The sequence below is a fragment of the Aulonocara sp. 'chitande type north' Nkhata Bay genome, linkage group LG11, assembly GCF_057382095.1.
Source record: "Aulonocara sp. 'chitande type north' Nkhata Bay isolate Kocher_YH1m ecotype deep benthic linkage group LG11, A_spYH_male_GT1.1, whole genome shotgun sequence".
In the NCBI taxonomy this organism is placed as follows: domain Eukaryota; kingdom Metazoa; phylum Chordata; class Actinopteri; order Cichliformes; family Cichlidae; genus Aulonocara; species Aulonocara sp. 'chitande type north' Nkhata Bay.
In genome coordinates, this window is record NC_141354.1 from 18,788,722 (window position 1) to 18,928,367 (window position 139,646).

Genomic DNA, 139,646 nt, shown 5'->3' on the forward strand with positions numbered 1-139,646 from the left:
ACTCAGCATATGTCACACTTTCACTTCCATTTTTTGAGCCAAGTTTGGTAAGAACTGAAAAAAGAACCATAGAATTGTAGAGTAGAGCAGAATCAAGTATTACTGACCCCTGAAAAAGTACAAGTAATCATTACAAACTTTAAAGACACTATTATTACAGCGGACAACTTTTATGTTCTTTTAGAGTTTCGAAAGTTTCTGAAGAACTCTAATATCTGAATATTAAACTTACTACTTTGCTGCATCTTTATTTAAGGGTTGTAAAAACACATGCAATGAGATTCAGGTTTAACAATCTTACTGTTAAAGAAAAACTAAAAGTTGAAACTATTATCTTTTTTTAAAAGTAGTTCAGAAAAGACAGACCTAAAAATAAAATAAAGCCAAATAATAATAATAATAATAATAATAATAATAATAATAATAATAATAAAATATTATTATTATCATTATTATTTTATATATATATATATATATATATATGTATGTATATGAGAGAGTTTGTATTGTTTGTATTCATACCATAATTCACAAGGTCAGATACTTTATCACTCAGTGGGTTGTAAATATCCCAGGTTGTTTTAATTGAACTCAGACTGTTCCACTCATAAACACATAGGTCTGCTTGGTCACTTACAAACTCTGCCCGCCCTCTTAATTTGACTGCTTTTTTACATAAGGAAACTCTCCTTCCTCATTCACTGTGTGAAGTACATAAAATTACTCTTATTGTTTTCACTCATTCATTTACAAAATCTTCTTTTTTGATGCTGCCTTTAAGGGTCGTCACAGCAGACCTTCTGGCTCCATCTCACCCTACCCCCAGCATCCTCCTCTGTTAGCCTGACCTTCTGTGTGACCTCCTTCACTACATCTATAACCTCCTCTGGGGATTTTCTATTTTTCTCCTTCCTGGCAGATTTATATTCACTATCCCACTATCCCTCTTCTGCTAACCATCTGAGCCTTGCCTCTCTAACTTTGCCTCCACCCCGAGCTGTTCCACTGATATACGTGTTTTTTAATCCTGCCCATCCTGGTCTCTACCAATGAAAACGTTAACATCCTTAACTCTGCCACCTCCAGCGCCACCTTCTGTCTTTATGTTAGTGTCACCATCTCCAAATCACACATCACAGCATCATAGCAGGTCTCACTACCTCGTGTACACCATCCCTATTTTCAAAGTCAGGATCCTTACTTACACATGATTCACCCGCACAACACTATTCACAAATTCTTCCTTCAAAATTACCATCAAATTACAAAATAATACTATGTATTGCTTAAACATTTGGTAAATATATGTTACATTCTTTGTTGTAGTGCTCCTTTATTAAACGTTACTTGAAAATGCTTTTATTCTGGAATGCTTTTATTGTGATGTCCAAACAGACCGGAAGAGTTTGGTGTATTTTCAGCTGGCGGAACAAAGTTGCGTGCTTATGTGCAGTGGAGGAGGGTTGTGTTCAGGTCTGCGAAGGTATTAGCGAGTATCCTGTCAACAAAGTCACACGGAGTGCAATTTGTGACTTTTACTAAATGGACATTTCTTGACAGAGGCTTCCTTAGCTCGAGGGAAACGGTGAGTTTTGTTTAACAGTTGTAAATTATCACCAAAGCGCTGCAAATGTTAACGTTATATAAAGTGGATGTTTTGTTTAGCTAGCAAGGTAACGCCAGTACGCTAACGCCAGCTTCTTGATGAACGACAGGTCTCTCAAAGGCCCTGTGCACGGATCGTTAACCATTCTCATAGGCTAATGGGGCTTTAGATTTTAAATAATTGTTAGTTTTTTGCAAAACTGTCAGTTGTTGTATTCCCAGAGCTACGTTGCTAACATTAGCCTGGTTAGCTAATGAAGTCGCTTTGTAGGTAACGGGAGCAAATACTATCTGTAGACCAGCTAGCGGTATGTTTTGTGCCTATGTCAGATGAGCAACAAAAAATCTCTGAATAAATCACATGCCTGAGTTTAATGTCGACTTTTTCCTTTTTCTGTTTAAAGCTGATATTGACGCTATACCGGTGTAAAGTCTCTGTCTTCTAACAAGTCTCTGCTCTGCCTTAATCCATTCTGCGTTTTTACAGCTTGGTCACAAGGAAAAAAAGAGTAAATGAATCCTGATCTCTGACCCTTGGAAACCTCCAGCCTCGAAACCTAATTTATGTTTTGCGGTGAGGCCATGACTACTGCCAACATCTCCAGAGATATCCTGCACAGGCAGATCAGGGTATGTAAGAACAGTCCAGAGCCAGTGTGATCATCCCCGTCTGATGGAGAGTCTGATGGAGATGTGCTCTTTTGTCTTTAGGACAAGAGAGCTGCAAGCTTCCAAAGGTTCTACCATGTGACTGACCCCTTCATCAAGAGACTTGGACTGGAGGCTGAGCTTCAGGTCACTAATAACATGACATATTTTTCTGTAAACACATTGGGACACTTTTTTTTTCTTTTGTTCTCTTCGTCTGACCCTCAATGTCATTTATTTCAACAGGGCCACACAGGCTGTGTGAACTGTTTGGAGTGGAACGAACGTGGAGAGTAAGTGATCAAACCCTGTGAACCCTGTATGTACAGTGAATTTCTGTTGTATCTGTCCAGATAAGGTTTGCATCCTGTTCACTTCCTGCTTGGATTTTAAATGTCACAGTTTTACTATCAGTGTTGGGTCTAACGTGTTGCAAAGTAATAATATAATCACATTATATCTTATTCTAGTAATTTAATGCGTTACTCACTAATTACAATACAGTTACAGTTATGTTGTTACTTGAATTACAAAGGCTCTTCAGTTATCTGAGCAACTGGCTGCTAGAAAGAAGAAAACTTTTTTTAATGCTTTTAAAGAGCAGAAATATGGTTATTACTTTTATTTTTATTGCACCAAAGGACAAGAGTGCCATGATGACAAACTGCATGTAGGACAGAAACATCTGCATTATACACAAAGCTAGACAAGAAACCCAGAATAATGTCAAAGTTTATTGTATGGCGATCCCAGCCCAGCAGCCAAAGCCTGAACTTTAAAAGGCAGTGATGTGTAGTCAGGCTTGCAGACTCCATTTCTACCTGTACATATTTTTGCAGTAGAATCACTGTGGCGATAGCTTTGAAGACCCTTTCAACTTTGTTTTGTGTTGTTGACTTTGTTTTCATATGTGAAAACTAAAAGAAAGATTGTATTTGTGTCCTCATTAGGGTGGGGTTTTGTGTTGGTGTGTGGAACTGTAACCTCAGTTTTATATTAGTTGCCTGGTAATTAAGTATGTGACAGTGTGTTTCAGTAATTTTATGTACTACATACATTTTAAGAAAAGTAACCAGTAATGTTTAATACATTACTTTTTTCCTAGTAACAACCCCAACATTGTCTACTAGTTAGTAAAAGTAGTCTCACTCGCCATGTTTATCAGTGGTGTGAGTCTGCTTCTTTCGTAATCTGACACCTTCAGCACACCAGGAGGGATCAGTTTAACATAAAGATATTGCATCCATTCTAAAGTGAATCTAGCAACACAGGTCCAACTGCTTATTAGTTAGTTCTAATACCTGTAATATAACGTGTAAATGTAATAAATCAACAAAAAAAAGGTGCATACCTTAAAGAAATGCTGCTTGGCTTCTTTGAATTGTTATTATTTTTTCCTCGTACTCAGTCTGCTGGCTTCAGGCTCGGATGATCAACATGCCATCATCTGGGATCCATTCAGGCACAAGAAGCTAACAACTATGCACACAGGTCATGCGGCTAACATATTCTCTGTAAAGGTAAGGAGAACACATTCTACAGTGTACTGGATGGTGCCTGAGCTTAGAAACATATTAATACTGCAGTCATTGCACAATTGAGGCTGCCTTGTTGCTCTTCCTCAAGGTTAATTACGAAAATATGGCAGAGAATAATTTTCGCTGTGATGTGCAGTAGGGCTGGGCCTTATCATACCGTTCACGGTAATACCGGTACAATGTTAGGCAATGATAAGAAAATGAAGTATCGCGATAGAATATGGGTAAAATGCGCATACGCAGTGCCTTTGTTTTCATACGCACATGGTGGGAAAAGCATGGCGGTGACGGAGAATGAGAAGAATCGTTGAATGAAACAGATGAACCAGAATTGGTTTGTAAAAATGCTGCAACTTCAGTGGTGTGGAACTGGTTTAGCTTTCGTCCGTCAGATACACACCACGTCGTTATTACTATTATTACTATTATTACTATTATTACCGAACCGATTTTATGTGGTACACGGCGCTCAAAAATCTGTCAAAAATGTTTTAGTACGACTTTGCTAAGCTGTGAAGCCGCACCGCTTTATGGATTGTCGGAGCATTATGGCTACCGTAGTTGGGAACCTCGCAGAGTAATATGTACTGTGCTTCAACATAATATTACTGTATTGTGTGTGTATAACCTCCTTTTAAGTTTTGTGGATATTATACATGTTATGCTCAGGATCTGTCGGCCAATTTCCACTGGAAATGCCTTTTGGTTAAACTGTCAGAAAGGAATTTGCAGCTGCGAGAGAAATCAGCATTAATGAATCAATGTTACGGAAGTGGAGGAAGCGCAGTTTTTGGCTTTCCCCATATTTCAAAAGTGCTTCATCTCTTTGCTATGACTGTCGCCCGGCATAATTTGCAGATGATAATGGTTGCAGCCGCTACGACGCTTTCGGTCAAAACAGGCGCAGCTTGATGACATCATCAACATGCGCTATCGTGGTATAGTCAAAATCTCTAACGTTGGCCAAATTTATATCGTTTCTATCGTATATCATTTATATCGCCCACCCCTACATATATATATATTTATTTTATGATGTCTTATTTCCTTTTCTTCCTCCTCGTGATGAACTCCACTGGTGTTCTCTTTCCTGTTCATTTTGCACACTTTTGTGGAGAACTGCAGCAAGTGTGCCTCTGCACCCTCAGTGTTGGTTGAATTCCCATAATCCTCTTCTCTGTGTAGCCATACAGCTATGTAAATGGATACAAACATTGGACTATGAATTCAGCTTAAGAAGTCTTTGTAAATGTCATAACAATGTCCTGTGTGTGACTATTGACATTTATATCACCATTTATTTCAAAGCTAAGCCTTTCTCAAACATTGTGTGTGTATACTTAGTGGGGATGCGCTGTTTGTAAGATTTGGGGTCAGTGCCAGTGTTTACAGCTCAGGTTTTCAAACGGCAGTGTAACAAATTGATCTTCATTATTATTAATTACCTCCTATTATAAAGTATATTATTTGGTACTTTTAAGTGAGTACAGAATCAAACACAGTCCTCATATCTGTCTCAGATGTGAGGACTATTAAACCGAACATGCCCTACAGATGATCGTTGGACTCTGTCAGCTTATTTACTAATCAGCTGGTCGCCTGATGTCAACAGTGCCAATATGAGCCAATAAAGTGTTGCATCTCAGTTCTTATCAGTTCACTTTGGTATTTTTATTTGTCCATGCAGTTCTTGCCTCACTCCGGGGACAGAATTTTGGTAACGGGTGCAGCCGACACAAAAGTCCACGTGCATGACCTGACAGTGAAGGAAACCATCCATATGTTTTCTGATCATACAAACAGAGTTAAACGCATAGCCACAGCACCCATGTGGCCCAACACCTTCTGGAGTGCTGCGGAGGACGGCATCATCAGGTTAGACCAAAGAGATCAATAATGTATTAAAGTCAAATGTTATGTTGGTAGTGGGTGTCTGTGAAGGTTCTCAGTCATCCAGGTCATCGTAGTCTAAGGAGCTTGGAAAGAAAAGCGTCTGGACTTCTTTAAGTTGCTTGAAGACATTTCACCTCTCATCCGAGAAGCTTCTTCAGTTCTAAGAGTCAAAAGGTGGAGAGTCTCAGATTTAAACCCAGTGGGAGGGCCCCCCCCCCCCAAAGAGGGACAAAGGACCCCCTGATGATCCTCTACCTAATCACATGAGCCAAAGTGTGAAAACAGGTGTGGGTCACAATCAGCCAGGGTTACGGGTGAGCTCATTGTGGGGCCAAACTGTCAGCAAGGAATTTGCATTTACACTGTTAAATTTTTATATAGCTTTAATGCACATAAAAACCGCTGCTTGTTTAAGTCAAAATGCATTGATGGGGGTTCTTTTTCCACTAATAAAGTTGTGGAGTTGTAAAGTATTTTGTCTCCCGTCAATTATATCTTCAGTTATATCGTTATCGCAAATTTTCAAATATATATCGTGATAAATATTTTTGGCCATATTGCCCAGCCTTAATCTGCAGTGTGATCAAAGCTCACAGCATGTTGGTGCATTCGTAGCCTGCAGGTTTGTAGACCCACATCTACATGTTGTAGCTGTTTACTGTCACTTGGGGTCAGTGTTAGAAATATGTGGGACAATGAGTGTGTTGTGTGGATCAATCTTGTTTGTTTCTGCTTTTCTTTTTTAGCTTAGTACCTGCTGTGAAGAAAAAAAAATCTTTGTAATGGTGTAAAAACCTCTTTTTAAAAACTTCTCGGATAGGAGGTGAAACGTCTTCAAGCAACGTAAAGAAGTCCAGACGCTTTTCTTTCCAAGCTCCTTAGACTTGGTAGTGGGTGGTTTTGCCAAGGTAATATGTGCATGTTGTCCTTGTTCACTGCAGACAATACGACCTGAGGGAGAACAGTAAACACTCGGAGGTGCTGATCGATCTCACAGAGTTCTGTGGTCAGCTCGTCGAGGCCAAATGTTTAGCTGTTAACCCACGGGACAACAACTACCTGGCTGTGGGAGCCAATGGGCCTTTTGTACGTCTGTACGACATCAGGATGATACACAACTACAGGTGAGTTTGGCTTTTTCATGCTATTCTGTGGTAGTGAGTACTCGGCAAACTGTCAAATAAAGCGCTTTGTAGTTACTCTGTGGTGCGTTCCAAGTTTTGACAAGGAAGTTCCGAACTTTTTTTTTCTTTTCTTCCTCACACAGGAAATCTCTGAGTCAAAGCACATCGGCAGCTGTGCACACATTCTGTGAAAGGCAGAAGCCCATCCCAGATGGAGCTGGGCAGTATTATGTTGCAGGTGTGTATACAGATAAATTGTCTGGAATCAAATTCTTTTAATGGGTGCATTTATATTCTGGACTGTGGTTTAATACCATTACCATCTGACTGAATGTTTCAGGTCACCTGCCGGTGAAACTCCCTGACTACAATAACCGCCTGAGGGTCCTGGTTGCCACCTATGTTACTTTCAGTCCTGATGGCACCGAGCTGCTTGTTAACATGGGCGGGGAACAGGTAATGCATCACCAAACAGAGAGGGAACCATGTGAGAATCGCAGAGGCATTCTTATGGGATCCTTTTACTATCTCTTTATGGTTCTTGCAGGTGTATCTGTTTGACTTGACGTTCAAACAGAGGCCATATACATTCTTGCTTCCAAAGAAATGCCAATCGTCAACAGGTAGATAATAAACACTGAGTTTCACACTAACTCCAAAGTACATGAAGAATGCCGATTATTGAATCTCTCGCTTTCCAGGAGATGTGCAGAATGGAAAGACGACAAACGGCGTCTCCAATGGAATTCACCTGCCAGCTGGCCACATTCACTTTACTGGGAGCAAAATGCAGTCTAGGTAAACGTCGGCTCTTTCCACTACACGTCTATTGACTGAGGTTATACATTTGAATTTATGTCAAAATATCTGCTTTTCCCTTTTGTCTTTCAGTTCTAATGACCTCCCTCCTCACCTGGAGAAGATAAAACAACAAGCTAATGATGCTTTTGCACGGCAGCAGTGGACACAGGCCATCCAGCTGTACAGTTTAGGCATTCATCAGGCGAGCAGCAACGCCATGTTGTACGGGAACAGAGCTGCGGCCTATATGAAACGCAAGTGGTACGCGGCGTTGCTTTAGTGCAGAGGAATGATGCTTTTTTTAATTCTAAAACCTTTGGAAACCCTGAGTCTTTATGTTTTTCTATGTGATTCTTAGGGATGGAGACCATTATGATGCCCTCAGGGACTGTCTGAAGGCTCTGAGTCTAAACCCCGGTCATCTGAAAGCACATTTCAGGCTGGCACGGTGTCTGTTTGAGCTAAAATATGTGGCTGAGGCTCTGGAGTGTCTGGACGATTTCAAAGGGAAGTTTCCAGAGCAGGCGCACAGCAGTGCCTGTGATGCCTTAGATAAAGACATCAAGGCTGCTCTTTACTCCAAGTCAGAATCAGGTGGGAAAGAAAGAAATAGCTCTTGGCTAATTTTCAGTAACTCTCAGAGAATTTACACAGATCTAGAAAAAAACATTTATATCACACTTCATTGGATAATTGCCATTATTTACAATGATTGTATGCTCACTAAAAAACCTGCTTTGTAGTACACATGTCGTTTCTTTGTGTATATTTTAGTTTTAAAATCTGTGTGAATTACAGTAAAAAAAAAAAAAAGTTTTTTCTATAACTGCAGAAGACAAAAAGGCCAACAGCTCCATCCGATTCCACTCGTTCAGTCGGAAAGAGTCCATTCCTGAAGATGAGCTGGAGCTGAGAGAGCGCAGCTTTGACTACAAACACAGATACTGCGGTCACTGTAACACCACCACTGACATCAAAGAAGCCAACTTTTTTGGAAGGTGGGTTAATCTCGTTGCCAGGCCGCTGTGTCATCACTAGGGGGCAGTCGTGAGCTTTGAAATGTAACGTGATCTTTATCTAAATGACACACTGTGCTCAAGCGATTATAAATAAAGCCGAGCCTTTACACATTAACACTGTTGCACTCAGTAACTAGTCAAACCTCTTTTGCAGCAAAATGCTCAAACAGCTTTGAAAGTAGCTGCACAGGAGTAAAGTGTTCTTTATTACAAAGCTGTGGAATCTCAGCCATATTTTTAGCATGTGTGAGCAGCTTTTGGGGGCTGATTAACAGCTTTGTTTGATTACTATTTGGCCTTTTTTATTTTAACATAATTTTGTTCTATTAGTTTTACACAATCAACAGTTCCTCAATCTAAACAAGTTGTTTAGTTTCTTTAGAGTCGGTCGTACTTTTAGATGTTGGCCTATGAAGCAGTTGTTTGTTTTTGCTGTTCAAAAGTGTGACTAAATCGTCTACTTCCCATGACGTTATAACAGTCAGAATATATTCTAATCAACACCAACTCACGCTGTGGCTCATTTAGTTTACCTTTTAAATAAACACAAATCTTTATGATGTGTTTGATTAGTGAGTGCAGTTCCAACAGCTTAACGAGACTGGTTTTTGATACCATGACAAGGCAAGGCAAGGCAAGTTTATTTGTATAGCACAATTCAACAACAAGGTGATTCAAAGTGCTTTACAGAGACATTAGAAACAAGAACAAATAAAAAGCATGATTTAAAATTGAATAAAACAAGCAAATAAACTAACTAACTAATTAACAAACAAACAAACAACAGTATATAAAATCAAAACAGATAAAATCAGAACAGTAGATAAAATCAGTAGTTAAATGTAAGTTTTGAAATTTAAGCTTAAAGTGTGGATTTGGTGCTTTATTCAAATGCAGCTGAGAACAGGTGAGTCTTCAACCTGGATTTAAATAAACTGAGTGTTTCAGCTGATCTGAGGCTTTCTGGGAGTTTGTTCCAGATATAAGGAGCATAAAAGCTGAATGCAGCTTCTCCGTGTCTGGTTCTGACTCTGGGAACTGATAAAAGACCGGATCCAGATGACCTGAGGGATCTGGATGGTTCATACTGGGTCAGGAGGTCATTGATGTATTTTGGTCCTAAACCATTCAGAGCTTTATAGGCCAGCATCAGAACTTTAAAGTCTATCCTCTGACGGACAGGCAGCCAGTGTAAGGACCTCAGAGCTGGACTGATGTGGTCCACTTTTTTGGTCTTAGTGAGGACTCGAGCAGCAGAGTTCTGAATGAGCTGTAGTTGTCTGACTGATTTTTTAGGTAGACCTGTAAAGATGCTGTTACAGTAATCAAGCCTACTAAAGATGAATGCATGGACTAGTTTTTCCAGGTCCTGTTGAGACATCAGATCTTTTATCCTTGAAATATTCTTGAGGTGATAGTAAGCTGACTTTGTTATTGTCTTAATGTGTTTTTCTAAGTTTAGGTCTGCATCCATCACTACACCCAAATTTCTCGCCTGGTTTGTGGTTTTTAGGTGTATAGATTGAAGTTCTCTGGTGACCTGTAATCGTTTTTCTTTGGCGCCAAAGACTATTACCTCAGTTTTGTTTTTGTTTAGCTGGAGAAAATTGTGGCACAACCAGTCATTGATTTCCTCAATGCATTTACCAAGAGCCTGTACAGGGCCTCGGTCTCCTGGTGACATTGTGATATATATTTGTGTGTCATCTGCATAGCTGTGATAGTTTATTTTGTTGTTGTTTATAATCTGTGCCAGTGGGAGCATGTAGATGTTAAACAGAAGGGGTCCCAAGATGGAACCTTGGGGAACTCCACATGTGATACTTGTCTGCTCAGATGTGAAGTTACCTATTGATACAAAGTATTTCCTGTTTTCTACGTATGTTTTGAACCAGTTTAGTACAGTTCCTGAAAGACCTGTCCAGTTCTCCAGTCGTTTGAGTAATATGTTGTGGTCAACTGTATCAAATGCTGCACTGAGATCCAGTAAAACTAGGACTGACATTTTTCCACTGTCTGTATTCAGACATATGTCATTGAACACTTTGGTCAGAGCGGTTTCAGTGCTGTGGTTCTGTCTAAAACCTGACTGGAAGGCATCGTAGCAGTTATTCTGTTTTAAGAAGTAACTGAGCTGTTGAGAAACTGCTTTTTCAATGATCTTACTTAAAAACGGGAGATTTGAGATCGGCCTGTAGTTGTTCATTTGTGTCTTGTCAAGATTGTCCTTTTTCAGTATAGGTTTGATTACAGCAGTTTTTAGTGATTCTGGAAACACACCTGATAATAAAGAAAAGTTGACGATCTGTAACAGGTCTTTGAGACCTTTTTGAAAAAACTTGTTGGCAGGACATCTAAACAGCAGGAGGAGGAGTTCAGTTGACCTAAGATGTCCTCCAGGTCTTTGCTGTTAATAGGTTGAAACTGTTTCATGGTGTTTAAACAGTTTTTTGGTGGACACAGTACATATCCTGGATCTGCTGTTGATGTACCAATTGCTTGTCTAATTTTTTGGATTTTTTCAGTGAAGAATTTGGCAAAGTCATTGCAGGCCATGGTCGAATGAAGTTCAGCTGCCACTGACACAGGAGGGTTTGTTAGCCTGTCAACTGTAGAAAATAAGACCCGAGCATTATGGCTGTTTTTAGTGATGATGTCAGAGAAGTAGGACCTCCTTGCATTCCTCAGTTGTAAATTATAATTGTGAAGTTTCTCTTTATAAATGTCATAATGAACCTGGAGGTTTGTTTTTCTCCATCTGCGCTCAGCTTTCCTACACTCTCTTTTTTCATTTTTCACTAGTGTGGAGTTTCTCCATGGAGACTTTTTCCTTCCAGAGATAACCTTCACCTTAATGGGAGCAATAGTGTCCATTACATTTAACATGTTAGCATTGAAGCTATTGACGAGCTCATTGACTGACCCTCTGGGCAGGTCAGGTGTTAATGGGAAGACCTGGTTAAAAATTGCACTACTGTGTTCAGTTATACACCGTTTTGTGATCACTGTTGTTGATATATTTATGTGGGCTGAGATTTTACTTTCAAAGAAAACACAGTAATGATCAGACACGCCCACATCAGACACAGTAACCTTTGAAATGCTCAGGCCTTTGGAGATCAGTAGGTCAAGAGTGTGTCCTCTATTATGTGTGGCCTCTGTTACATGCTGAGTCAGCCCAAAGTTGCCCAGAATGTTACTCAGATCTTTAGTCCCTTTGTCCTGAGGGTTGTCCACATGAATGTTAAAATCCCCAGCAATAATTACACAGTCAAAATCAACACAGATCACAGACAGCAGTTCACTGAGGTCATTAAAAAAGTCTGTGCAGTATTTGGGAGGCCTGTAAACATTAAGAAACACAACTTTGGATGGGGCCTTCAGCTGTAAAGCCACATATTCAAAAGACTGAAAACTTCCAGGAGATAGCTGCTTACATTGAAATGATTCATTAAATAAGACAGCAACCCCTCCTCCTCTCCTGCTCGCCCTGACCTCACTGATAAAACTGTAGTTAGGAGGGGTCGTCTCGATGAGAACAGCTCCACTGTTACTTTGGTCCAACCAAGTTTCAGTTAAAAACATAAAATCAAGGCTGTGCTCAGTGATTAAATCATTAATTAAAAATGTTTTCCCAGCTAGAGATCTAATGTTTAATAAAGCCAACTTAAGTGTTTTAGAGGTATTACTTGTCCCCTCGTGTTTGGGAGCAGTCTGTGGCACACAAGGTATGTTTACTATGTTTAAAGATCTTTTAGAGTGCAGCTCTCTGTGTTTTGACCAGGCCACATGTCTCCTGTCACCTAAAAGTACAGAAATTTTAAAACCTTCTAGTAAACAGGGTCCCAGCTTCTCCTGGGAAAAGTCATCACTGCCATAATCCTCACAGCCCGGACCCTTCACACATCACGCATCAGACTGCGGAGACAGGGCATGAAGAGGAACTAAGGGGGGCGAGGCTGGGCAATGTGACTTCGATTGCTCTGTTGAGGGTGGGGCTCGATGGCGAACCTTTGGCCGCTCTGGTGGGGGGTTTATGGGGGACAAAAAGGGATTGGGACGGGGGGTAGATCTGAGCCCAGCATTGACCCGCTCCATCATCTCCTCAGTGAATTTCAGGTGTGGGGAGGAGGGAGAAAGGGAGGGGGAGGAGGGTGATGGCCTGTCAGGGGTTTGGGGGACTGGGGAAGGTCGTGGTCCCTTGTCCTGGTCGTTGGTGTTGTTGAGAGAGTTGGAGGCAAATAGGGACCCCTCTTCTTGCCTTAGATGTCTCTCCTTTCTGAGGCTCTTCCTCAGATGCCATGGATGTCTCTCCTTTCTGAGGCTCTTCCCGGGTGGGGGCAAATGGAGCTCCTCCTCAAGGTTTCTGCTGGGCTTTGTCTGTTCTTGGAGTTCTGTTTGTTCCTCTTTATGAGATAACTCCTCGTTTATCTCAGCCTTGGCACCAAGCACGGATGGATGACGTATGGAATAAAACAAGTTGGAGGTGAACAGTTTCACCCCTGACTTGTTAAAATTAAATCCATTTGCTTTGAACAGATGCCTGCGTTCCCAAAAAATATTAAAGTTGTCGATAAAGTGCACTGAGTGGTCAGCACATGCTGATATAAGCCATTTATTCAGTGTAAACAACCTGCTGAATCTCTCGTCTCCTCCTCTGACCGGCGGTACAGGTCCACTGATGAATACAGCTGCATTCAGAGAGTTTACAGTATTTAATAATCCAGTAAAGTCCCGTTTCAGAACCTCCGACTGTTGTTTGGACACATCGTTTGACCCTGTATGCAGAACAATGTTTGTCACAGTTGGATATTCATCTGCAATTTGAAGAATTCTCTCCTTCAGGTTGTTGACCATATCGTTAGGAAAGCAGAGGACTTTAGTGTTCTTACCGCACATCCTTTGTACATCCTTTACGGCAGAGTCACCCACAATCAGAGTTTCAGGCCTAGCCTTTAGCTTTCCCTGTGGCCTTTCACTTTTCAACAGATTTTCAGACCTTATTTCGCTGCTTTTAGATGGATGGTTGTCCGATATAGATCCAGGGTCCTTTGATAGTGGAGCAAATCTGTTCTGCAGTTTCACATTCAGTTGTTTTGGAGGTTTGTTGTTAACCTTCCTATTCACGGTTGTCCAGTCCTGTTTCCTCCCGTATACAGGGGTAGAAGAGCTTCTCTGTCTCGTAGGAAGTGAAGGCCAGTCGGTTTCAGAGATTTCAGCTCGCTGGGCCAAAGGAGGTACTGTATGCTGAGTGACGGTAGAAAATGGCACGCTGCTGTTGCTTAACCTTCACCTCAGCTGTTCTCAGTACTGTACACATCTGCGCAGTGAAGTTGACATTCTATGAAAGAAGTTCAATGTAAAACGATTGCACAATTTTCCGAGTAAATATTTAAATTCCCCGTAAAAGGTTTGTGTCCCAGGAACATGGCTCATCAGGCAGGTCTGAATGGATTCTTTTTCTCCACAGCAAAGGCCAGTATATTGTAAGCGGCTCAGACGATGGCTCTTTCTTTATCTGGGAAAAAGAAACAACCAATCTTGTGAGGATCCTGCAGGGGGATGAGTCCATAGTCAACTGCCTACAGCCGCACCCCAGCTACTGCTTCCTGGCTACTAGCGGTATCGACCCTGTCGTTCGGTTATGGAACCCCAGGCCAGAGGTAAACAGAGGAAACTCCTCTATGCGCAGACTTGGTCTTGACATGCTTTGGGAGTGTGTTAAGGAGATGCCATTCATTAAAAAGATGTGTCATGCTGTTGGAATTATATTTGATCACTTCTTTTGTTTTTTTCTTTTTAAATACCGCAGACAGACAGCGAAAACGGGCGTGTGGTGGAAGACATGGAGGGAGCTGCTCAGGCTAATCAGCGGCGCATGAACGCGGATCCGCTGGAGGTCATGCTGCTTAACATGGGCTATCGCATCACAGGCCTGCGCGGTGTCGGTCCAGATGGTTCAGACGATGAAGAAAGCTCAGAGGGACAAGTACAGTGCAGGCCCAGCTAAGCAAATAGTCATCTGTTCTGCAGAATGGATTTTAGGAAGCAAAGCACTCTACTAGCTCCTGTTTGAATCTGAAATCCCCTCGCCCTCCTCCCCAGCCCCGTCTGACAGAACATTGAGTGAATGTCGTGTCACATCTCTGCACTATGCATCACCCTCCCCTGTCCTGTGAGAGGACTGGTGGAGACCACTTTTGGGGGTAGAGAAATTCATGGAGGGTTGCGACAGCACCCTTCCACCCCTTCGAAGCACCTACAACACCTCAGCCCGTCCCTCCCTCCACCCTGCGGTGGCAGTGGGATGACTTTGAGGAGAGCACCTTCAAACTTCACTCCCCCACTTTCTCACAAAGAAGGAGGAGTTCAGCACGCATCGCTCCTCAGGTTTATGTTGGAGAGGCGCGTATCTGGTGGCCTATTTTCAGGTCGGCGTGTGGCCGCGCGGTCAGAATAAGATCTCTGACCCGAAAACGGTGTATTTGTTACAACTCCTGTCTGCTCGGCAGACAGAGCAAAGCGTCACAGTACCCACTCATCTCGGAAAGGCTGCACACCCAAGTTATTTAAGTTAGCCTCAATCCTATTTTCCGTTGGAGTTTTGGCCACTGGAAGGCTAGAATTAACTCGCTCTTTAAGTTGTGAACGCTGCCAGAGTTGCTCTAATGAAATGTATTTATATGCTTTTTTAGTTTACAACTGTCAGGAGGAAGAAGGAAAAAAAAAACAAGGGGTTCTTCTGCCAAAGGTTGCCATCTGTCACGTAAACAGCGAAGGATTAATGTTAGACTTCTTTGTTTCATTGAAACATAACTTTGGCTCCTTTTAGTTAAGAGGTTTTTCTTACAATAGATTATTGACAGGTCAAAGAAAGCAGCTTTCTAATACAGTTTTTTTTTTCTTCTAGTCCTGTTGATTTCACATCATTTGAGATGAAGTGTCAATGTCATTTTTTGGGGGGAGGGGGCAGCTTTAGGGTTCCTGCCTACTAGCTGCGTGGCTCTAGCATTAGTCCTCTGCTGCAGCCAGGTGTTCAGTCCTGCTTGCACGAGGCTTCTCTGAGCATAGATGCAGGGCAATAAAACAGCACAGCCACAAGCCATCCAGTGCTCGCTGGGTCTTCTTTACCCTTAGATAGGGTAAATGTTCATGAATGGAGTCCTCAGCTACATGCATCACTAAGGCTTCCATTCGTTTTCATTTGTTCATTAATTTGAGATGCTCTGTTTTCTTTGAGGAATCCTGTAAGACCTTTGTGGCAAACAGAACAAAGAATAAAAATTATTGAACACCACCTTAGTATCCTTTTGATTCATTGTTTGTTTCATCTGTTTGCCCTTTTTAGCTTGGCGGTTACACAACGCGTACAGTAGCACTTAGTTTTATCTAGGTTAGGAGGATCCCCGTTCGTCAGTGTCCGCACTTTTTGCTGACTGTCGGGCAACAAATGCGAGCACGGTACATCACAAGCAAGTTAAATGAGCATCTCATCTAATGAGGTGACCCATCTGTGGGAGAAGTTACTGCAGGTAACTCTGTAGCAACAACGCTGGGCTGGAAAAGCAAGTGTTTTGCAGATGTTTCATTGATGTGGTGAATTAATTGCAGAACCACAAAGCAGTCAGTTTTACAGTGAAATGAGACCATTATGCATGTATTTAGAGACTATCGCAATACATGAAAACGACAAAAAAAAAAATTATTTTTTAGATTTGTTATAGAGGTAAAGTGCTAGGGCGCTGCAGCTAACATTAAATCCCTCCTCGCTGACCGTAAAGGCCTTAATCGACGAACAGATGGCCCGTGCTGCGTTCACGGACCGACGGTTGGAGGAGGTGGCTGCGTACCTCCGCTGTGCGTCACTGCCGTTCATCTCCTTCTGTCACTCCAGGCTGTGATGGCGGAGGCGAACGATACCGACGTAATGATGAGCTACCACGGTGATTTCCCAAAAAACGACAGAAAAAGCAGCCGCTACCCTTTCTGCATTGTCTGGACACCCATTCCCATTTTAACGTAAGAGGCTACTGCAGTATTGATGCTCCTGTGCTGTGGCAGCAGATGAAACGAAGCTATGTTTATCTTATCCGCTAATACTGTTTCCTTGTAATGGTATTGCGTTAGCTGTTTTGCTGGACATTAGGACGTACAGTAATTGCCTCGTGTGTTATTTGCGTGCGTCCTGCAGGTGGGTGCTCCCCTTCATCGGTCACATGGGCATATGCACTTCTGCTGGAGTCATACGAGATTTCGCAGGGTCATATTTTGTCTCGGTGAGCACTGCTTTTGCATCGAGTTTATCACATCACCGCATAGAGACTGATGTTAAAGTGCTAGACCTTCTCAATGGGAGTCTCAAGGATAGATTCGCATTAGCGGTGGGACGCAATTTGAATATGGTACTGGTATTGGATCAGTACTACTGTGTTATAAACTGTGTTCAGATTTAGTCTTTTTCTACCTTTATAAGTTTAAAGTATCAGTGTCGGTGTTGGTGTTGTCAATACTGACCCTGTATTTACTTGGTATTGGATCATGATCGTACAGCACTAATTCACATGCATGATTTCCGCTCTTTGCAGGAGGATAACATGGGGTTTGGTAGACCCACAAAGTAAGTTTATTGATGATATTATTGTCTTTTAACAAGTAGGGGGGGAGCAGAGATAACGCATTAAAGGTAACTCACTGTTTTCTTTTAAAATAATACTTCAGGTATTGGAAGCTTGATGTGGATAAAGTGTGTGGTAATGGTGCAGCTACATGGGACAAAGCTGTGCACGATGCATCAGAGGAGTATAAATGCAGGCCGGTAAGATTGTTGTATTTAGCATTCTCTTATGAATTAATTAACACATTTCTGGATTGTGTTTATGGAAGGCCTTCAGTGCCAAAATGAATTAAGTGTTTGATTAATTACTTACAATTAAAATATATTTTTAAATATGTAATAATATTTAATTATAGTTTTCATTAATTAATTATATAATGATGTATTTAATTAATTCATTTTGACACTAGTGACCCTCCTTGCACATTAGTGATTTAATAATAAATACTTATTTATTTACTTTTTGTTGAAGCACAATCTGTGCTTTGATAACTGCCATTCCCACGTTGCCATGGCCCTCAACCTGATGCGCTACGACAACAGCACATCCTGGAACATGGTGAACCTGTGTGTGCTGTCTCTCACTCACGGGAAACACGTAAGGTAAATATTTTGGCCACTTATTCCAGCACTGCAGGAATAAAACACATGTATGAATGATAAGAGCGGCTAGAGACAGATCACTCTTCACACTCTCATTCCTGCTACAGCCTAACCCAACATGCATGTCTTCGGACTGTGGGAGGGAGTCTGAGTACCCAGAGAGAACATGTGAACTCTACAAAGAAAGGCCCCTGTTGGTGGGTGGAGCAACAGTGCTAAACACTGCCCCGCCCTCCCGCCACTAATACCACATGCTACCATTTAGAGTCATCCAAGGAAACCTGGAAACCAAAAACGAACGGGCGTGATCTTTTGGCTTGGTTAACTTTCACATTTGTCAAGCTATTATTAATCAGAATCAGAATCAGAATCAGAAAGGGGTTTATTGCCAAATGTTGAGCAGGTTTACAACATTAGGAAATTGCTGCGGTGCTTCAGTGCAAACATAGTGTCATAAATAGCACTTAAATAGACATGAAAAAATAAGTAGGAATAAGAATTAAAGTGCTACGTAGAAAGATATGTGCATGAGATATATACATGAGATATATACATGAGAATAAGAATTAAGAGTGCTACGTAGAAAGATATATACATGAGTGCAGGTGGTGATCAGTGCCAAACATGGAATGATGCAGTGAACACAGCGTAGGGTCATGTGTTAGTGGCGGGGACAGTCATATGGTTATTGTTCATGTGTCCAACAGCAGAGGGGAAGAAACTGTTCTTATGGCGAGAGGTTCTGGTGCGAATGGACCGGAGCCTCCTGCCTGAGGGTAGCAGGTCAAACAGACTGTGTCCAGGGTGAGAAGGGTCAGCTGAGATCCGAGCTGCACGCCGCAATGTCCTGGAGGTGTACAGGTCCTGCAAAGATGGGAGTCTGCAGCCAATCACCTTCTCAGCAGAGCGCACAACACGCTGCAGTCTCTGTTTGTCCCTGATAGTGGCTCCAGCGTACCACACGGTGATGGAGGAGGTGAGGATGGACTCGATGATTGCAGTGTAGAACTGCATCATCGTCCGTGTTGGCAGGTTGAATTTCTTCAGCTGCCTCAGGAAGTACATCCTCTGCTGGGCTTTCTTGATGACGGAGGTGATGGTGGGCTCCCACTTCAGGTCCTGGGTGATGGTGGTACCCAGGAAGCGGAATGAGTCCACAGAGGTGATGGGGGTGTCAGTCAGGATGATGGGGGGGAGTGGGGCTGTGTGCTTCCTGAAGTCCACAATAATCTCCACTGTCTTCTGGGCATTCAGCACCAGGTTGTTGTGGCTGCACCAAGACACCAGACGTTCAACCTCCCTCCTGTAGGCAGACTCATCCCCGTCCGAGATGAGCCCAATAACAGTGGTGTCATCTGCAAACTTGATTAGCTTGACAGACTGGTGGGTGGAGGTGCAGCAGTTGGTGTACAGGGAGAAGAGCAGAGGAGAAAGAACACAGCCCTGAGGGGAGCCGGTGCTGATGGTCCGGGAGTCCGAGACATTCTTTCCCAGCCTCACATGCTGCTTCCTGTCCGTCAGGAAGTCAGTGATCCACCGGCAGATGGGATCAGGCACATTCATCTGGGAAAGCTTGCCTCGGAGATGGTCTGGAAGGATGGTGTTGAAGGCAGAGCTGAAGTCCACAAACAGGATCCTGGCGTAGGTTCCTGGGGAGTCCAGATGCTGCAGGATGAAGTGTAGGGCCATGTTGATGGCGTCATCTACAGACCTGTTGGCTCTGTATGCAAACTGCAGGGGGTCCAGGAGGGGGGCTGTGAGGGTCTTGAGATGGGAGAGAACTAGGCGCTCAAATGACTTCATGACCACAGATGTCAGAGCCACGGGTCTGTAGTCATTTAGTCCAGTGATCCTAGGTTTCTTGGGGACAGGGATTATGGTAGAGGACTTGAAGCAGGCAGGCACATGACATGCCTGCAGTGAGGAGTTGAAAATGCCAGAAAACACTGGGGCCAGCTCGTTTGCACAGTGTCTGAGGGTGGCAGGAGACACACCGTCTGGGCCGGGAGCTTTCTGAGCATTCAGGTTCTTAAACTGCTTCCTCACATCTGCTTCATGAATATGAAGAGTTGTGGTGGGAGGAGGTGGTGTGAAATCCTCTTTTGTGTGGGGTGAGGAGGGGGGTGTTGTAGGTGAACAGTTTGAAGGTGGTGGTGGCTCTATGGAGGGGGGAGAGGTGGGGGAATTAGTGTCCAAAGTGCCTCTATTGTTGGGGCCGTTGGAGGTGTGAAGGCTGCCTGATGGCTCGTCAAAACGGCAGTAGAAGTCGTTAAGGGTGTTGGCTAAGAGCAAGTCATCAGTGGAGTGGGGGGTTTTAGGCTTGTAGTTTGTAATATTCCTAAAACCTTTCCACACAGAGGCCGAGTCATTCTCTGAGATCTGCTGCTGCATCTTCTCAGAGTGCTGATGTTTAGCAATGTCCACTTCTTTAGTGAACCTGTACTTGGCCTCTCTGTAGCAGTCCCTGTCTCCGCTTCTGAACGCCTTTCTCTTTTCCAGCCACAGCTTTTTGAGTTTAGGAGTAAACCAGGGTTTGTCATTGTTATAACTCACCCTGGTGCGTGATGGCACAATGCTGTCCTCACAGAAGTGGATATAGGAGGTGACAGTGTCCGTAAACTCGTCCAAGCTGTTAGAAGCAGCCTTCAATGTGTCCCAGTCTGTGGTCTCCAAACACGTGCGAAGCTCCTCCACAGCCTCGTTGCTCCACAGTTTTTTAGTCCTCACGACAGGTTTGGAGAGCTTCAGCCTCTGTCTGTACGCGGGGATTAGGTGGATCATGACGTGGTCAGAAAGTCCGAGTGAAGCGCGGGGCACCGCGCGATAGGCCCCGCTGATCGTGCTGTAACAGTGGTCTAATGTCCTCTCCTCTCTGGTCGAGCATTTAATATACTGCTTGTATTTGGGAAGCTCATGGCTCAGATTGGCTTTGTTAAAGTCCCCAAGAGCAATGATGAGAGAGTCCGGGAATGTCCGCTCCATGTGGAGAATCTGCTCCGCGAGTGCGCTCTGAGCTGCCTGCGCATCTGCGTCTGGCGGGATGTAAACAGCGGCCAGGATGAATGAAGCAAACTCCCGCGGAGAATAAAACGGTTTGCAGTGAATGAAAAGGTATTCCAGAGAGGAAGAGCAGTGCTGAGCAATCACTGTCACATCTGTGCACCAGCCACTATTGATGTAGAAGCAGACACCTCCACCTTTGGACTTACCGGAGAGAGCGGCCTGCCGGTCCGCGCGCAGCAGATGGAAGCCCTCCAGCTTGAGCGCGCAGTCTCGGATGTTCTCACTGAGCCACGACTCCGTAAAACATAAGACACAGGAGGAGGCAAAGTCTCTGTTCATGCTTCTCATCAGGGCCAGTTCGTCAATCTTATTCCCGAGTGAGTGTACATTAGAAAGGAAGATCCCAGGAAGAGCAGTACGCAGTCCGCGTCTCCTCAAACGCACGAGTGCGCCGGCTCGCTTCCCTCTCTTTCGGCGTCTCGCAAAATTTCATGAGTTTTTGAGCATGTTTAGGCCCTCAAAAAGGCCCTTGTTTGGGGTGAATAATAATAAGAAGAAGAAGAAACGGAGCAGTGCTGAAATATGCTGAAATATTTATACAGGTTATGTTTTTTAGTAACATTGTGCAATACAGAAGACACTCTGCACATGCTGCAACAGCATCGCTTCGCAGTAAAAGAACCCAGCTGCGAAACTCGTCTGCCTGCAGTCCAAACATGCCACCCTGCAGACAATATTTAGTGTATTTTTAGGGCCCTTAACTGTTGCACAGGTGAAATCCTCTATAAAACTTTCAAAAGTTATCAGCTGATCTCCTCAGCTCCCAAACCCTTACACAGTGTTGCTAAAAGAAGAAATGAGGCAACACGGAGGGAATCATACCCCTATCCCACCTCCTTTGAAACATCTAGTTAGAATCAAATTGATTGATTTATATTGTAAGTTTTATTTATATTTTACACAATGTCTCATCTTTTCTGGAAACAGGTTGTATAAAATTAATGATTAATTTGCTAGTGTTTATATCTCAAGCTATGCTTCACATTCACTGGGCAAATCTTTCAGTTTGGTTTTTCTCCCTGGTTTTGTACATCAGGAGCAATTCTGGCTTTCAAATGTGTGAGTCAAGGGCACTTAAACCTTTTAACACAAGCTCTTTGCCTACCCACTCTACCACTTGACATGTAGTAGCCACACCGGTACTTATCTGCAATAAATCCTCTATTGTAAACAGGAAAATTTAAGTTCAAGTCATACTGGTTTTGTTTGAGCCAATTGGTTTAGGTTGTGAAGTTTATTTAGTCAGTTACGACTGCGTAGAATGCATTCACCAACTACTTTGGTAGGTACACCTGTTCAAAACAAGCTGCTGAAGTTCAAACAGTACTTCAGGACAGGAAAAACAGGTGACTTAAGTGAATGTGGTGCAGTTCTTAGTGCTGGACAGGCTGCTTCTAAGTATTTCAGAAACTGCTGATCTACACAGTCATCTCTTTACAGCGTTTACAGAGAATAATCTAGCAAAGAGAAACTACCCAGTAAGAGGCATGTTCTTTGAAGCCAGAGGTCAGAGGACAATGGCTGGACCGCTTTGAGTTTATATAAAGGCAACATACCTTCGTTGTAACTCATGACAGCCAAAGTCTGCAAAAGAGCATCTCTGAATGCACAACATGACAAATCATGAAGCAGATGGGCTACAAGAAGCAGAAGATCACACTGTGTCCCACTCCTACCAGCTAAAAACAGGAAACAGATGCTCCAATTCACACGAGCTCACCAAATTTGGACAATGGAAGATTGGAAAAATGTTGCCTGGTCTGATGAGTCTCAGTTTCTACTGTGAGATTGGATAGTAAGGTCAGAATTTAGGGTAAACAACATGAAAGCGTGCCTGGTATCAGTGTTCAGGCTGTTGCCTCTTAGTACCAGCTGAGCATCATTTCTACACCACAGCCTACCTGAATATTGTTGCTCCTATTAGGACCACAGTATGTCCCTCTGCTACTAGCAGGGTAACATGCCATGTCTAAAAGCTAGAATCACGTCAAACCAGTTTCTTAACCCTTGTGTGGTGTTCGTATTTTTGTTACTCAGCCAGTGTTCATGGGTCTGGTGGACCCGCTAGAGTTTTGGCTTTCCAAATTAACACTATCAAACAATTTTATGTTAAATTACTCAACAGATGTTTACTTCATCCCAATTACAAGACATATGAACAGCAAACATGGTTAATTTTTTCCTTTACCTATGTTAGATCACATTTATGAATTAATGTGCTTCTCGTTTTTCTTTTATATAAAATGTTATAAATAAATCAGTTATAATCAAGTGGAGTGAGTGGAAAGACACAACACATTTACACGTGAAAAAATAATTAATTGTTTAATTTTTCTTTTGAAAAAAACTGAACACGGGTCTCACAGACCCGAACACCATACAAGGGTTAAGCATGACAATGAGTCCACTGTGCTCAAAAGACCTCCACAATCACCAGATCTTAATCCAGTAGAGCACCTTTGGGATGTGGCGGAACTGGAGTGTCACACCACGGGTGTGCAGCTTACAGATCTGCAGCAGCTGTGCAGTCACATCAACATGGACCAAAATATCTGAGGAATGTTTCCAGCACCTTGTTGAATCTTTGCTGTGACGAATTAAGGCGGCTCTGAAGGCAAAAGGGGTTTCAACCCAATACTACCAAGGTGTGCCTAATAAAGTGTCCTGTGAGTGTACTAAACCCTCTATCATGGCAGGTTTCACTCTTTCAGACATAGGTGCTACAAAGGGTGATACGAGTAGCTGTGCTAGTATTACAGTTTAACTGAAGGAGAACATTACTGTGCAGCACACCTGAAGCATCTTCATCACCACAGTCTGAACAGTCTGTTAAATAGCTCCGCTGCTGGATGCTGGAAAGCATCAAGAGACATATGGCTCAGAGATCCTCCCTCATTATTCTCTGCTGACCCACATAGAGATTGCTGGCGTCACAGCTTGTGCTGCCTCTGCTCATACGATCCTGTGGCACAGGAGTCTTTTAAACAGAAGGGGAGTCGCGCAATTAATCACAGACGGCAGCGCTTCCCCTCTGTGTAACAACTGGAGGTCAGTCCTCCGCTGGGGCTCCCCGCACACCGGCTGGGTGGACGGGGACAGTAGGACACAAGCTGGGGCTGTAGACACTATATTAGATTGCACCATGTGACACTCCGGCACACCTCACGTCCTTGTCACATCCAGGTGTTGAGAAGTACTCTAATTACTGTGTTTTTCCATCCTCCAGCTGGGCTGCTTTCCTCAAGACCTGGCTGCCCTTCGTCATGCTCAGCGGAGTCCTCGCCACCTTCATCCTCACGTTTAACCTACAGTAGTGCGGCGAGCAGTAGAACGAGCTGCCTCAGGCTTTTTGGTTATACTTTATACACAGTCATTGGTGTGAGTGGTGCGTTCTGATGGAACGTTTGTTTGCGCACAAACTGAGTGACTGCCTCTTCATCTGTTGTGATGCATGTTCTAAGAGTATCAAAGGGCAAAGCTAAATGTTTTGGTTTTTTTTGGGGGGGGGGGGGGGCAGTTGAAATGAACAATTTGTCCTTCAGTTATTGATATTTTGATTATTTCTCATTGGTTATTATGCTAGCAAGGCAAGCTACAGTGTCTGCATTTGTGTTTTTGCTTTATTTCCCCTTGTTAATATTATCATGAAGGAGACGACGTCCAGATTAGACCCCAGTAGAGTAATGCATTTCAGTTGCAGAGATGTATTTTTGATGAACGGCAGTGATGAATGTGTTTCCAGGCGGGCTAATATATATTTCAGTGACGAATCCATAGAAAACGGATTGCAAAATCTTCAAGCTGGAAGTATTCATCAATTATTTGTCTTAGAAATATGAGCAGCTAGACCAAAGATAGAATGATGGAAACCCGCATGTTAATAATTAGGGTATTGCGCTCCCTCGGATACATTTTCCTCCTTAATAAGACGCTTCTATGTTAAGTGACTTCTTTTTTGTTTGTTTTGGCTTTTTTGCAGTAAGATTTGTATGATTTCCTTTTGTGCATCCTCACACTTGATCCTGCCAAGTTATATGAGCAATATTTGATCACTTGTTTATGCATTATGTTATTTTATTGGATGTTTTTGGTACTTGAATAAGTATTATTTATTATTGTATGTCTGTAACCGTTTAATATTTCCATTTTTGTACCTGCATTTTGGATTTGCTGTGTGCAGAGCTCTTTTGTTGTCTCCCCTGGCAGACTGGGATAAAGGTGACCGGCTGTGGGTTGTCCTCTGTACCTTTAAGGGGACTGCGTTTTCATCCAGCAGACTCTGTGTGATATGAACTACCATCACTTTACGGGAACCTTTATTCCCACAGTGCAGCAGACGACGACTGAGCGAGCAGTCTTTGCCACCTCTGCAGTGTCCGATCACTTTTAGAGAACAAAGGATAACAGCTAAAGTTTGATTTATGAATACACGTCTGTAGTTTAAACTCTTTCAGCTGTTATTTAGAGATGTGTTTTTCTGCTGTTTTTGTGTTTTTGGGGATTCTTTTCTGCGCTCTGTGCCGCTGCTTGGAGTGTCCTTTTGGCTGTGAGTGTTTCGCTGTGATCCGCACGGTAAAATGTGTTTCTAAAGATCTGCTCACAGCACCAGAAAATATTCCAGGATATGCCAGGACCGTCATTATCACAGGGAATAATATACACCAAATTGGACCCAGTTCGTTTACGGAGCTGGAGAACGTCACTAACATCATTTTAACCAATAACAGGTGAGAATGTCAGTGTTTTTTATTTGTTTCTTTTTCAGTTTCAACCATGTATGTATTAAGCCGTATTTGAATAGTTTATTTCTTTATGTTTACACAATAAATAAATAAATAAAGATCTGTTTCTGTGAGTTTTTCTTTTTTTAACCTTGATAGTACAGTGAGGTTTCCCAGCATTTCTTGTTTCCAAGCAGGAGGATATAATCAGATGTCTAAAACCTGATGTTAAAGTGTTAGTCGTCTCCTCAGGTTAACAGAGATGGCGTCCCACACCTTCTCCTCCCTGGTCAACCTGCGCTTCCTGGACCTCAGTGGAAACCAGCTGGCACTCATCCATCCAGAGGCTCTCAGCATACCTGGTAGTCCCCTTCAGGAGCTCAACCTGAGCCAGTCACTCTACAACTTGACTGCCCTTACAGACCTGACCACAGCTCTGCGCTGGGGGGGCCTCGCGGGGCTCCTCCGCCTCGACCTCTCGGGGAACAAGCTTGCGCTGCTTCCCCCGGGCATGTTCTCTCACCTTCCCAATCTGCAGCAGCTTTTCCTCTCCAACAACTCTTTGGTGGCAGTCTACAGTGGGACCTTCTCTGGCATGAATTACCTGGAGATGCTTGACCTGACGCACAACACCTTCAGCACATTCGGAACCGATGCTCTGGTGGAGTTGGACAAGCTTGGGGACATCAGAATCCTGCTTGGTAACAACCCCTACACCTGCTCCTGCGAGATCAATGAGTTTGTCGCGTGGCTGAATAAATCGAGAGCTAAGGTTGATGTGGATGCTGTGAGATGTGCCTCACCTGGCGCATTAACTGACGCCCGCCTAAGAGGGCTCAGCATCCAGGATATCGGGTGTGTTGTTCCAGTCCTGGCAGAGGTCGCTGATCTCACCCTGCAGACCTCTTATGTCTTCCTGGGACTGGTTCTGGGGCTTGTTGGCATGGTTTTTCTCTTTGTGCTCTACCTGAATCGCAAAGGTATGAAGAAGTGGATCAATGAAATGAGAGACGCTTGTCAGGATGTCCTGGAGGGCTATCACTACCGATACGAGATTGACTCGGACCCTCGGCTGGGGCACATTTCTGCAGACAGCAGAAGGGCGCAAAGGCAGTTAGGAATATCTCTGCCCCAGCAGCTGCCCAGTGACACCTCTGTTGCCCCCACAAAAACACAAGTCAAACAGCTGACAACCTCCCCACCTCTAAACTTATGATAAACTAACTGATGATTTGACATATTATGGTGTAGCTGTAAATAGTTTTAGGAGGAAATTTGCAATTTTGTCTCGAGCATTCTGTACATATCGGAGTTACATCCTAGAAACCTAAAAAAAAAGTGCCTTTGTGTTGTAGATACTCTAGATTCTTGTATTTGTAAGTTAGTAAGTGTATGTTTTTCTTCTAGATTTTTATAAGGACCTTACACATAGGCTACTTTGGAAATGGATGTTAGCTTTTTCAGTGTGCTTTCTTTACTTTTATATTAGCTGAAATATCTTTCCAGTAAGCAGAAGATAAAGAAAAACATAAATAACATAAATTATAGATGACCAGTGAATGGTAGGGTAGGTCTATTCTACTGTGTTCTTCAGTAAAAAAAAAGCAAAACCTTTAAATTTACTCAGCCCTATATCTGTATAGGAGCGGTAATAATGCGATTTGTATTTGAATGAATATGTCTTGGTATGATATAAAAACCTGTGTTTACATTAATTAGAAATAAAAAGAAATGATGTAATTAATTTCTTGTGCTGTTTTATTGTAAGTGTAGTGAGGAAGGCACTGCTACACAAGCTCATGTATATCTCCACGTGAGATTGCCATACTATTTCAATTCAAAGAGTGGGTGATTAAGTGTTTCTATACAAGGAAAAAGTAGGGCAGAATGAATGATATCACCGGGAAACACACCTGCTGGCTCTGCAGCTGTGCACCTCTGTGTCCCTGCCGGAGCTCTCTACCCATTGTATGTGCACGTTAAAGAGGATTTATATAGAGAAATTAGAAAAGTGCACTGCTGCAATTTAAAACACAAAAATTCTCTGCTATCCTGCATCACATGGCTGTTTATCAGGGGTGTCAAGCACACAGCCTAAAGGGCAGAACTGGCCACCAAGGGTCCACCGGACAGCTTTGGAAAATGTGAAAGCTGCAAAGACGCTCTCATTTGATTTATCCTTAAGAATGATCTGAATCATCTGCACTTTTACGGCCTTCTAGCCAACAAACACGTTGCCTACAATCTGCCCTACAACACCAAATAAAGAAAGTGATAGAAACACCGTCAAAAGATAGAAAATGATTCCCCCCCCCCCCCCCCCCCCCCCCATAACATTTCTACTTCATTAAATATCAGACAGAATCAGAATCAGAATCAGAAAGGGTTTTATTGCCAAATGTTGAGCAGGTTTACAACATTAGGAAATTGCTGCGGTGCTTCAGTGCAAACATACTGTCATAAAAATATAAAAATAAGAATAAGAATTAAAAGTGCTAAGTGGATAGATATATACATGATATATACATGATATATACATGAGTGCAGGTGGTGATCAGTGCCAAACATGGAATGATGCAGTGAACACAGCGTAGGGTCATGTGTTAGTGGTGGGAACAGTCATACGGTTATTGTTCATGAGTCCAACAGCAGAGGGGAAGAAACTGTTCTTATGGCGAGAGGTTCTGGTGCGAATGGACCGGAGCCTCCTGCCTGAGGGGAGCAGGTCAAACAGACTGTGTCCAGGGTGAGAAGGGTCAGCTGAGATCCGAGCTGCACGCCGCAATGTCCTGGAGGTGTACAGGTCCTGCAGAGATGGGAGTCTGCAGCCAATCACCTTCTCAGCAGAGCGCACAACACGCTGCAGTCTCTGTTTGTCCCTGATAGTGGCTCCAGCGTACCACACGGTGATGGAGGAGGTGAGGATGGACTCGATGATTGCAGTGTAGAATTGCATCATCGTCCGTGTTGGCAGGTTGAATTTCTTCAGCTGCCTCAGGAAGTACATCCTCTGCTGGCCTTTCTTTATGACAGAGGTGATGGTGGGCTCCCACTTCAGGTCCTGGGTGATGGTGGTACCCAGGAAGCGGAACGAGTCCACAGAGGTGATGGGGGTGTCAGTCAGGATGATGGGGGGGAGTGGAGCTGTGTGCTTCCTGAAGTCCACAATAATCTCCACTGTCTTCTGGGCATTCAGCACCAGGTTGTTGTGGCTGCACCAGGACACCAGACGTTCAACCTCCCTCCTGTAGGCAGACTCGTCCCCGTCCGAGATGAGTCCGATAACGGTGGTGTCATCTGCAAACTTGATTAGCTTGACAGACTGGTGGGTGGAGGTGCAGCAGTTGGTGTACAGGGAGAAGAGCAGAGGAGAAAGAACACAGCCCTGAGGGGAGCCGGTGCTGATGGTCCGGGAGTCCGAGACATTCTTTCCCAGCCTCACATGCTGCTTCCTGTCCGTCAGGAAGTCAGTGATCCACCGGCAGATGGGATCAGGCACATTCATCTGGGAAAGCTTGCCTCGGAGATGGTCTGGAAGGATGGTGTTGAAGGCAGAGCTGAAGTCCACAAACAGGATCCTGGCGTAGGTTCCTGGGGAGTCCAGATGCTGCAGGATGAAGTGTAGGGCCATGTTGATGGCGTCGTCTACAGACCTGTTGGCTCTGTATGCAAACTGCAGGGGGTCCAGGAGGGGGGCTGTGAGGGTCTTGAGATGGGAGAGAACTAGGCTCTCAAATGACTTCATGACCACAGATGTCAGAGCCACGGGTCTGTAGTCATTTAGTCCAGTGATCCTAGGTTTCTTGGGGACAGGGATTATGGTGGAGGACTTGAAGCAGGCAGGCACATGACATGCCTGCAGTGAGGAGTTGAAAATGCCAGAAAACACTGGGGCCAGCTCGTTTGCACAGTGTCTGAGGGTGGCAGGAGACACGCCGTCTGGGCCGGGAGCTTTCCGAGCATTCAGACTCTTAAACTGCTTCCTCACATCTGCTTCATGAATATGAAGAGTTGTGGTGGGAGGAGGTGGTGTGAAATCCTCTTTTGTGTGGGGTGAGGAGGGGGGTGTTGCAGGTGAAGTGATTGAAGGTGGTGATGGCTCTGTGGAGGGGGGAGAGGTGGGGGAATGAGTGTCCAAAGTGCCTCTATTGTTGGGGCCGTTGGAGGTGTGAAGGCTGCCTGATGGCTCGTCAAAACGACAGTAGAAGTCGTTAAGGGTGTTGGCTAAGAGCAAGTCATCAGTGGAGTGGGGGGTTTTAGGCTTGTAGTTGGTGATATTCCTAAAACCTTTCCACACAGAGGCCGAGTCATTCTCTGAGATCTGCTGCTGCATCTTCTCAGAGTGCTGATGTTTAGCAATGTCCACTTCTTTAGTGAACCTGTACTTGGCCTCTCTGTAGCAGTCCCTGTCTCCGCTTCTGAACGCCTTTCTCTTTTCCAGCCACAGCTTTTTGAGTTTAGGAGTAAACCAGGGTTTGTCATTGTTATAACTCACCCTGGTGCGTGATGGCACAATGCTGTCCTCACAGAAGTGGATATAGGAGGTGACAGTGTCCGTAAACTCGTCCAAGCTGTTAGAAGCAGCCTTCATTGTGTCCCAGTCTGTGGTCTCCAAACACGTGCGAAGCTCCTCCACAGCCTCGTTGCTCCACAGTTTTTTGGTCCTCACGACAGGTTTGGAGAGCTTCAGCCTCTGTCTGTACGCGGGGATTAGGTGGATCATGACGTGGTCAGAAAGTCCGAGTGAAGCGCGGGGCACCGCGCGATAGGCCCCGCTGATCGTGCTGTAACAGTGGTCTAATGTCCTCTCCTCTCTGGTCGGGCATTTAATATACTGCTTGTATTTGGGAAGCTCATGGCTCAGATTGGCTTTGTTAAAGTCCCCAAGAGCAATGATGAGAGAGTCCGGGAATGTCCGCTCCGTGTGGAGAATCTGCTCCGCGAGTGCGCACTGAGCTGCCTGCGCATCCGCATCTGGCGGGATGTAAACAGCGGCCAGGATGAATGAAGCAAACTCCCGCGGAGAATAAAACGGTTTGCAGTGAATGAAAAGGTATTCCAGAGAGGAAGAGCAGTGCTGAGCAATCACTGTTACATCTGTGCACCAGCCACTATTAATGTAGAAGCAGACACCTCCACCTTTGGTCTTACCGGAGAGAGCGGCCTGCCGGTCCGCGCGCAGCAGATGAAAGCCCTCCAGCTTGAGCGCGCTGTCCGGGATGTCCTCACAGAGCCACGTCTCCGTAAAACATAACACACAGGAGGAGGCAAAGTCTCTGTTCATGCTTCTCATCAGGGCCAGTTCGTCTGTCTTATTCCTGAGTGATCGTACATTGGAAAGGAAGATCCCAGGAAGGTATCTGTTTTCATTGTAGAAACCACTCACGTGAAGTTTTGCTGGGACTTTCTTTTATTTATTTCTGCAAAATGCCCCCTGAATCTCTGCCTTAAGGCATTGTAAACCTACACAGGCGTTTATGCTTTTATGTTTAGTCTTAAGCACATTCAGTTTGAGTAAAGCAGCATATATTAAATAAATAAACTTGCCTTTTATTTTTATTGTTTTAATTTTGTTCCCATATTCCTTTCTCCATTATACTTTTTATGGAGGCTAATGAAATATTCTTCATCAAGCTTCACTCGCTTTTTCTACTCACTATGTGTTTATACACCACTCTGCATTTAATCATTAGTTATTATGAATCTTTGGCTCTCCTCCACAGTGTGTCTGTTATCCTGTCTTCCTTCCCTCATCCCCAACTGGCCACCCTCCCTGAGCCTCATTCTGCCAGACGTTTCTTCCTGTTAAAAGGGAGTTTTTTATTTCCACTTTCACCAAGTGCTTCCTCATACAGGAGTTTTCTGTCTATTATTCTAGGGTATTTACTTTAGAGTATAACGCACGTTATAAAATTTTACTGAATAATGATTTCTTGTTGTAATGAATGAACTTTAAACTGAGCTACATGTGTAATGTTCAAGCTGTTCAATGCAGACTACAGATACCATGGCAGTGCCAGGATTGTGAGTGATTGCTGAAAATGTTGAAATGTACTCACTCACTTTTTATTATTATTTGTAAATATGTGTACAAATGGTTGGTTTTTTGTACTGTTTTTATCAATAAATCTCAGCAACAAAGGAAATACACCCATGTGTGTTGATTTCTCCCTAAGATGGCAAACTGAAACACTCCAAGTTTCCTTGTGGCTCAGGAAACTAACCACTCCAAGTTGGTGACTTTTGGAGATTTATTTCCCTGGATGATTGAGAATGCATCAAGACGAACACAAAAGGAAGTTCACAGCTTTTAGCAGCTCCCCCACCCCCTCATTCACACACCCCCACTCCCCTCCAGAATTCTCAGGTAACAACCTAATTTACATATGAATGACCAGCCAATTTAGCTTCCACTTGGCTGAAGCTAAAGCCTAGCTAAACACCTACCAGCCATTTGGCTGGAAGGCGGGTTTTAAAGGTAGAAAAGCCAAATGGCTGCTCTCGGGGGACTCTAAGTGTTAAATTCCTGTTCTTTAAGAACTCTTTAATAATTCACGAAATGCGTATTTAAACATTTTTAAACTGAAAGAAATCCGACACATTTTTATGGAATTTTTAAAAAACAAACAAACAAACATACACGTTATTATGCAATAGTTTCCCCTCGTATCACCCCCCGCCCCCTCTTTCCTCCCCACATCTCTCGTTCCGTCCCCTGCACGTTCAAATCCGCCTCGTGTGACGTCACGACTCACCTGTGGGTGGGTGTAGGATCTGGGATTAGCTGTAGCCGCAGGTAATAGCCAAACATTGGGAGACTCTCGGCAACGCAAGACTGTAAACTTCTTTTCACTGAAAGACAAACGACCTCGATGAGCTGAGCTGTGTTTTTCCCCTCGGATTGCCGGACTCTGTTTTGGGTTTGCAAACTTTGCTTAAGTACACAAACCTAAAAATCTGTAGGCGGTTTTGTTTTCTCCGTTTGGAGCGTTAGCGTAGTTTTTTTTTTCTCTCTAAGACTTCCGCACTTTGCTCGTTGAACAAGTTGTCTGGGATAAAAGTGTTTCCTCTTATGCGGTAAGTGGACGATTTGCAAGTAAAATGGAAAAACAGTTGGATGTTGAATGAGGTTTGGTCTCACCTTTTCTCCTCCGCGCGCACTATTAGGCAAGAAAAAAAAAACCAAGGGTGCGACGAAAGTTATTGTTAAGATAGAAATCAGAGCACTCAGCTTTATTTACACTCTCCGAGCTTCATGTTAGGTTACTTTACTGAAAGCTATGTTTTTCCTGCTTCAGCTTTAAATGCAGCTTAGTTCAATGTGTTTTGGGGGTTTTATGGAGGTTGTACTAATCTGTCCTCTCCTCCTCCTCCAGGTCCCAGGCTTTTTGAGCCATGCCTGGCCACAGCACAGGGGCTCCCCGCCACAAGTACCCCAACTCTTGCTCTAGGGCGGACAACCATCGACCCAACCGGACTATATCCAGGGACAGCACGACCAGCCAAGACTCCTACAAGGATCCTCATGGGGAGCAACTACGAGACCACTCCCGCTATTCAGAGGGCAGGTATGGTCGAGGAAGAAGCCACCCTCGAAACGGCACAGGAAGGGGTTCAGAGACAATAGGATTTATTCCGGGGTCGGCAGACAGCGTGCCGAGCAGCAGGCAGTCCTGTGGCTCCTGTGCCTCTATGGGCTGGAGTAGCTGTAAGGCTCTTATCTGTTGTGTTCTCACCTGTGGATTTTATGGCACCCGGGAGCCCTGCCTCCCCGTTAACGAGAGCTCCACAGACCATACCCCCAAAACGGTCGGTGACCCTCGACCTCCTAACGGCATAGCTATGAAAACCCCTGGCATGTCTTTGGAGCCCAATAATAAGCAGCCCAAGACCCCCAGATTGCCCCTGAATGACAGTTTCCGTTACCCAGATGTGCACATAGCAGGTCAGAAGGTAAAGTACCCAGTTGCTGACCCCAAACGGGGTCGCGCATCAGGTAAAGGGGATAACCAGCGGCCGGTCAGCAACACCAGCCTTATATCCTACGAGGACTACGACTTGGATGAGCAGAGCGACAAAGACATTGACTCTCTGATCACCAAGAAGCTGCTGGAGCTTTACGCCCTGCATCAGATTGACCAGCTGGCCAAGTGCACCTCTGATTCCTCCTTCTCCCGCAAGACCAACGAGATCAGCGAGCTCATCTACAGCATCGCTCAGGACTACAACCTGGAGGAGCAAGAGGCCGAGTGCAAGCTGGTGCACGGGGTCATCCGCATCAGCACGCGGAAGGGCAAAAGGAACAAGGGCTACCTGTCGACCGGGCAGCATCATAACAGCAGGAGGGACGGGACCCTCCCCGACAGTGGCAACGAGACCATGACAAACACCTTCATGAGCAGTGATTGTAAGAATCTTTTCTTTTCTTTTCTTTTTTTCTTGCTAGAGCTGTGTAAATATTTATAATGCACAAGACAACCTTGCTCACCAGCACCTTGCAGCAACATACCAAATATACCAATCATCTGACCCATCTTTTCTTAATGACTCATAGAGTCTGTTGGAACACCGGCTGAAGCTCTTTTGTTTGCCTCGTAGCTGCGAGCTCTAAAACTCCAGGTATTTTACATGCAGTAGCCTCATAATAATCGCTTAATCTGAGGCAAGTCGATGCAGGTGCGGCGTCTGCTAAACTCAAGCACGATAACAGAGATGACCGGATGAATTATAACGTTTGCTGGATCTCTGTTTGTTTTCTCTTGCCTGCGTTCATTTTGTCTTGTCTTTGTTTTTGCTTTGTTTTTTTGCCTTTCGCTACAGTTCCAGAGGTGAAAGTGTCGGAGCAGACGCCATCAGACGAGCTGGCGAGAAAGATGAGAAATTACAGCGGGCGAAGTGAGTGCATGCGCGGGGGTGGTGTGTGTGGGGATTTCCCATGAGTCTGTCTTCTTTTGGTTTCGTGTGGAATTAAGATACTCGGGAGTAAATAAAGTAATTCTGCTTGACTTTGGCAGTCCATCCTGGGCATTTGGGTGTAATAACCAGCCTGCTCTGTGTGTGTGTGCTGTAGCTGTGCAGCTGTAGGCGTTTTCTCACCTCCTCCTCCTCCACCTTTCAGTCACATCCCACTCTCCTAGCAGTGAAAGCACCGCATTCCTGCCCTTTTTCCATTCCCTGCATATTCTTTCACCTAACACCTACCTATCTGCCTGCCCTCCAGCTCCATGGTAATGCTACACCACCTGCTAGATGAGCAGATCAAGTCACATTAAATATATGTCACATAATGTTCCCAGATCTGCTAAGTAATTTCACCAACTTGGGTTACAGATGGATTACGTAAACTAGGCTCCTCTTTTCTCTCTCTCTCTCTTGTTGTTCGGTGAAGAGGTTGGTAAAAGGACGGGTGTCCTGTTACATGTCTGTGAATGAGGGTACGCCACACCGTGTTTTCACAACTTTAACTCTGTGTTCGGGGAACGTGTCCGGGTCCTGGGTTTGTCCAGGTTTTTTCGCTTAAGGATAAATGAAACTAGAGCTATGCTTTTTAACCTCACTGCATTAAACAATCCTTCCTTTTTTCCCTTTTTGTCTTTTTGCAGCATATTCCTCCAGCACTACTACGGCCTACTCGGCGTACCACCACGACGCTGAAACCTACTCCTCAGGCGCTCCTCTGATTCTCTAAAAGTCAAACAAAAACAATGAGATGTAGCCAGTTACATGGGCTATTTCATCCTCCTGCTGTTACCAAGTTGAGCACCTTTTACCCCGGGTGGTTGTACTTCTGCCTTTAAGTGGTCCAGCTACTACCTGCTGTTTTCAAGCATCTTTATGTTTCAAGCAAAAGACCCACTGAGGAGACTCTCCCCCCCTATTTCCCCTCCCCACACACACACACACACACACACACACACACACACACACACACACACACACACACACACACACACACACGTTAGGAGATATAGGTTTTTATGTATTTTTTCTGTGCAGTGTTTAAAGATGAAAAAAGTGACTCCACTCAACAGGATGCCATAGGAAAGAGGCAGACGTTTGAACAGAGCCGTCCTCGTTCTTGTTTTTATCTTCATTTTTTTTGCTAGCTGTTGTGCATGTGCCGTATGTGTGTATGAGCTTGTCGACCTCCTGCCATTTCCCCACAACCCTAAGACGTGAGTTTTTTACCTGAAATTTGTATTAGCCATATTTTGTAAATACCCTTCTGTCGATGTTACTTTGTGGTTTTTTTAAAACCATATGTGGTGTTTGTCCACATTTTTATTTTATTTTATGTTGTTAGCTACTAAGTCATATTTTTAACAAAATAATAAAAAAAAAACAACTTCATTCCTCTTTATGCTTGTGTTTATTCAAAAGTCTAAATCTGGAAGTCTTTCTCTCTCTGTATATAAAGCAGCTCCATTTGTTTGGCAGCAAATGATTTTGCTCATGTATATCAACAAGTCTTTACCATCACGAGCTTCTCTGGCACTCTCTCTTCAGCCTATTTTTTTCCTCTTTATCTCTGGGATTATTGTTGTCAGGCTCATCTCCCCGAGGTCACTGTGTTACAGCAGGCAGGCTTTTTCCGCCCTCAGCAAAAGAAGGAACTCGTTTGGCTGGTTCTTACAGAAAGGAAATAAAATCCACGGCTTTGTCTTTGTCATTTATGGCAAAGGCGAAGGAACAGTGCAGAAAGTCGGCCTAATTTTCTTGAAGCGGTTCAAATTTGGGTTAAACAGATGAAGCTGCATCTGTCAATAATCATTATCTTTTGTTTATTTTAGGAGCCTGTACAGTTGTTTCCAGCTGTGACTTACTGCTTTAAAACGAGGGGTTAAACCGGTAGCCAAAATTGCACCGAGAAAACGCACAAACAAAGTTACTGAAACTATTTTGTTTTTATTCAAAACCCAGTAAAATCTTGCATGAAGACAATTACACTTCCTAACTATCTGTTCTTCAGCGCCACACACACAGCTTTTTTGTTTTAGGCAAGTTGTTTCTGTGTGTGTTGCATTTGGCCTGTGTAACCCCATTTCCTCTGGCTCACTCCCCCACCAGCACATTCCTGTTTTACCTGTATGTAGGTGTCATGTAAAGGCTCACAGTTTCACAACTAACATACCACAGGACAAGACCAATCGTGAGCTTGCTCCATAAGTGATGCAGCCTGCAGATCTCCAAGAACCAGTCAAGAGTTTCCCGTCGCAGCTGATTTAGCCTTTTAAGTTTTTCCTCGGCTGCTTTCAGGTGCTGAACCTTTAAAATCACTCCGAGTGAGGCTTTTGCACTCATAAGGGTTTGCAAACGCAATAAAGTTCAGGCTCAATTTTTATGATTCTCTCTGTTGGGAAAATGTGTGACTTCCACAGTTTTCCATGAGAGGGGGACAGAGAACCATTAGAGAAAAAAGAAAGCATTACGTAGACTGCGTATAAAACTGTGCTGCCACATTTAAACATAGTGTCTCCATCCTCAGGTCAAGATACATAACTAATAATAACATGGATATATTTATGACCCCTGATAAATCCTTTCTAAGCTGTCATTCCCCCACCTATTCTATAATGAATAAATAAATAACTGTGTTATATCCCCTAAAAGCTCTTTTTTTGATTTCCTCCCACCAATAGAATCATTTTCATGCTCTCCAGAGATTCATGCAGCAATCTAAACTCAGTGATTTTGGTCCACACTGACATAATAAGATCACATAGTTGCTGCACATTTGTCAGCTGCACATTCACGATGGAAATCTCCCATTCCACCATATCTCAAAGATGCTCAATATGATTGAGATCTGGTGACTATGGAGGGGATTTGACTGCGGTGAACTCATTTTCATGTTAAAGAAAGCCGTTTGAAATGATGTGAGCTTTGTCACATGGTGTGTTAACCTGCTGGAAGCAGCCGACAGAAGACGGGCATACTGTGGTCAAAAAGGGATGGCTGCGCTCAGCAACAACGGGTAAGCTGTGGTTTTTTAAACGATGCTCACTGGTATGGGTCCAAAGTGTGCCAAGAGAGTATTCTCCAGACCATCACACCACCAGCAGCCTCAGCTCAAAGCTGAATGTCGTTTCTGACATTACCACCTGATTATTGGAGCAAAAATTAAAACCCATCAGACCAGACAACATTTTCTAGTTTTCTATTGTCCAGCTTTGGTGTAGCTTTATTTTCCTGTTCTTAGCAGACAGAAGTGCCACTCAGTGTGGTCTTTCTGCATCTTCTTCTTCTGCTGCTTTTAGTGCTGTCAGAAAAGCTCTTCTGCACAGCTTGGCAATAATAATAACTGATTATTTGACTTGCTGTTGCCTTCCTGTCAGATCGAAGGTCATTCTCCTCTGACCTTTGTTATCAACAGGACATTTTCACACAGAGAACTGAGATATTCTTTGTAAATGCTTTTTTTCTTCTATTTTTTTGGCTTCGTTAAGATCTTAATTTGTTAAAGCAGTGTAAAATTCTTTATTCCTATTATTTTAATATGTTCAGATACTATTTGTTTTTCTGTAATACAGTTATCTAAACCTATTTTCAAGAAAGTCTACTAGCTGTTAATTTATTTAAAATCAATAAGCACTCATGTTAAATGTAACATGTAAAACATTTCCTGACATTTTAATGCAGAGGTTATTTAGGTAAAAATGACCTTCTGCTCTGCCACCTGAGCTACAGCCACCCCATCACCCCAAAATCATCCTTTTACTCCCATTTTCAAGGTATTTGCTTTTTAAGAGCTCTGGCAACAACAAGAATTTAATGTGTCATGTTGTCCTGCACATATCACTGATGGGCCTGCCAATGGAGTGCAGGGGTCAAATGTTCAAACCAGACTGTTAGTACCAGATGTTCCAGCTGGTACATATATTACAAACTTCCCTTTTCAGGTGACCGACACACAATTTCACTCTTCATTTGTGTAAAAAAATAGATTTATTTGAAAAGTTTTGTAAATGCAAACAATAATTATTTACAACAGAGAGCTCCCGTCATGAGATCACGCAAATACATGGGCAGTAGGTACTCTGTCCTAATGTAGAAAGTCAAATCCAGTTCAGTTGGACGAAATCTTGTCAGACTGGGCTTCAGTGACCTCGGCATCATTTTCAGTGTAAGCAGTTCATAACCCCATCTTCAACAATTCACAGTTTTTGTTTTCTTTGAGTTTTGTTTAATAGTAAATGTGTTTTAGAGCAACCCACCATCAGGCAATCCTTCATTTCACAAAGACGGAAAAGCTCTAAAATCCACTGCTCCTATCTGCAGAAGAGCATGTCCACCAGCAGCTCCAGCAGGTTCGCCTGTCCTATCACAGGCCGGAAGAAGAGTTCAGTGATGAGGCTGGGGGTGATGCTCTGCAACACGGAGGCTGTGAGGAGGATTTGAGCAAAGCGGTCCCCGTCCCCTGGGTGGAGGAGCTGAACCACCTTGCTTAAGGCCTGCTGAGCTTCCTGTTGCAAGCCTTCCACAAACAGGGCTGCCTTCAAATCTGGTACGTCTGTCGGTGGAAAAACAAAACTGTAAAGTTACATGAATGCTTAATATTGCACACCATTATTAAACCACTGAAAACTGACCAGAGAAAGCTGAAGCTGAACACTTCGAATACATACCTGGATTAAATATCGTGGTCCCTTTGAGGTATGCGTACTCCTTGGGGCTCAAATCCAAACTCCAAAACTTTTTGAGGCAAGACACGAGTTTGCTGACACCGGCCATAGTGGGCTGCTCCCTTTCCACCTCAGGGTTCTCAAGTCTGTTCAGGAGGATCTTTTTCAGCATGCTATCAGTGGGGATGTCCATCACCTCAAAGTCCACGTGCTCTTGGGCCAGACCCAGAATGAAGAGTGGCGCCCAGGAGCTTTTCAGAAGGGCGAACTGGTCGTTTGGAGGCAGCTGGTTAAAGGCGGGCAAGTTTTTCATGAAATTTAGGGTTTTTACCAGAACCGCCGAAGCTTCTTTGCAAATCTCCGACGGCCTTTTCAAGCACACTGTCCGTCGCGCCTCACATTTGCATCTGTGACGCACTGAATTGTAGCTGAAGTTGCCTTGGCTTGGTCTGCTGCCATCCATTTGGCTCAGGATGTTGTACAGGATAGGATTTGAAGTCCTATCACTGCTGGTTGAACAACAACACGCGCTGTCCATTTTAACCGAGTCACAGATTGTGTGGGCAGTTAAATGAATCCTCTCGCAGGATGGCCTCTTCACGCGCTTGTGAGCACAGCTGCTGCTGCTGCTTGGAGTCTCCCTCTATTTATAAGGCCAGCCCAACCTGCTTTAGTGGACTTTGACTTGTCAATACGTTCCATATGAAAAACAACTGTGTGTTCTGCCAGGTGACTGGAACAACCCTGGGAAACTGATAAGCTTTTCTCAATGAAAAGGAGCTGCTGATGTAAAGTCTGGCTATCAAGAGGGCTGGGTCTTATCTTGTAACCGGTGTCATTAACCCAGGCAGTACCAAGCTACCAAGGACTGCAAAAGTAATCAGCCCCACAGTGAGCCCCTGCTTGCTGCTAGCTCACACCTGTAATACTGGAAACAGGCCAAAGTAGACTTGGGTCACTGACCTGCGAGATAACTTCAAATAAAAGAGTAAAATCCCAGAAGACAATTTTATTTTAATACTCTAATTTAGTGGAAACTGGTTGTAAACAGCCACCTTGGTGTTATTGTCTTTACCTGACAATGTAAAACACCCTGAGGCGACTGTTGCTGCGATCTGGCACTATATAAATAAAACCGAATTATTTGGCAAGGAATCTTGACTTTTAAACAAGCTGAGTTATTACTATTTATATTGTGATTTTAACCAGAGGAAGCTTTATATAAGAGAAGTGTAATTCAGCCTCCTCCAGCTCACAAGGGTTGAAAAGTTGGACATGTATTTGATAGAGCAGACATTTATTTTCACTGCCACATTGCAATGTAAAGACTACAAGCATCCAGTGAAAACGCAAATTCTGCACAAACCTGTGAAGAAGAGCTAGAAAACCTTCTTGTGTGCCACAGGACAACCTTGAATATGGTTCTATTTATGGTACAGAAATAGCGTTTCAGCACTATCACACACTGGTAAATGGACTTTTACTCGCATAGATCAGTTGAAATCAAATTCAAACTGCTTTCTACAGTCTCACACATCCACACAGCACTATTATCTGTGCCTAAAACACCCACTCACACTCTAATGGATACATCAGGGAGGACTCAGGATTCAGTATATCACCCAGGAGTACTTTGACACCCAGACTGGTGGATCTGCAGCTGCCCAGTGGTTTTTATTGTATTTCATGTTTTGTATTTGTAACGGATGTTCCAATGAAAAGACCGACGCCACTAAAAGTCCAGATCTCTGGCAGTCTCGAGAATCCCTCCCTCCTGTAAAGATTAATCTGTAGTTTGGGAACAGGCAGAGATAACTGGTTAGTAGATCACAGGTCAAGCTTTGTGAAACACGGGGACTTACTATTAAAGCAGGGTCAGGTGATTATGATGATTCTGAGGCGACTGGAGTGGGTGCGTAGCCGTTTATCTATTAGCTGGAGAATCCACAGCATCTGTGCAAAATGACCGCTGAGATATTTCAGCCTGCACCCAAGAAGTAGACTGCACCGTACCTGCAGCCCTCCAGCTCTGCCCCATCCACTCAATAAGAAAACAAGAAACGAATGTGTGAGAAACCGCTCTACTGACACAACTGCTACACACGTTTTTTTTCTCCCACCACCCCCAAAACAATTATTTTTCACAATTAAACACAAAACCACCTGCATAAAACTGTTATTTATTGTTTGTTATTGGTTTTACCTTTGTGAGTTTTATTTTTGGGGGATTTGGTTTATAATTTGAGGCTTAAGTGTTTTGTTTTTTTCAGATGTATGTAGGGATTTACTTAAAATTGACCTTGGAAGTTATTCATTTCATTTCAAGTGTTCTTTATCATTGTGTGTTGAGATAAAATTGGAAATTGTGTGTCTTATATCTTCACAAATACACACACACAACTATTTAAAAAATATTCTCAAGTCAATATAAAAGAAATCCAGATCAGTCTCCTGTGTACTGTGAAGGGAATTTCCAGCCCTGGCTGTGGTGTGCAGACTTTACGCTGATTGCCCTGATACGTGCTGTACTACTGTACTGCAAAAAAAATCTAGTAAACATTTGTACTGGCCATGGCAAATTATTGTCCCCATGAGGTTGATCTTACTTCAGTCTGTGACATTCGTATATCTCTTCATATATCAAACTAACTTTTATGAATTTTCTTTTCAAGTTTCTGAAACTTGAAATGAGCACAACAAACTCCTGTACGTGGAGTTCATGGTGTCCGTAACATGTTGCACACTTTTCCACTTGTCATTTAAATGCATTTATCCTATTTTGTTATCTACCCCGTACCTGGCACCGAGCTTTGGGGCCGATAAGAAAATGATTTTATTATCGTAAGAAATAAACAAACAACCCAATGTGGAAGACCTCTGGTTTGAACATCCAGTGCCATGAACTATAGACAGTAAAACATTTATGATAGTCAGTGATCCCGGGTGCCACCATATATGATGTACCATCCTCGTTATTTATTGTTATTTAGTGACACATTTGCCAAAAAGCCTGACAAACCCAGAAGCTTGAAACTGGAAGTTTAAGAGGAGGATCTGAACTGCAGGGTACCTGTGTCAAGGTCAGTCCATAAAGTGAATGACCGCAATAAAGAGATTACACACCAGACACAACTGGCAGCGCCAGTCACCGAATATTTGTTTTATGTTATCAATGCCTTTACTCATTCCTTGAAAGAATACATGAAAAATGTTTAACAGCCCTGTTTTTTTCCCAGGGTGATCTCTTTATGATGGACAGTATCATATCAATCATATGGGACACGATGTCCGTACTCACAGAAGCCTAATCGAAATTGACCACAGCTTCAAAACACGAGAAGATGCACGGGGTTATCTTCAAGAGCGCGCTCCCTTCAGGGAAGTGACCTATAATGCACTCAGCAGCCCTCAGGCTTCATCAAGCATGCTGACAGTTGTAAATGGTTTTGATAAGGCCCGTGTTTATAGAGGTTTGGAGCAGGCACAGACGGGCACGGAGGACAGACGTTTATCTCTGCCAGGACAGTAAAACGAAACGTCCTTCATACTATAAGTAGAACAACCACTGTGTTCGGAGTAAAGGGAAGCAAGATGGTGATGATGTCATAGACAGGAGCTGAAGACTGTTTTCCTAATATCTTCAGTATTCATGCACCTTAAAATAATTTATTAGGACACTTTACTGTAATTGCATTACTGGATTTGTGGAAATATGAGTCGCTCAGACTCATCTTCACAGTTTTCCCAAAACACTGACTGACTGAACTTCTACTGCTTCCAGTTTTTTCAGGCCACTGAACGTTCCGTGCTACCACGTGGGTGCATGATGGACGTCATGTGTTGAACATGACTTTTGGCCTTGACCTACTGCTAATACAGAGGTTCATTTGCCTGGTTCCATTTTAATAAGGTCATCAACCCAAAGATGATTCACACAGGGTGGCCTCATGGGAACACGTACTCAGGAGACGAAAAAGACCCCCAGAATCACTCAATTAAAATTCAGATTGAAATTGCATTTATATACTGTCATGAATCAAGCAGCCAGGAACACACAGGCACAAATGTAATCTTAAAAAAAAAAAAAAAAAAAAAGGGTTTTATTATACCCCCAAAAAGGACAAGATGATTACAAAAATTCAAAATAACAAAAATAAAGTTTTTAAGAACCAAGTGGGCCCATAAAAGACTTTAACTTAACGCTACTCAAAAGTCACTTAACAAAAACATACCTCAACAACCTGATCTGCCCAAATGAGAAACAGCTCCAGTTATATAGCAAATGAATAAACCATTATATACACCAAAGGTGAAAACTAAAGAGATAACAGCTAACCATCATTCAAGAAGAACCCCATTCCCCCTGCATGATCACAATAGATGGTCCAGTCCACTTTATTGGCTTCTGCATTTAAACCAGCTCCACCCTCAGCCTCCTCTTTCAGCCAAACCAGGAAGGACTGGAGCGGAGGTCAGGTAACTCAGAAAGAGCAGAAATATAATCAATATAACATACCTATATAAAATAACAAACAATGCAAAGCAAAGTCTATGCCACCATTTGGGCTATAGCTTAGTGCTGTCATGCATTACAGGTAAACTCAAAATATCAAATTAGTTAACTTATGATCACAGAAGCTTTAGAGCATAACATAAACATAAGACAAAAGACCAAATGAATATTACCTAAGTATCTCAGTTGTGTGGTTGCATGCATCCATCACATATACACACTGAACTTTAAATTGCAGTGAAATAAAAATTTTTAAAGATGTTTTTGATGTTTTTTGTTTTTGAAGCCCTTCAGTCTCAGATGCCATCTGATGTTTATGGGTCTGCAGTTGGCACCAGTAACGGCCTTAATTTGGGTCGAGGATCATCCAGCGTCTTGATGGACAGTCAACTGGATCCTCTGGCTGAGTGCTTGTGAAATTTTTTTGGGTCTTCCACTTGACGTTTTTGGTCCATAACGTTCAGGATCATTTAAGAAATGACTGTCTTATTGCATCCCACCTCAGCAGCCATGGCACACTGCGAGAGACCCCGCTTGTGCAGTTCAACAACCCGACCACGTTCAAAAAGAGAACGTTTTTTTGCCTTTGCCGTCAGAACGTTATGACAGTGTGACTACCTGACAGAAAATGTCAATGAATCCACATTTCTGCACAGATTTGGCCTTTTAAAGGCACGTGGTCCTAAACTTTCATCAGCTGTAAAACCGCTTGTTTCAGTTTAAGCGTTGTTTTCAATAAACATGTTTTGTCTCACTCCCATTTCTTCTTGTTGCATGAAGAAAGACCAACGCAAAGTGGTGCACACGTGAGAAGTGGAATGAAAATCATACATGATCCCAAACATTTTTTACAAATAAAAAACTGAAAAGTGGGGTGTGCGTAATTATTCAGCCCCTGAGTGCAGTCAGCTGCCCATAGACATTGCCTGATGAGTGCTAATGACTAAATAGAGAGCACCTGTGTGTAATCTAATGTCAGTACAAATACAGCTGCTCTGTGACGGCCTCAGAGGTTGTCTAAGAGAATATTGGCAGCAGCAACAAGTCCAAAGAACACACCAGACGGGTCAGAGATAAAGTTATTGAGGCTTAGGCTACAAAAAGATTTCCCAAGCCTTGAACATCCCACGGAGCACTGTTCAAGCGATCATTCAGAAATGGAAGGAGTATGGCACAACTGTAAACCTACCACGACAAGGCCATCCACCTAAACTCACAGGCCGAACAAGGAGAGCGCTGATCAGAAATGCAGCCAAGAGGCCCATGGTGGCTCTGGACGAGCTGCAGAGATCTACAGCTCAGGTGGGGGAATCTGTCCATAGGACAACTATTAGTCGTGCACTGCACAAAGTTGGCCTTTATGGAAGAGTGGCAAGAAGAAAGCCATCGTTAACAGAAAACCATAAGAAGTCCCGTTTGCAGTTTGCCACAAGCCATGTGGGGGACACAGCAAACATGTGGAAGAAGGTGCTCTGGTCAGATGAGACCAAAATGGAACTTTTTGGCCAAAATGCAAAACACTATGTGTGGCGGAAAACTAACACTGCACATCACTCTGAACACACCATCCCCACTGTCAGATATGGTGGTGGCAGCATCATGCTCTGTGGGTGCTCCTCTTCAGCAGGGACAGGGAAGCTGGTCAGAGTTGATGGGAAGATGGATGGAGCCAAATACAGGGCAATCTTGTAAGAAAACCTCTTTGAGTCTGCAAAAGACTTGAGACTGGGGCGGAGGTTCACCTTCCAGCAGGACAACGACCCTAAACATAAAGCCAGGGCAACAATGGAACGGTTTAAAACAAAACATATCCATGTGTTAGAATGGCCCAGTCAAAGTCCAGATCTAAATCCAATCCAGAATCTGTGGCAAGAAAACTGCTGTTCACAAAAGCTGTCCATCTAATCTGACTGAGCTGGAGCTGTTTTGCAAAGAAGAATGGGCAAAGATTTCAGTCTGTAGATGTGCAAAGCTGGTAGAGACTGGCAGCTGTAATTGCAGCAAAAGGTGGTTAAGATAAGATAAGATAAGATAAGATAGAACTTTATTAATCCCTCGGGTGGGTTCCTCTGGGAAATTCGATTTCCAAAAAAAGCACAGCAACGACCGAAGTTACAGAATTGTTATATATATATATATATATATATATATATATATATATATATATACACACACACACACACACACACACACATATATAAATACAGAGACAAATATAAATAAAATATACAAAGGGGATAAATAGAATAAATAGAAATAAAAAATAAAAATACAAGTGAATTGCACATTTCAAGTATTGAGTCTGTTGACTATTTACAAAAAGTATTGCACAAGGTATTGTACAGTGAGGTGAAGAGGCACTACAGCTTAGTTGTTCCCCCCTCCTTTGTCCTCCTGTTTCCCCTCCCTCTCCCCTCCAGAGAGGAGTTAAACAGTTTGATGGCGTGTGGGACAAAGGAGTTTTTAAGTCTGTTAGTTCTTGTCTTGGTGAGAAGCAACCTGTCACTGAACAGACTCTTCTGATTGTTAATGGCCGTGTGCAGAGGATGCCTGGCATTGTCCATAATGTCCATTAGTTTCTTTAATGTCCTTTTCTCTGCCACTGTCACCAGAGTGTCCAGCTTCATGCCGACCACAGAGCTAGCCCTCCTGATCAGTTTCTCCAGCCTGGATGAGTCCTTCTTTGCTGTGCTGCTCCCCCAGCACACCACAGCATAGAAAAGTACTCCAGCAACCACTGACTGGTAAAACATCCTCAGGAGCTTCCTGCAGATGTTAAAAGACCTCAGCCTCCTGAGGAAGTACAGTCGGCTTTGGGATTTTTTATACAGGTGCTCTGTGTTGCATGACCAGTCCAGTTTATTGTCCATCCACAGCCCGAGGTACTTGTACTTGTTGACCACCTCCTCCCCCTCTATCTGAACCGGCAGTGGACCTTCTCTGGACCTCCCGAAGTCCACAACCAGTTCCTTAGTCTTTGAGGTGTTGAGTTGCAGGTGGTTTGTGTGACTCCATGCGACAAAGTTCCTCACCAGACTTCTGTACTCCTCTTCCTGATCATCCCAGATACACCCCATGATGGCTGTGTCATCTGCAAACTTCTGAATATGGCATAATTCAGAGTTGTAGCAGAAGTCAGAGGTGTACAGGGTGAAGAGAAGAGGGGACAGCACAGTTCCCTGTGGTGCTCCTGTGCTGCTGACCACAGTGTCAGACGTGATGTCCTTCAGCCTGACGTACTGTGGTCTGTCGGTGAGGTAGTCGGAGATCCAGGCCACCAGGCAGGGGTCCACCTCCATCCTGTTCAGTTTTTCCTGAAGCATACAGGGCCGGATGGTATTAAAGGCACTGGAAAAGTCAAGAAACAGGATCCTGACCGTGCCTTTTCCCCCATCCAGGTGTGAGTGGGCTCTGTGTAGGAGGTACAGGATGGCATCCTCCACTCCGACACCCGCCTTGTATGCAAACTGTAGTGGGTCCTGGGCATGTTGTACCTGTGGTCGGAGGAGGTTGAGGAAGAGCCGCTCTAGAGTCTTCATAAGATGTGACGTCAGTGCCACCGGTCGGAAGTCATTCAGCTCATTGGGCCGGTTCCTTTTGGGGACCGGGACGATGCAGGATGTCTTCCATAGGGCGGGCACTCTCCCCAGTCGCAGACTGAGGTTGAAGACTCGTTGTAGCGGCTCCCCAAGTTCAGCAGCACACGCCTACAAAGACTCAGGGGGCTGAATAATTACACACACCCCACTTTGCAGTTATTTATTTGTAAAAAATGTTTGGAATCATGTATGAATGTCGTTCCACTTCTCATGTGTGCACCACTTTGTGTTGGTCTTTCACGTGGAATTCCAATAAAATTGATTCATGTTTGTGGCTGTGATGTGACAAAATGTGGAAAAGTTCAAGGGGGCCGAATACTTTTGCAAGCCACTGTATGTGCCAAAGCTTTTATTGCACTGGCAGTGTGTTTGGGATCATTGTCACGCTGAAAAATGAAGCTACTGCCAATCAGATGCTTTTCACGTGTTATTGAATGGTCGTTCAAAATCTGACTGTTCATAATTTCACCAATTGTGAAAAGATCCCCAACACCACTGAAATTTTAAGGACACACTGCACACCATGCTGAGATACGCCAAGTTTTGAATGACCTTGTTGGTGTGAAAATACTATTTTATGTATTTCAAATTGTGTTATCTTTGGCATTTTGCACAAGTTTGACTAAACAAGTGGGAACTAATCATGTTTTCTTTGCCACTTAAAATTGGTTCTTTGCTTAGCTGTCTGCTATGTGTACACACAACACAGGTTCATCTCTTGAGTTAGGTGGCTGTTTTATGATCTAATCACATATTAACCACATCTACTGTTGTTTAATTTTAATTTTATTTTTACATCACACACGTTCACACATGCACATTCTCAAGAATTTGTTTGAACTTCCACTAATCAGGAGGGTGATGACTAATGCACGGTGTGTGTGTGTGTAATATGATGTGTGACATAATGTCAGAGTCCAGACACCCGAGTCTAGTTTTACTGCCCATTACTATAAAAATACAACAATAAAAGCTGAGGTGAAGGACAAAGCAAGGGTTAACTTTGGGTTAATGAACTCTGACTAGATATATTTCTCAGCTGCCTCTTTCTCTTTTATCCTTTTACTAGTCATGCTAAGTTAAACAGTTTTGAACAACTCTTGGTGTATTTCTAATGAAATGAAGGTTTTACTGTGACCATTATTAAAGAGGCGGAATTGGCAACTTATAGTCAGTGTGAAAAGAAATATACCTGTGCAACCAAGTGAGACATGATTAAACATGTTGTCTATCAAAGCACATCGATGCCACTTTGATGTGACCTCTTATAATATATACTGTATGAAAACATTAAGACAGTGCTTAAGCAGTTCTATTAATCCAATGGTCTATTTACTGAGCTATCGGTATTGGCATGTATAATGGCAGATAAAAGAACATTTTAAAACTAAAGGAAAAATTGGAGAAAGACCAATCAACTATGTAAAGAGTGTTAATTTTAGCAGCATTGGAAGGAATCTGAATGCAACTTCTGTGTTCATAACTTACCTGTTTGGGATGCCACAAACACAGCAACCAGCTGACCTGTGTAGAATCGAGCGGACGGTAAACAACTTAATATAAAATATCATATAACAAGTTTGGAATGTCAGACTTTTAAAAAACAATAAAGACAAATGAACTTTGTCCTTATGTCAAATGTCAGTATCAGTATGGGTTGGGCTCTAATTTTTTAACTTGATGTTTATGATTCTGGATTTTCCTGACCAATCTTGCATCACTTTGTTTTCCACAAATTACACAGCACATTTATATACAGACTTTAAACACCAAAAATCCAACCATTAAGACCCAATATGTGATTTTAAGCAATCTGATTATATATTTTGAGCAGCACTGGTTACTGGTTGTGTGGATGTCAGGGGGGATTTCACAGTGAAAATATAAAAAGGATCAAGACTGGTGATTGTTTGGATATGGTCTGGATTTTTGTGATGATTGTATTTTGGGTCACTGCATTAGTTTTATTATTATATTGCTGCTTTTCTTTCTTTAAGGTTTATTTGTATTTCTGTTAGTTCCTGTTTTGGACTTTGAATTCAAGCTGATTATGAAAAATGCTTTTTATTTTTTTCTTTCTGTCTGTAGTCAGGTGTTGGGGTCCTGAAAACTGTGACTGGCAGACACACACACAAGCTGGTACATGTGAATGTCCACTGTATCTACATTGTACACTAAATAAATAAATGTTTAAATACTGACATTCAATGTTGAGCTAACCGTTTCTGTACTCCTTCCTTTACTCCACTGCATTTGTCTGACAGCCACTTATTAAATTTTGAGATTACAGTGAAAAACTGTGGATCTCTGGATTCTGTGATTTTTAATTTGATATTTTCTGCTAAACTGAATGAGGACGTGTTCCTTTATGGGTTGAGAGCCTTCTCCTTCTGATATATAAAGAGTTAAAAACGGTCTTGGCTGTAACAAGCTATGTTCAAAGGTAAACAGGGCTGTTTTCTGAGTCCATAAAAAAGGCTGACTTTTAAGAGCTACCTTAAAAGTCAGCCTTTGACAGGCTTTGACAGGTCAGGGACGCTATAAACGCAACACTCATATATATTATGATGTGTTGATGTATATTAAACTGTACGCACATTATAAAAAAGCAAGCTTAAATGAGCTCAACATTAAACATTTACATCCGTAAAACATGCATAAACAATATAATGCAGCAGTCTCATAAAACCAAAAACAGCATATGCAATAGTAGAAAGAGAAAAAGTACTTTCAGAAAAGACGTTAGGACGAGAGATGTGCTCTCCAGATATCCTAGATTTAATTATGATGGAGAATTCAGCAAAAGGGAATAAAAAGGAGGGATTTCCCGGACTGTTTTTATTTAATCAGATTTGATTAATTAAATTTTTTTTGCTCATAACACATAAAAATTGTGCAGGAAAAAATATTAGTGCTCACTTTGAGATTAAAATCGAATTAAATATTTCGACCTTTTAGAAAAAAGGTCGAAATATTATTTTCAGATAATTCTTTCAAATAACTCCCTGAAAAAGTTTCTGCAGGTTTTGCCAAGATGTCTTCTTGCGTTTAAGTTTAATACTTAATGATTTTTTTTTTTTGACATGGTTAATAATTGTTATGAACGTTTATGAGTCGATGAGCTTTACTTCTGTAACGTCTGCGGAAGCGGATATGACGTCATTTACAAACGTTCCTGAAGATAAACAATCATGGCGGACGCTAAAGCTGACCCTCCGGTGTATTTTGCAATAACCAACATTCCTGTCGCGTTTCGCTCAGCGGACCTGAGGAATTATTTCAGTCAGTTCATAGAAAGCGGAGGTTTTCATTGTTTTCACTACCGACACAGGCCGGAGGTTCTCAGGGAGTCCGGGGCGCCTGAGAGCTCGGTGTCTGGAGATGACTCGGAGCCCCGTTCCTCATCTTCGGAGTCCGCTGAGCTAACAAAGATCCCAGCCGAGTCAAAGCCGGCAGTGAGGTCGTGCTGCTGCATCGTCTCAGTTCGCGCTAAGGACGCTGAGAGGTTCGTGAGGATGTATGCGGGGAACCACTGGATCGACGCGAAGGGAAACTGGCTGGCAAGACGATGTGTTATCAAGAGAGTCAAAGTTTCCTACGACAAAGGTGAATTATGTCATATGCGACGTATTAATGTGGCACATGACACATTAGTCATTGACAGGTCAAGGTGAGGAGTATTAGTTATCATCCAGTGATAAAAGCTGTAGTTCCTGTGCCTCTGTTGTGAGCCTTAGAAGAAAATCACAGCCAGAATTATAAAAATAAGAAATTATTTATTTATCTTATATTTGGGGAAATGCTTTTAAATCAACAAAGCAAAACTGAATTTTAAAAGATGTGGAGGATTATTAAAACGTATTACGTCCAGGGTGATTTCCTGATCTGTCCTTGTGGCAGTGAAGCTGACATGGGTGAAGGTATATTTTGCTGTTAACTGTAAGGTAGCATCTGCCTCCATCTCCTATCCCTTGAAGAAGATGCAAAGGATTGAGATGGAGGGAGATGAGCTGTGGTGACCCCCTAAGGAGAGCAGCTGAAAGAAGAAGACAGACATTACAATTGGCTGGGTCTTATATACTTTAACCCTTTTCTTCTACCTGAACACTTGCTGTGCTTCCTACAGCTTGTCTCCTTCACCAATTCATAGAAGCACTTTTTAAATTGCTTTCTGTCTAACACTGACACTCTGATGGATGAGAGAAACTTGGTTAGTTGCTGAAGCTGCTCAAAATACAACTCAATATTATAACACTTCTCCAGTCTGTATGCCAGGGATCAAACCTCCAAGCTTCTGATTAGTAGATGACCTGCTCTACCTCTCGAGTTACAGTCACCCCACAGTGTTGGAGAGAGATTCCAAAAGATCAGCCGTGGGCAGCATTTATTGGAGAGAAGACAGGAAAGCTGGGACAAAGAGCATGGGCAAGACACACAGTAAATGGCTGTAGGGAAGATTTGAATTTAGGCCTCTCTTAGGCAATAGCGTTACGGCACACGGGTCTCCTATACTGGTGTCTGAAAGAACTTGATTTTATTTGGAAGAGACCTCCAGCTGAAAAAGGCTCAGGCTGGAGCATATAGACAACAAGCAGGACTAAAAGAAAAGTTAAGATCATGCGGTAGTGGCATATTAAACATATGGGGGGTGAAAAGATGGGAATGGAGACTATATGCTCAGTGCATCATGGGAAGCCTCAGCCCAGCACCTTGAGCCTGTAGCAAAAAAAATTATGACTATGATGTTAACTATAAGCTTTATCAATAAGGAACGTTTAAATCCTAACCTTCAACGTAGAAGAGGTGTCTGTCTCCTGAATCCAAACTGGGAGCTGGATCCACTGGGGAGGACCTGACAGCTAAAGGCTCTGACTCCCATTCTACTTTTGGAAACTCCATAAATCATAAGCCTGCTGAGAGTGCTACTGGGATGATATTAAACTGTAAGGTCTTTAAGATAAGATGGAGGCTTTGTATGTGAGGAAAAGGATTTAAAATTCAGTTCTGGTTTTAACAAGAAGCCAGTGATGAGAAGCCAGTATGGGGAAAAATATGATCTCTCTTTCTAGTGCCTGTCTGCACTCTCGTTGCGGCATTTTGTTTTGTTTTGTTTTTCACTGAAGGCTTTATGGGAAGTTTTTAGGAGAACCTGACAGTAAGGAATTACAATGACCCAGCCTAGAAGTAAGAGGTGCACGAACCTTTCACATCGTGTGGTTTTTGTCACTCTTTGTACATGTATTATTATTTTTTCCTTTCTTTCAGATGACGGATCTTTCCCCTATAAAACAAAGTATGAACAGCGGCACCGTGTTTCCTTAACAGAGCGATTCACAGAGGCCGACCTCAGAAGCCTCTCCGAACTGAATCCACCTGCTCTGATGCAGAACGGGAATGTGGGCACATCCGTAAAAGTGTTTCTCCAGCTCATCCAAGCCTGTCGCCTGCCTCCACGCCTCATTCGGAAACTGGGGCTCACTTTCCCCAAGACCAGTTCCAACCGTCGCTATGGGAACGTGCCCTTCCAGTACCATGACACTTGCACACTTCCAGCCACAGAAGAGACTGTATTAACAGCTGCTGGACATGAAATATCAGGACCAGGTACTTTGCCTGGTTCATCCTTAGGATCGAGGCAGCTGGGTGATAACACAGAAACCACTGAGGCTGATGAAGCACAGAAGGAAGACGCAGAGGAAGAGGATGCGCAGTCGAATGCTGATGATGTAGGTTCAGTTCAGCCCTATCAACCAGCTGTCTGTCAGCGTGTTGGATAAATGTGTTGGTTTTAGTTTGTGTCGGCTGTCCATTAGGTGCAGCCTAACTAAAACCATCATCATCCCTTTATTGTAGTTTGCTAATTTCTTCATGTGATTGATTGTAGGATGATGACTGCTGTGAGGAGTGGGAACGCCACGAGGCTTTGCATGATGATGTAACAAGCCAGGAGCGAACCAAAGAGAGACTGTTTGAAGAAGAGATTGAGCTGAAGTGGGAAAAAGGAGGCTCAGGTCTGGTGTTCTACACTGATGCTCAGTACTGGCAAGAGGAAGAAGGAGGTAGGCACCAAAAACACTAATGCACTTTGAAGAAAAAAGCTTGCATACTATACTGTGTTAATAAACGAGCAATGGGGTGTGCAGGTTATTAAGCAAACTTTAGGTAAATAGGTGTGGAAAGGCAAACTGAACGTGTCTGTTTGTGTTAATTAGTATAAGAAATCAATTCAGCGGAGATGCTGACAAACAAATTCCGCTCTACAATAACATACATTAAAAGATAATTGCAAATATACTCACACTGGCCGCTTTGTTAGATACACCTCTTCAGTAGCTTGCTAATTCAAAAATTCGATCAGCCAATCACATGCCAGCAACTGAATGAGTTTAGACATGCGAACGTGGTGAGGACGACCTGCTGAAGCTTAAACCAAGCATCAGAATAGGGAAGAAAGCTGGTTTAAATAACTTGAAACATAGTTGTTGCTGTCAGACAGTTTGGTCTGAGTATTTCAGAAACTGCTGATCTTCCGGCGTTTTTCGCACACAAGCATCTGTCGGGTTTTACAGAAAACGGTCCAAAAACAAGCAAATATAAAGTGAGCAGCAAATTGTGGGTGAAAATGCCTCGTTTGGTGTCAGAGGAGAACAGCCAGACTTCTTTATGAGTGAAAGCAACAGTAGCTCAAATAATCACTCGTTAAAAAAAGGGGGGGCAGAACAGCATATCTGAATATGTTAAACCTTGAAGCACATGGGCTACAGCAGCAGATGTCTGCTAAGAACTGGAAACTGATGTTCACAAAAGTTCAACAACTCCAGACAAAAGAAGACTGGAAAAGAATGTTGGAAACACTGGAACATCAGAATTAGGAGTAACCAACATGGAAGCATGGATTCATCCTGCCTTGTGTCAACTGCTGGGGTGTGGAATATTTTCTTAGCACACTTTGGGGTTCTTAGTACCAACTGACCATCATTTAAATGTCACAATCTACTTTTGTGTTGCTACTCGCCATGAACATCCATCTTTATGACAACAGTGTACCCATTTCCAACAGGATAACAAGCCACGTGAAAACACTGAGATCATCATAAACTGGTTTCTTGAACATGACAATGAGTTCACTGTTCTCAAATGGCACGGTCACCAGATCTCAATTCAATAGAGGGATGTGATGTAACCAGAGATTTACATCATGAACAAATAGCTAACAAAACAACAGCGACTGTGTGATTACATTCATGTGTGTTTCTCTCGTTTTTCAGACTTTGATGAAGAAACAGCCGATGACTGGGATGTTGACATGAGTGTTTACTATGATAAAGGTAAAATTTTTTTACCCTAATTAACTAAACTGTGTTCTATTAATGCAGAGTCAGATTTCCTATAACCAAGTCCTTTTACAGATGGAGGTGACATGGATGCTCGAGATTACGTCACAATGCGGTATGAAAAGAGGCTGAGGGAGGGTCATGAAGATGGATCGGGGCACAATCAGTCTATTGGCCGCTTTGAGAGGTTCACTAAGGTGAGGAGGTTGCCATCACATATAACTTAATCTAATCTTTCCTCTTGTTACACATCAGATAACTGCACATATATTTTTTCTCTGATTAGGGCTTTGGGCGTCGTGTGATGGAGAAACACGGCTGGAGGGAAGGTGAAGGCCTAGGAAACAGCCAGATTGGAATTTCTGAAGCACTTGAAAATGAGGGGCAACATCCCAACTGTAAAAGAGGCTTTGGGTGAGCATGAGCACAATCAGCGGAAGATTTTGATCGACTTTGCTCTCAAGCTGACGGCAGGTCGCTTGTTCCAGGCTCAGGTGTCAATCAATACTGCTATTCTTCACTCTCATTGGTAGTTGTTTCGATCCTATGGAGGAAGTTAAAAGAAGTTAATTTTACATCCAACCCACTTCCCAAACGCCAGCAGTTATTCCGCCCTTAGTCACTTGAAATTGCAGGATGTCACTCAATTTGCTTCCAGTGTGGACGCAGCTTAACAGCTAATATAATTTTAAGCTTTGGTATGTGAGGTAGGTGATGCTGATGCTGTGTTGTTTTTTTCCTTTTCTTTTTTGCAGGTATCATGGAGAGAAATTGGTCTTACATCCTATAAAAAAGGCCAGAACAGATTATCATATAACTACAGTGTATGATAAACCCAAAGACATAGACAGAGGCGATACCTTGCTGAGACGGCAGCCGAACACAAGTATGAAGTACAGAGGGTGGCAACCAGGTGGCAGCATTGGCCCACAAAGATCACAAAGATGACTTTAATAAAATTTAATTAAAACCATTTTAACATCATGGAACTCTTTTTTTTTTTTTTTTTTTTTTAAACACACACATACTTATCTCTCTCTCTCTCTCTCTCTCTCTCTCTCTCTCTCTCTCTCTATATATATATATATATATATATATATATATATATATATATATATATGTATATATATATGTGTGTTGAAATCCTTTTTTCATGTGATTAGTGTCTCTAATTTTTAATCTCACACAAAATCTAGTTTTCCTATATTAACTATACACATGTGTATGAATTGTACCAAGCTATTAATGACGGAATAATGTGGTGTTTGAGCAAGGATGAGATGATTTAGAAAAAAATGTAGTCTGAAATTAGTCCTGCACGTTGCGCCATGTTAACAACCGGCTTTTATTTTGACACGCCAGTTACGTAACTTAGATATACTTCCGAGTAGCGTTAGCATGTGTTAGCGACTTCCATACGCATGTAAATATAGCATCAGCAAACGGTAAATATCAGTCAGTATTGCTGTAATTTACAGTAAAAGTCAACATTATATTAAGGACCTGCACATATGTTTTGAGTAGACTTACGATTTATCGTACATAAACATTTAAATAGCTACTTCGTACAAGTCTTGTCTGACCGGAGTGGATGGCAGGTCCAGATTTATTTAGTGTTTAAAGAGTTTTTAATGTAGTTGGTGGAAGAAAAACTGAACTCTTGATACCAAATCCTGTGACACTGCCAGCCAACACCCCAGTTGGTACCCTGCACAGGACATCCTAGCACCATCTAATGCGAGTCTGAAGCCATGTCCAAGCAGACACAAGCGAAGCCCTCCCTGCGTTTCGGTCAGGTGGTTATTGGGCCCCCGGGTTCGGGGAAAACCACCTACTGCCAAGGGATGCAAGAGTTTCTGACTCACCTGGGACGCAAGGTGGTGGTTGTGAATATGGATCCAGCCAATGAAGGGATACCTTATTCCTGTGCGGTAGATATCTCAGAGCTGGTGACTTTGGACGATGTCATGGAAGGTTTAAAGCTGGGGCCCAATGGTGGACTTCTCTACTGCATGGAATACGTCGAAGCAAATCTGGACTGGTTGGAGGAGAAGCTGAAACAGTACAGTGACTGCTACTTCTTGTTTGACTGTCCTGGACAGGTGGAGCTCTACACCCACCAGAACTCAGTGAAGAATATCTTCTCACAGCTGGCCAAGTGGAATTTCAGGGTGAGCTTCATCATTAGATAATTATTGTATGTCTGCTGAGCCTTCACAGCTCCTACCTTACCCACACTGCCATCATGTATACACAGCTTTAACACAACAAGGTGAATTTATATTAACACCATAAGATGAATTTTAGGGCTGATGTCCTCTCTTTTAGCTCACAGCGGTGCACCTCGTGGACTCTCATTACTGTGCTGATCCAGCCAAGTTCATTTCAGTGCTGTGCACCTCGCTGTCTACGATGCTGCATGTCGAGCTTCCCCATGTCAACGTTCTCTCCAAGATGGACTTGATGGAGCAGTATGGCAAGCTGGGTGAGTTAATAAGGGTTTGCTTTAAACAGATTTTACAGGCTGTAGTCAGAGATTATCTGATGAATCGCATTGATTTGTGCTGGATAAATGTTCTAAGACAGTGAGATTAAGACATTAAAGGTCTTTTTAGAAATCATATTTCTTTGTTTCCCTTCTAAGAAAGTAGGATGAAAGAAAAAAAACTATACCGGCATTGATTGCCAGCTGAGTTGTTGAATTTCACAACTGGTTGCTTTTCATCATCATCCTTGGTAACATTTGTCTTGTACTCTTTTCCAGCCTTCAACATTGACTTCTACACAGAGGTCATGGACCTGACCTATCTTCTCGATCACTTGGCTGCAGACCCCTTCTTTAAAAAATTCCGCCACCTAAATGAAAAGTTGGCAGAGGTCGTACAAGATTACAGCCTTGTGTCCTTTGTCCCTCTCAATGTACAGGTACCAGCGCTGCTTCTTGGTATTAACTGCAAAAGAAGAGCCAGTAATGTCTGTTTAACTCCCAGTAAATTAGAATATGCTTTGGTGAATTAAATAAATAAAATAAGCTGCTTTCACACATGAAGTTCTGGCAGTTTGGGGAGAATCTAGTAGTGATAATTTCCACAGGTGTCCTTTCTCAGAGTCTCAGTCTGCTCAGATGTGCTTGCCTGCTTTATTCACACATGCCAACATCACACGGGCTTTGCACTGGGGAGTTTGTTGGTTAAGGACCAGTGGAATGTATAATACGTTGCTCTAATGTTGAGTGACTAACAGGGGGGTGGCACTGTCGCCTCACAGCAAAAAGGCTCCTGGTTCCAACCTGACGGCCAGCTGGAGCCTTTCAGTGTGCAGTTTGCATGTTCTCTTTGTGCTCACGTGGGCTCTCTCTGGGTACTCCAGCTTCCTCCCACAGTCCAAAGATCTACACGTTAGGTTAAACTGGCTATATAGTGTGAGTGATTGTCTGTCTCTGTGTCAGGGACTGGGGACCTGTCCGGGATGTACCCCATCCAGTGATAGCTGGGATACGTGCCAGCCCTGACACAACCCTGAATTGGATTAGTGGTTAAGAGAGTGTGTGGATGGATGGATGGGTTCAGTTTGTGTGGACCACTAACAGGTCTAGAGAGTACACATACAGTGGGGCAAAAAAGTATTTAGTCAGCCACCGATTGTGCAAGTTCCCCCACTTAAAATGATGACAGAGGTCAGTAATTTGCACCAGAGGTACACTTCAACTGTGAGAGACAGAATGTGAAAAAAAAAAAAAATCCATGAATCCACATGGTAGGATTTGTAAAGAATTTATTCGTAAATCAGGGTGGAAAATAAGTATTTGGTCAATAACAAAAATACAACTCAATACTTTGTAACATAACCTTTGTTGGCAATAACAGAGGTCAAACGTTTACTATAGGTCTTTACCAGGTTTGCACACACAGTAGCTGGTATTTTGGCCCATTCCTCCATGCAGATCTTCTCGAGAGCAGTGATGTTTTGGGGCTTTCGCCGAGCAACACGGACTTTCAACTCCCGCCACAGATTTTCTATGGGGTTGAGGTCTGGAGACTGGCTAGGCCACTCCAGGACTTTCAAATGCTTCTTACGGAGCCACTCCTATGTTGCCCGGGCGGTGTGTTTTGGATCATTGTCATGTTGGAAGACCCAGCCTCGTTTCATCTTCAAAGTTCTCACTGATGGAAGGAGGTTTTGGCTCAAAATCTCACGATACATGGCCCCATTCATTCTGTCCTTAACACGGATCAGTCGTCCTGTCCCCTTGGCAGAAAAACAGCCCCATAGCATGATGTTTCCACCCCCATGCTTCACAGTAGGTATGGTGTTCTTGGGATGCAACTCAGTATTCTTCTTCCTCCAAACACGACGAGTTGAGTTTATACCAAAAAGTTCTACTTTGGTTTCATCTGACCACATGACATTCTCCCAATCCTCTGTTGTATCATCCATGTGCTCTCTGGCAAACTTCAGACGGGCCTGGACATGCACTGGCTTCAGCAGCAGAACACGTCTGGCACTGCGGGATTTGATTCCCTGCCGTTGTAGTGTGTTACTGATGGTGACCTTTGTTACTTTGGTCCCAGCTCTCTGCAGGTCATTCACTAGGTCCCCCCGTGTGGTTCTGGGATCTTTGCTCACCGTTCTCATGATCATTTTGACCCCACGGGATGAGATCTTGCGTGGAGCCCCAGATCGAGGGAGATTATCAGTGGTCTTGTATGTCTTCCATTTTCTGATGATTGCTCCCACAGTTGATTTTTTCACACCAAGCTGCTTGCCTATTGTAGATTCACTCTTCCCAGTCTGGTGCAGGTCTACAATACTTTTCCTGGTGTCCTTCGAAAGCTCTTTGGTCTTGGCCATGGCGGAGTTTGGAGTCTGACTGTTTGAGGCTGTGGACAGGTGTCTTTTATACAGATGATGAGTTCAAACAGGTGCCATTCATACAGGTAACGAGTGGGGGACAGAAAAGCTTCTTACAGAAGACGTTACAGGTCTGTGAGAGCCAGAGATTTTCCTTGTTTGAGGTGACCAAATACTTATTTTCCACCCTAATTTACGAATAAATTCTTTACAAATCCTACCATGTGAATTCATGGATTTTTTTTTCACATTCTGTCTCTCACAGTTGAAGTGTACCTCTGGTGCAAATTACTGACCTCTGTCATCATTTTAAGTGCGGGAACTTGCACAATCGGTGGCTGACTAAATACTTTTTTGCCCCACTGTAAAAACAAATGCCATGTCTTGCCAGTGAACTCGACAAATTTTCATTGTTATTACTTAATTAATGTATCTGCATCATGCTTCTGTGAGATGTTGAGTGCAAAATAAGAGTTCTTTACTTTCTTCTGAAGTAGTCATAAAGCATCCATCCTGACCAGACGTCACGGTTCGTTTCCCTTAAAAAGTCACATGCCTCGTATTTCATTATTTGAACCGTTAAATCATAAATCACTTTTAGCGTTTCAAATTGAAGGTTGGATCAATTTTGTGCAGATGGATTGGGGGAGAGGGCTGTCTGCACTCTGCACTCGTTCCCTGACATCGCTTCTTTATAAAGAGTGATTTGATCCTGTGTGTGCAGAGACAGGAGTCTAGACCATGTGCCATCACTGCATGTGGCACCAGCAAGTTATGCGTGAGGCAGGTTGGCACACATGCTTTGTACATGTTCTTAGTTTAAGCAGCCATTAGTTACCTTGGTTACCCACTTATGGTGCCTAAAGCAGCCAAAAATAAAAGCTTTCGACTTTGAGAAAGAGCTGCAAAGTGTTAGAGGTCAGTGAAGTTTGAGGATTTATTGCTTTGCATGTGCGTGCTGCTTATGTCATTATGACAACACCTTATAACACACAAAGAAGAATCTGAAAAATCTGTGCTCACACATTTTCAAAAAGGCTTTGTCATCCTCTTTCTAAAGTGAATCTCACTTGAGGGGATCAGTGGGTAGTTTCTCTTTGTGGGAAAGCCCCGGATCAAGCACTTCTCTTTTCGGTTTCCAGGACAAAGAGAGCATGATTCAGGTCTTACGAGCAGTGGACAAGGCCAACGGCTACTGCTTTGGAGACCTGGAGGAGAGGAATCTGCAGGCCATGATGTCAGCTGCTGTGGGGGCAGACTTCCAGTTCAACTCGTATCCTTTCCTGATCGTCGTGGTGACTCACAGTGACTCATCTGGTTTGATGCCAAATATAAAGATTTACAGGAGGTGTCTGAAAAGCATAAGTGTTTACAGTTTTATTGAGAGGATTTCTTACGCCAAGAAATAACAGCCAATTTATGTGTAGTTTGTCAGGTTTTCCTTAACATTTAACCAACCAGTACTCTCGGGGTGCAAGAGAGGTATGTTGAAACCAGTGGAAAGACTGTGGAAGAGGAAATGATGGAGCTGTAAATGGAAAAGATCAAATAACAGGACGAAAGCGGTCACCCCTTCAGCAGCAGTATACGAAGGGGGTCCTGGGAACATCCATCTCACTTGGCCTGAATTCTTCTCAGCCTCTCTGCAGAAGCAGTGGAGACATAAGAACTAAATGTGGGTGCTGTAGATGCTTCACGGTCGCACCACACCTCATGAAAGAATCACAGTGACGAAGACTAAAGGGAGCAAATGTGTGGGCTGAGTAATCTTTTTTTTTTTTTTTGTAATGTTTTGTAGGCAAAAAAGAAATGTCTTCTTTACAAATGGATAAAAAATAAAGTCATTCAGTTTCATTTTTGTTTGAGTTTGATACATGCTTGGGAGCCCATGTTTTGCCTTGTAGCCCTGATATGATCGTTGAGCTGAAACAACAACGTGACTGTAATGAATATGGCCATTTATTCTTATTATGGGTGCAAAAATGAAATGTTTTGCGTGAATAATGGCAGATACACACAAACTGGAATGACGAGGAAGATGTCTGATAAAGCCTGCATGCATAAAAACATGACACGCAGTGGAATATAATCTCCAGAGCCTCAGTTGCCTCCTAACAGTTGCACGATTTTCTGGTGAAAAGGGAAGTTTTGAGCAGTGTTTTAGGGTAAAGGAAAAGGTGGATAATCCTATAAACATTTATAAGACAACTGCATATTATCCAGAGATGATTCTTTTATGACAAAGACTGAAATGGTTCAATAAAGCCCTTAAGTAAGGCATCATAAGTAGTTGAGTCCTTGTATATATGGATCTGCTGTTTCACCAGCAGATGGCACATGTGCTCGCAAATGCTTCTCCCTGATCCACAAAAGTCTGCTCCAAGTCTTTCAACCAGCCAGAGCCGAAAAAATTAAGTCAGGCGGGGAGAGGAAGCCACATTAAATCTGTGTTTCTGCACAACTGGCCCTGTGTCTGGTCTCTAGGATGGAAGATCCTCTTGTCTTTCGAAATACAACTAAAACTTCTCCCTATTGACTGCCCCTGACTTTACTGTCCTACTCCCAGTTCACTCTCCCCAGCTCAACATCCCACATTAAAAAAAAAAAAATCGTAACCCTGCCAACTTAAAAAGGAGCCCATAGACGCTGGTTTTAACACGGGGGGCCTCGGTGTGCCAGCGCTTTCGTGCAAAGTTGGAAGTCAGACTGAAATAAAGCGTGATCCACTTTGAGAGCTCGCGCTGGTGTGGGAAATCGCATTAACCCTGTGTGGTGTGACGTGGCTATGAAATTATATGTGTACAGTCCTTCCTTGCAAAGCTCTGTGTCTAAGTGTACGTGTGTGTGCATTAGGGGGTGTGTCAGGCAGAATGTTAAATTGTGTTTCGATGTTTGTACATGTGATCAAGTATGCCGTCTCAGTGGTACTTCCTGTGCCCCCCCCCCCTCTCTAAGCCCCCTAGAGGTAGATGCGTGTGTGTTTGTGTGAAAGAGAGAGAGAGAGCAAGAGACAGTTTGCGTGTGTGTCGAGAGTGAGAACAGAAACCGAAAGGCAATGTCGTCCCATTTACAGCACGATTCTGAACTGTAATCAATACACAGTCCGAACTATTAAATGCCTCGTAAACCGTCTAATAAATTCGCATTTAATTATTACTACCAAAAACAAAAAAACAAAAAAAAAAAAACCCCAAAACCACAAAAACTCCCTCAGCCTCGCACACACTCTTTTCATTACCATCCTACCCCTGCTCAACACTGTGCGCAAACACCCTGTGTGTGCCAAAAAAAAACATGTCTGCTTCATTTGACTGAGCAGAGGACGAACGTTTTTCTAACGCTCGTTTTTCTAACTGTTTGGGAGACTTTGAAACTGTCCATGCATCCTCTTTCTGATAGATAAGGTCTGCCTGATTTTTCCCCCCTTCCTCCCTCCTCTGAACGGTGTAGTTCAATGTTAGTGGGGTGAGAGAGGGAAGCTGGAGCCTGCGCGCCCATCCCCCCACACTCGGCAGAGAGTGTTTCTGCTGGAGTGAGAGACAGACAGAGAGGAGAGAGGGGGTGGTAGAAGAGAGCAGAGCAAAGCAGGCAGGGGAGGGAATAAGGGAATGTGCATTGGTAGTCTCGTTTGCTGCAAGGCTTCCTCCTTCTGCTGTGGAAAAACCTGTGCGTGCGTTGCCTTTCTCGCCTAAATACCACTCAGAAACACTGTTCGGGGGGAACACAATAACGCCAAGAGCACAAAGGCGCATTTAAACGAGCTGAATGTTACAGCTTTTTGCTTTTAAAGTCTAAAAATATAACTGGGTGTGTGGAAGGCAGGCTAAATGAATGCAGTGCAAAGTTTGCAGCATTTATGTATCCTGCTGTGCGTAATAACGACCTTTACGCGCGCAGCTGTGGCACCCACATATATGCAAATACTTGGAAAAATTATATATATATTTTTTACGCATTAATTAGTTTTCCCGGGTACTGATGAGTCCACAAAACCCTCAAACGTATTCACCAAGCCTACAGCCCGTGATCTATATACAGCCTCTTGATTGGCGGCTGGTTTAAAGTGCATTGTTTATGAGTTTGGGCGACTCTCGTCGTGTGCAGAAAATATTCCACCTATGGTGGGGAGAAGGGAAAAAAGATAGAGAGACAACGTGAGGTTTTCTGAAGACAAAAAAATCCAGTCCGCGCTGTGACAGCTCCACTCCGCGTTTTGCGGCCATCTGTGCGGCTCAGTAAAATGGCTGTATCTAGCGGAGCCTCGTGTTGGTTGGGTTCGCTCCCTGCCTCTACCCGGGCTCAGTAACACAACTCCCACAACAATTTCTGTCGCTTTTTTTACGCATTGTATGGAGCCTCCATCATTTCTCTAACCCATTTACGGAACCGGAACCGGGAGGATGGAGGCCGGATTCGGTCCGGTATGAGGGGCGGGAATGCATCGGCAAAAGGATAAATGGTTCTAAACAATTATTTATATTCAATGCTAGCTTTTGATTGTGACTGACTCGCCGAGAGAGGGAGAGAGAGGTGGGGGGTATATCATGGCCGCTCAGGTCGCCAGCGCCGCCACTCTTAACACTAGTCCGCCGTCCGAACTCAAAAAGCCGGATCGAGACGCCAAGGACGAGTCGGGTCCGGGAGAGAAGCAGCCAGACAAAAAGCAACCGGGCTTGGACGGCGGATCGCCGGGAAGGGGGGATCTGCAGGACGGGGCCGACGGTGGAAATGTAGGGGGAGGAGGAGAACCTGAGATGAAGAACGGGAATGGGAACCCGCCCAGGGCTAACAATAATACCCAGAATGACTCTGCCGGACCGGAGGGAAATAACCACCCCGGTTTGGTGCATCACCACGGCGCGGCTTTTCCTCCACCTTCGTACGGATACAGTCAGCACTACGGTCGGGCCCCTTTTCATCAACATGGCGGACAACAAAGCCCTGGCATGGCAGCTGCTGCGGGTCCGGTCGTGCAGTCGAGCAACATGATGGACCCTTATCAACATAATTCACACGACCATGGCTTTTCAAACCACCAGTTCAACAATTATAACCCATTCCCGAACAGGACTCCGTATCCCAGCCAAGCGTACGCCATGAACTCCCCTCGCAGCGCCCAGGCGCCGACAGCTGGGGGGCAACCAGCTAAGCAGCAGCCACCAGCGGGAGGACCCACGGCAATGGCTGGATCTTACAGTAATCAGAGATATAACATTGGAAACCCTCAACCTACATCCACACCGACACTCAACAAGCTCCTAACCTCCCCCAGCTCAACGCGGGGATATCCAAACTATCCGTCTAGCGACTATAGTAGCCAAGAAGGAGCTAGCAAAGGACCAGCAGACATGGGCAGTAGCGGTCAGTATGGAGGGAGCAATCCGGCTTGGCAACAAAGGAGCCATCACCCATCGCCTATGAGCCCTGGAAGTGCTGGGCAGCCGTTAGCAAGAACCCAGGTAAAAGCCATTTTAACAGGAACAAGGCACGAGCTTTAGCACGTCTCCTTCCCTTCTCCTAGCTAGTTCACAACGTAGCAGGCCAGCCATTGTCTGATACTAGTTCGCAAAGACTCTAAAATGGCTGCCTCTTGTGTGTAATTTTTTTCTTTTCACCACACCATTAAATAAGAGTTGTTTTAACGTATTTATAAAGCTGGCTAGCAACAAAGAAGCGTCGCTCGAGGCGGATATAAGTTGTTGAAACGTTGTAAAGGACGGTTCAGGGGAAGCCAAGAAGGCCCGACTTTGAAAAGGGGGCGAAAATAGTCGCCGAAGAGCAACGGTTCGTTTTTTCTCTCATAGCTTTGCTTCTCCTTTTACGTGCTGAATTTACAATGAATTTTTGCTGCGAACACATCCGTGTGATGGTGCACAGCTACAGTAACGTGTTCTTATACGTGTGAGTTTGTGGCGGTTGCTCATACCTTCGTGTTTGTGTTGTTTTCTTGTGCGGTAAACTGTATTTCGGTGGCCATGACGGAAGGAATGCGTTTCGTGTCGAGCGAGTCTCGCACAGTTGGTTAAAATGGCTCATGTTGGTCTTGTTTAAATTGCGTAAATATCACAGTTTGCTCGCTGGGGAAAGGTTAAACTGTTAGTTTGGGTCATATATTGATTAAAAAAGAATTTCCCCGTGCTGAAAAGCCGCTCGGCTTCCCCGCATGCACGCCGCCTGTAAACAATCATCCCTGCTTTTTATGAGTGACTTGAATGCAGTCAGCAGATTGCAGTTTGCACTGGGATTTGAATTGTGGAGGTAAAATCCTACTGTCAAAGCCAGGAGATAGTTGGTCTTGGGTTGACATGCTAGCTGAAATCTGATTGGCTCCTCATCCGCTGCTCATGGCCATTTATAATTACATGTGATGCAAGGCAACAGTTGCTGATAAGAGCACATAGCATTAACTCATCACAGGGTCACCAGAGATTTTATTTTTTTGCTGCTTCTCTCCTCCTCTAAGCTCCACTTCTTACTTGCAAAATAAATCCACGGTTGGAGCAGCTCGCACCTGAATGATGTGTGGATTTGTAGTTTTGCTCCCATCATTTGCTAATATTGACCAAAAATGCGAAATGTGTTGCTGTGGGCTCTGGGTGCAGCTTGTTACACCAAAAAGGGGTGTAAGTAGTTTGTTTTAGTGTTTGAATATACACCAGACACTATTAACACAGTAAAGTTCACATCATGGGTAAATGGGCTCTTATTTACTGATATACCATATTTTTTAAAATTCTCGAGCTAATGCAATAAACACATGGCTGTTTTTTGGTTGTTTTTTTAATACACACACAGTAGAATAAAAGACAAATTTGAGCTTTCCCCACGAGGGTGTGTGTGCGCGCATGTGTGTATGCGCTCTTTGCTGCTGTGTCTGGCGTGCCACACAAGTTTAACTGCAGAAAATTTCCCCCCAATCCTCCCCCGAAGCCAATCAGAAGGCAGTCCAGCATCTCTCACCCGCCAAGGGAGTTTCCTCTCTGTCTTATGCAGATTAGCCATGTGCTACTCTTATTCACTTGATTATCTTAGATGTGCAAAGGGTCACGCTTTTTATTTTTGTTTATTATTTGGACAGAGGAGTTACCATTGAGTTGAGGATGCTCTTGTCGGCAAGGTGCGCTTGTGGGGATTCACCCAAAGTAGCTCATGGGTCTACATGTATTTGTTTAAGCAGATCATCTTGGGGTGCCTAATTTTTATCATGTGACACAGTTTTGATGGAGCGTGAGTAAAGATCCAGAATGTGACCTTTATTTCCAGCTTTTTTTTAAAAACTGAATGTGCCAGACTATGTACAGCTATACACAGTTTTTACTCTCCACAGCTGTTGTGAAGTTACTTCCTTCATTTCTTGTGTCATTCATCCAGAGCCAAACTGCCTTCAATGAAGGGTGGAAGGGGGGGCTACTTGGAACAGACTCAAAACAGGAGCACAGCTGGGATATGTTTAAGATTGGGCAGACTGCCCTCCATTCGAAAGTATATATATTCTGTTGACTTCCGAAACTATGGCAAAGCGAGGTGAAAAAAAATCAGGGTAATGACCGTGGGAAATAAGGTGGGGGGAAAAACACAGCTTGCCTGTTTGCTGGAGTTTCTTTTTCTTTTCTTTTCTTTTTTCTTTTCAGGTATGGAAATGTAAGACTCTGCAGTCAAGTATTTTACAGCTGTAATAGTACAATTATCTGTGTGAGGACACTTGCTTGAAACTTGTAGGATTTGATGACTTGATTTTCTGTGTTGTGCTGTTATCATCTGATTTTTTATTTTTTGCTCTCTGTTCTTGCCATGTCCAGCCTCCTGGTTCCATGGACCCGATGGGAAAAATGAGGGGTCAGCCATATGGAACAAGCGGCCCATACAGTCAGCAGTCACAGCAAGGACCTTCAGCCGGTCCACAACCAGGGCCTGGTTACCCTGGACAGGGTTATGCCCCGCCAGGTCCCCAGAGATATCCAGTGGGAATGCAAGGCCGGACCTCTGGAGGCATGGGGGCCATGCCGTATGGTCCACAGGTATTATCTTTCATTCTGGATCTTCAGTTCAGATCTCTCATTACTGTTGGTGTGTTTGAGGCCTTAGTGTGTTTGTATATTCTGTTTAGATGGGATCTTATGGCCAGCAGGGAGCAGGAGGCTATGGCTCTCAGGGCCAGGCACCCTATTATGGCCAACCAAGCCAGGCTCCTCACCCAAGTCAGCAACAAACCTCATATTCACAGCCTCCACCTGGACAACCCGGCAGCCAGTCACCATACCCAGGTCAACCCCATCCTCCTCAGACTTCTACTCCACACACCCAGGGAGGGCCACCTTATCAGCAGCCCCACATGCCCCCACAGTCCCAGGGGCCACTGCCAGGCCCATCCCAAGGGCCCCCACAGTCACAGCCCCCTTATTCTCAAGCTTCAGCCCCACAGTCTGGCCAGTCTCCCTACGCCCAGCAGCAGGGTCCTCCCAGTCAGGCCCAGCAGCAGCCCAACTCCCAGTCTAACCCTGGATCGCAAGGCCAGTCCAGCTACCCAGGATCAATACAGGGGCCCCAGCAGCCACCCTCACAGCAACAGCAATCACAGTCTCATCCACAGCAGTCACCAGGACACAGCCAGCACCCACAAGGGCAGCCTGCAGGTTACCCCCAGAACCCTCAACAGCAGCAAGCACAACAGTCACCTTATCAGCGCTTTCCTCCTCCTCCTCCGCAGGTACCAATCTCAGTCTTGGCTCATATTCATCTTGGTTAATGAGTTTTCTCTATGTGGTTCTGTATCTCTGGCAGTATACTTAAGCGCACGTTCTTTTGTTTATCAGGAGGTATCCCAGGACTCATTTCAGTCCAATGCGCCTCCATCCACTCAGCCTAAATCTGGTCCAGAGGACGGTCAAGGCCGCCCCTCCAGCCTTCCGGTCAGTTATGCTTCTTATAACACCGCCGGGGCATTGCTTTTTCACAGTTTTCCATCAGATATTTTTTCCTTGCCGCTTTATTATATTTATCATGCTAGTTTTCAAAAACACGGCAGTTTATGGCACATTGCATTTAAAATTCATTTCGTATTATTGATGATAATGTAAAAATTTTCCTTTGCTCTGGCTGCTGCGCGTGCTGCTGTTCTTCAGTTGTTGAGACACAGCTCCATGGCTGATGTTTTTTGGAAAAGGGTGCTGTGCAAATGAGACGAGAAATCTGACAATCGAGCACTTGCACAGATGAAATGGCTGAACCGAGACAATTCGAAAACATGTTTTCAGTCTGCTTCCATGCGTATTCTGTTTTTGTTTGGGCTGTGAAGGCAAATGGACCAAACCCACTGTTTTTTTTTTTTTGGTTTTTTTTTTGTTTGTTTTTTTAGTGCGAATTCAAAAGTTATGTAAAAAAAACACCTGTGATGGTTCTTGAACTGTTAAGACCGCTTTCTAATCGATGCATTTCCATCTAAAACTGAAAACATTTCAGTACTGGACCTTTTTTTGCGTGCAGTCCTCTTCTTTGCACACGATCGATTTCCAGCCTATAGTAACAACCTCTGGATGGTATTCCCGTTATTTCTTTTGAGCTCTTTTGTGCAACCAGAGAGCATTAAAGTGCACACTGACCTGCTGCCATTCAGCAGAATTTGATTTACCTTTGCGAGCCCTGATGATGCAGGATGACGTCACCTAAACGATGCAGTGAGTGAGTTACCAGTCTGAAAGACTTGATGTTATGCAGACTTGTCCTGTGTTAAAAAACAAAAACAAAAAAACTGTGAATACGAACCTGACTGTAACTAAAATGCAGCTCTCCGGTCATCCGTCCGGATCAAACTTCCAGGTTTGTAAATGCCCTTCATCTGAACTGAATCTTGGCTGTTTGTTTGTGTATTGAAATCACATGGCAGAGCTGGCGCTGCACGCTGACTCGGCTTGCATCCTACAAACCTTGGTAACCATGACAACCCCCGGCACTAATGCGCACTCACTTTTTCTTTGAAAAAGATAAATAAGGACAAAGGCCTCCGGGTGTGTGTGTGTATTTGTATCTCTGCCACTCATGTCTTAACAGCAGAAGGATGAAATTGCAGCGTACTGATACTACAGCTAATGTACAAAGTAAACATTACAATACTGTAAACCAGAGGCTCCGTTGACTTGGCTTAAATAAGCATAGGGACACACATTGGATAACAATTAAACATGCTTGCAGGACGCAATGAAAATATTAGCGTAAAGAGAAATCACTTCAGTTCTTTATCAGCATTTAATCTAGTCTAAGCTTGCAGAGTGTCTGATATGTGCCTATATATGTGCCATACGTCACTGACTGAAAACACATTGCGCTGGAATCGATTTAAATAGCAGCACAGACCCATTACAGTCATTCGCCTCTAGATTCCTTAGTGCTCTTATTACATTTTTGTGGGTTGTTTTGATTCTTTTTAGGACGCTGTAGGCCGGATGTGGCGGTATTTTGCCCAAAAGTTGAGAGGAATCAAGAGAAAGGAGCATCTGTGTCAAAATGCACAAACTGTCATATTTTTTTATTTTTTTATTTTTGCCCTGCTAAATTTTCCTGTCTCTCTGCAGTGCAGTTCTTTTACTCCTTGTTCTTTCTTTTCTCCCTGTATGTGTTCTCAGGACCTGTCGGGGTCCATCGATGACCTGCCTACCGGTACAGAGGGCGCCCTGAGTCCCGGCGTGAGCACGTCAGGGGTGTCGAGTAGCCAGGGCGAGCAGAGCAACCCTGCTCAGTCGCCCTTCTCTCCTCACACATCTCCACACCTGCCAGGCATCCGAGGGCCTTCACCTTCCCCGGCCGGTTCCCCTGCCAGCGCCAGCACATCCCGCACAGGACCGCTGTCACCTGCCAACATGCCAGGTGGGCCTTCACAGTGAAATTGGGCATATGATTATTAGCGGGCTTCTTACATGTCTGATCGTGACAGCGATGCCAGATTACTGACCAGTGCTGCTTAAATTATTAGAGAAGCTGTTGGTTTTTGCATATTTTTGGGAGATTACATTTACCTTTTTGGTGAATTTTGTTTGAAACCCTCTTTGCCATTTTTGGAAATGTTTTCCAAGCCTCGCTGAAGCTATATGTCCTATATTTGGACCCGACAGTAAATGGAAACATCATCGATGGCCTGCAATTGCACATTTCCTCAAAACTCAGCCTGCTGTGTTTAGTTTCCTCGGACACCTCAGGATCTTTGCTGCACACTAAAATATTATTTTTGTTTGGTTGTTCACGAAGCATAAGTGTGTGTGTGTGTGTGTGTGTGTGTGTTTGGCATGGTCTGCATATTTAGAATTGTGCACCTTCTAAAGTTTAGCCTGTAAATATGCTCTCTGCTGTTCTGTGAGGGCTGATTTTTGTCTCAGAGTTTGACAAATTTTTTGCTGAAAGTGTAAAGTTTTTCTCACCCCCCAGTTAAGAGGTTGAATGGATTTATAACCTCAGAACTAGATCAGAAGGCTTTTCTGGGCCCATAATGGGCAACAAGCAGTGTAGAATCTTGAAGCAGTGGGAGACATTTTTGTATTCTGTGGTTCGACCCAAATACATCAATGTTATTTTCTCTTACGATCCAGCTCTGAATCTCTGTGGTGGAAGAGGTGTTAATGCCATTTTTAAGAATGTCTAGTAGTGCAAAAGAGTTTTATAGTTTTATGCATCTTTAAGAATGGATATCACCCTTTGTCCTCAAATTGGAATAAACTTAGCAACTACTCGTTGCTCCTTCCCTGAGCTCTCACCAATTTAACTTAATTATTACTGTTTAGGGACCCAAATGCCTCCCAGACCGTCAAGTGTGCAGTCAGATGGGAGCCTACACCCTACAATGAGCCAGTCTCCTATGGCCCAGGACAGAGGTATGTTGCCATCTGAAGTCTGCTTTGAGATTAACATGTTGAGTGTTTGCCGTGGCATCTGAGCCTTTGTCTTTGTCTCTTTTAGGGTTTATGCAGAGAAACCCTCAGATGCCCCCTTATGGCTCCCCCCAGTCAGCCTCTGCACTGTCACCACGCCAGTCCTCTGGGGGACAGATGCACCCTGGGATGGGCCCATATCAGCAGAACAACTCTATGGGAGGCTACGGGCAGCAGGGAGGACAATATGGCCCTCAAGGTTTAAACTTTTGGATTGGGTTATCTTTAAGAGAGGCTTTTTTTTTTTTTTTTTTTTATTCTTTGAAATACTGCTAAGACAACTGTCTTCTAAAAATTGATTATATTAAGCCTAAATATTGCTTAATAAAGGCTTTCCACTCCATTTACAACCTGTCTAAAAAGTTTGCTGTTTACAATGTATCAGAAAATCCTTAGGAATATATCTCCCTGCCTCATGAATACCATGCTATCGCTGGTCCCTCCCTCTGACTGTGTTGCAGCTATTTATAGCTGTGAAGCAGAGAGTCAGCTGACGTAGCAGAGCCTCCTGTCAGTAGAGCTGAAACTGTGACAAAGGCTTGTTGCTCAGGCTGCATAGTGCACTCTCTCTCTCTGTACTAGCAGTCTGTAAGGAAAAGTCTGCCTCACGCACTCTTTAACAAAAGACTACTTTGAATTATAAAAACCAAGAAACTTCTGGGTGCTGCAGTGAGATTTTTGTTTTTTCAGAGTTCTGTTCAGTTGCAACCATGTGATTTACTTGAGCCTTTTTTTTCCCATCTTATCATTCCCATCTTAGGTTATCCTCGGCAACCTAGCTATGGCAACATGCCTAATGCCAGCTACCCTGGGACTGGCATGGGCTCAATAAATCCCATGGCAAGCCAGGGTGGAGGTCCTCCATATGCTGGCATGCCTCCAGGAAGGATGCCTCCTAATCAAATGGGGGCACGGCCCTATGGCCCCAACATGGGTCCCAATATGGGGCCTAGCATGGGTCCAAACATGCCTCCCAACATGGGCAATATGCCGCCCCAGGTGAGCTCAGGAATGTGTCCTCCACCAGGAATGAACAGAAAGCCCCCGGATCCCTCAGCCATGCAACACCCTGCCACAAACTCCATGCACAACAGGTTGGTTACCAGTGGATCCTCAACTACCTGCATTTATTCACCAGGCACAAGTCTGCTGGTTATCACTCATGTCTAAATATGAAGTAGCTGCACAGTGCCTCATCCCACTTGCACATAAGATGACATATTTCTCTCTCTCCAGGATGTCTGGGTACCCCAACATGTCTCCAGGCATGATGGGCTCTGGCCCGCCTTACGGCCCTCCAATGAACAGTATGCCTGGAATGATGAACACTCCAGGTGGATCACCCTACCCTATGGGGCCAAACATGGCCAATAACACAAGTGGTAAGTTGTACTGGCATAACCTCATAACTTAATGTTGTTCTTTTTTTTCTGTTTGTTTTCTCTTACGTGGATGCTTCATAGCTAATTCATTCCCCACCATTGTTTCTAGGCATGGCCTCTAGTCCAGAAATGAACAATAAGATGAATAACAAGGTAGATGGGAGTGTGACGCCCAAGCCAGAATCCAAATCGAAGGTAACCCCTCTATTAAATATAATTACTATTTTTACAAGTCTTTTAAAATCTGTGCACCTCACCTCATGTCCTTTGTCATTTTGAAAATTGGTTTCTTCCTCCTCTCACACTAAACAGAAGTCCAACTCTTCCACCACAACCAGTGAAAAGATAACGCATCTGTACGACTTAGGACCAGAGCCAGAGAGGAAGATGTGGGTGGACCGTTATTTGGCCTTTATTGAAGAGAAGGCTATGGGCATGACCAACCTGCCTGCTGTAGGACGCAAACCTCTCGACCTCTTTCGGCTGTACATGTCTGTTAAAGAGATCGGAGGCATGATGCAGGTTAATATGGAAGTTTTAAACAACATGAATCCCAGAGTAAATGTTTTGCTTTGTCTTTGTTGAATCCTTTCCTAATATCCCTGTATTTTGTGTATGTGTGTGTATCTCAGGTGAATAAGAATAAGAAATGGCGTGATCTGGCCACTTCCTTGAATGTGGGTACATCCAGCAGTGCTGCTAGTTCTTTAAAGAAACAGTACATCCAGTGTCTGTATGCCTTTGAGTGCAAAATTGAGCGTGGTGAAGACCCCCCACCTGAGATCTTTACAGACAACAAAAAGAACCAAGCTGCTAAGGTCCAGCCCCCCTCTCCAGGTGAGAGCTGTGCTCATGTAACCTTTTCTGATGAGCGTACCTTTTCAATAATCAACCCCTTTGAACTTTAAAACTGACAAAAATGCCCGACTTGCTCTTTTGCAGTGTTATTAAAGCCATGTACCATATCTATCTGTTCCTCTCTTATTTCAAACTGAAGCGTCCCTCTGCTCCACAGCTGGGTCAGGCTCTCTGCAGGGTCCTCAGACTCCTCAGTCTACCAGCAGCTCCATGGCTGAGGGGGGAGACTTAAAACCCCCTACTCCGGCCTCTACTCCTCATGCCCAAATGCCGCCCGGGTCCAGGTGACTCTTGTTTAAGATTTTAACTGAAGAATCTTTGCTTTCAAGAGTCATTAACATTAGTTATACTAATCCTTCTTCCTTTTGCCTCTTTCCTAGGAGCAGCGTTAACCTGCAGGACCCCTTCTCTGACGGAAGCGATCCTGCATTTCCCCGGAAGAACATGACGCCCAACTCCAACTATCAGTCTGGCATGAACACGCCTGACATGCAAGGTCGAATGGGCCCGTACGAACCAAACAAAGACCCCTTTAGTAACATGCGGAAAGGTGGGCACACTGAATAGTGTTGTTAGTCTCAGCTAATTAACCAGTTACACATTTCTAAATGCTTTGTAACTCTAAATATATTTCCAGTTGGGGAGCAGTTTCTACCTGCTAACCAGGGTCCCAACAGCGGGATGGGTGATCAATCACAGCAGCCGCCACAACAACAACAACCACCACCACAACAACCGCAACAGCAGCAGCAGCAACCTCCATTCAACAGGGGACCGCCTGGGGCCATGGGCACAATGCCAATGGGGCCCAGACAGCAGTATCCTTATGGACCAGGCTACGACAGGAGGTAAGGCAGAATTTTAATGGTCCTTCAACACAGCTGGTAAAACCAAGTACTTTCATGATTAATCAAACCACAAATGTCCCCATTCACCTCAAAGAAATTGTCTAATGACTGAGTTGAATACATTTGATATTTAAGAAACTGGCTAGCTTCTTACACACTTAATTAAGCTCTTAGGTTATTTTAATGCTGCCGTTGATTCACATGTTCATATGGTGACAAGAATGAAATGTATCCCTAAAACAAGTGTAATACGAGTAAACACGAGACGTTGTAGTCTCCACGGGCAATCCTTTTCCCCCACGATTGTATTAGATTTTGAATTTTTTATTTTAAATTAGTGATACTGCACACTTGCATGGTGGGACCAATATTTTTTATGTATGCAGTAGCTACTTTGACAGTGACAGTAGTAGTTCATCTTCTGCCTGGAGAAACATTTTAGCGCTAATGTGGGTATACAGGTGTCATAACCTATTGTAGTAACAGCAAAACACTTTCCACCAGCAGTGTCTCACTTTCCTTCCCTGGGAATTTTCCTGGTTTGTTAGTTCTTGTATGTGGAGTACTGGCATTTTTGGATTACAGTGTTCCGTCTGAGCCTTTTTTAGTTGCTGTTGTCACTTTTGTTACCATTTTCCTATCAAACTGGATGTTTAAAGTAGGCTATTCAAGATATACTTCCTCACTGTTAGCAGTCATACACTGAGAGCCACTTATAAAATGTCTTGACCTTGTGCTTTGTAACATTTCCTATGAGTTTTTTCTTTTCTTTTTTGGATGATCTAGCATAATCTCTACATGTATTGTTCCACTTTTCCCAGGTCGGAGCAAGGAATGGGCCCAGAAGGCAACATGGGTTCTGGTGTTCCTCAGCCAAACCCGATGATGCCTGCCAACGCCGACACGGGGATGTATTCGCCAAATCGCTTCCCACCACAGCAGCCACGGTCAGTTCACAAAGCACTTCGTGGCTGGCAGCCTTTTAGATTTTCAAACTACTGTCAATTGGAAGTCATTCTTCATATATAACAAATCTACGGTTTTAGTAAAACTTGAATAACCTTCAACTCTTCAGTCTCGTTACAAAGCCAGTCCACAGCGTCATGAGACGCTGTATTTTGATGTAACTTCTATATTTGTCATTTTGACAGCGGTATTGCTTCATTAATGTAAATTTTTTTTTCCATCTTTGAGTAAATATTCACTTGGCATTTACTGCTCTTTAGTTTAAGCTTTATCTTGTGTGAATATGAATGTTATACAGTTGCATTGATTTAAATGTATTTTGTCTTAATCCAACACAAATTCTCTGCTGGCTGGTATTTTTCACCAAGTAGTGAGCCATGCAGTTAACAAACACATGCTTGACATAATAATACAGTAAATGTTTTATAGAAAAATGGATCACGTTGAAGCACCAAAGAGGAGTATAAAGGATATTAAGTATAATGTAATTCACTGTGACACGATTAGAGGAATCTACAGCTAAATGCCCTTTGGGTGTGCATTCATCGACGTATGCTGACACATATCAGTGGGGCTTGTTGTAACTTGGTGAGAGATGCATAAGATTTTCATGGTCAAACTGAACAGGCACTTGTTTTTTTTTTTTGTTTTTTTTTTGCAGGCATGATTCCTATGGTAATCAGTATCCTGGACAGGGAACGCCCCCTACTGGCTCTTACCCAAATCAGCAGCCTGGAATGTACACACAGCAACCGGTAAATGATCCATCTGCACTACACCAACTCCCAGTGTTCTTAGTGTGTATAGGTCAAACAATGTGAAGGTTATAACTTTTACTTGTGTATTTATTTATTTTTGTCCTTGATGGCGCTCCTGTCATTTTTTTACATTTTTGTGAATGACTTTATTCTTTTTGCAGTTTGCTTTAAATGGTAAATGATAAATGTGTCTGTCTGCACTTTTGTATTTTCTGTAGAGTTACAAGCGTCCAGGGGAAGGCGGTTACCCACCATCAAAACGTCACGAGACTGACTACAGTGGACCCTTCCCTGGCGGACAGCAGCCACCGCAGCAACCGCAACAGCAAGGAGGCGCCTCTGCACCCTCTTCAGGACAGCAGGAGCCATACAATCAGTACAGCAGCAGCGGGCCCTACCCTGGCGCCGATCGCCGTCCACCCGGCCCCAGCAGTCAGTTCCCGTTTCCCTTTGGTCGTGAACGGATGCAGGGGACAACTGGGCCCAATTCGCAACCTAACATGCCCCCTCAGATGATGCAGTCAGGCCCTCCTGAGGGTCCTCAGGGAGGCATGTGGCAGGGACCTCGAGATATGAACTATCAGAACTACCCCAGCCGACAGGGTGGCCCTGGGGGTCCTCCCCAGGGACCTGGTTACCCCGGCATGAACCGGGCAGAGGAGATGATGCCGTCAGAACAACGCATGAATCACGATGGCCAGTGGGGGGGTCAGATGGGCCCTCGGCAGCCTCCTTACGGTCCAGCCGGGCCTGGCACACCTATGCCTCGCTCGGTACAGTCCAACTACCAGCCCCCTCAGGGGGTGCAGAACCACATTCCACAGGTGCCGAGCCCAGCATCCATGCCCCGCCCCATAGAGAGCAGGACATCGCCTAGCAAGTCTCCCTTTATGCATGGAATGAAGATGCAGAAGGCTGGTCCCCCAGTGCCTGCATCCCACATAGTGCCCCCTCCAGTGCAGTCACCTCTAATAAGGCGAGACATGCCTTTTCCGCCAGGCTCTGTAGAAGCTACCCTTCCTGTCCTGAAGCCACGTCGAAAACTCACCATGAAAGATATTGGTATGAAAAGAAATTCTAGAACTTAAAAGCAGCTTATTACCCTTTATTGTTCACAGTACTGTTTAATACTGCAGCTGTCCTCAGTTGTAAGTTATTGATCAGAGAGTAGTGGTATTCATTAATTTCTCTATTTTTTTTTTTCTTCTTGATTTTTCTCTTTTAGGAACCCCAGAGGCCTGGAGAGTTATGATGTCATTAAAGTCCGGTTTATTGGCTGAAAGCACGTGGGCCTTAGATACTATCAATATACTTCTCTATGACGACAATAGTATTTCCACCTTCGATCTCAACACGGTGAGATTCAGTATTGAGCCCTAATAATGTTTGTAGCAGTTTGCATGGTGATCATTTCTAATATTTTCCTTTATATTGTTTCTTCAGTTGCCTGGTCTATTAGAGTTGGTGGTTGAGTATTTCCGACGCTGCCTCATTGAAATCTTTGGCATCCTGCGGGAGTATGAGGTCGGCGACCCTGGCCAGAGAACACTACTTGATCCTGAGACCTTGAAACGAGACTGGAATGGCACAGAGGAAGAGGAACCACGGGTGGATGATATGGAACAAGAGGATGAAGATGACGATGAAGAGGAAGAACGAGAAACGGAGGGGTCATCTCATGTCAAAGAGGAGGAAGATCAAAAGCAGTGCTCTCAAGGTCAGGACGAGAAGAGCAAGGGTTCATCATCTGAGCAGACGGGCTCGTTGCACACCCCAACTGCCCACGAGAGACCCAAGCAGGCGAGCAAGTTTGACAAGTTTCCCCTGAAGTTGGTACGAAAGAAAGACCCATTTGCCGCAGCCCAGGCAAATAATCATGGCAAAATTCAAGAGTTTGACAGTGGCTTACTTCACTGGAGCGCAGGAGGGGGAGACTCAACAGAACACATCCAGACCCACTTTGAGCCACGAAAAGACTTCTTGGAACCACGCGAACGAATACCTGTGCCACCGGTTTTACTAAGGCGGAGAGTCCTAGAAGAAGAGATACGGGAAAATGGTTTGCCTGCCGAGGAGGAGAGAAGGAAGCCTCAAGACGAAGAAGAAATGCCAAAAGAGACCTCCTCTTCAGAAAGATCAGCAGTCTCAGAGAAGTCCAGCTCCTTGCTTGGCAGCGAGGAGGAGAGGAAGACAGATTGTGACTCCAAGACGGTTGAGAAAGGCTCGAAAAGTCACCTAGAGAATAATAGACCCATTCCCTCCTCTGGCAGTTTCTTTACCCAGCAGGCACAGCAGAACGGCACCATCCTGGAGGACGAGCCTCACAGTAAGGATGAGGGGCCGCTCGTTGCACTGACTAATTGGCAGGATTCTTTAGCCCGGCGCTGCATTTGCGTCTCAAATATTGTCCGCAGCCTCTCCTTCGTTCCAGGCAATGACCACGAGATGTCCAAGCATTCGGGACTGCTGCTTATACTGGGTCGACTAATCCTGCTCCACCACCGGCACCCGGAGCGCAAACAGGCCCCGCTCACCTACGAAAAGGACGAGGATTCGGATGAGGGCATGGGCCAAAGGGACGAATGGTGGTGGGACTGCTTGGAGCTGCTGAGGGAGAACACACTGGTCACTTTGGCAAATATTTCAGGCCAGCTGGACCTCTCCATCTACTCCGAAAGCATCTGCTTGCCTCTGTTGGACGGCCTCCTTCACTGGGCTGTGTGCCCCTCAGCAGAAGCCCAGGACCCTTTCCCCACTCTGGGACCCCACGGTTCTTTGTCACCTCAGAGACTTGTCCTGGAAACGCTCAGTAAACTAAGCATCCAAGACAACAATGTGGACCTCATCTTGGCCACTCCACCATTCAGTCGGTTGGAGAAGCTTTATGGGAACCTGGTGCGGCTAATTGGAGACAGGAAGGTTGCGGTCTGTAGGGAGATGGCCGTAGTTCTACTAGCCAACCTGGCCCAGGGTGACACTCTGGCAGCCCGAGCAATCGCTATTCAGAAGGGCAGCGTGGGCAACCTGCTGGGCTTTCTGGAGGACAGTCTGGCTGCCACACAGCTGCAACAGAGCCAGAGCTCTCTGCTACACCTACAAGGGATGCCCTTTGAACCCACAAGCCCGGACATGATGCGGCGAGCAGCCCGGGCCCTGCACGCCTTAGCTAAGGTGGAGGAGAACCACTCAGAGTTCACACTACACGAGTCCCGACTCCTCGACCTTTCAGTGTCTCCCCTCATGAACTCGCTGGTTTCTCATGTTATCTGTGATGTACTCTTTCTGATCGGCCAGTCATGACAGCTGGAGGGAGCCGTGGCTCCACTTCTTGGGGGTTTTGTCCCCAGTCCCCCTCCTTCCTGGTAACCTTGGCTTATGTGTGTGTAACAGGGCAAAGAAAGTTCAAGTGACTGTCTGTATTTTAATTTATGAAAATCCTTCAGATTCCATTTTCCGTGCCTCCCCATCCTGGGCCAGCCTCACTCGAGGAGACGGAGGGGCAGGGCGGGGGTTAATCACGGAGCGGTGGTGGATCTACAAATCGGAGAGATGCCGACAAAGTGACACTACTTGCAAAGCAAATGCCCACTGGATGACACAGAGCAAAGCACCACGGTTGGGAGACTGTGCTGCACTCGGGTGGGGCGGGCAGGGGGGGAAAGTACTTTTTAATAAATAATAAATAGCTGAAAAAACAAAAACTGTAACCAAAGTTGCTGTCTCGTTTACAGTGAGTTTGGGAGACACAGTGTGCCCTAGCTCTCCCCTCGAGGGCACAATGAGTCTGTGACTGGTTGATGTTCAGAGGTGAAGCAGACTGATTAAGTGGCCTACTGGTTATAGTTGCTGTAGTTGGATTCTCACCAGTCAGCCCGACAGTAGACAAAGTGCTGTCAATAGACACCTTCACCGGGGAGGCCTGTGCAGTGTGCAGTAGATTGTAGGACATTTTCTGTACCGTACTGCTCTTGAGTGTAAGCATTCTGTAACACACGTTTCCACACAGAAGCTGGCGATGCAGCTCCTCAAGAGTTTCGAGGTCAATTTAGTTTGGTGTTAAAACAGAAAATGGCTTTCTTCCCCAAAGTATCAAGAACCTACAACACCCTTACCTCCTCTTATCCCTTGATTGTATGAATACCCTTATGAAAAGAAATCACCTCTTAGGACTGGTTTTCAACTTCAGATACAGCTTTGCTGTGGTGTATATATAATGTTGTACATTATACTTCCTTTCTGTGTCTGTCTCTCTCGCTCTCTCTCTGTGTCACTATTCTCACACTTGTTTATTGGCGCGGGACGGAGGCTGACGTGAGTTTGGTCCGTGACCTTCGGTCCTCTCCGATAAGACCCACATCTCTGGTCTCTTCACAGCTCCGTAGTATGGCAGACATGGCTCAGACCTGTTATCTCCTGGTACAATGAAAATAAACTAGATGAAGAACACGTTTGACAAATTTTCTCCAGTCATGGATTCTGCATATTTGTATTTCAGACTATGTAGCTAAGACATCGTGTAAATTCCTCCCTTTCCCTTTTTTGGCTCAATGAATATCATTTATTCAGTATGAAATCTTTATACTATATGTTCCACGTGGTAAGAATAAATGTACATTAAATCTTCGTAAGCTGTTTGATGGTTTTGTTCTTTTGCAATAACGACCTTCTTTGGGGGGGGGGAATGAATGAATTCACACAGCACTGTTTAGAGATGTTCTTTAAACCACATGTTCAAGATTACCTGCTCAATAAATGCTTCACTTATATTTAAAGACTCCTAAAACTCCTTAAGAAGGTGTTACACTATGAATGTCAAACTCACTTTACATACACACAGCTCACTTTTATCTGAAGTGGGGAAGATGAGTTAAACATTTTGTCAGAAAGATTTTTACTAAACATTTAGTCTCTGGGATATCTTAATATGAGATTAAGACGTCACATCTCAGTTTTTCTACATGATGAATTTATACAATTACAAAAAGTTCTGGTAGCTCACTGTCCTGTATTCAGTTTTTGTTTAATCACAGAAAACTTTTTTTGTTTTTAAACTGAAATTTCTATAGTAGAGAGTGAAAAACAAGAACTTTTTGTTATCTAGTAACTATTTTCGTATAATACAAATGGCTGTGAGGGAGGTCTTTATCAGCAGGAAAAGCTGTAAAACATGAAAATACAGCTGAAGGTCACAAGATGCATTCCTTTATATTTTTTTTATTTTATAGTCTTTTGGTGGGCCGGATTAGATTCTCTGCAGGCCACCTTTGGCTCCCAGGCCTTCTGTTTGACACCCCTGTGTTACTAGATTGTCTCATTGTACTTTATGAGGCTGCAAAACACAAAGGGCTTTCTTTTACATGAACTTAATCAAAATAGTTTCAGGCCATCAAACCCAAATATCAGTGCAGTAAAACAAAATATTCAGAAATGTTTGTATCAATAAAAAATCTTCTAAATCCTTATAATTCTATTTATGAAATGAAATGAAATGAAGGGGGGGGGGGGGGGGGGGGAACTGCGTTTGTGGGCATAAACCAGTCCATGGGGCAGTATCGAGCGCCGCCTGCTGGAGCGGACATGTATGGCGTGTTAGCGATATTACCGCAACGATGCGAACTTTTATTTTGAAATAACGTTTGCCCTTACGCCGGAAGAGAAAAGTGCCATTCGAAAAGAACCTGCAGGATGAGGATATGAGGACAAAGAGTTCAGCCGAGCGACAAACAAACGCCGCTCGAAGACCATAAAATATCATTTGTGTTTACTCTTTTCGTTTCCTAACTTCAACGCCAAACTTCTAAAAACTAATTCACCGACTACTTATTTTTCCGTTGTAGCTATGTTTTATAGAAAATATGCCGACTCCAGCAGTGAGAGTGTCGTATTGGCGGCAGAGCTGATGCCTGTCGTAACCGTCTTTCTCGGCTTTTGTGTGTCGCATCAGTGACTATGGATGTGAGAGCAGTTTTGGAGTTTGCCACAGTAACCAGGGGCCTCTCTCTGGTTCTGCAGGTAAGTTTGGCATCCTTAAAAGTCTCGAATGAACGAGTCATATTTTACAACAGGACGTTTCTACCTACAGGCTGTAGTGAAAGTCACTGTATACTTTAAAAGCATACAGCTGACATGTGTATCACGAATGTGTATTTTAATAATGATAAATGTTTCTTTTCAGGCTGTCTTGAACGCTGCTATCCCTGACCATGACGCCGATGCGTTCAGGCCCCCTCGGACAGAGGACACCCTGTACTTGGACTCGATGGTGGAGTGGTTGTTTGGCGGCCTCTCTCACTGGGATGCTGAGCACTTCCTCTTCATTGCCGAGAGAGGATATCTTTACGAGCACAACTTTGCGTTTTTCCCCCTCTTCCCCGTCATCCTCCGGGGCCTGGCAGAGACGCTGCTGTGGCCCCTGAGCAGCTGGCTGAGTGTGCGGGGGCGGCTGCTGATTGCTGTGGCCCTGGGAAACAGCGCCCTCTTCCTGTTGAGTGCCGTCGCCTTGCATGCCCTCGGTAGAATAGTTCTCCAGGACAGGCGTCTTGCTCTGCTCTCCAGCCTGCTCTACTGCATCACACCCGCCAATGTTTTCATGACTGCTGGGTACTCGGAGAGCCTGTTTGCTGCTCTCACTTTCGGTGGTCTTTATCTCTTGGAGAAAGGATTCATCTTCCGAGCCTGCCTTGCCCTCAGCATAGCTACCGCAGCACGATCAAATGGCCTTGTCAACATAGGGTTTCTGCTGTATCTTCCATCACTGCATGCCATCTCCCAGATTCGTTTGTATCGCGCCACAACAAAAGGCCACAGTAAAGTCTTCCACTACATCTGGGTCATCATCTGTCTGCTGCTGACCTCTGTCTTGGGAACTGCAATTATTGCCCTACCCTTCTGTGCTTTCCAATACTATGGTTATAGGACGTTTTGCACACCATCCACCTCCTTGGAGAGCATTCCTCCTGCTCTCCTGTCAATAGCTGAACGGAAGGGCTACCGGGTTCCGGATGAAAACGGTCCACCACCCCTCTGGTGTATGAGACCCCTGCCCCTGCTTTATTCTCACATCCAGGATGTATATTGGGATGTGGGCTTCCTCCGTTATTTTGAGCTGAAGCAGATACCCAACTTTCTTCTGGCTCTTCCTATGGCCACCCTTGGAATAATTGCCTGTTATGCATACTTTCAAGCTAATCCAGAGCTGTGTGTGAGACTCGGCCTTTGGGACACAAGTGCAAACAAAGGGCTTGACAAACCCACGCCTGGATTCTTCAACCCTCGAGTGTTCGTGTATGTGGTGCATTCTGCAGTGCTGCTGGTTTTCGGGACATTGTGCATGCATGTGCAGGTAAGGAAGTTGTATAATGAGTGTCTTGCAAAATGTCTTGTTTGAAGCTATTCAAAGCTTCACCCCTCCTCTCTTAATCTGCCTTTGTAGGTACTAACCCGATTCATGGCCTCCTCGTCTCCTGTACCATTCTGGATAAGTGCTCACCTGCTCCTCCTCAATGAGCCACTCCTTCATCGAAGGAAAACATCAAACCCCAACGTGCAGCTGCATTCTAGAAATAGCTGCAAGCACACACCTCAGAATCCTATTGTTGCGCTCCTGCCACACTTAAAAGCCTGTTCTTCTACCACACAGAGCATCCTGGGATACTTCCTCTCTTACTGGCTACTGGGCCTTGCACTGCATTGCAATTTCTTGCCGTGGACTTGACTTAAGACATTGTTTCAAGCTCTTAATGCTAAAGTTCTGTGCAGGACTAGGCTGTAAAGTCAGTGCTTCAGCAGGGATCCTTTGGTATTTCAATAATAACCATTAATTGCAATAAAAGGACAGTGATTTTGTCAAAGAGATAATTGTACATATAATGCTACATTTTACATAATTAAACTCACACTTGACAAAAAACACAAAGCCAGCACAAAGTCCAAAAAGTTGTGTCTTACTGGAGTGACCTTGCCCAGTCCTGCACAGAGCTTTCTGTGACAAGATTACATTTTTAATGCCAGTTCTTGATCATGATACAGTTGCCAGGTTTCATTTGCACATTTTAGTCAAATGTGTTTTTGTGTTCTTTGAGAACAAATGTAGAAAATAACTGAAATCTTAATGGACTCTAGTTGGGTGTAAATATTGGGAGACTACGGTTGTACGTGGGAGGGGAACACTTTTTATTTCATGTCCAGTTCTTCCTGAAGTCACTGCTCTTTGAATCCTCCAGCTTGTGTCTCGGGACTTGAGTGAGAATAAAAACAAAACATCTTCTATGTATTTATTTATTGTGGTAATGGTTCTTTCACGAGGCATTGATGTAAAATGTCCATAATGTGCAATTTTATTTTAAAGAACATTGTTGCCAAAGTTGTGTTAACATGTCAGATAACACGCGATAAATCTAAAGAAGGATGACATTTGTGCTGAAGACCTTTTCTTTCATGTAAAAGTTTTAAATTCTTTACTGTCATGCAAAGTAAACTCATGAAACGACTTGGTGCAGAACTGCTACACTTATTTTTATGGAAAAATCTTTACTAACACCACCAACTCAACTGAACCCTGACAGTTCTCTTTATATAGTTTCCAAACTAGTGTCCATTCAGTGCAGCTTGACAGCTATTATTCAGCATATGCCACAAGTGAACAATGGATTTGTTATTTTAGGCCACTGATACTGTGATACACACCTCGAATCACTGTCTAGCTGTGGTGTAAAGAGACTAATTCAAAAGTAAAGGAAATATAAGTGCACAGGTGAGAGTCTTGCCAGATTACATTACCCCACTACTGTAGTAAAGCTAAAGGACGTGGATGAGGAACATCAGTTTTCATGTAATGCTGTAGAGCTGTAGCGAGTGGAGCTACGATTTCTTGTTGTTTAAACAGAATTGAATACGAGCTATAAATGTGACTGATCATGCTGACCTCTTTCTGAGGAAAGATGACAGAATATGACATGAGAGCTAAAAGAAGACGAAAAAATGGAAACACTCTGAATGACATCACAGCTGAAATGACAGAGCAGGTGTACAACTATTTGAAGCAATATGTTTTTTAATCTGTCAACTATCACAACATCCTGTTGACAACTGCAATCAGGTGAGATACTAAAATAGGCTATAACCTATTTTCTCCAGAAAATATGAGGTCAGGCAGAAGTGTTCATGGACTATGATCACAGATGACATTGTGACCTGTAGTGAGAGTAGGGAGCAAGTGGAGGAGAGCCTGGAGAGGTAGAGGTATGCTCTGGAGAGGGGAGAAATTAAAGTCAGTAGAAGCAAGACAGAATATGTGTGTGTGAATGAGAAGGAGAGATATAAAGAGTAGAGATAACGAAAGCAGTTAGACAAAGTTAGAGAAAGGATAGTAGGGGTGGTGGATATACTGGACAAAGGATGTTGAAGATGGAGCTGCTAGGCAGAAGGGCATGAGGAAGACCACAGAGAAGATTTGTGGATCTAGAAGGGCATAATGAGGTGATTAGAGGGTGTTAAGGATAAGACAGGGTGAAATGGAGGCACTAAAGGAAGATGATTTGCTTTTTTTTGTTAAATACAATTTTTCTTTCATTAACCTAATCACAAACACACTGAAACAAAAATGTCATATTTTAAACAAATGTTTGTTTAAACAAATTATGCAACATTTTTTAATGTTATTTTCGGCACGGGTATAAATTAGTATAGAGAAAACACAGCCTGTGTCAATAAAAACAGATTATCATCGCGCCTGCCACTGATCTTCCTGTCATCTCCGTGCAGAGTAGACGCGTTTTCCCCATTATGGATCATCAGGACGTACGTGATGACGTTACGATGACGCCATGACGTACGGTAGCTGACTGTGAAAGAAAAAGGAACTCCCGTGAAGACGTTGGAGTGGAAGCTCCTCTGTGAGGGTTGAATTTTTAATTGAGGCTAGTTAATTTGACAGCATGGGCAGTCATATTTCTGTTTGGCTTTAATTTAACTACCAAACATGGTAGTTAACCCCGCGCCAACCTGGGGGTTGATTCAGACTGTGAACTACGGAGAAGAATGCCTTTGTTGGTACGCTAGCTAGTGTTAGCTTTCATGATGGGAAAGTAAGAAGCAAAATATAAAGTTACACTGACTGACCCTTGAGAGGACTGTCGTTTTTTAAAAGAAGAAACACGACGAGAAAAGAGAGGTCTATCTGTGTGTGCCTTTAGCTACCTCCGAACCGCTTACACGATGAAGAACTGCGAGTACCAGCAGATAGATCCACAGGCACTGTCGGTGACCCCGCTGTCGGCGCAGAATCTCGGGGAGAAGAAGGCACAGTCGCCCCGGAGGAAATGGGAAGTGTTCCCCGGGAAGAACAGGTTTTTCTGCGACGGGCGACTCATTCTTTCCCGACAGAGCGGTATCCTTCCTCTGACAATGGGCCTTATTGTTGTCACCTGTGGCCTTTTCTTTGCATTTGAGTGAGTCGAAATGTACGTGTTTATTTTCGAGGGTGTCTTGTGACGTCTGAGTTTATACCCCCCTTTTTATGTGAATATACATTTATAGTTGCCCGTTCCTGGTGAAGCACCTGACCATCTTCATACCTGTGATCGGCGGGGTGCTTTTTGTGTTTGTGGCCATCTCCCTGTTGAGAACCAGCTTTACCGATCCAGGCATTTTACCCAGAGCCACTCCAGATGAAGCTGCAGACATAGAGCGGCAGATAGGTGAGGCATATGTAGTTCCAGCTTACTCACTGTGGGACAGATGGAATGAAAGAGCTTTTCCATCTGTGTGTGTGTGTGTGTGTGTGGGGTGGGGTGGGGTGTCTGAGGGACATGTTTGTTGCTGAGCTGCAAACCTAAGCTGATTACTCTGGGTCATGGTTGAAGAGCACAAAGGCCTGGTATAGTCTGATTTCTACTGACTTCCCCATTTTTATGAAGTTACTTGGTTGAGCTGTTTTGCTGAAATGCAAACACCTTAAAGAAGTGTCTCCCCCTTGTACATGTCTATTTTAAGATACCTCAGGATCCTCTACATACCGCCCTCCTCCGCGGACAAAGGAGATCCTCATCAACCAACAGGTGGTAAAGCTCAAATACTGCTTCACCTGTAAGATGTTCCGCCCTCCTCGCACCTCCCACTGCAGCCTGTGCGACAACTGTGTAGGTGAGAATAAACTTACACATGGAATCCCAAATCCATCTACCTTAAGTGCAAAGTGCAATATTGCTATTATATCCAGTGCCTACCTATGTCATTCTTAAAGCTGCTTTTATTAGGATTATTACTCATTTATTTATGATTGAATAGAACATTATTTTTTTTTATGACTGTTTCATTCTAATAGTATGACTGTTTATGTTTGCCTCTATGCTTGTGCTTACAATGATAATGAAGCTTATCTTAGTGGGGAACACTAATGTTTAAATATCAGAATGATAATACATTTCCTTGAGCGTGTTCCAACATTATACTTACAATAGCCTGAAACCTCAAATTTACCAAGAGCCTACAAAAAAAAGAAGTGAAACCCATAAACACATGACCTGACATTTGTTTTTTAAAGTAGCCAAATCAGTTTAGCCATATATGCAGGATCTGTGTAGTTGAAAGTGGGTGGTTAGCATTTGGTCATTATTTTAGTAAAATAAAGAGTTTGATAGTAACAACTGTTACTTCTCCATGTATGCCATAAAGAAAAGCTCATAAATCTGCCTCATGAGCTGTATGTTTTTGGCAGGCAGTGGTTTTAAATCAGAATTTATTCCTAACAAACTCTCAGGGAGTACATAATTAAATAATAATTTTTGTTTCTACAAAGGTTACTGTATTTTCAGTCCTAAATTTCAGTACCTTCCCCTCACATTGCTCCCTGTGAAGGGATTGTACCACTACGATGGCGCTTTATTGTGAAAGGTTGGAAAGATTATTAGTTTGATTGGGTTTTCTACAATTTTACTTAAACTTTTGAAATCACTTATGCACACATTGAGGAAGTTGGGAGTTTTGTTCCTCATTTCTTAGGATACAACCTAAATGAATGACTTTTTCTGTGTTATGCCTTCTATGTTTCCGTACAGATCTGCTGGGAAACACTGCTGACACCACTTTTCTTGGAAAACCCTTTTTTTTTTTTTTTTTTTTTTTTTTCTTTTAGTTTGAAAATGATAAAGCTCAGACAGCCAAGATTGTTGCCTGATTAAGTTTTATCAGTCATTAAATTAGGGTAAATGTAACACTTAGGCTCATACAGCTTTTATCACTTTACTGTTCTTTTCCATAATGCTCCTGGTTTGCTCTTATGTTGCTGTATTTGCTCTGAGATGAGTCCAGGTTTGTGTTTTCTGCTGCTGTGAATGCTTCGTGGTGACGTTTTACCTTTAGTAACAAGTCCACCCTTTTCTCTGTCCCAGCTAAGAAACCTCTGGTGTTACTTTTTGCCACTGTGTTGATCATTTTGTAGTTTTTTTTTTTTTTTTTTTAACCAGCCCTCTCGCTCTCTGCTTCCACTTTACATGAATGGGCGTGTGATGTGTCAATGCAGATAGAAATTTTGTAAAAGATCCACTAGATTGATCCACAGAGATTTGTAGTTTGTCACTGAAATTAATGACTGTAACTTTATGCTTTCTTTGCTTTCTTTTCCCCTCCAGAACGATTTGATCACCACTGTCCATGGGTGGGAAACTGTGTGGGAAAACGCAATTACCGCTTTTTCTACAGCTTCATCATCTCCCTGTCTTTTCTCACGTCTTTTATATTTGGCTGTGTCATCACACACATCACCCTGCGTAAGTACTTAAACACATTTAGTATCTGTCACGTTACCAGCAAAGACTTTAACATGCCTCTGTCTCTGATGTTGATGTTTCTCTCCAGTTTCTCAAGAAGGTAAAAGCCTCGTTCAAGCCATTGAAGAGAGCCCTGCAAGATATCCTTTGTCTGTCACTCTGCTGTGTTAGACAGTCGAAGCACTTCCCGCTGCTCCTCAGCTTATGCCCACCCTTAATAGGATAAGAGTGTTAGAGGTGCTTTTAGTGTGATTGCTGTCTATTAGTAAGTTTGCTGCCTCATGTCTCGTGAGACAATTATAGCCGTAACCATTAGTCACAGTCACAGATGACTGTGGATTGATTTCCACATGCTGTGTATTACATATAAGACATTATGTTATTGCCCGAAACATTTCTGTGTCTAAATAAGAGACATACCTAGCATGTTTTTTGTTTTTTTTTCTGTAAAGACTGACTTATATACTTATAGTAGCTAAGGTATTTTGGATATTTAGATTATTTTGAAGGGAAAAATGCTCAACACAGATTTGAATGTAGCAGTGGGGAGATATTTTCAATTTACAGACATGCATGAATGACAGTTGTTTATCTTTAAACATCATGGATCTTTGGTTACCATTTCAACAACTGATATTATACCTTGACTTTCTTTGTGCACTGTGGTGGAGTTGGTGATTTGTTTCTTCTCCATCTGGTCTATTTTGGGCCTCTCAGGCTTTCACACCTACTTAGTAGCTTCTAATCTCACCACAAATGAAGATGTGAGTAGTGCTATTCTGACGTGGCAAAGCTGAATTCACGATTGTTTGATTTTTGTTAAAATACACATAAAATGCTGAAAACGGTGGAGCTCACAGCTTACTTGTCATGCAGATAAAGGGATCCTGGTCAAGTAAAAGGGGTGCAGAGGAGTCTGAAAACCCATACACTTATAACAGCATTATAACTAACTGCTGCGTAACGTTATGCGGCCCCATGCCTCCGAGGTGAGTAAAGACGTCCTCCTCATCACTTCACACATTTTCATCAAGTTCACCCTTGTGTCTCACTAATCACCTTAACAACTCGCAGTCTAGAAACACAAAGCGGCCTCTGAGCTTTTTGATGCTTTAGGTCATATTAAGATTTGGTACCCCGCCGTTGGCTGCATGGATAACCCTCCAAACTTGCCCTCTGATTAGCAGATGTCTTGTTGTATTCCAGGGAACATGTTCATTCACATCTCGTTTAATATCTGTATGTGCTGATTTAGAGCAGCTTCTGCTACTATAAAATGTGTTTTCATCTTGACATGACTACCTCTTGCTGTGTTTTGGTAGATGGAGAGTTCACCGGACACACTGTTTGTTTAGCCTGTTGATGCAAATGTCTAACAGTCTGTATGGTTTACAGAGAATGGTCCCAAAAAAGAGAAAATATACAGTGAGCGGCAGTCTTGTGGGTGAAAATGACTCGGTGATGCTAGCGGAGAATAGCCAGACTGCTTAAAGCTAGGAAAGCAATAGTAACTCAAATAGTCACGGAGTTTAAGCAGAAGGGCGTCTCTGAACACATAAAACGTTGAACCTGACACAGCAGCAAAAAACCACACGGGTTGCTGCTTCTGTCAGCTAAAAACAGGAAGCTGAAGTTCACAGAAGTTCAATATTGAACAATAAAAGACTGGAAAAATGTAATCTGCTCCGATGAGTCTTGAATTCTGTTGCAACATTTAGATGGGAGGGTCAGAATTTGGTGTAAACAGCACGAATGCATGGATCCATCCTGCCAACCATTACACCAGTGGCATCGAGGCTTCATCCTGCCAATGGTGTAATGGTTTAAAGCAGATTCAGCAGTGACTCTGAGTGTTCCAAGTCACTGTAAATATTGGGATTCACTCTTAGGTTCTGACCATAAGTCATTGTATTAGTTCAGGCCATTTTTGTATACAGTGGCAGCATGGTGTCATGTAGTTGTGCATTGTTGCAGCTGTATCATTGCAGAGACTTGAATGGTGTTAAAGTACACATGCAGTTTACACCCTGGTGGATCATAACAATCTTGTGTTCTGGTTTCCAGTCTGATCGACAGAAGAGGTTTCCTTCCTCTGGATGAGCCGATCCCTGCTGCGTCTGCCTCAGATATAGAGCTGCCCCCCTTCAGGGCCAAGAATGATGCAAACATGGTAGGGATTAAAAACCTTGTGATCCCTCCCAAATACTGACTGTCCCATAGTTCCCAATGTGTTGCTCCTCCATCCTTTAAACTTCCAGCTATGGTTCCTCAAATGCAAAGTGGCCAGAGCTGCGCTTTTTATTGTTGCCAGAGAGAAGCTGTATCTATTTAGTTTTTTTTATTTGAAAGTGGGTGGTTAGCATTTGGCTTTTAACGGCAGCTTCACTAGAGCTGAGTTTTAATGGTTCAGAACTGACCCACAACACAGAGCCAGACAGTCACTGCAGAACTGATTAAGGAAACTAAGAAGAAACTAAATCGAAAACTCACCAGTGAAGTTTCTTTTAACTGTTTGGCATCATGACCAGTTAACTATGCGTTAAAATCACCACTGAGTCCTGCAGATGTACATAACGATTAATTTGTGCTGTTTACACTAAACACCTTAATATGTGGTTATTTTTGCCAGAGAATTCAACATGTTGTTTTGTCTGCTGCAAGTCTGGTTTTATGCTGTAATGACAGTTGATGGACAGAATTGCTGCTTTCCTTTAGTGTGTTTGGTAAATCATGCCTTGAATATATTTGTGTATTATTTTATCAAATGCAGGTTATTAGCCATAATCTTAAAAGAATTTCTATTTTTTGCACTCGTACAATAACAGTTTTGTTTTTTGTGTATTTAAATAAACAGTATTTTTGTATTTTGAGATTTGTTTACTTTTTATTTTGTGCCTGTCTGAGTTTTTTTTTCTTTGGGAATGAGGGGGTTGTGTTGTCCTTCTGAATGAACACGTGTGTATATACGCCTGTAACTTTGCTGTCTATATAAAAGCGTTAACACTCAGTGTTGTACTGTATCCACCCTGCCAGGAGGAGAACTGTCAGGACTTTTCTTTGTCCTGCACAGCCTGAAGGTCACTGCTGCATATAGATGGTCGATGGTAAGACTAGGGTTGAACCTTAAACCACTCCCATCATCTCTTCACTTGCCTCCGCTGTGTGCCTCCGTCCTTCACATTACAGTTGCAGTTCTGTTTGCTGTAGCTGCCATCTCTGTGGTTTTGAATATAAAGCTAAACAGGAGCAGATATTGTTACTGGTTTGTGGTGATGGTGTGAATAATATTTGTGAATATGCATGCTTCACTACCATTCATTAACATTTGCTTGACTCACCCACCTCTTAACAGTTGATTTTCTTTCCTCTTTGCCATGAGATGCACGGAGACGCAGTCGAATACAAGTCTGCATAATCTTTACCCTCCTTTTTGCTCCCAATTCAAGCCAGAAGAAAAGACAGGAAGCAGCTTCTCCGTGCACATCTGTAAACCTTTTGCCATATTTGGCTGCCTTCTAATTGCATTTTCTGCATCGAACTCACGTCCTCCAAGCTTCTCCATCTTATCACAGCGCTGCCATCAGAGCTCCCATTGCTTTCACTTTTCTTATGACTTCCAAACTAATTCCTTAAATCAGATTGCAGAATTTTGTGTACACGCCTGTCCTGTTTTTACTCTCATGCCATTCGCAGCTTGGCTTCTTTTTTAACACATTTTGCTCCTGCCTTTCCTGATTTTGCTCTTTTTTTTTCTTCTTCTTCTTCACGCAGTGCACTCAGAGCACAAAGGATGTGCTGGAGAGGGTGGTCCACTCCTCAGACTTTCCTGTCCTTTGCTCCCCCGGGACCCCAAAGACTACCCCTCAGGTCCTGAATGTTTCTAGCCGCGCAGCCCCAACCTCAGAGCCTTCGCCGTCTGTTGGCTGCACACAGCAGCAAGCTCGCCAGTCAGCGGCCACTGCATGCCCCCCGTTCAGCCGAAGCAACAAGAGGGACTCACTGCACTCGATCAATCCAGCCTTCCGTCTGGCTTCTCCTTCACCCACGCTTAGCCACACCACACTGATATTAGGGGATGCACCCGACACTGGCTTTAATCCACTGCACTGAGCGGACTTGTCCGGCTGCGCTGCTCATCGCTGGTCTGGCTATAACCTCTTTCATTGTGGAGGTCATGCATGTTGCGATTTGTTTCGTCAAGACGTCATTGTGAGGAGTTGTGGATTAAGTTGCACCACCAGTGTCACACTGTATGTGTCCTTCAGAATTTAAGTAACACTTGGAAGCACAATATAGAGATATTTTTTTAAACACCTTTTTTTAAGACGCCCAGAACATGCCTCCACAACCTCAGCAGAACCTCAGTGTTTAAGTTCCTGCTATTATCTTATGCAAACGGGTATGAAAATCTGGGTTTACGTACATTTCAACTGTGGATGCAAGAAGTTTGGACTTGCCGACCTGGTATGCTCTGGATAGCGAGCCATTTCAGGATTATTTATTAACTATATCAGGATTATCAACTCAAGAGTTGGCCTTATGTCTGATTCGGTTATGTCCTGTCATTTCCTGTTTAGATGTACATGATCGCAGTGTAATCAGGCGGTTTTAGCAGTTTGGAGATACATTAATAATCCGAGCGTGAAGGATGGGCAAGGTACAATTTAGTTTTTTGGTTTTTTTTAATGTCTTTATTTCAGGGGTTTTGTTGTATTTATTATTTACTTCTGCATGTCTTGCATATCAGAAATGACATTTTTCTGGAAGTTTGTCATGTTTATATGGACAGCTAAATTCAACCTGGGCAAGGTGGGGTAGGTTTGTTTGGGTTTTACCAGGAAATAGCTTCCACATATTATTTTTTTATTCTTCAGTCTGTTACTCATACTTTAGACATCAAAGTATTTAAATCAAATTTGCTGCTTCCTACCAGGATATGGATAGTGCTATTTATCACTCTTTTTAGTGTTACTGTGATCTGCTGGGCTGCTTTAGGGACGGGTGAGCATCTGTTCAGTCTTTGCCTAAGAGCAGGAAGACTGTGTATTACTGCAGGCACTATTTTAGCAGAACGATGTATGGGTGGATGAGACCTCTTTCGTGTCTGACCTTCGTCCACATTGACAGCATGAAACCTGCTCCCCTTTCTGTGACGGTGGAGAGCAATTTATTTAAAAGAGGGCGGCAGGAGCTTTGTGCCACTAGAGGGCACCACATGAGTACAACAGTTTGAGTGAAACGGTTAGGGAGGGGAAAGGCTTTTCTGTGTGTTATTTAATCATTTTGTAACTGAGTAGGTTGTGAGTTTGTGAAGAACTACATCGCCATAGTGGGTCATTCATTTATCAAATATCAGTATCAAGACTCATAGGTAGAGTAGACGACTACAAGCAGCGCTTGTATGAACAAACGTTTGTATTTTGTATGGTGTAGCAGTGAAACTAACATTTGATCAATAAATATCATCAGACTTAGTGATTGGGACTCTTTTCTTTCTTCTTTTTCTTTTTCCCGTCTTCAGTTAAAAAGAAAACCTTCTACACAATGACATTACAATAGCTTTAAACAAGCTAATGTCAAAATCTAATCTAAAAGCAGGTTCATTCTTTCATTCACTCTGTTAGTGTGATCAGACAGCCAGATATGCAGTAATAAAAAGCATGTGTGAGGTGTGTTTATCAGAAACACAGCATGTACAACAGCTGACACAGTTCTGCAGTGAAAGACGGATTGGGGTTGTTTTTTTTTGCGTTGGTTTATTTTTTTATTGCTCGTATGATAACAGAGTTATAGAGATGTGATAACACAAAGGTTAATGTACTGGTTAAATGAGGAAAAAAATCAGACACGCATAACATACTACACTGTCTGGGGAAACAAACATGATGTCTGTACTCAGTCTATCTGAGCTAAAACTCACTCCCACCAAATCTATATCAAATATTTAAACTGCAGCCACGAAGTGGACTGTCATAAAATCCCCCAAGTGCTAAGAAGAAAGTTTTTGTTTGTTTCAGTTTTTCATGCATTTAAAGAAACTATTTTGTCTGCAATTATTAAAACCGAAATATAAAAGTTAAGAAAAATTTCTTGATGGCTATAAATGTATTCACAATGGATTGACAGTGACAGCCGAGGCCAGAGACTGACAGCACTCAGCTGCCACTGCTGTGCAGATGAGTGCAAATGTTGCTCTGTATACACATGCACATATATTTATATACATACGTATGTGTGTGTATAAATATATGTATATACAGTGTGTGTGACAATTAGTGTTTTCCTGTTTAACCCTTTATGTAGCAAGGAACTGCACGCGCTAAGTTGACTTAGAGACTAATGAGACTTTTTGTCACAAAGTAAAAAACAAAAGCTTGTAATATTTGCTGGTAACATCCTCAGGCAGAAAATTTGAATTTCCAATCAGCGATCGCCCTGCAAAGACTTTGGGGTGAAGTAGAAGTGACGAGTTTTAAAAAAGTAATTTCATTTAGGTTTGGGTAAAATTTCAGTGTTTAACAAAGAGAAAAGCATGAAATAATGGGGAGAAATAACAGACTCAATGCATAAAATCATGCTAAAGCACTTGCTGGATCGAGATAAAGGATTTTATACAAATTACAGACTGTTCCAAAACTGAACAACATATTTGGGGTGAAATATGATAGTTTATATGGATTTCTTGGGTTGTTTATATACAGTTGAAATATTACCTCATTTGACTTGAAGGGAATTTGGCATGGCAGTACAACAACCTGTATCTTAAGTGGACTTAAAGCAGATGGTCAGACTTGTGGCTCAGTGTCATGCGGATGGAGAAAGTTAAGGAATCACAGCCTCAGCAGCTGGGTTGCATTTTGACCACAGACCTCGTGGCGTAGAGGACTGAAAATTGTTTGCAGAAGATGAAAAAATTAAATCAGCATTTGGAAATAATGTTTAACAAATCTAATGAGGGTACCAGGTCATCAAAGTGTAGCTGGTTTATGTGAGTCCTTGCTGGCTGCAGGTGATTATTCGCTTGCTGGGGTTTATCACGCTCTTTAACCCCAGCTGGTGTGGCACAGAGGCAGGCCACCCAGTTAGCAGGGGTGAATTCCCGATTTTCAGAATAAGAGCATGTGTTTTATTATTTTGTTTTTTAAAATTGTGCTTTTTGTTTTACTTTATAGAGATATTAAACTTGTCCTTTTACAACAGTGAGCTGAGATCTGAAGGCTCGACTTTTTCTTAGTTTCCATGAGCAACACCAGGGAAAGTTCGCTCCTTCACTTAAAACTAATAAATTCCAGTTTTTTTTAAAAAGAATTTGTCCACCATGATTTATCTCTGGATGTCCTCCACTACATGATTCACTGTGCCTTGTTCCTCTTCCCCGAGCCAACTTTGGTCCTGTTGTCATGTGCACAGCTGTGTGTCACCCTCTCACAAGCCTTTTTCTCATCGCTCACCGACCTGACCGAAGCAGAAGTGAAGTACCTCTGTGAACACAACAGGTGATTCACAGTCAGGACTGCTGTCAGCATCACCGCTGAGCTAAAAGTGCATCTCCGCGCTGGGCAGTGAAGCTGGATATAATTAACCCTGCGCTGAGCAGAATAAACCAGGAACGTGCAGCTGCCAGCGAGAATAGTTTGTTGCCACTGCAAGTGAAACATGAAACAACCGTATCCAGAGAGTAACAGGCACACGGTGGTTAACATTTCTGAATGCTGGATGTATGCTGTGAAAATGTCTCAAGAAAACTAGGAGCTGTACTACGTCCTAATACATGTTCCAACCATGTGAAGATTTTCCAACTCATGTGTCCTGGCTGACACTAAGTGCTTCGCACATACCTTACATGAGCAGTTTGTTCAGTACTTATTTGTTTACTGGGACTTCCTTTGGGTGTAACAGTGGTGTGTTTGATAATCTGAAGCTTTAGTCTGCTTCACTTAGAAGCTATGCTCACAGAGTGGAGATGGGTCAAATGGTCAGTACAGGGCTACAGGTATGAATGTACAGTTAGGAGGAGGCCTTTATGTCCACTTCACGCTGACCAATGCTTGTTATAGACTGGGCCACATATACAAAAAACAAAGTGTCATTGTCCCAAAACCAATGTTAATTTTTCTCAAATGAAATGATTGGGACGTGATTTTAGTGCAGACTTGGACAGACCTCATGCACATCGCCAAACGCTGTGTTTTCTCCCTTAAGTTGCTCTGCCAGGCCTTTTCTTCCACCGCTCACAGATAGTGCTTGTTTGTGGGTCTCTCTGCCTTCAGCTTTGACCTCAATAATTGGAAACCTGCTCTGCCGGCTCGAGATCAGGCATGTGACTGAAGAATATAACACTTTTTTGCCTCGAGAAACTCTGAAGTCTGATCAGTTTTGCAGCATTTGGATGAACCTGAGCAGAGTGCATAGCTCCGCATACTTAAAAATTCACCCTGCTTCTTCTAACAGCAGTTAAATCATCAATAAACACAGGCAGCTCATGACATAACACCGCCTCCACCATGTTTGACAGATGTGATATGCATCGGATCACGAGTTGTTTCTCTCCGTCCCCAAACTTTCCTCTTTTCAACATTCTGACAAAAATTAATCTTGCATTCATCTGTAAACACTTGACCTTGTGTTTCTTTGTTCTTTGTTTTTTTTTTCAGAGTTGTGCTGAGATATTTTCTGGCAAAGTCTAATCTGCACTTCTTGTTCTTGTGCGTAAACAGAGGTTTGCACTTGGTTGTAAAGCCTCTGTATTTCCATTCAGGAGGGTGTCTCTCGATCGACCTTGACATTTACCATTTATATTTACCTCCCTGAGAATGTTTTTAAATTGGTTATATATTGTGAGGTTGTTTCTCGTAACTATGGAAAATAATCCTGTCATTGTGCACTTTAGTTGTGTTTTATGTTATCTGAATTTGCCATTGAATAACCAGGATACAGACCTCACCTGGCCAATGATTCTCTTTGGCAGTCAATGGACTGAGCCTCTGAGAGTAGGGGGACTGTGTATATAAATGTCCAAAAAACCCTTTGAATTAAACCAGAAAGTCAGCACTACAGTCACATCTTGATTGTTTGATTTAAAATTCACTGTGATGATGTACAGAAGCCAAATTACATAAAAACACCCCAAAACTATCAGACTGTAGCTCTTGATTAACCTCCTAAGACCCGAACTCTTCCACGACATGCATTTTTAATTTCTCTTTGATATTTGGGCTGATTGGGAGCTGATTAATGTAAAAACAAAGAATTAATAGATTTTTTAAAACCTAATCTTTGTTTCTAAGAAAAATAAGAGCCACATATGAGGATATTCGTTTAAAATTTAGATAGGACAGTAGCAGTATAATGTCCTCGTAAGTGGATATCAGGCCCTTGTAGAGCAAAATTGAGTATTTTGGTCTAAATAACCCAAAATGTGATGTCCACATATGCGGACGCCAGGTCCTCGGAGGTTAAATGCTTCTGTTATCATATCTCACAAAAACCCCTCATCTTTTTCTACCAGGTCTTTTCAATCTTAACATCTGATATTTTATTCTGTGTACAGATTGAAGAAGTGAATAAGTAAAAACACAGGAGACATCACTGCAGAGGAAAAACATCAGCTCTGTGTTGTGAAGTGGAAAAAGCTTCGGCATGGAAACCTGAATATGTGCCATGGAGGTGGATTAGTGTACCAGGGTACCATAGGGTCAGACCTTATCACAGCAGCTCTTATCATAAGGACTGTTTGATATGGCCTCAATCATTGTTGAGAAACGCTTCGGTTGCTTAGTCTTTTTCTTTCTTCTTCTCACAACATTAAGGCTCACCAAGCAGTTAAACTGGAGGCCAAACTGTTTCTGTAGATAATGTTTGGATGATCTCACTTCATGTCCACACGTCAATAACACAGAAAGAAAAGAGAAAAAAAACCTTTGCTTTTATGCAACAGACAGAAATGTGTCTATGTTCACATTCCTCACTACCCATTTGTCCATCAAACACAATGTTAGCGCTAGAACTAAGAATATTTGTAGTGATGTTGAACTATTGGAGGAATGAACAAAGACTGAGTATATCAGCTGCCAGAGTACAGTGCCTTTCATATTGGATGATGATGATGATTGCTGCTGTTGTTTTACTGTTGAAGCTCTGTGTTAGTCCTAAAGAAGCCAGACAATTTTAAAAAGTTTATTTGAAAACTACATGAAAAAAATGGAATCAATATGTAAAGAGAATATTGATTGTTACATATTGCAGTTTTTGCATGCCTTTATTGTTTGGAGTTACCTGCTACCTGAAGATAATTACAATATTTACTTAAACTTGAGTACTTTTCCTCAACTACTGTAATTTCCATGAGATACTTCTTGTGTGTAATATAACATGTAACCGTGCGTTGCCTTTCACAGTTTAACACTGAGAACATTTTCCTGGTTGAAGTCAAATTCTCAGTGCAGGATTTGTTATTGTATCACATAGTAAAAGAGCTGCCATGCTGCAGAAATGCACTGGGGTCACGTAGAGATGCGGGTTGCACAACAACAACAACTGGTAAAGGGGAGCTGAACTTAACACTCTTGTTCATGGCCCAGGTTTGTGGAGCAGTGACAATAAAGTGACACTGTAGAAAAGGTGGGTCAAGGTGACAAATGGATAGATAGTCACTCAGACAACATGTCCCGATGTAGTCCAGCACAGCTTAGAAACACCTTCCATGCTTCATATTCCTTATCATGTTTGCCGGTGTAACTTTGAAAGTTATGTAACAAAGGAAAGATTACAAAAGGATATATGTATGTATATATATATATATATATATATATATATATATATATGAATCGCCCAGAAAACCTCACGCGGAGCTTTAAAACCAACAAACGAACAAGCCAGGTTTGTTTTCATTCAGACGCTTGTTTTTTTCTCGATATCCATAAACACTTCATAATCTACCAAGCGTACTTTGGCCTTTTGGTCATAAAAGTTCTCGAAACATCCAGCTTGGCCCTCTCTGACCCGAAGAGCAACTCCTTCAAAAGCTTCACTAAGTCAGATCTAGCCTGACAATCTAAGAAACTGCTGCCGACATCATTTTTTATTCCTTTGGGTAACTATATCGACCGTTCGGGTAAAGCTGTGCTGCTGTATCCATATACTGTATCTCCGCTTTGCTTAACCCCACAGATGAACAGTATGCTGACACAAATTGTCTCTGGCGCGCTGTTTTTAAAAAAACAATTAAAAAAAGTCTCCCCTCAACCAGAGTTTGAGTCTGTCAGCTACTGGATAGGGACACGAGGAGCAGGATTTCTGGGAATGAAATCAGAGCTTGCTGCTAAATAGGGGTTCCCTCTTCCTTCTGGTAAATGCAACCGGGAGCGTAGGCAGCCAGCTCTTTTCCCCTGGTGGCTTTTAATATAAAGCCAGGCACATGTGCTGAGAAAATAACAGAACATGTTTATTTTATATGCTTTTATGGTTTGGGATTTGTTGACTCAGCAGTGGATGTGCATTCTTGGCAGCTGTCGAGTTGCTTCTACGTCCTTCCAGTATAGTTGCTTGTGTTTGATCAGTGGAGAATGATACCAGCCATTCACCATCAGAGAAACTGGAAAGTGAAGTTAAGCAATGTTTTTTTTTTCTTTTTCTTTTCTTTTGTAAGGAAAGCTGCATGTGATGAGGACATTTGTAACATTTAGGGACCCAGTCTGTGTGCTGAGGTTGGGGCAGGGTCATGGCGATTTAAGTTTCGGTGAAGCTATTTGCACGTCCAAGACACTCGTACATTCCTGCATTTCCACGTGGGCTCCTGCCCGTTCCTACAGTTAACTAGGAATCCATACAAAGCCATCCATATGCTTTTCTCAGACTTTATTACATCACGTAAAGAAGGAAGTTGATTTCCTGGAAAGATTTCAAGTTAAAGGAGTTTCCTGTCTGGCTCTGTTGCTAGCCTCCATGCACATAATGTTTCCAAACATTGGATGCTGTTTGATTTAGATTTCCCTTTTTTTTTCTTTTATATAAGCGCCTGAACCTTCCAACCACTTTATCAGGCTTACCTCGCTTTATCAGAGAGTAACGTGAGACAAGGCTTACATAACACATAGTCCAAGAATATTTCTGACCTCTGATCTTCAGAGCACTTAAACTATGCAATAACCGCTCCACCAAGTTACATCCTGGACTGTGACCAGACAGGACCCATGTGTCAAAGCTGGCTTAAGAGGGTTGTGCCCTTTGCAACTTCAAAAGCAAGACATATTCTTGGCAAATGTGATTGTAGATGATTGTGAATCATTGGGAGCCCTCTTGTTTTTAAAAAGAAGGTTTTTATTTACTTTATCAACATGTGTAAAATACAGTCAGAATGTCTTTAAATAGTTAAAATGCTGTAAAAATGTAAATAAACTTGAAAGCAAAGATTTTTAAAACTCACAAACCCAAATATTTATTCACAATAGAAAAAGAAAACATATCAAAAAAATGTACAATTTCAAGAAAAAAATTGACATTTTGATTGATGGCAACAATGTGTCTCAGAAAAGTTGGTATAGGGCCATGTTTGCTACTGCGTAGCATCCTGTAAACATCTGGAAACTGAGGAATGTTGTCCCATCCTTGTCTTTTATGTGATTTTAGCTGCTCAACAGTCCTGGGTCTGCTTCATTTCACTCCAAATGTTTTTGCTTGGTCAAAGGTCTGGACTCCAGGCAGGTCAATTCAGCACCAGGACTCTTCTACCATGAAGCCATGCTGTATGCAGTTTAGCCTTGTTTTTCTGAAATATAAAAGGCCTTCACTAAGAAAGATGTCATCTGGATCGAAGCATATGTCGATCTAAATCCTGATTGGTCCGACCACAGAACAGTTTTTCTACTTCCAGCCCATTTTTCTTAAAAAAATAGTAAATCATAACTCAATGAACCTAATTAGTTGAAAAATATTCCTCCAGCTGTTTCTTTTTAGAACCACTTGCTTTTTTAACCCCGGTAACACCTTTTCATCAAATTTAAAATGAGATAATATTTTTCCTGAAATAGTAAAATTACTTAGTTTAAACTTTTTATATGTTTTCTGTCTTTTATAGGGAATTAAATATTGTTTTTTTTTTAGGTTTCATGCCAAAATATTTACCCTAATTCACGAGTCCTCACTGTAAACACAGACGTAGCCCAAATGTAAATCTTATCTCCAAAAAGGAAAAAAACAGCCTGATCTTTGCTTCATTTTAACATTTCCTGCTGTAATTATCATTCACAAGTGAAATACTTTGACGGTTTAAATAGTGTATGCAATAAATAGAGTAATTTACATTTTTGTTTTAGCAAATAGTGGAAGTTTCTCTGGTCACTTTGCACTATAGGTAAACATTCGCACATTCTGACACATGAAAAATCTAAAATATTTATTGATTACTTATCGAGCAGCTATTCAGTGTATGGTGGATAAAGACTTTCAGATAAGGAGACAACATTAGCCACAAAAATAACTGATTATCACATGGTTGAGAAAAGTGTGGCTTTTTGTTAGCATTACTGCTGGTAGAGGCCATGAGTGCTCCACAGAGCTGCCACGTTAAGCTTGTAAACTGAAGCTTGATAAGTAAAAGTAACAAAAATTGGACTGTACTCTCCCTGCAGTGATTGGAGCCCTGCTACTCCATGGTCATTCGTCACAAGTAGTGTTAGGAGTGGGATCCACGCAGCAGAGAAAGAATATGATGACGAGATGGTGAAAGAAGCAGAGTCAAGAGGAAGAACCTGATGATGGAGTAGAGATACCAGCTAACCAGGGTGCCATGGCAGCAGGTAGTCCTCAAGACACGCTGGTGGAGCCTTGCTGCTCGATGGCCTATAAAATTTACGTCTGAGAACTGGTTTCACTCCTGTGTTGATCTCACAGGATCGGTGTGTTGTTCACCGTACAGTGTTTGTAGTCCTGACTTATTAAGTACACCAGTGGGAAGACAAGCCTGGTTACAACGAGGCAGTGGAGGTCTGCCACAACAGAAGGTGTAGAGTAAAAGGATGTGTTTACTTTTTCAAAGTTTCGCTTTTTCCCTATCTGACAGGTGCGTGTGTGCACAGAGCAGAGAGTGCATGTGCGGCACAAAGCTCCTTGAATGTGTTTTGGCGTGTCTTTATTTTTTCCAGGTGCACTAGAGTTCACTTTAGTACTACTGTAATCAATCAAGCAGGCAACAGAGGGAGCCTGACGTCAGCCGCACAGCCGCTTGCGTAACCTCACTCCGCAGTGCCATAGATTTTTTCATATGGAGCAATCTGGAAAAGTAAACTTGCTCTTATCACACATTCCCTCTATCTCAGGTAGGTCCCGGTGTCCGGCTTGACTGGTCAGCTCAACCAGGTTGTATAGGCAGGTTATCTGCCACTGTGGCAGGTTGATCTTAGAGGAAAACCTAAACGGAAACTGGGTGAATTCATTTGCAACAATCCAAGCAGATTTTGATTCAAAATCACACTTGCAGTGTCATGTCACACACGCAACAGCTGCATGGCTGTTTTTAGCCACACTGTCCAAAGTTACATGTGACGCCCTCTCTAATAATAGCAGACACTTGGTGATCTTGTATAACACGTCTGAATGTGCTCAGTGTTAAATGAGAAAAAGAAATCTCCTATGGGGGAAATAATTCACTTGGACTTTGGGGGCCCTGACAGACACAATTCATCCACTGTGACAGGCACGCTGTTATCTGTGCTCACACACAACTGATCACTGTGGCAACATCAGTTTCCAGCCGCTTCTTACGACATCCTGTGACGTCCAAACGTGTCCCATTCACTTGAGACGAGCTCACTCCGCTGCACTGTTCATCTTCTACTCGCTGAGGCGTCTGACAACAACAGCGGCCGCTATCTGATGCCTCTTAGGATGGAAGTAATTAAAGATAAAAAAAATCACAAATATCTTGAATAGAGTTTCATTTAAATTCTAATAATGTGCACTCATGGCTGCCAGATTTCCTAGTAATGTTTAGTATTTTAGTATTTATTTATTTATTGTCATTGTCAAGAACAATGAAATTGCGTTTGGGGCTTCCATACAACCCAAAAAAAAGAAGAAAATAATAAATACCCCTTAAAACCCAAGTGTACATATTTAACCCAGTGTGACTCCAATGCAATAAGACAACCCTTAGCAATAATGTTCGTAGAAATTCAGACAAAGACCTGAGAAACATGACAAAATACAACAATGCAACCCATTCAATATTATTGTACTGTGAGATATGATATCAGATAATTTGATTGTGGTTTAAAGTGGGAAATACAGCTGTCTTATGTGTCATTTGTTTAAGGTGTGTTTAAATACAGGCTATCTCACCACGCCTACAAGACTCACAGTCTCAGTTGCCGTAGTTCCACCAGGATGTCAAACTTGTGTGTAAATGGAGGCTACAATAACAAAGACATGAATTAACAAAAGGTGAGGTAGGAAATAAAAGCTGCTGTACAGATACAGGCGGTTTGTGTAAGATGTCCTTTTGTTCCACTGCATTAAAGTCTTTTCTTCTCATCCAGAAAAGGCTCCCCCCGCTGACACAGGGCTGTGAGGGAACCTGAGAATGTCAGGTGAACTGACATTTATCTGCCTTCATTGTTCACTCGTCGCCAAGTGTTTCACATTCAGGGGGGATGCTGGCTCCGCTCCCAGGATGCACAGCTGCCACACGGTGGGCTATTTATAGATGCATGACGCAGTTTTCTCACCTCAGTACCCGGCAAACACCCTCAGCTGGGGACGCTTCTGCCCAGATGTCGACATCACGATGTCTTAAATGAATGAGCCCGACTCCCGCTTTGACCTCTGGGAGCTTTTGTGAGGCAGGGTTATGCATCTACTTCCGGCTGTGCATCTGCTGGCAACACCCGAGTAGTGGTCGAACCCGAACACAGGTACACATACGTCTTGGGAAGACGTTTTAATGTGCGTGCCTGCCTGCGCGTGTTCCCAGCCATCCTGTTTTTACTGCTTCATTACTAAAAACACATTCAGGTCGATCCTGAAATGAACTTTACTCTCTTGTAAACATTTTACAGGTGCACAAACAACCCGAGTTGACAGACAATGTGACGTGTGGGATTTTATAAATGATGATATATCTTAAAAAGAGGAAATTGCAAAACTTATTGCCTGTATTGTTCACTGACAAATTATATACCCAGAAAATCTGAGGGCCTTCACTGAGAGAGTAATGTCTGCTATTGTGCGTAATGTCTACATTTGCGTGAGGACTCTCATTAAGGGCTATTTAGTGCATTTAAACACATAATAGGCTGCATGCAAAACAGGATATACAGTTAAAGGCAACAATAATGTGGCAGTTGTCCACACCAGTAAAAAGCGGAAGAGTTTGTGGATGGTCTTGACTAGCGCAGAGAGTATTAGGCATGAAAGACTGCAAATGTTCTGCTGAGATCAGTGGAATGACTCTGTATCTGCACCAAATCACATAAAAACCCAATCAGCTCAGCATGGAAGGAGACTATAGTAGAAAGCAATGGAACTGAAAAGTCTAATCTAAAAAGATCATTATCTGAGTCTTTTCATAAACACCAGCACAGCCATGAGCAAATTAAATCGGTGATTGAATAAATGACTCTCATATCAAGTTTCCACTTTAAACTTTCTCTAACAGCGATAACAGCAATAAATAAATGAGTGCCGAGCAAGCAAGAACTTTGAGTGTTCACAGCCTGCTATTAGAGTTCAAATACTAACAAGCAGCCTCTGGATTTAAACAAAAAAAATAGATTGACATGTTTTATCAACAAATTCTTGGATGGAAAAAAGTATTTTTGTTGGCTATAACAGAGGCCTGGGTGAGGAAGACTCACAACTATTTGAGAAGACTGTAATATGTCAGAAACAAAATCTATAAAATGGGTTACAGTCTTTTGTCTTGTCTTCCTCGCCTCAATAACAAGCCGGTTGCACACATAGCTGGCCTTCCCTGAGCCTGGCTCTGCTGGAGGTTCCTTCCTTTTAAAAGGGAGTTTTTCCTTGCCACTGTTACCAAGTGCGTGCTCATATGGGGCTTGGCTGATTGGTGAGGTTTTCTCTGTATTACTGTAGGGCCTTGACCTTATAGTATAATGCCTGGAGTTGTTGGGATTTGACCCTATATAAATAAACTTGAATTGAATTGAACTGAATTGAACTCTTAGGAATTAGGAGGGTAAGCAGCAACCAGGTGGTGCAGATTAAATGAACTCTGTTAACGGATCATCAGCAAGTGTGTTCACAGTTTTCTGGTCTGGAACATTCATGTTTGCGTTAACACAGTCTTCCCAGTTGTGGACGACTCAGAATAGGTCAGAGAAACCTCAAAAAAATCCATAAGCTCATCTCAGACTCTACGGGCCTCAGCTAGCAAGTTAAATGTCAACGTTCATGACAGCACAATGACAAAAAACCTAAAAAAATTATGGTTGTTTGTTGCTAGGGGTGGTGGAGGGGCGATAATTTGGGCTTGTTTTGTGTCCACAGGATCTGGGCACCTTGCAGTCACTAAGTTGACCAGCTCCTCTATAAACCAAAGTACTCTGGAGTCAAATGTGAGGCTGATGCTGTGTCACACAGCATGACAATGAACTTAAGCACAGCAGCAATTCCACAACAGAATGGCTGAAAAGGGAAAATATTCAAGGTGTGATTATGACCCAGTCAGATTTCAGATCTTAACCTGAATGAAATGATGTGGCAGACCTTAAGAGAAAGCAAATGTCTGCTAACCTCAATGAACTGAAGCTATGTTGTGAAGAACAGTTTGCAAAGATGATGCAAGAAACTGATAAAGTCACACAGAAAATGACTATTTTTAAGTTGTTGCTGATAAATGCGCCTCTACAAGCTGCTGAATAATGGATGTAGTTTGTCACGTATTTCCCAAATTGGGAACTGAAAGTAAGAATTTGCAACATAAAAATTAATTTTGCGCTCCTTCTATTGTTTGTAAATTACTACTTTTTTTTTGTTTAGACAAAGCAAAAAAACAGAGCTCGAGTAAGAGCTACTAGAAGATATACAACTGCTGACAGCTAGACTGTTTTAAAGAGCCACAAGCCAAGAAGGAATGGGTATGAGAGTGCTTTTATCACTGCAAAGATACAAAGCTGAGTCCGCAGAGCTTCCAGGAAAATCTCAGACTTCGTTCGGTTTTTTTTTATGATTGCTCTTAAGGCTTGCATGATCATTAATTGCATGATCAATTGGACAATATAGACGCAAGCATACAGCAAAAACATCCTGTATGCTCTGCAAATATTTCCCCATGAAGAAATTTGAAAAGGTTGCAAGGTGAAATGCGTGTGTCGTGTTTGCACAACTGTAATCTAATCTATGACATATCACTAATAGCTAATATTTCTAGCAGCACCGGAGCTGAAGCGATGCAGATCCCAGGAGTGTTGGTTTGAAGGAAAACCCTGATGGTATGCGGGGTTGCACCGCAGATGGAGCAGAACTCACCGAGCTGTCAAGTACGTCACATGAAGGGTGTTCCCTGCGGGCAGGGCAGGGCATCCATAATCAATGACCAAACACAGCAGCCAATCACAGGGCTCATGCTAATGAGGAGCCTTTAAACCCTCTGGACCTTCGCAGACTGACCGGATTTCAGCAGCACGCACAGAGAAAGGAGGAAACTGCGGCTCCCACTGAAACATCCACATCTGAGAAGAAACTTTTTTTCCCCCTTCTTTCTTCCTCTCCGGTCTTTTGCCTCCAGTAATAATATCCGGATCTGCTCACACAGGAATTATCGCACTTTGAAGACACCGAGCTGAGCTGGGAGGAAGCGCTGATTCACACTCTGCTGATTTCTTTCTCGGGGTGGGGGGGACTTAAAAGTTCACAACGCCATGTCTGGTGAGTCGGATCACAGTCGGCGGTTCTGCGTGCTGTCTTGGGATCAGGTGCAGCGCTTGGACTCGATCCTGGGCGAGGCTATCCCCATCCACGGCCGAGGAAACTTCCCCACGCTCTCCGTACAGCCCCGCCAGATTGTCCAGGTACCAAGAGAGAATTAAGAAAAAATAAAATGATAAAATGTTTCACTTTTATATTGACAGCTCAATTTGAGCCAAATTCATGATATTTAAATTATTAATATCAATCAGGACCTCTCAGTCAAGCAACGTCTTTTTTTTTTAAATTAAAAAATCGTATTTTCTTCTTTCTAGTTTCATGTGAAATACTAATGGCACAATAAACTACCACAAAACAAACAGTGCTGTACTCTGTTGAACACTGGAAACCCCTCACCGTCCTCTGGTGGCCTACTGATCCATTCAGGATGTAACCCTCTCGGTTCCTTGGCTCCCTCCTTGCTTAATTGTATTTCCATAACATAATTTTGTTTGCTTTGTTTCCTCATTCTGGGGCTAACTTTGCGTTGCTATTTGGAGCAGTGCTGTTTATTCCTTAGCAGATTACTGTGTCAAACGTTCTAAAAGTTTCCTGCATGTCTGCTTACTTCATCCTTTTGCTTTGTAGCATTTAATGTTGATTTACTGGCACATAAAAAGTCAAAATGCAGCGTTGGTTTCCGTCATATTCAAACAGCAGACAGAGGGAAACCTGTTATATGCTGGCTTTAGCATGGCCCTGAACGGCTTCCACATTTCCAGCCTCTAATGCATTGTGGCTGGATCACGTTTCACTTCCCCTGTGGTGTATCTGAGTTTGTTGGCAATGCATTAAAGTGCTGAGAAAATCCCATGCTAGAGTTTCAAAATGTGCATACAGCTGTTAAAGAATCCCCCCCCCCCCCCTTCTGTAATTTACTCACTGACATATTCAAGATGAGCTCAGCAAACATGCGAGCCCAGGAGCTTGATGCTTGTGGTTGTGGAAAAGATGAATGCTCCATTTAACATGCAGAAAGGCCTAAATGCAGGTTTGAGACCCAGATGAGGGGACTCTCAGGCTTGCTCTGGACTCATGGAAACCCCGTAGAATGCATCTATGATTCATGTAGGGAAAGCTAATGAACCTCCTGGCAAGATGTATAAAGTAAGGCTATTTATCCTTGTCTTTTGAATTGATCTAGGTGAGTACCTTTTATGCTATGCATCACACAAGGCATGAGTGAGTGTGGGGCTTTGTCTAGCTGCGGGGTTGGAGGTATAAACATGCTGTGTCCGATACAGCATCATGAAGCCCTGCAGGAGTAAGAGTCCCGCATCAATTAGGATAACAGCATATGCTCTGCTCAGGGTTTATGAATGAACAACACACATTTTCACATGCCCTTTCTTCATTATTATTTAAAGAAAGACCGACTAGTTCAGATGGAGCTGGAGTCTTTCTGGAAGGATTTGATCCTAAGCCAGCAGAATAATACCTGGGCTTCCAGGGGAAGCGAGGGGATCTTAACTACTCACCTGCATCCAAGCATGTAGGAGCAAAGGAAGGAGTTCAGTGTGGGGCTGAGTGAATTTTACTGTGATTGGCAGATCAGGTTGGTCACAGAAGAAACTAGAAACATTATCATTGCTTCTAAATGGAATTTGAACCCAATTGGAGCTTCTTTATGGCCAAACAACTGCAACGCTTCTAGGTTTCAGTTATAATTTTGTTCCTCCGCCGTGTGATGGGATGACTTGTCTTCAAGTGTTTGTCAGTCTGTAGCCTGACCCAGTATGTATAAATAGCACTGTCATGTTATCTGATCACCATGGGAGGGATTGTCAACAGACACTAATCTGACAGGTTAGTGCCGGTAGGAAGATTTAGGATTGCATGCGAGGCGTAACAACTAATTTGTGTAGCAGGTTCGGCTGTTTCAGTTCCCAAAATGCTGTGACGTCAAAGTGCCGCTAACACATTTAGTCAGCTAAGCACATATTTACACTCTTATCCTAATCATCTCTAGCGTCTGTCACTTTAATTAGGCATATGCACAGCAAACTTCCCAAATAGACTGACGGATAGAACAAGGAAGCTGCAGCTCTTACCACTCGACTCTTTAAATATTTCCAAATGTTTGAGAACAGAATGTTTTATGGCGCATGTGGGGTATCATTTCCCTTTGGGCATGTAAGCGCAATCAATCTTTGATGACTTATTTAAGGACTCCGACCCTTCCCTTCGCACCTAATAGCGATGATGTAGATTATCCTTTTCAGATGTGGCTACACAAAGAGAAGACTCCTGTGTTTAAATATGTGCTGATCACTGGAGCAAAGGAAAGGCTATTGACCCTTAATGCCAGCTATTGATTTGACTTGAGTCTTTTTAAATGCCATTTTTGATCCTATGAAGCAATTACCTTCGCCTCCTGTTCAAGGAAACTGTATGTTATTAATAAGATTGTATTTGTCTCGTCCCTGTCCAGGTTGTGCGAGCGAGGCTGGAGGAAAGAGGTGTGCATGTTAAGGATGTGAGGTTGAACGGCTCGGCTGCCAGCCACGTGCTCCATCAGGACACGGGACTAGGCTACAAGGATCTCGACCTGATCTTTGGCGTGTCGCTGAAAGATGACCAGGCCTTCCGTCTGGTGAAAGACGTCGTGCTGGACTGCCTGTTGGACTTCTTGCCAGCCGGGGTCTCTAAGGAGCGCATCACAGCACTGACCCTTAAAGAGGCCTATGTGCAGAAACTTGTGAAAGTCTGCAATGACACGGACCGTTGGAGCCTCATCTCGCTGTCCAACAACACAGGCAAGAACGTGGAGCTTAAGTTTGTGGACTCTTTACGGCGGCAGTTTGAATTCAGTGTAGACTCCTTCCAGATTTGCCTTGATTCTCTGCTCTTGTTTGACCGCTGCTCTGAGACGCCCATGTCTGAGAGCTTTCACCCCACCGTAATTGGCGAAAGCGTGTACGGGGACTTCAAAGAAGCTATGGAACATCTGTGTCAGAGGACCATAGCTACTCGCACCCCTGAAGAAATCAGAGGGGGTGGCTTGTTGAAGTACTGCCACTTGCTCGTGCGAGGCTTCAGACCCTCGTCAGAGGCGGACATGAAACAGATGCAGCGCTACATGTGCTCGCGCTTCTTCATTGACTTCCCCGACATAGGTGAGCAGCAGAGAAAGCTCGAGGCTTATCTGCAGAACCACTTCGCCGGGATGGAGCACAAGCGGTACGAGTGCCTCACGACTCTGCACCAAGTAGTGAACGAGAGCACAGTGTGTCTGATGGGCCACGAGCGGCGCCAGACGCTCAGCCTCATCTCCATGCTGGCGCTGAAGGTGCTGGCTGAGCAGAATGCTATCCCCACGGTAACCAATGTGACCTGTTACTACCAGCCAGCGCCGTATGTGCAGGACATAAACTTCAGCAACTATTATATTGCACACGTGCAGCCGCCACAGGTCGCCGCGTGCAGTGCTTCATATCAGACGTGGCTGCCCTGCAGTTGAGCTGGTGTCAGGGCGCGGAGGTCACTGTGTCTCCACTGCATCGCTCTGTCCAGGATGTGGACTGAAAACAAACAATAATGAAACCCATTTGCCAAATGTGACTTTATAAAAACAATCCTGTACTGCTGTACATCTGATTGAGCCGACAAGTTTTTTTTTCGTTTTTTTTTTTTCTTCATTTTTTAATTTTTTATTTTTTTTTTTCCACTTGTTTTCTCTTGCAAGAGAAGAATCTGTAAGATTGCTGGTCATTTCTGAGATGTAGCGATAATATCTTTAAGTATTAAAAAAAACAACTTTGTCAGGTGTGCATTTTTGAGGAAGCAGACAATGAAGCTGGTGGTGTTTTCATACCCTGGCTTTTATTTTGTTTTATTTTTTAAATTTCATACGGACCAAAGATATGTAGTTTTTCTTTTTTGTTCTTTGTTCTGAAAGGGAATGTAATCACACTCCCAAGTGCCTTTAAAAAAAACGACAAACAAAAATCCCACAATGTTCTGAAAACATCTGTAAAGTGAGAATTGTGCATCCAGTGTTTTCTAGATTACTCTGTTTCTCTGCATTCATTTTTGAGGATGTGGGTTTTTTTTTTTTTTTTTTTTTTTTTCTCCCCCCCCCCTCCTTTGGTATTGTGGTTATTTTCTGCTGGCCTGTAATGATTGTTGATATTTTAATCTTTGGTTTTTAGGACTGGTCATTGTCTGAGCTGCTTCAAAATTCACACAGTTGAGTTTTTATATTGTTACGTGTCCACAATAAACAATGTGCTTTGGCCAAGACGTGACACACAGTGACTCAAAAGTCTGTCCTCTTTTCCTCTCGGTGTTTGGTCCCACGCTTGATCAACTGATGAGTTGGTTCGTTTGCAGTAACCAGGACCATTGAAATGCATACACTGTTGGCCGGAGTCACTTGCATTTGTTAAACTGGGGCTGAGGATCCATTACAATCTGAGGACATGAACCATAAGGAGGCTTTTCTAAAGCACAATGGTTGCTCTCTGTGATACTAAAGCTTTATAACAAAGGCTGGCTTGTTCTCCCAACCCATGTTACTGCTGGAAACGCAGCCCAGTTTGCTTGACTGATACTATATCCATGTCATTTTGTCTGAGTCAAAATCAAAAATCCTTAAACACATAGGTCTTTCTCTTTTTAAACACTGAGTGACTGAGCCCGTATGGATTCATAGCAGACCACAGATCTTCTTATTTGGGCCAATAATTACATCTACTCAGAAAACTGAGAACAAAAACATCATTTTTGCCATACCGGGTATGTGACTCTCACGCATGTGTTCTTGTTTTTTAAACAGAGCTACTCACGCTGATGCTGAAAGGCAGAATTAGACATGTGGTATTATTAAAGCGATGCACAGCCCTGTCTTTGCATAAATCTGTTAAATGCAGGGTATTGGTCTTGGTCACAGAGTCAGGTCGCTGTGGAGTAACAGTGCTGGAGCCAAGATAAAGTACAGTTAGCCTGATCATTTTTGCAATATGAAATTATTTTACTTGTCTTATCTTTCACACATGGCCAGAATAGCCTGTTTAGAGACTGTGGACTCCCAGTGCCTTCAAATCCTTAGAAAGTCTTGACGTTCTGTTCCACTCTGCATTTAATCATTAGTTATTTATCTCTAAATTTTTTTTTTTTTTTTTTTTTGTACAGTCTTCCTTCCATCATCCCAAACTGGTTGCGGTAGAGGTCATCATCACACACTGGTTTGTGGTCTCGCAACTATGGTGGTCCTGAGAGGTCAAACACTCCATTGAAAGCAAGAAATGACAAATGAGAAGTTAGAAACAGACTTTCGGTCACAATGCAGAAAAATCTGTTTAATGGTACATTTGACTCTAAAATATTATTTTCCACAAGATTTATTTATTTATTTTTTAGCTCTGAGTGACTTGAGCGTAAAATCACTTACAAAATGTTTCCTGGTGTAATAAAGTTTGACATTTAGGGGTTAAAGTCTCCTTATTTAAAATTATGATGCTACTTAAAGGACAAAATATAACATTAAAGGTTCTCACAGATCTGATCTGTTTATAGTTAAACACCGCCAACCAGATTTCTTCCTGTTAAACGGGAGTTTTTCCTTCTCACTGTTGACAAGTGCTCGCTCAGAGGTGGTCGTCTGATTGTTGGGGTTTCTCTCTATTATTGTAGGGTCTTTACCTTACAATGTCACGCACCTTGACTGTTGTTGTGACTATATAAATAAAATGGAATTTAATTGAGTTCAGTCATTTTACAATAAGGGCAGGGGTAATGCAGTCATGTTTCCTTGATTTTCATTGGTAGACGAAGCATTTAAGAGTTGAGTAAGAGATGAAGGTTACAGGGGAAATATGATGTTATGGTTCGCACTATGCCTCAATGCAAAAAGACCCTGGGTTTGAATGCACCAGTCTGCTGAAAGCTTTGTGTGTGGAATTTGCATATAGGTACTCTAGCTTCATCCCACACTCTGAAGACATGCATGTCAGGTTGCTTGTGGTCCTTGTTAGCCCTGCAACAGACTGACTCCAGTGCAGCCGCCACCCTGAATAGAATAAGTGTTTACCATCGCAGGTTGCGAAAGGGTTGCGTCCTCTTAAAGGTGCACATAAAGTGTTTTTAAAAACCTACACAATGAGCGGGTGGAGGGAGGTTTGGAGTCTTCTCCCACGCCCATTCTCTGCGGCCTGCTGGAGCGGGAGGGCTAGTAGGAGGAGTTGGCTGTCCGACTGCGGTCTGGGGTGTGGGGCCTCCCTGCTGCTGCGGAGTCGGGGTGGTCTGCCTCTCCCCACCGCAGGGAAAAGGGTAACACCACCTGGGTCTGGGTGCAATTCCCCCCTCCAGGGGCAAGGGTACCTAGACCCGGTTTGTAGAGTACGCTTGGGGAGTGTGATTGTGTGTACAGCGTCTCTTTATGTCTGTCTCCACGTTGGTTGAGTGTGGAGTGAGTGCATATGAGAGCATGAGGGTGGGAATGGATGTTTGTGTCTGTGTGTGCCTGTATGTCTGTGTCTATATGTCAGGTTGGGTATCAGACGCCACCTCTCTGGGGACACCTCAGGCCCTCCAAGGTTTGGAGGCCTATCTCCACCCACCACCACTTCCCCTGCCGGTGGCGGACTCCCTCAGGTGTCGGTGTGTTGGTGGTTCTTTGTGTCTGGGGGTGGGCGTCCGGGTACACACCGGCTCACTCCTTGGCGGCCGCTTGTCGGGGCCTGGGGCCTGGGGCTCGCTCGGGCCCCTTTGGAGGTGGGGTGCCCCCGGCCTCTTGGCCTGGGGCTCGGTCACTCAGGCACAGCTGGGGGCCGGCGGAGCTCACGGGCGCGTCACTGCAACTCCCCCTGACTTCTGCTCCGCGGCTGCTGGGCGAGCCCTCATCTGGGACTCTCCTCAGCTCTTACTGGGACAGTGGCGCGGCTGCCCCTCTGTTGGTCTTCCATGGTCTCTTGTGTTCTGGGGGCCTCTGGATGTCTGGAGTTTTGATCTCCTCCATACCCGCTTCACACCCTGGAGGACGGGGCTGTGGCCCCCCCACACTCCCTAGCAGATCATTACATGGAGAAACCTTTGGAATGCAAGCATGCTGATCCACACAGGTATGCACACATGGGTATTCACAGACGCGGACTAAAGCTTTCTTGGCTGCTACCTCAAAGCACACTGTGCGCTGTCTATCTTGCGTGCTGCACAATATCGTTTATTATTTAGTAAATATTGATATCTATGACTAGCTAGTTTATTGTGATGGTGCTTTGTTTTCTCTATTATTATGTTGCTCTTTGTTGTTTGCTGTCTCCTCTGTTTGTTTTTTTTGTTTGTTTGTTTTTTTTCTCCATACAGGTGACCCAGGAGTTCTTTTTTTTTTTTTCTCTCTCTTCCCCCCCCTTCTCACTGTCTCTTCTCCCCTTTGGTTTTCTTTCTTTCTCTCCCCCTCTTTCTCTCATTCATTCCCCCTGTCCTATTTATTAAAAAAAAAAAAAAAAAAAAAAGACAAAGGATGAACTGAAGCTCTGCCATCACGTAATGTCGCATACTGCTGTTTCTGATGTCATTTAGAAAAAAAGAAAAAAAAAACCTACACTCTTCATTCATTGTCTTTTCTGCATTCAACCCTGAACATGATCATCTTTTCTTACGCTCTATAAAATGAGAGCTTCAGGAACATTGAAATTTAAGAGCCACAGAGTTACGTTTGGTGTAAATAGCAACAAGCTGACTGGAGATGATTTCTTGCTGGTTTGAACTCCTCTCCAATGACAATCCCCATTAATCTGTCATGATCACTGGCCCTGCTTGCTCTGGAACACTGTGTGCTCTCTTTTCTTTTTTTTCTTTTTTTTTTTTACCCGCGATATATTCACCACACGTCCCAAAGTGTGCGTTCATTTCCCATTCCTATAATGTTTGCACACTAGTCAAGCGGCAACACAATGGTTTCAGTGGTTCTAAGGTCAACATTAATCCTTGTGTGAAGATATTGTCAATGGCTTCTAGCTAAAATTCTGACGTGTTATGGTATTATCATATGAAACATTAGATTATATGAAAGAAAGGAAAAGTGAGCTATGTTGCTGATAGATTTATAATAATAGTGGCAGTGGTTGAAATGAAACATTTTATCATAGAGATAACAAAGCAATTTCTGTGAGAGATTTAATTCAGGCTTTAATTAGGAGTTTGTGTGCGGGCTGAGGTTCTGCACACGCCTGTGCAAAACCAGGGTGAGGACAGGACAGAGACGCAGTAATGACAGAGATTTCGCAAATTTCTTGCCACAACACAAATCAAACTCACCCTGTCCTGGTATGTGTGCTATTATCTCGCCCAAGAAAGGGTTTATTCGCCCAAGGGAGCGATTATGAAGTCCCACTAACCCATTATCCGCAGGAAGTTTCTCACTCTGTACCTCTTTCTGTTGTTGTTGTGTACTTTTGCCTTCATGTTAGCTCTGTGATGTAAAACAAAAATTTAAAAGCGGGTCACACTGATCTGACTCAGGGATGTGGATATGTTTTAAATTAGGCTGTACTTGGGGAGCACATGACTCTGTGGATGTGACATCATCCTCAGGGTGCAAAAGGGAAACACATGTCTCAGTTGAACTGGATGATTGGAGCACACTGACAGTGCAGCTTCAGCTGGTGGAGATATGTGTTGCGGTCTGTGTGTTGCTGGTTGCTGGGGTACAGTGCTGAGAAATCCATGAGCTCAACAAAAGTTCTGCACGAGGTGAATTTGTCCGAGCGGCTCTGATCTCTGCATCCCGTTTAATGCACTTTAAAGTGTCACCCGGTTAGGACTTTAAGCATGTTGCTACCAAAATGACAAGTTTCAGAGGGGTGGTTTACTCTCTGCTTAGAAAGTGTTTTATGAGCATATTTCAGAAAAGCCGGGATGCTGTGTAAAGTGTAAATAAAAACAGAATGCACTTTCAAATCTCATGAAGACCCCGTATTATGTTCACAGCAGAACATAGAAAGCACATCAAAGGTTTAAGCTGAGAAAATGTATCACATTAAGAAAAATACTAGCTCATTTTCTATTTGATAGCAGCCACATGTAACAAAAAGTTACGACATTATCATGGTACATCTGTGCACCCTGTCAGTAAACATCTGGGAACTGAGGAGAACAGCTGCTGGACGTCTGGAGAGAAATGCCGTTCCATTCTGGTCCTATGAAGGATTCTTAGCTGCTCAACAGTGCTGGGTCTGCTTTCTCACGTTTTTCATCTCCATTGTTTTTATTGGGTAAAAGTTGTCAACTGCAGGCCAGTTCAGCACCCTGACTCCTCTAACATGAAGCCATGCTGTTGCAATAAATGCATAAAGCATTATCTTGCTGAAATATGCAAGGCCATACCTGAAAAAGACATAGCCTGGATAGGAAACCTGTATTTGCCTTTCAGCATTGATGGTGCCTCTTCAGCTGGATGGTTCTTCTGCTCTGTAGTCCAGATGACACGGCATCTGTGCTTTCCAAAAATACCGACAAATTTTGATTCATCCGACCACAGAACAGTTTCCTGCTTTGCCTCAGTCCATTTTAAAGCTAATGAGCGACGTAGCAGAAACGACAGCATTGCTGGATCATGTTCACATACAGCTTCTTTGCAATGGCAGAGCTTTAATCTGCATTTGTGGATGGCACGGTGTTCACAGGAAGTTATCTTCCATGCAGTGATTTACATCACAGAATCATTGCTGTTTATAACGCTGTGCTGCCAGGCGGCCTCAAGGCTGATTTTTGACATTATCCCTATGGCGCAGCAATTTCTCCAGATTCTCTGAGTCTTTTGATGATATTTGAATGCAGATGATTATATATTCATTCTTGACAATTTTTTGTTGTTGAATGTTATTTTGAAATTGTTCCACATTTTAAAGATGCAGCCTTTTTTTTTTTTACAGATCTGCCTATCTTTACTTCTGAGAAACTCTCTCTAAGATGCTCTCGAGCCAATCATGTTACTGACCTGCTGCCAATTAACCTAATCAGCTGTATAATGTTCCTCCAGCTGTTTCTTTTATTTGTTGCCCTCATCCTTTGGGGTCTTTTTTTTTTTGACATGTTGCTGGCATCAAAATCAAAATGAGCTAATATTTATCATGAAATAGTTTAAACATTTCAAATGTTTTTATGGTCTAATGTGACTAAAATATGGGGTTATTAGCAAATATCTTCTTTTTATTTTCATTTTACACAGCGTTCCAACTTTTTTGTGTGTGGATTTCGTTTCTTTTTTAGATTTTACGCCAGAATGAATGAATAAATAAATAAATGAATAAATAGCAAGCCTGCAATTATTAAGTTGCCAGATCTGGAAACACAAGGTTTTCACAATAAGAAGATGAAGAAATGACAGTCTGCCCTGACTTTTTAGTCCAGACTAAAGTTTTTCACAGCTGACTAGGTATCTTTAATAACTTCAACTTGCTCTTAAACTCCCCAACACATTTCGAAGGAGAGAAGCAAGATGTGGATTCAGGACACTACTTCGACCAAAGCTGTGAATCATCAGAGTGGCCTGAATGATCGTGTACATCTGTATGTGCATTTGTTTAGAGAGTGATGTCATTATGGGCTGGTGGAACAAACTAGAAAAGCCAACGCAGAGTTTAAAGTGAACAGTCTGGGTTAGCCGGCTAAAGGACGGGGTAATCTGAAGGAGCGTGTCGAGGTACAAAGATAGCTCACAGGAGAGGAATAGACTCTATGATTTCACCTCAGGGTTCAGGGCGCATGAGTTGTCACCACAGCTGCTGGAGAGGCAGAAGTGTGAGAGACACTCACACACACAGGGGGAGACAGCCCTGAGCATTCCTGGCATTACAGCCCACTGACAAACAATCCTAACTTTATCCAGTGAGCCGGTCCAACTGAATGGCTACAGTGTGTAGAGTTTACCCACTGAGAGGGCCACTCTGTCCCCATCCAAACATTATGATGTCTCAGGTGGGACTGTCAACTCATTTTATTATCAGCAATTGATAAGCATTTAGTCAGCTAAATTACTACAATCACTGCTAAAATCCTCTTTCAAAATTGCATTTAATTTTTGCAAATAAATCTCCCGTGTCCTGAGATTTAGTGCATAAATCTCTTTAAAGATTTATGCACTAAAGCACATTCATAAATCCTAAGAGAAACAAATAAGTGTCTATAAAAATAATATTATAATAAAAAAAGTTCTGTCAGCAGGAATTTAAAAGATTTGAAAGCAAACGTTACCACTTGTTTCATTCAGCTATAAAAATGATTTTATGAGAACACAACGACACAACACCCTTCAGTATGAGGCAAACTATCGCCTGCTATTTTGCAACCACACGCCCAGTCACGCACACGAAAAAATCCACACTACAAGGATGCCGCATAATTTATACTGTTGTTGGGATAAAATGTTACATGTTACTAGTAAAATAAGCAAATACTGTAAGATTATCTGCATTTTTTTACTAATATTTGGAATATTATATTTGGAACAAAGGGTCTGAAGGCCAAAGACTACACACAAAAAAACAAAGTAATCTCACAGAACCTCGCACTGAGGAGTGGTGATTTGAATCAGCCTGCAACAGGCTACAAAGTAATAGTGTAGAAATAGTTCAGATGAAATCAGTGTTTCACAACAAACTGTGATGTGCCAAAAGACAAAACTTTTGCTGGGTTTTGGTAATGTTTACCTGCTTCAGTAGCTCATCTTTGAACCATCATCAATGTCCCATTTCCTCTACCTTTTATAAGTATGCACCACCTACTGCTCTTACTGGACTAAAAAGGATGACACATTTGTTGTAATTCGAGTTATGGCTGATACTTAATGGCACAGGATCATTGATGTGTTTGTCACAGCCAACTTTCAAACCTGACAGTTTTTTAAGCAGAGGTAAAAATGTTAATTTTGTGATTTTCTCCAGTGTCTGTTAAATAACGGACCAAAGATGACTAACACGGGGCGTGTTAGTCATCTTTGGTCCGTTCAGTCTTACTGGATGAATTTGGAGGCTTTTTAAGATGGAAATGTTCAGCCTGGGAAATGGTCTATAATCTCAGAAATAATATTAATTTTGACAACTACTATTTAAAAGCAACTGGGCGAACTTCCATCTTCTGTGGAAGTTCACATGATGAGATCAACAGCTCTAGACGAGCCACCAAATGGAGCTTGTGGTGGCAGTTTTTCTAAAATTTATATTTCCAAGATTTTTCATGTGAGAGCCCATCAAGAAAGCTCCTTTCACTGGTGTCCTCCTTCCCGTCGCACTCTTCATCAACGCTAGCCGAACATCCTCGCAGGAGGGGGTTTCCAGGAGGAGAGGCGGGTGACGCATGCGTACCTGGTTCCAAACTGTTGTGGATTTGTTTACCCACAGCCCAATAAAAGTCATTGTTCCACATTTCAAGTTTTCCACGTCTCAAAGCAGATCTGTATTCCCAACCACCGCCGCTGTCTGGCTGCTCAACCCCCACAATCTGCCTCCTGCTGCGAGTGGCTGGAGTTTTTTGGCTACCAGTTTGCTGAGCACATCAGGCTGATCTGGTTATAATAATTCCATGGCTTTGTGTTGATATTAATGCGAGCAAAATCATTAAACGCTCCACGTCTTGGTGTTGCTCCAAGGTCATTGGAGAACGTCTGAGGATGGCAGTTTCCTCACTCAAAACCAACATTTCTATCAAACTGCGTTTCTTCTCCATCTAAAGCTGAGATCAGATGGAAAACGAGGCCTCGTCAAAACACATGAATCACACATTTGCTTTGGCAATGCGCATTTTACTTTTACTTTTTTTTGTTCCAACCATGTCCATCTGTAACACAGATCAACATCAGTATCGGGACTCTCAAAGAAATCATTTGAGTTTAAAAAAAACTTTTTTAAATTGTAAGTTTTCTTTGAGTTGACATGTGAATGACAATGTTTTGAAATCTAGTAGAACATTGGTTTTCACTGATTTAGATCAGATTTGGAAACGTTGCTTGACAAACCGTATTTCTTTCAATTAAAAAATAAAACTCAATCCATCTTCACTTATCCGAGTATAAATTTCATAAATGGCAGAGGCTGTCAGAGGAAGAAATGATTCCAGATGCATGTAAGAAATCACACAATTCACTTGAATTAATTTTAAGAAAACAATATGAAATGAGTTTGAATGAGACATTTAATGCTGAGAAATCTGTTCCTGGTGACACAGAGTGATGACTCCCAAGATAAAACTTTTCTGGTCCCTGGGATGAACACGACAGATTTTCCATTTTATTACTTGAACGCCTTTCGAAACATCCAGCCACACTTGTTAAACAGTCAAAGGGGAGTGAGTTATGAGCATGTAATAGCCATTGTGTGTTCCAGCTATTTTGTTGATAATTTTAATTCTTGTACTGTCGAGCAGTTTTTACAGTGAGACATAAAACTGAGCAGTTCTCTTTCTCATGAAATCATTTTGTCTCGCCACCAAAAAGGTTTAAAGTTCATTGTTAAAAGCTGTGACATGAGCAGGAGAACCCCAAGAAAAATAACTATTCGAAAACACAATTTTCCTTTATGCCACAGAGTCTGTAACTCATCATTAGCTGCTTTTTCAAATACCCAGCTGACACAGTGTTTCCTTATTCATAAGAGGATTTAATATTTGAGTTATCCAGTATGCTCTGTTGACTTTGGTCAGTCTGTTGAGTGCTTTGGACGCTGTGTTTTCCAGTGCTTAGATATTTATCTCCCTGGCAGGAAGTGAGGACCAGAACACATAGATATGAAAACAACTTTCTTCATTCATTGGTATCAGGCTCATTGGACACAAGACTGTAGAGACTAATACCATCAGATCTGGACAAAGTAAGGACAGGGGGCACATGAGGATTCAGTCGTGCTTTCGCTGGATAGTATTAGCATGGCTTTATTTTAAAGGCTCTCCTCCACAGTATGTTGTTTGTTCTATCTCTCTCCCATCACCCCCAGCAGGTTGCAGCACAGGGGTAGGCAACCTTTCTGATGATGAGTGCCATCTAAAATTTCCTCAGAAGTCAATGTGCCATATGATTGCATTAGCAATAAATCATAACGCTCTATATGAACAGTTACACACTATATAGAACAACTTTATAGAATTATTTGTTCGCAGATGTTGGCAGCTATCAGCGAATAGCTGTCAGCTATTTTGAAACCAAAAAAAAGACACTTTTTATCCATAACAGCAAATTAACTGTACAACAGAAAATGCAAATGTCATTTATGGTCTCTTTGCTAGATCCGCCCCTGCACAGTTACCAGCTGTCAGCTACATAGAAAAGGATCCTGGTGTTACTTGTCTCTCAGAAACAGTTCATAACTTCCCTTCAACTCATTCATGTGACCTAAAAGGTAAACCTGTTTCTCCATCACCTGTTCAGCTCTGATGATCCAGTAAGGACATCTCCTGGTTTCATCTTCATGTTTCCCTCTCATCAGACATCCAAACCGATATCATGACCAGCAGCTTTTACAGCTGTGGCTCCAGCAAACATCAGCTGATACTGTCACGGATTGCCGGGGCAAGCCGTGTGGAATGTAGGAAGGACCCAAAAGGCAGCAGCTCTGGTGCAGGTGAGTGTTTATTAACAGGGGTGGGTAAGTACAAACAGCGGTGGCGACAAAACATGAAACTGGAAATCTAAACTGGGTAAACTAATAAGACAAACCAGAACGAGGATGCAGGGAGGTCCGGAGAAATACATATGGGAAGACGCAGGGAGACCAAGGGGAAACAACACAGACGAACCAGCAATTACTAAGACAGAAAATACAACTTAAATACACTCAGAGAACACAGGGAGATTACACACAGGTGGGAAACACAGCTGGGAGTGATTAACATAACGAGACTAGGGAGGCAAACTGAAAACACTCACATAAGACGCAGACCTTCACAATAAAACAGGAACACACGGGCAGAACAGAGTAAACACTAAACAAAGGAAGAACAGAACCAAAATCGAAGAGAAAACACAAAATGCTGGGTCAAAAGGACCCAGGATCATGACAGATACTAGAAATTAATATTAAATAAATTCTAACAACAGCTGATCAAGCTTAAACGTGCTGCTGTTGTTTAGCACGACATCCGCTGGTTTCCTGTTTCTGGCGCAAAGTGGGCGATAAACAAGCAGGAGAGAAAAGCCGATCAGCTGATCATTGATCAGTTTCATGACTGAAGTAGAAACAGGAGAGGGAGGGAGAGAATGAGAGAAGAAGAGGCAGCTGACAGCGTAACGACAGAATAACTCCAGCTTTGTGTCTTTTTCCATTCTAGCTGAAGTCCCTGACAAACTGTTCCTTTGCGGCTCAAAACGAAACGCGTAATATTTTCTCTGAATGAGGGACGATTCCGTTTTTTACGGGACAGTTGGCAACTCTACTAACTAACCTTATGAATAAAATAAAGTTCACTATCAGTAACATCATAGCACCCACCCAGCTTTAATATAAACTCCGTCATGCTAGCTAGTACGCAGTACAAGTTATTGTAACTGACGGTAAAAAGTCAGCACAACGAAAATAAACTACATCTAAACTTGGTTTATATACTTATATACTTATACTTCTTACCTGAAGTTCAGTTCACCTGACACTCGGACCGGCGGCCACCTCGGGTCTCTGCTCCTCCTGCCTCCCCTTCCCTCATCCACCTGCTGACCTCTGTGGAAGCTCCCCCATAGCCACCACCAAACAACTGAACAAGTTAATTTTACACATGTGCCAGCATCTGGCCAATGCACCACCTTTCGTTGTTTATACCGTTACACACACACACAAAAAAAACATCGGCCCATAAAAATGAAAAATCACCATCGGCCCACCGGGAAAATACCTGGTTTCCTAAGGAAGGGGACACATAAATGTTAGAGATTTTCTGTCAGTCACTTGTGGTGAGCTGTGGTCCACTCAGGGAGCAGCATCAGATATGGTGACACCAGGAAACCAGTGAAAGTGATTAGGAAGGTTAGCTCTGTGATTGGCTGTGATTAGTATTATAAATATTTCATAATAATTCAAAATATCATCAGAAGTATTTCCCAAATATGGGCTAAATGAAATATTTCACATCTCATTATCATCATGTACCATAGTTAACAAGCTTCTATCTTTTCTTAGATAGTGTAGACATTACATTACATGGATTTGTTTAAAACTTTAAAGCAACTTAAATGTTTGTTGCAGTTCAGACATTGAATCCTTACTGGTACAATTAACTGACCTGAAATGAGGTTTGTCCACCAGTTAGTGGTGAAACTGATGTGATTCTCCTACAATTTATTTTTGTTTTCATTGTATTTAACAGTCTTCTCTTAAACAGATAAGTAACAAATAACTACATTTTCAACGTCATTTAAAGTTTCAGGGCGAGTAACACAGCCCTGCTAAAGCATGCTGTGGCAGACTTATGGTATCCTCTGGCCTTCAGCCAAGTGATGTAACCCAATAACCTGGTTTCCCCAGCTCTGCAGACACAGATTGGATAACATTGTCCTTGTCTTAATAATCTTTTTGTTTTCCTGTTGCTTCACTGTGTCCTCCTGAGGACAAACAGATATCCTGTATCTGTCTTCATGCATTCTTAATAATCCAAGATAGATAGATAGACCCCAGGTTAACCTTGGGGTGACCTCTAAATAATAATAATAATAATAATGGATTGCATTTATATAGCACTTTTCGGGACCCCTCAAAGCGCTTTACAATACCACTATTCCTTCACTCTCACATTCATACACAGCTACAGTTGTAGCCACAGCTGCCCTGGGGCAGACGGACAGAAGCGAGGCTGCCATATAGCGCCATCGGCCCCTCTGGCCATCACCAGTAGGCGGTAGGTTAAGGCCATTAAGAGGATATTTATTTCCTCAATAGAAGTTCATTGGACAAAATTCCTTTTCCTCTGGGCAGCTGAGTCTCATGTGGAAACATTAAATCCACCACAGACTTGAAATAAGCTAAGCCAAAAGCTGTTTGGATAACTAAGCTCATTTTCTTCATCTTTTTCTTTTCCATATCATATCCTGATTTTCTTGCTTTTGGATGTTAGTTTTTGTCCTGTTAGTTTTTTCTCTCCACAAAGCAGTGGAGAGAAGAAGTTCACGTTAAATAGTCAGTGTAGAAAATATACTGTGACATGTCAGTATGCTGCATTTACTAAGCTACCGTGTAATGTTTCAATTAAGAAGACAGAGAAAAAAGTTTTAAAACAGTTTTCATTTTAAGACAAAGCAACCTGGCAGATGAAGCAATGAAGCTAAAAGAACAAATAACGTAATAAGAGACCAGATAAACCCCCAAAGAGAGAAAAAAAACCTCTCATACCCTGAGAGCAAATATAAAATACAAAGTTTAAGGGGTAATTGGTTTAAATAATGTTGTCACAACTGTTAATGATATCATTAATCAGTGTTTTGTTTCAGCCAGTCTCAGAGTGAAGCTGTTCATTATCTTTTGATCAAATGTTTTTTTTCATCATTTTCACACATCTTTTCCCCCAGTTAAGCACAAAAGGCCTACTGACGAAACCACTGTCTTTTTTTTGGTTGCTTTTAGTCATTTTTGCATTTCTTTCCTTAACGCTTGGAGAATCTTATATGTTTCACAAACATGCAGGAGCACAAAGTTCTTGCTGTAGCAGCTTCTTTCCATGTAGCAGATCCTGAAGATCCATTAGGGTTAAGTAATTGGAGACAACTCTTCTGGACATTATGTATGATTTTCCAAAGGTTTACCTGTACTCACTCTGACCTGCTAACTGACATAAGAATAAACGTGGATTTCTGTAAATGGGCATATTCAGTAAGAGAGCACATGTATGCTAACTGTGTCAGAAAATTGATTCTTCTTGTTCTTCTGGCTATTATTCAATTTCAATTCAGTTTTAAATATATAGTAACAAATCACAACAGCAGTTGTCTCTAGGCGCTTTATATTGTAAGACAAAGACTATACAATATTACAGAGAAGACAGAACCAACCCCAACAATCAGATGACACCCTTATGAGCAAGTGCTTTGGCGACAGTGGGAAGGAAAAACTCCCTTTCAACAGGAAGAAACCTCCAACAGAACCCAGCTCAGGAAAGACAGCCATCTGCTGTGACTGGTTGTGGGTGAGGCGAAGAAGACAAGACAAATGCTCTGGAAGATGAAGAGGTAATGATGATGAGGGACATCACAGCAGATGACCTGCTCCCTCTCATCTTAACCCTTGCACCCTCTTCACTCATACCAACATCCATGAACTTTCTCTGTGGTCCTGTTTTCCCTCCTACCTGGCAGCTTCAGCTATGGCAGCGATGAAGCCACAGACCTCCCCCCCCCCACCCACCACTCGTGGCTTCATAAACCAGTGTGCTCTTATTGCCTGTCCTAAGCCTGGATAAATGGGGAAGGTTGTGTCAGGAAGGGCATCCGGAGTAAAATCATTGCCAAATAAAAACATCAGCTGCTTGATTAGGCTGCTGGAAAAAACGACATCCTCTCTCAGATCTGTTAACTCTCAGTCACAAATGAGGAAGTCCAGTCCAGACATCAGCAACTGCACTTATGTTATGGGAAACTTTTTAAAAATTTGTATCTAGTTGCATTAATCAGCTGATAAAGGTCTGCCTTACAGCTCTGCTGATAACTTACGCTACGATGTTTAAACAAAGCCAGATGTGCTATTGTGTATGGCAGGAAGAGATACTACACAAAGTTTCCATTCCAGCTTCTCTTAAAACACAGTAGAAGGAGAGTTCAACAGAAAGCTCGGCAATAGCTGCAAATGCAGAGGAAAGGTGTAATAGATTTTGTAGCTTTTGAAATATGGTGCAGTAACTGGATTAGTGAGCATTTGAAAAGGAAATGAGACTAAGAAGGGATTTACACACTAACACAATTCAGCCTGCTAGCATGGGAACTCAGCTTTGTCAGTTTCACAGGTTCATCTAAAGGGCTCATGCACTGGGATGTTTGCAAACAGCCAGGTTCTCCAGCACAGACAGCGGGGATTGAATCCCACCCTCCCATCCAAAAACTGCAGCATCCGTCTAAGCTGCGCTTCCATTCACGACTAACTGATTTGTTTCTGTGTTTTGAAGGACTTTCCCCATCCCTCTTTCAGTCTGCAGTGAGAGGCTTTATGAACTTGTTTGTCAGCATAAAGCAGAAGCTCAAACACAAACGAAAAAGAGCTCAGAGATCAAATCGCAGCCTTTGGAAGAACCACAGGATCTTTTTGCAGACACACTATACAAATGACTCAGTGTCTGTCCAGAGTGCCAGTGTGTAATTGATGGTTCTGGATAAGTTATAGTACATATTTTACATATCCCTTTCCAGTTTTTTTCTGTCTTTGAAGGCATATTTGGAGTATTGACCCTACTTCAATTGCAGACTGAAAGATTTCTTTATAATCTGCACATAAAATAATGCTACATTTTGTTCTCAGAAATTGGGTCAGTCATCTCCTTCTCCTTCTAGTTTATTCACTCATTTGGTTATTTTGGCTGGATTGTGTCTAGCAGTGGCACCACCAGTTATTTTGGTCAAAGGTAGCCTGAAACTGCGGCACCTGCCAAAATAGTGTTGGATATGGCAGATTTGGTGTGTGTGTGTGTGGCGGTAAATAGAGACTTACACACAGCTGAAGGTACAAGGATGTTCTTAAAGTCTTTGGGTGGTCCAACCTCTCAGGGAGCTCGAGCCTACTCTTTGCGAGTGCCGCCACTGAACACTGGTCATTATTAACAGACAAACCAGCCCCACCAGCCTGGGATTACCTTCCAGCCAACTACAGATGTGAACGCCTAAACATTTCTGCCACTTTGTTTTGACATGCTCTATTATAGGTTCTGCATCCTACAGCAGATCCAGAAAAAAAATTGACAGCTAAATGAAATCATTCATTTTCTGGTCTGATGTCATCCAAAAATTGCCATAATTGCCCAGGCCTGGCGTCTCTGGTCTGTGACTGGCAAAGACACCAGTGCTGGGCGAGGTGCACGGAGAGGAAAGCAGACTGTTGGATGTTCCCTGTTGGATCTGTGGTGACTCTTTGTCTATTTAAACTCAAGTGCAGTTATACACTGCACTTTCTTCCATCTGCTCGAAAACTGACATCTCACTTGTCTCCACCAGCTCCTTTGGGTGGGTGGGGGTTCCAACGTGTACCTAAGCCTAAGGGATGTAATCTCTCCAGTGTGTCCTGCATCTGCTCCAGGGCAACCCCCCCATCCCTAAACGCAGTCAGTAACAACTCCACAACTGGAAGACTAAGCTGAACAACACAGGGCCCTATGGATAAGAATAACTCTCCTCACCTGGCCACAGTTTTCATTTTTGCTTCCACCACATTGAAAACTGTACATTAGAAGCTTGATTAAAGGCTCACAACAACAAACCAGAAACCACTTTTGGTAAATATTGTCAGATTTAACCCAGAACAAAATTTCCCTCATATCAAATTTTGAAATACAGATCTATTTAGAATATATAAGTAGGTATACAGTGATGAGAAGAAAGGGTATATTTACTGGGTTTTGGAGAAAAATGTCTTCTTTTGAACAACACAATGTTCTTTTTTACGTAAGACATGAAAATATGCAGGCATAATGATTTCATTATATTTTATTAAGAGCACATTCTGGAACTGCTGGGATTTATTATATGACCACATATAACCACTAAAACCATTTAACACTATCCTCATTCATGTATCATAATTGTTAATTTAATATTCATCAACACTTAGAGAACAAACAATACCTATTCCAGGCTAGTCTGTGCATTCAAAGCACTGATAGGAAATGTCTGTGAAGGTTCTCAGTCATCCAGGTCATCGTAGTCAAAGGAGCTTGCAAAGAAAAGCGTCTGGACTTCTTTAAGTTGCTTGAAGACGTTTCACCTCTCATCCGAGAAGCTTCTTCAGTTCTAAGGTCAAATGGTGGAGAGTCCCAGATATAAACCTAGTGGGAGTGACCCCCCACAGAGGGACAAAAGGACCCCCTGATGATCCTCTAATCGCCTGAGCCAAGGTGGGAAACTGGGCGTGGGTCCCAATCAGCCAGAGTTTCGGGTGTGTTCATTGTGAAACCTGGCCCCACCTTATCATGCGAATTCCTGAGGTCAGATGGCCCAGGATGTGAGTGGGCGTTAAGGCGTCTGGGAAGGGATCTCAAAACTGGATTATAGATGGCAGAGAGTTGGTGTCGTAAACCCCCGCCTCTGTTCAAAGATGGTCGCTCACAGTGGACATAGATGGCTTCTTTCACTCTTCTTTCAAACTATCTGTCCTCTCTGTCCAAAATGTGAACATTGGCATCCTCGAAAGAGTGTCCTTTATCCTTAAGATGCAGATGGACTGCTGAGTCTTGTCCTGTGGAGGTGGCTCTTCTGTGTTGTGCCATGCGCTTGTGAAGTGGCTGTTTGGTCTCTCCAATGTAGAGGTCTGAGCATTCCTCGCTGCACTGTACAGCATACACCACATTGCTAAGTTTGTGTTTTGGCGTTTTGTCTTTCGGGTGAACCAGTTTCTGTCTGAGCGTGTTGCTGGGTCTGAAATACACTGGGATGTCATGCTTGGAGAAAACTCTCCTGAGTTTCTCTGATACACCGGCTACATAGGGGATGACAATGTTGTTGCGTCTGTCCTTCTTATCCTCCCTCGCTGGTGTCTGGTCTTCTTTTCTGTGCCTCTTTGCTGACTTTAAGAACGCCCATTTAGGATAGCCGCACGTTTTGAGTGCTTCCTTTACATGTGTTTGTTCCTTCTTTTTCCCTTCAGGCTTAGAGGGAACATGTTCTGCTCGGTGGTGTAGGGTCCTAATTACTCCAAGTTTGTGTTCCAAAGGGTGATGGGAGTCAAACAGGAGGTACTGGTCCGTGTGTGTGGGCTTCCGGTAAATGTCGATGTTGAGTTTGCCGTTCTCTTCAATGTGCACAGCGCAGTCCAGGAAAGGCAAACAGTTGTCCTTTGTGTCTTCCCTGGTGAACTTGATGTTTTTATCCACAGCGTTGATGTGCGCAGTGAAGGATTCCACTTCTTGTGTCTTGATTTTGACCCAGGTGTCGTCCACATATCTGTACCAGTGGCTGGGTACTCTTCCTTTGAAAGAGCCAAGAGCCTTCCTTTCCACTTCCTCCATGTAAAGGTTGGCTACAATAGGTGACACGGGGGAGCCCATGGCACAGCCATGTTTTTGTCTGTAAAAGCCTTCATTGTACTTGAAATATGTAGTGGTGAGGCAGAGGTCTAACAGTGTGCAGATCTGATCGGGTGTGAAGTTGGTCCTGTCCTCTGTTTTCTGACAGTCTCCACGGCCTCCGTGGTGGGTATGCAAGTGAAGAGAGAGACTACATCAAAGGACACCATGGTTTCCTCTGGATCCAGGGTAAGTTTCTGGACCTTGTCGGTGAAGTCAGTGGAGTTCTTGATGCTTTCTTTGCTTTCTTTTTGCTTTCTTTGCAAGCTCCTTTGACTGATAGGAAATGTTGCTTGTGTGGGATTTGCATGTTTCCCGCAATCACTGAAATGGCAGCACAGGTGCCGTTATAATATTAGGACTTCTCTAACCATTCCTTTGATCTAATTTTTTATTCTCAGTTGGATCAGAATAAATAAACAATTAAATTGCAAATAATTTGTTCATTGTTAGAATATTTTCTTGCACAGTGGATTCTTGTACTTGTAATGTATTTGCATTTATAGAGCATCATTTTAGTCCTACCGACTACTCAAAACACTTTTAACTGCAAGTTACTTTTTAATCATACATTCATGCAGCAGCACCTCACAAGTGTGGCAGTTAACCTGACACATTGCTCCAGACTGTGGGGGAACCCCAAATACCTGTAGGAGACCCACTCCAGGCACTCTAGCATGCGTTAAACTTGCAAATTCCACACAGAAAGGTCCCACTCATGATTTGTTAGTGCCACCATGCCACCCTTTTTCAGATGTCATGTTTCTTATGTGTGCCATAAACCATCGCTCCTGTGCTGTTTTACTGTTAAGCTGTTTGGATATTCCCCCATGATCCTTTAAAGAGCAGCAGGTGCCTGTGCCTGTGGGAACCTGGGCTAATGTGGTGGGAACACAAACATTTACCTTGACAGTAACAAGGTTCTCCTTGAACTCTATCACTATTGTCCCATAAAAAAGCACACACACACACACACACACACACGTACAGTTTTACAGTTTCAAATTCTCTGAAATCATCATTTTTTCCTTGACCCACACTGGTGGATTTAAAATACATCTGAATAGATACGGGATAAAATTTGACCTAGAACGGCTTAAGTGTATAAACATCTGTAACAGCTGCACATCAAGGGTCTTAATTAAAAAAAAAAAAAAGTTTTCATGTTTATAAATTTTGGGTATATTTAAGAAAAAACATCAAATTTCCAGGTAAAAAGAAATAAATTTAGGGTATTTTTTACAGATTTGAACTGAACAGTATGTAAGGGTTAAAATAGATGAGTTTAAAGTTTATTGGTTGAAGTTTAAAATTTGCCTGTTTTATAAAGATTTAAAAACAAAACTGCAACACCTCGATGTTATTTGCTACAGATGAAGAGAAAATGCATGCAGCATGCTGCAATACTTCTAATGCATGTTTGTGGAGGCAGAAGGGCTGTCCACGGTTAAAATGATTATAACTTATTATACTTCTTATAACGGTTTCAGCCTATTTTCAACCTGTCTGGTATTCATTAATTTCCCATCAACACCTCCTCATTACTGCCCTCCCTTGTTTTTGGTCCTGCTTGTGTCAATTCACTTTGCATTTTCACAAATTTATCATAGGTGCACAGAAAAGCAAACAACAGAAGATCTGAAACACGGCTTAACCTTAACTCTAGCGCTCAATTTGCTGCTGGAGACCAGGCGGATGTTAAGAAGGTAATATTTAGCACATTTGCCTAATTTAAGGTTTAAGAAAAAGGCTAAAGAAACAAGGAGAACGTTGGACTTTTCCTAAGAATGAAGAGATCAGAAAGTTCATTTAAGTCAACCATCTGAGAAAGGGGTCAGCACATCACCTTTCCTTTCCACCACCCCAAAAGTGAACTGTTTAGTGCTTGGATTTAAAGGATGTTGCTTGATCACTGCTTCTTCCTCTTGGCCTGCTTCCTCTGTTACCTCACAGTGAGCTGTCCCACTTCTCGACTTGGCTGCCTCGGTCGTTACCTGCCAGACAGATTGCTGTCTTGAGGCACGGAGGCAGGGGTGGGTTGTACTCTCAGCCTGTTGTGTAAGAGCTCTGTAAGGAGATAATGAGCTCTTAGTCTGCACTTTCACCTGCGGTCATTAACACAGTTATCTTAAAATCCCTGCTCTACAAACAAGACCGTCACACTTTGCTTCTGGATTAATGGGCCCTTCATATTTTATACTTCATATACTTGATATTTGAAAACATAAAAACCCCCAACAACCCCCGACTGGTTAGACTTTATCTTTAGGCAGGCATTTCAGTTTTCCAACCATTGCTGTTCTGTAATGATATACAATTAAGTCGGCACTGGTGTCTACATAAACTGTGTCCCTATAAACTGCTGGCTATGAATATATTTTGGATGAGAGGCAGAGAGATCTAAACTATCTGGCTTTCTTCATCCCTCTGACATGTAATCTAACTTCTAAAACTAACTGATGCATGCATATTGTGTGTCATGCCTTTGTTTCCCACAGTGGAGGGGGGGACACATCTCTAGGATCTTAATTGTATCTGGTCTCAGTGTCTGTTGGACTGTGGGGGTATCTGGCTATTCTATTTCCCTCTGAAAGAAATGTTGATTGCTATCACAAGCTGTCACAGCAGGAGATACAAACACAAGGATATAAAGAAATCCCTCGATCAAGTAATTTCTTCGACTTCAACAATATAAATTTAGATGAATATTGTGCTAATATAATTTCACTAATTGTGTCTGTGGAGTTCTTGGAAAATGTATTCGGCATTCACCCTTTAAATCAGGGGTGTCAAACATAAGGCCAGGGTCCCAGAATCGGCCGGGCATAGACATAAAATATCCCTCCGGACAGCTTTGGAAAATGTGAAGGAGGGCATAAACTTTGGAAACATTTTTTTCACTGCTATCAAATCTAACATAATGAAATGTAATTTTACACATTTAGATTTTTGTGATGACAGATTTCTTACAGTTACCGCAGCAGCATTTCTTCATCGTGTAGAAAAACTGAGATGCACTGTTGAAAGTTTTTAAAAATTGTTCTTCATTTTTTGTTCTACTATGTGTTTTATTCTATTGTTAGTGTCCCTGGGTGTCTTGAAAGGTGCTTTTAAAAAATTTATTTTTCTGCTTCTTCTTCTTATTATTATAAATTTGCACTTATCTTTCTTATATTACTGTAAATGGCCTTAAATTTGTAGTTAAACACCTTCAGACTGACAGAAAGTTTCTCTGGTTCTACGCAATAAGATCAAAGTAAAGGTCAAAGGAGTAAAATGAGACATCCCTGCTAACGTCCACAAATGTTTTCTCATAAGAAAAAAAAAGGATGAAAACCTTCATTTTTCTCATAAGATTGATTTGCCTTATTCACTATTTTTTTTAACACAATATAACTATAGAAAGTCAGTACTTATCGAATAAGCATTATTTCTTTAAAGGAGAGCACGCAGTGTGAGACATCGGCTGTTACTTTTATAAAACATGTATGAATGTAAAGGCTGACTATTCGGTTCAATTGGAACCGAACTGGAAGCTTTTCTGTTTCTTTCTCGTTTCCTCGAGAAGACGAAGAAGAAAACTATCAGATCTTAATGTTAGGTCCACTGCAAGACAAACAGAAGCAAACACGAAGGTTCGTGGCTTTCAGTGCAAAACGAAAGTTAATTCTCATGTCGACTTATATCACACCACCCCCTGGTGGCCGTGACATAGACACACTTTTCAGGACGTGTTTTTTCCCCATTTTGTGAGAGAAAGTGAAATTGTTGTCTGATTTAGTGTTCGAGGTGCCTTTGTTCCGTGTTACAAAAAATGAAGTAACTAACAAAGAAAGAAACAGGCTGTAAACGGTGACTTAGTGTCGGGCTGCTCTTTGGCACAGCAGCAGCTGCCCGAGTTCTGCCTTCAGTGTAGGAAAGATTAATCATTACACAGTGACCTCGTTTTTGCTGGAAAATCTTAAAGAGAGATCATTTTGTGATATAATCCGTCCAGGGTGTAGAGAAGTCTAAGGAGCCACAGGAGAGCAAAGCATGATAAGACAAAATAAAGTTGATTTAAAAAAAAAAGTATTTAAAAAAAGTCAAATCTCTCACACTAAACTTCAGTCATCCCTGTTGTCCACGGGTCTACAACTGTGTCTATATTTAGTTTGTCATTTGTGGAGCAGGTCAGCTGGGACCCCTCCGCAGGACACGCCTCTCGGCTGAATGGAGTGCGTCGCGCGTAAAGTCCGACCTGTAGCAGATACAAACTTTTCTGTTTCTCGGGAGTTTTTTTCTTTTTTAAAATAAGTATCCATTTGGCGCAACCGATCGGTGTTTAGACGACTAAATGCAGCGATGACTCGAGAGGAAGATCTCATCCGGATTGCAAAAAAACTGGACAAGATGGTGTCTAGAAATAACACGGTGAGACTATATTTTGACACCCACAGGTGGCGCGTTGTCCCGCCACCTCGCGCTGCGCAGAAGGCCTGCAGTAGACTTTTCCATAAATTAAAATGGGGTCCTCTTCTTTTCTGTTAAACACGAGTTTGGTTCCTGCTGACTCGGTGTGTTTGGAAAGTGTGCAGAAGTGAAGCGCGAGCTTGACCGTAACAAACGATCAACAGGTGTTCGTGGGTTTGCGTGTATTTCTCTTGCAGGACCGTTTCAGTGCCAGTGTGCAGCTCTGCTGTGTAGCCCAGCTCTTTTGTGTTTGTCAAAAGCTTTTTTTCTCTCTCTTTCTGAAAATGCTTAGCGAGTTTAACTGACATAGAAGTGCGCAGAACAGAAAGTAAACACCGCGGCCTGTGGGCGTAAGGCCGTGCTCGTGTTGTGACTGAATCTGCAAACACGACATTGTTCGCGTCGCTCCTTCACAGTTAGGGGGCTGCACAAGATAATGCCACCAGCTGTAATCGGAGTAAACAGCCGTGCAAAACAGTGGATCTAATGTTGTAAAAATGCCATCGAGTGCAAATGAAAAAATAATAATAAAGAAGTGAAACTGTTCTTGTTTGCTAACCACATTGCGCTTTCTTTTTTGAAAGGTTAACGCATTCTTGTTGCCAGATCTGTGCGTTACACTGTTATTACGCATTTCTAAATGAACCGTTTCAAGAGTTAGGGGGTTGCAAGTAACGATGTCACTGTTTGGTGAATACAGGAGGGCGCCATTGACCTGCTGAAGGAGCTGAAAGGCGTCAATATGACTCTCAAACTTCTACAGGTGGGTTAAATTTTAATTTTGCTGATCATCCTGGGGAAATGTGGAAAAAAGAAAACAATTAACCCGTGTGTCTATGTTGGCTTCAGGAAACGAGAATTGGAATGTCTGTTAATGGTATCAGGAAGCACTGCACAGATGAAGAAGTGATTGCTTTGGCAAAAGTCCTCATTAAAGACTGGAAAAGACTTCTGGGTACACACACTGATTTACATGCATACTACAGTGTTTCCACAGCGGTGAAATGGTTGCTTGTGCAGTCAATACATCAGCACGGAGTCTGATTTGCTGATATGATTTCTCCTCCAAAACACGCACTCATGCAGACTCTGGCCGCTCTCATCCCGAGAAATCGTCTGAGACCAAGAATGGTTTGAACTCCAGCAAAACGGCAGCTTCTCCAAACAGCTCTCCCTCGGAGACGCAGAGCAGGTCAGTGGTTTCACAGCGGTTACACAGAAACTACACAGGTACACTTAACGTGACTTTTAATACAAAGAGCACACACATTATGAAGTGAAGTTCTGGTTAATGTCCGCATACCTGCTGTGCCTGCCTGCTGTCAGGTCCGTAATGATGTGTGTGTGTGGCTTTGCAGTGCACTGGAACAAAAGTATTTTCTTCGCATTCATAAAAACACCTTAAAAAATAACTCTCTGCTAAAAGTGACAACAGCTTTGTAAAAAAAAGGCATTGAAATGTTTAAAGTTCAAATAAAATTTCAAGGTAATCTACTGCCTGGCTGATCTACATTCAGACGATTTAATTCAGTTCAGTTGTATTTGCATAGTGCTGAATCACAACTGGAGCTGCCTCAAAACCCTACAATAAGACAACAGTCAAATGACCCCTTTGACAAGCACTTGGCAATTGTGGGAAAGAAAAACTCCCTTTTAACAGGAAGAAACCTCCAGCAGAACCAGGCTCAGTGAGGGGCAGCTATTTGCTGCAAACAGTTTGGGGTGTTTAATGACATTAAGGACAGAACAGACTTGTGAGCCACTGTAATGTTACATTTTATCCTTTAGGTAGCATCATAACTTTAAATAGGGAGACTTCTTTTAATGATAAACTGCACATAAAAGTGTTAAACCTTCTGATAGAACAGTTCTCGTAAGAAGTGAAACACAGAGTAGTGAGCTCCAACGTGTTCATTTTACTTGCAAGGAAGCAAAAGCAGGGCAGAGTTTCATTTATACACTTTTTCCAATGTTATCCACTTTTTTTTATTGTTAACAGTTACTTGGCATCCTTGTACTGAACATGATTCTGTCTGCTTTGGATAACAGATAGCAGAGTAGCCACAACAAAGCCTGAGAAGAGCACAGATGGAGAGAGACATTGAGAGATACACTCTTCAGCTTACTGCAAAGCGTGTTACATAACTTTAATAATTTTTCTATCACCGTCATTCTTCCTAACAGCCAGCAGGGCGCGACTCCAGAAGTCTGTGGGACGATTTATTACCCCAGGATATATTTTCCAAATTATTTTATGTTCTCAGTAACAAGTTAAAATCTCATGAATTGGACTCGGCCTTTCTCTTTTTTTGGACTGTCTCTCTCCCCCATCACCCCCAGCAGGTCCCTCTTACTTTTTCCTTCCCACTGTTGGCAAGTGCTTACTCATAGGAGATGATTTGATTGTTGGGATTTTCCATGCATTATTGTAGGTTCTTTACCTTACCATATAAAGTGCACTGGGGTGTCAGTTGTTGTGAATAGACACGACTGAATCAGGTTATTCTGCATTGTGACTGACAGATTGATAGCATATTAGCGTGCAGACTCACCAACAAGAAAGAAAGATGGGTATGGTGCTCCTGAGAGTTCCAACGAACAAATTAAGAAAACAACAGCTAATAAAAAAATGTTTCGAAAGCACACAAAACACAACAGCAAATATGTATCTAAAGTATTACATGAATAATGTGATTAAAACACACATTACCTGCATCTTTTTCTCCCTCACAACAGCGATGAATCCTCTACTTCTTTAAGCGTGTCTCACTGCGATCCTTCACACGTTTTGGTTTCTACTTCTGCAGCTGGTCCGTGATGTTATTGTGCCCCCAGAAACACTTCAATTGTGGATTTTTTTCCCAATTCTGCTGTGTTTTGTCTGCTTTTCCAGCATTTTTCTGTTAGCTGGTGTTTTCTTAAGTTTCGGTGGGTTTGACCTCTCGGAGCCACCGTAGATGGGAGACCACAAATCAGTGGATGATGATGATGTCTTAAGGGCTACATGTCAGACTCGTTGTTTTTGTTTTTTCTATTTCGTAATTCAGTTTAGTGTCAGGTAGGTTCTTGTTTGGTTTTGCTTGTTTCACTTTCACTGAAGATGTTTTAATCCTGGGTTATCGTCAGTGTATTTAAATATCACAATATGGTGGGTCCATGGTGTAGTGGTTACGTGTGAAGGATCCCTGTTTTGAGACCCAGTCTCAGGCAAACACAGGCTAGCGTGCTCGTTGTACCAGTCTAAAAGCCTGGATAGATGGCAGGGTTGTGTCAGGAAGGATATCTGGTGTAAAAACGTTGTGCTAAATTAAACAAGGGAAATCAGCCAAAAGCACCTGCTGCCAGTGGATATTTGTTAGAGTCCAAATTTAGGAAGTTCTGAACAGGTATATAATACAAACCTTGCTCTTTGTGAGGGCAGGTGACTCACAGTTATGCAGACATCCTGTGTCTAAGTAAACGTGTCCCTGAAAGCCTCTCTTGATGTTAATAATGATCAGTAATGTCTGTGTCTGACGTCTGTGTTAGGTAAAGCTTCAGCGTTGCTCAGACGTCCTTATTAGACTGAAGAATCTCAGTTCAGGAGTGACTAAGACTCAAGATTTTACCCTTAATGTTTCTGTTGAGCTAATTGACTTCATGCTTAACAAGTCCCGGGCTCCTGATGCTGTTTAGGGCCTAACATTGAACCAAGTTCACCATGTAAAAAGCATCAAATTTTCTTTAAAAACAGGTTTTGGTAATATTGTCTGTGTGGACAAGACGTCACAATCACGTACTAACCAAATGAGTTGTTGTTAAAGAGAAAACAAAGACAGATGTATTAATCGGATCTATATATGTTTTACTTTGTAAGAGATGGTCGGACCTGTATTGTACTTGTGAACAACATCAACATCCACCTGCTTGCTGTTCAGTTTTTGGTGTCATGATTAATTTTGAGAAGGGAGATGACGCTGGGGTGTCAATCATGTTTGCTGGGATGTGACCCGACTGAATAAAACTAAAAATATTTCCTTCTTTGTTTCTCTTTAGTTAGTTTTTTTTTTTTTGACATCGGGCAGGATGATGGTCCGGTGGTTAGCACTATTGCCACACAGCAAGAAGGTCCTGGGTTCGACTCCACTGTGTGGTCCGACCTAACTGTGTGGAGTTTGCATGTTCTCACTGTGTTTGGGTGGGTTCTCTCTTATTTCCTCCCACAGTGATTTCCCCAATTTTAGTGATTTACTCATAGGTGTGAATGGTTGTTTGTCTCTTTGTGTTAGTCCTGTGGTCGGCTAGTGACCTGTCCCTTTGCCTTTCACCGTGTGACGGCTGGAATAGGCACAAGCCTGACCGTGAGACCCCACCTGCTCACCCTGGTGACCCCGAATTGAATAAGAAGATGGATAGTTTCCCAAGTACACTATAGCAAATCAGCTAGTTTGTTTTTCTTTTTCAAGAGTCTACTTTTAATTAATTTAATTAAATTTTATAGTTTTTAGTTTACCTCTATAATAACCTTGCTACATATATCTTTTAAAGTCTATGCTTAAAGCTATTTTTCCATGTTAGATGGGATAGATTATAGAATATAGAAGTCAGCACAGTGATGTTGTTTTGTTCTGCAAGGCAGCACTGTTTACAAGTGCATATGTAGGGTAAAAGCTGAGACGCTATGAAGTGTCCTTCACTGTTTAACTGCATGAAAGCACTGACTTCTTCAGTGCTTGTCAGTGATTTAAATCATGTTCGTGTTAATATATTTGCCATTTTTTTCAACCCACTTCCACCTCTAACACTCACTGTGGTAATTCTTGCATAGAGGTAAAAACAGTGCTTCTCTTTTTTCTCTCTTAGTCACAGCGAGCAGGAAGTCAAACTAAAACAAGACTCCGATCATGACAAAAAACACGCTAATACAATCAGGAAAGACAAACACAATGATGGCCATGAAATCAAAAAGAGACATGCTGACGACCTCGTGGAAGAAAAGCACCTGGAGGACCTTGGAAATGCAAAACATCTGCAGGAAATCAGGAAAGAGAAACAAGCACCCCCAGAAAATCCCAACGTGGA

The 139,646-nt window shown here is 42.9% G+C and overlaps 12 protein-coding genes across 15 annotated transcripts in view; 11 read left to right on the plus strand and 1 right to left on the minus strand.

Moving 5' to 3' along the window:
• The first annotated feature begins 1,390 nt into the window (after positions 1–1,390).
• wdtc1 (WD and tetratricopeptide repeats 1) lies at positions 1,391–15,925 on the plus strand. The gene is made up of 16 exons (XM_086310903.1): positions 1,391–1,585; positions 2,093–2,235; positions 2,317–2,400; positions 2,500–2,546; positions 3,662–3,773; positions 5,479–5,666; positions 6,626–6,808; positions 6,952–7,046; positions 7,149–7,264; positions 7,356–7,431; positions 7,510–7,606; positions 7,700–7,870; positions 7,968–8,203; positions 8,442–8,607; positions 14,099–14,291; positions 14,441–15,925. The coding sequence occupies exons 2-16, from the start codon at positions 2,170–2,172 to the stop codon at positions 14,636–14,638; spliced, it is 2,028 nt and encodes a 675-aa protein (XP_086167029.1). The 5' UTR covers positions 1,391–1,585; positions 2,093–2,169; the 3' UTR covers positions 14,639–15,925.
• A 149-nt stretch (positions 15,926–16,074) lies between these two features.
• Positions 16,075–24,272, plus strand: LOC147318791 (transmembrane protein 222-like). The gene is made up of 6 exons (XM_086310905.1): positions 16,075–16,647; positions 16,820–16,904; positions 17,214–17,245; positions 17,347–17,443; positions 17,715–17,845; positions 24,135–24,272. Exons 1-6 carry the CDS (start codon positions 16,529–16,531, stop codon positions 24,220–24,222), a joined length of 552 nt encoding a protein of 183 aa, XP_086167031.1. The 5' UTR covers positions 16,075–16,528; the 3' UTR covers positions 24,223–24,272.
• A 1,102-nt stretch (positions 24,273–25,374) lies between these two features.
• LOC147318792 (trophoblast glycoprotein-like) lies at positions 25,375–27,369 on the plus strand. The gene is made up of 2 exons (XM_086310904.1): positions 25,375–25,635; positions 25,882–27,369. Exons 1-2 carry the CDS (start codon positions 25,376–25,378, stop codon positions 26,843–26,845), a joined length of 1,224 nt encoding a protein of 407 aa, XP_086167030.1. The 5' UTR covers position 25,375; the 3' UTR covers positions 26,846–27,369.
• Positions 27,370–32,168: 4,799 nt separating this feature from the next.
• kdf1a (keratinocyte differentiation factor 1a) lies at positions 32,169–35,978 on the plus strand. Its single transcript, XM_086310906.1, has 4 exons — positions 32,169–32,706; positions 33,006–34,036; positions 34,450–34,524; positions 35,232–35,978. The coding sequence occupies exons 2-4, from the start codon at positions 33,025–33,027 to the stop codon at positions 35,315–35,317; spliced, it is 1,173 nt and encodes a 390-aa protein (XP_086167032.1). The 5' UTR covers positions 32,169–32,706; positions 33,006–33,024; the 3' UTR covers positions 35,318–35,978.
• Positions 35,979–38,555: 2,577 nt separating this feature from the next.
• Positions 38,556–39,882, minus strand: nr0b2a (nuclear receptor subfamily 0, group B, member 2a). Its single transcript, XM_086309923.1, has 2 exons — positions 39,255–39,882; positions 38,556–39,139 (listed from the first exon to the last, which is right to left on the minus strand). The coding sequence occupies exons 1-2, from the start codon at positions 39,787–39,789 to the stop codon at positions 38,898–38,900; spliced, it is 777 nt and encodes a 258-aa protein (XP_086166049.1). The 5' UTR covers positions 39,790–39,882; the 3' UTR covers positions 38,556–38,897.
• Positions 39,883–50,520: 10,638 nt separating this feature from the next.
• Positions 50,521–55,667, plus strand: gpatch3 (G patch domain containing 3). The gene is made up of 7 exons (XM_086310907.1): positions 50,521–50,969; positions 52,629–53,089; positions 53,248–53,422; positions 54,632–54,691; positions 54,773–54,894; positions 54,984–55,111; positions 55,453–55,667. The coding sequence occupies exons 1-7, from the start codon at positions 50,555–50,557 to the stop codon at positions 55,643–55,645; spliced, it is 1,554 nt and encodes a 517-aa protein (XP_086167033.1). The 5' UTR covers positions 50,521–50,554; the 3' UTR covers positions 55,646–55,667.
• A 386-nt stretch (positions 55,668–56,053) lies between these two features.
• gpn2 (GPN-loop GTPase 2) lies at positions 56,054–61,834 on the plus strand. Its single transcript, XM_086310913.1, has 5 exons — positions 56,054–56,868; positions 57,026–57,182; positions 57,462–57,622; positions 60,691–60,821; positions 61,010–61,834. Exons 1-5 carry the CDS (start codon positions 56,449–56,451, stop codon positions 61,080–61,082), a joined length of 942 nt encoding a protein of 313 aa, XP_086167039.1. The 5' UTR covers positions 56,054–56,448; the 3' UTR covers positions 61,083–61,834.
• Positions 61,835–63,750: 1,916 nt separating this feature from the next.
• On the plus strand, positions 63,751–81,041 carry arid1aa (AT-rich interaction domain 1Aa). 4 transcript variants are annotated; one of them, XM_086310908.1, is made up of 20 exons: positions 63,751–65,007; positions 67,348–67,566; positions 67,656–68,255; positions 68,362–68,457; positions 70,168–70,408; positions 71,317–71,406; positions 71,492–71,662; positions 72,224–72,557; positions 72,700–72,845; positions 72,955–73,040; positions 73,158–73,367; positions 73,478–73,682; positions 73,843–73,987; positions 74,084–74,253; positions 74,341–74,551; positions 75,373–75,498; positions 76,179–76,272; positions 76,494–77,337; positions 77,501–77,631; positions 77,719–81,041. In XM_086310908.1, the coding sequence occupies exons 1-20, from the start codon at positions 64,093–64,095 to the stop codon at positions 79,573–79,575; spliced, it is 6,891 nt and encodes a 2,296-aa protein (XP_086167034.1). In that variant the 5' UTR covers positions 63,751–64,092; the 3' UTR covers positions 79,576–81,041. The 4 variants fall into 4 exon arrangements, with proteins under 4 accessions (XP_086167034.1, XP_086167036.1, XP_086167037.1 ...); XM_086310910.1 differs by having other exon boundaries at positions 73,861–73,987; XM_086310912.1 differs by lacking the exon at positions 63,751–65,007 and adding an exon at positions 65,092–65,332.
• Positions 81,042–81,934: 893 nt separating this feature from the next.
• On the plus strand, positions 81,935–84,850 carry pigv (phosphatidylinositol glycan anchor biosynthesis, class V). The gene is made up of 3 exons (XM_086310914.1): positions 81,935–82,287; positions 82,451–83,617; positions 83,708–84,850. Exons 1-3 carry the CDS (start codon positions 82,225–82,227, stop codon positions 83,987–83,989), a joined length of 1,512 nt encoding a protein of 503 aa, XP_086167040.1. The 5' UTR covers positions 81,935–82,224; the 3' UTR covers positions 83,990–84,850.
• Positions 84,851–86,059: 1,209 nt separating this feature from the next.
• Positions 86,060–94,517, plus strand: zdhhc18a (zDHHC palmitoyltransferase 18a). The gene is made up of 9 exons (XM_086310915.1): positions 86,060–86,723; positions 86,812–86,972; positions 87,268–87,417; positions 88,905–89,042; positions 89,131–89,182; positions 89,704–89,806; positions 89,919–90,031; positions 91,107–91,212; positions 92,814–94,517. The coding sequence occupies exons 1-9, from the start codon at positions 86,491–86,493 to the stop codon at positions 93,150–93,152; spliced, it is 1,395 nt and encodes a 464-aa protein (XP_086167041.1). The 5' UTR covers positions 86,060–86,490; the 3' UTR covers positions 93,153–94,517.
• A 13,153-nt stretch (positions 94,518–107,670) lies between these two features.
• On the plus strand, positions 107,671–112,220 carry tent5ba (terminal nucleotidyltransferase 5ba). The gene is made up of 2 exons (XM_086310916.1): positions 107,671–108,067; positions 110,395–112,220. The coding sequence occupies exons 1-2, from the start codon at positions 107,918–107,920 to the stop codon at positions 111,421–111,423; spliced, it is 1,179 nt and encodes a 392-aa protein (XP_086167042.1). The 5' UTR covers positions 107,671–107,917; the 3' UTR covers positions 111,424–112,220.
• Positions 112,221–134,296: 22,076 nt separating this feature from the next.
• The window catches only part of tcea3 (transcription elongation factor A (SII), 3), a 10,787-nt gene continuing 5,437 nt past the window's right edge, over positions 134,297–139,646 (plus strand). The window contains exons 1-5 of the mRNA XM_086310917.1: positions 134,297–134,546; positions 135,286–135,348; positions 135,435–135,540; positions 135,672–135,777; positions 139,428–139,646. The exon at positions 139,428–139,646 is cut by the window's right edge and continues 297 nt beyond it. Of these exons, the coding sequence (XP_086167043.1) occupies positions 134,478–134,546; positions 135,286–135,348; positions 135,435–135,540; positions 135,672–135,777; positions 139,428–139,646 (563 nt within the window). The 5' untranslated portion in view covers positions 134,297–134,477. The remainder of the gene's footprint in view (positions 134,547–135,285; positions 135,349–135,434; positions 135,541–135,671; positions 135,778–139,427) is intronic.

Excerpts from the sequence above, each read along its gene's own strand:
- wdtc1 (XM_086310903.1), top strand. The coding sequence starts at position 2,170 with ATGTTTTGCGGTGAGGCCATGACTACTGCCAACATCTCCAGAGATATC. Across the intron at positions 7,432-7,509 it reads GAAATGCCAATCGTCAACAG|GAGATGTGCAGAATGGAAAG; the intron begins GTAGATAATAAA and ends CTCGCTTTCCAG. Across the intron at positions 7,871-7,967 it reads GCCTATATGAAACGCAAGTG|GGATGGAGACCATTATGATG; the intron begins GTACGCGGCGTT and ends TGTGATTCTTAG.
- LOC147318791 (XM_086310905.1), top strand. The coding sequence starts at position 16,529 with ATGGCGGAGGCGAACGATACCGACGTAATGATGAGCTACCACGGTGAT. Across the intron at positions 16,905-17,213 it reads CAGGGTCATATTTTGTCTCG|GAGGATAACATGGGGTTTGG; the intron begins GTGAGCACTGCT and ends CGCTCTTTGCAG. Across the intron at positions 17,846-24,134 it reads ACTCACGGGAAACACGTAAG|CTGGGCTGCTTTCCTCAAGA; the intron begins GTAAATATTTTG and ends TCCATCCTCCAG.
- LOC147318792 (XM_086310904.1), top strand. The coding sequence starts at position 25,376 with ATGTGTTTTTCTGCTGTTTTTGTGTTTTTGGGGATTCTTTTCTGCGCT. Across the intron at positions 25,636-25,881 it reads ATCATTTTAACCAATAACAG|GTTAACAGAGATGGCGTCCC; the intron begins GTGAGAATGTCA and ends TCGTCTCCTCAG.
- kdf1a (XM_086310906.1), top strand. The coding sequence starts at position 33,025 with ATGCCTGGCCACAGCACAGGGGCTCCCCGCCACAAGTACCCCAACTCT. Across the intron at positions 34,037-34,449 it reads CACCTTCATGAGCAGTGATT|TTCCAGAGGTGAAAGTGTCG; the intron begins GTAAGAATCTTT and ends CTTTCGCTACAG. Across the intron at positions 34,525-35,231 it reads GAGAAATTACAGCGGGCGAA|CATATTCCTCCAGCACTACT; the intron begins GTGAGTGCATGC and ends GTCTTTTTGCAG.
- nr0b2a (XM_086309923.1), bottom strand. The coding sequence starts at position 39,789 with ATGGACAGCGCGTGTTGTTGTTCAACCAGCAGTGATAGGACTTCAAAT. Across the intron at positions 39,140-39,254 it reads GACCACGATATTTAATCCAG|ACGTACCAGATTTGAAGGCA; the intron begins GTATGTATTCGA and ends TTCCACCGACAG.
- gpatch3 (XM_086310907.1), top strand. The coding sequence starts at position 50,555 with ATGGCGGACGCTAAAGCTGACCCTCCGGTGTATTTTGCAATAACCAAC. Across the intron at positions 53,423-54,631 it reads CTGGCAAGAGGAAGAAGGAG|ACTTTGATGAAGAAACAGCC; the intron begins GTAGGCACCAAA and ends CTCGTTTTTCAG. Across the intron at positions 55,112-55,452 it reads AACTGTAAAAGAGGCTTTGG|GTATCATGGAGAGAAATTGG; the intron begins GTGAGCATGAGC and ends TCTTTTTTGCAG.
- gpn2 (XM_086310913.1), top strand. The coding sequence starts at position 56,449 with ATGTCCAAGCAGACACAAGCGAAGCCCTCCCTGCGTTTCGGTCAGGTG. Across the intron at positions 56,869-57,025 it reads TGGCCAAGTGGAATTTCAGG|CTCACAGCGGTGCACCTCGT; the intron begins GTGAGCTTCATC and ends CCTCTCTTTTAG. Across the intron at positions 57,623-60,690 it reads TTGTCCCTCTCAATGTACAG|GACAAAGAGAGCATGATTCA; the intron begins GTACCAGCGCTG and ends TTCGGTTTCCAG.
- arid1aa (XM_086310908.1), top strand. The coding sequence starts at position 64,093 with ATGGCCGCTCAGGTCGCCAGCGCCGCCACTCTTAACACTAGTCCGCCG. Across the intron at positions 73,041-73,157 it reads AGCCAGAATCCAAATCGAAG|AAGTCCAACTCTTCCACCAC; the intron begins GTAACCCCTCTA and ends CACACTAAACAG. Across the intron at positions 73,988-74,083 it reads CAAATGCCGCCCGGGTCCAG|GAGCAGCGTTAACCTGCAGG; the intron begins GTGACTCTTGTT and ends CCTCTTTCCTAG.
- pigv (XM_086310914.1), top strand. The coding sequence starts at position 82,225 with ATGGATGTGAGAGCAGTTTTGGAGTTTGCCACAGTAACCAGGGGCCTC. Across the intron at positions 82,288-82,450 it reads GCCTCTCTCTGGTTCTGCAG|GCTGTCTTGAACGCTGCTAT; the intron begins GTAAGTTTGGCA and ends GTTTCTTTTCAG. Across the intron at positions 83,618-83,707 it reads CATTGTGCATGCATGTGCAG|GTACTAACCCGATTCATGGC; the intron begins GTAAGGAAGTTG and ends CTGCCTTTGTAG.
- zdhhc18a (XM_086310915.1), top strand. The coding sequence starts at position 86,491 with ATGAAGAACTGCGAGTACCAGCAGATAGATCCACAGGCACTGTCGGTG. Across the intron at positions 87,418-88,904 it reads CCTGTGCGACAACTGTGTAG|AACGATTTGATCACCACTGT; the intron begins GTGAGAATAAAC and ends TTTCCCCTCCAG. Across the intron at positions 89,807-89,918 it reads ATCTCACCACAAATGAAGAT|ATAAAGGGATCCTGGTCAAG; the intron begins GTGAGTAGTGCT and ends CTTGTCATGCAG.
- tent5ba (XM_086310916.1), top strand. The coding sequence starts at position 107,918 with ATGTCTGGTGAGTCGGATCACAGTCGGCGGTTCTGCGTGCTGTCTTGG. Across the intron at positions 108,068-110,394 it reads AGCCCCGCCAGATTGTCCAG|GTTGTGCGAGCGAGGCTGGA; the intron begins GTACCAAGAGAG and ends GTCCCTGTCCAG.